General features: G+C 41.0%; 5 protein-coding genes across 6 annotated transcripts; 3 read left to right on the forward strand and 2 right to left on the reverse strand.

Annotated features, from left to right (window-relative positions):
* Window positions 1–1,522: 1,522 nt before the first annotated feature.
* On the forward strand, window positions 1,523–35,955 carry LMTK2 (lemur tyrosine kinase 2). Its single transcript, XM_058816305.1, has 14 exons — window positions 1,523–1,547; window positions 8,804–8,928; window positions 9,739–9,883; window positions 11,626–11,699; window positions 12,200–12,318; window positions 13,024–13,111; window positions 19,655–19,788; window positions 22,888–22,972; window positions 23,621–23,742; window positions 25,232–25,381; window positions 25,630–28,537; window positions 30,087–30,222; window positions 30,634–30,882; window positions 32,008–35,955. The coding sequence occupies exons 1-14, from the start codon at window positions 1,523–1,525 to the stop codon at window positions 32,034–32,036; spliced, it is 4,389 nt and encodes a 1,462-aa protein (XP_058672288.1). The 3' UTR covers window positions 32,037–35,955.
* Window positions 35,956–37,325: 1,370 nt separating this feature from the next.
* Window positions 37,326–40,893, forward strand: BHLHA15 (basic helix-loop-helix family member a15). The gene is made up of 2 exons (XM_058816225.1): window positions 37,326–37,560; window positions 39,460–40,893. The coding sequence occupies exon 2, from the start codon at window positions 39,496–39,498 to the stop codon at window positions 39,994–39,996; it is 501 nt and encodes a 166-aa protein (XP_058672208.1). The 5' UTR covers window positions 37,326–37,560; window positions 39,460–39,495; the 3' UTR covers window positions 39,997–40,893.
* Window positions 40,894–42,333: 1,440 nt separating this feature from the next.
* Window positions 42,334–67,070, reverse strand: TECPR1 (tectonin beta-propeller repeat containing 1). Of its 2 annotated transcripts, XM_058815837.1 has the most exons (25): window positions 67,023–67,070; window positions 63,778–64,010; window positions 61,919–62,101; window positions 61,302–61,424; window positions 60,506–60,631; window positions 58,837–59,011; window positions 58,643–58,743; window positions 57,189–57,290; window positions 56,611–56,756; window positions 55,278–55,786; window positions 54,369–54,514; window positions 53,296–53,451; window positions 52,647–52,796; window positions 51,858–52,015; window positions 51,080–51,207; window positions 50,893–50,995; window positions 50,124–50,220; window positions 49,666–49,745; window positions 49,307–49,363; window positions 47,685–47,859; window positions 46,667–46,802; window positions 46,269–46,361; window positions 45,535–45,641; window positions 44,979–45,098; window positions 42,334–44,305 (listed from the first exon to the last, which is right to left on the reverse strand). In XM_058815837.1, exons 2-25 carry the CDS (start codon window positions 64,006–64,008, stop codon window positions 44,108–44,110), a joined length of 3,600 nt encoding a protein of 1,199 aa, XP_058671820.1. In that variant the 5' UTR covers window positions 64,009–64,010; window positions 67,023–67,070; the 3' UTR covers window positions 42,334–44,107. The 2 variants fall into 2 exon arrangements, with proteins under 2 accessions (XP_058671820.1, XP_058671821.1); XM_058815838.1 differs by lacking the exon at window positions 60,506–60,631.
* A 2,362-nt stretch (window positions 67,071–69,432) lies between these two features.
* On the forward strand, window positions 69,433–79,020 carry BRI3 (brain protein I3). The gene is made up of 3 exons (XM_058816188.1): window positions 69,433–69,710; window positions 71,209–71,323; window positions 78,639–79,020. The coding sequence occupies exons 1-3, from the start codon at window positions 69,542–69,544 to the stop codon at window positions 78,769–78,771; spliced, it is 417 nt and encodes a 138-aa protein (XP_058672171.1). The 5' UTR covers window positions 69,433–69,541; the 3' UTR covers window positions 78,772–79,020.
* A 925-nt stretch (window positions 79,021–79,945) lies between these two features.
* Window positions 79,946–112,946, reverse strand: BAIAP2L1 (BAR/IMD domain containing adaptor protein 2 like 1). The gene is made up of 14 exons (XM_058815955.1): window positions 112,792–112,946; window positions 104,620–104,695; window positions 101,855–101,941; window positions 89,491–89,552; window positions 89,324–89,395; window positions 88,863–89,000; window positions 87,638–87,790; window positions 87,050–87,217; window positions 86,231–86,378; window positions 84,976–85,183; window positions 84,611–84,688; window positions 84,109–84,274; window positions 81,240–81,280; window positions 79,946–80,710 (listed from the first exon to the last, which is right to left on the reverse strand). The coding sequence occupies exons 1-14, from the start codon at window positions 112,840–112,842 to the stop codon at window positions 80,635–80,637; spliced, it is 1,524 nt and encodes a 507-aa protein (XP_058671938.1). The 5' UTR covers window positions 112,843–112,946; the 3' UTR covers window positions 79,946–80,634.
* Between the last annotated feature and the right edge of the window lie 29,912 nt (window positions 112,947–142,858).

The following is a 142,858-nucleotide window of genomic DNA, read 5'->3' on the forward strand; positions in this document are numbered from 1 at the left end:
TGAATAGGGATGAGAAATAGATCTAATAAGCTCTTTTTACAAAATGCTGCTGTTTCCTTTCTCTCCTGCATTTCTTAACTCAGCTGTACTTGGAGTTGCAAAGGCATCAGCTATAAAATCAAGATTCTGGAAAATCCCATCACATGAAAGTTGCATTTATGGATTTCTTTCCCATGGACTGAAATTAGTCTCTTCAAAGGCATTGTATCTTAATGGCTTGTGTTGCTGTCACATGGTAGGAGAAAGAGATACTGTCCTTTTGGTTTCCATGCTGCAGATAATGCTTTTCTGGTGCTTGGAGGAACCATGATGTGTGATCATCTCATGCTACTTTGAATTATTATGGTCTATCCTGTGTTAAAAAAACCCCAAACTGCAACTCCTGTGCCTCATTGTATAGCAGATGAAAAAAAAAAAGTACTTGAGAAGGAATTGTCAAAACCAACATCTAGCAGTACAGAATAAAGTGTGCTCAGCAGAATTTTGTGAGTGTATGTACATGTATGCTCATACATGCAATTAAGAGTCAGTGATACATTTGCAAGAGGATAATGCTACCCAGATTTTCCAGAAACACTGCCATGAAGGCATAAGGCACATAATTATTTTAACATGGATATTTTTTGCCTTGTCTTAAGATGCCTTTGTGCAAACATGAGATTCTAGCACTGAAACTTCAAACAGATCTCACTCTGTAAACACTTGAAGTAGCAGCCTATATTTAGTGCTTATTAAAATTGAGCAGTGTGCTGTTATGTGAGTAATTCTCTGACATTACTGGGAAGACTTGTAGGATAATAGAATAAGGTCAGTAATGTAAAACTAATCCCAGCTCAGAGTTGTGCTGGTTACTGACTGTTCAGCCAATATGCAGGCCAGGACAAGTGCTCAGGAGCAGGAGGAGCAGAGCAGTGCTGTTCTGGGATGCTGTGCTCCAGGAGAGTCCAGCATTGCCCTGGATATTCTTGCCTTAGGATATGGAGCATGTGCCACCCTAACACTGAGTGGATTTAAGCACATGCAGAAGAAACTCATCTGAACCACATTGTAAAAGCATTTAGGGGAACATGGGATAAAGTAGTTTGAAAAAAATATTGGCTTATACTGCAGGATATACTCCTGTTCTTTTTAAGGACAAAAGGACAGAAATAATTTGCCAAGAATTCTTGATGTAGAATTACACATCCAATTGTGATATGAAGTAGCTAAGATTTCTTCTTGACAATATTGTAACTTATTGCATAGGACAGTGATATTTCAGGGTCATGTGTCCACAAAACACATTTAACTGTGCAACTGGCTTTTGGCACTATAGAAATATATCCAGAACTCAGGATAGGTTGGAGGAGTGTCAGAGGCGTTTTTATTGTTTCATGGGGAACACTCTGTAAGGAATGGCCTTGTTGCTGTCTTTGTTACTCTTTTTTCTGATGGTTAATTGTTGTAAAGAAGAAAAGCTGCTGGCTTTTCAGGAGAATTGTCTCTGCATGTGCCTTGGCCTTTCATCCCACCCACCTGCCCCATGAGGGTCCTAGTGGAGTTCCAGGGTAAGGGAGGGATTCTAATGGACAAATTGAGTAGAGGGATGAAATGTCTCCATTTCTGTCTAGAGGAATATGGGAACAGACTTGTATTTGACTTGATTTTTTCCCCACACTACTGCTGAAGTCTTGTCATTGTACTTGTATCTTTCCAAGTGCCAGACTTTGATTTGGGCCATGTGGCACAATTCAGGTTTAGCCAGGAAATTGTTTTATTAACAAGCTGTTGGTTACGGCTTCTTGTTTTCAGAGAGGAAGTACAATTGTGCACAAGTAACTTGGATAGCTGTAGCTATGAGTCCCTAAGAGTTTTTTTTTCCCTTGAGACTATATCTAGAAGTAGAATTTTTCATAGAGGGAAGAATAAAATCAGGTATAGATAAAGTGCTTTTGCAAAAGGGTACATAATAGTGAGGGTTACTCTTATTAGTAATGCATTAGACATTTGCATTATCCAGTGTAAGGGTGGCAGTAATGTCATGGGAAGACAGACTTCTGAAACAACTCTTCAGTTAATAATATTTTCAACAGTTTGTTCTAGGTTATTGTTGTAAGATAGTAAACATTTGTGCTTTAGTTGAGTGTCTTAAGTACTGAGAATCTGAATGCTGAAAATTCCAGGTGTAGACTGAGCAATGTTAAAGTTCCTTTAGCAGTGTTGTGTGTCTGTTCTTAGAGATTTGCTCAATGAAGGAACATTTCCAGTCTCTTCCTGAAATACTCTGGGCATTTGAAACCATTTCAGATTTCACTAAGGTGCTGCCATGGTGTTGAGGACAGTGAAGATCTCTGAGATCTTGGGAATGTTTCTTCCTGTAGTACTGGTACTGTACTGGTAATGGCCATTCAAAGCAAAGGGCTGATTGGAATTTGGAGTGTCTTTCTCACACTAAAATTCTCTTCATTTTATTTTCAAAAGAATGTCTGAAATGCAAATACCACTCCTTCAAAACTTCTGTTTGCTTGTGTTGTATCTCAGCTGAAGGTTGGTGATTTAAATGCCCTTCTAATGTGTTTTAAAGCCCATTGTGCTATAGCATTGCACAACTGAATAATGGTACTGCACCCATTTCTTCTGAAACTTAATCTTGAAAATGATGCTTTTTTTGGCTCAGTTGTTAAATGGAGCATAGCAGGAAAAAAATTGAGATTAGAGGAATGTGGTAAGGAATGGAATGTGCTTGAGTTTGGTTGGGGTGTTTTTTTGTTGTGAAATGGAGGAGTTGCAGTGTCTGTTGTGCTTTACCTTGTCATACAAATCAGGCATTACACAATAGATGTGTCTAAAATAATTTTGAATAGAGGTTTGGCTTAGTATTCTGCCTGTTACCTGCAGGCCATCTGAATTTATAAGCCTGGTTCTGTCTGTATGGTTTTGTGCTTATTAGTAGCAAACCTCTGAAGACTTCAGGGTGTAAATAAATGCAGGAGAAACTCTTTATGAGGGAAAGATAATGATCTGCATCTGACTTGTGGAGAGCTGGGTAGGAGTTGATAGCACTTTCCCACTTAATTGCTGGCGTAGAACAGAAGGACAGCATTATTTAGCAAAGTTGGGATAGCTTTTAAAATCACATTTGTCAAAACCACTATAAATTAGGGTGATATTACACTTTTAAATGTGGTTACTTTAATATTTGTTAAAAGCAGAGTAAGTAAACTGACAAAGTTTATGAAAGATGCCCTGGGTTCAGCTAGGGAACAGAATTAGATTTGGTCATTCATTAGTATTTTAAAGACTGTGCTGTTCTGACTTGGTGTCATAAAGCAGCATCTTAGTTCATGATCATATAATTTGAGTGTGTCCAAGAGACAGTTTAAGTGACTGCTGTCATGCTGGATTTGTGCTGGAAATAGTTCTAGCTATTAGTGCCAGTTATATAGCTGCTCTTGAAAGGAAATGGGCTCTTGCTTATGCAGTGGGACTGTTGTTGCATAGCAACTACTGTGCTGAAAGCTTAAAATCAGATGCTCCCTTGAAGTTCACAGTGCCCCAATAATGCTTAATTTATCTGTGCCTGACGCTGCCTTTGTGGCAGTGGGGAACGCCTTTATGAGGGCCCTGCTCATGTCTGCCATGTGCATCTACTGCTCTTTCTCCCTGTGCTTAGAACTCTGCAATCATGCATTTTTTAGCCCAGTTTTCTGAAGGTGGAGACCTTAATAATGTGATTACTCACATTGAACCAAAATCAAGAGTTCAGGCATCCTGGCCTTTCTTAATCTGTAGAAGAAAGGCAAGCCCAGCATCCCTCATGCATGGGCAGCTCCTCCTGGTCCTGTGTTGTCCTGAGTGGAGGCTGTTGCTTGACAAGTAACAATAGATGCAATATTTGGCTAGTTGGCACACTCATTACTTGTAATTAATGATACCAAAGGATGCCACAGGTGGATGACATGAGGGTATTGAGTATTGGAGGCAGACTGGGAAATGGGATAGAGAAGGGAAACAATCATGAAAAAAGAACCTGGGTTTGCTTAGGTGTTGCATTTGGTGGTTGGAGATCTGTCTTGTGAGGAATGGAGATGTAAAAGAAAGTCAGGAAGGTATAGGGAATCCTGACCTTTGTATGAAAATAACATTTTCTAGCCCTTGAAATGTTGTAATAAACACTGCTGGGTGTGTTCTCAGGTCTGTACTTGATCCTGAGAATGCCTGCACAGTTCATCATCTCTGTTTCCTCAGCGAGCCTCTTGGTGTGCTTGCCTGTGTGCTGCCTTTGACTTCTCATGTGCAGTGCTCAAATTCAGGCTTTAGTGAAGAGCTTGCTTAGGAAATGGCATCTTCAGAGGTGCTGAGGAATGATCTTCAGTAGCTGCTAATTAAATATCTGCCTCAGCCAGGGCTTTCACTCATTTATGATACTGTGTACTTCTAAAAAGTGGGTAAATAACATAAATACATTTATTTAATCCTGTATAGCTTTGAAAGAACACCTGATTTTCTGTGCTGATGATTCAGGACCATCCAGGTGCCATTTTGGGATGGAACACGTGCTGGCCCAGCTTTGTGAAGCATTCTGTTGTGCTCACCTTGCAGTAACACACAGTGACGCAGCTGCATCATCTCCTGCTTATTTTAATACAGGGCTGATATAATCCAGGCCTCTTCCTCTGCCTTAAGTGCTTTGGATATAGCAAAGCAAACCAGTCTAGACTGTTTGTATTAGCTGACTGGAAGCCTTTTACTGTTGGCATGTTAGAGAGAGTATTTTTTAATCTGTTTTGTGGTTCCTTTCCTAAAGAACAGATTCTCACTTCTGGGTGGATATTAAGATGCCTTAAGTTGTTACTGCATAGGGTTACAGTAAATATGGCAGGGTTTTAAACTATTGTGCTAAGTAAATCTATTAACTTCTCCAGAATATGTGATATTAAGAGTCTTAACTTCTGCAATAATTATGAAATTAAGTGTTTATTGGAGTTTATCCTGGTTTATATTAAAGTTATTTCAATTTACAATGTTTTTTAACAGTTTTTTTAATTTAGGAAAATTCCTGTGTGATGACTTTATAAAATGGTCCCCTGCATTCATTAGAATGGATTTCTTGCTGGTTGCTTTTTTTCAGTCAGGACCATAAAATAAATTTCATTGCTTCATACTTCCACAATTTACAAACAAAAGGGTGTATTAAACGTCTTCTAGTTCCAAGTCATTTTACTAAACTCCAGTGAATTAATCATTGGATGGAAATAGTTGAAAAATGCAAATGAGGTTATACTGCAGCAGATTTTCAGCACTTTGTCACAAAGACCAGTTCCAATACTTAATCAGTAACTTCTGTCACTGAATATGTATTCATGCAAGCTATTAAAATAGCTTCACTTAAAATAAATTTTAGCCCAATTACAGGTTGCTATAATTTAATACTTAACTTTACATTAATTTTTAAAAAACCCCTGCAAATTAAAAATATTACTTATTAATTACTATGTTAGAAACTTCAAAGTTTATCCAAACAGAGATGGGTTCTGTAATTCCTAGTAAATGGCTTTTACTTGTGTGAGTCATCAGGAATGCTGTTCTGTAATTGTTGCAGAAACTTGCCCAGGATAATTGGCATTTTTCTTGTATTAAAGCTTCTGTTCATAATTTTCTATGTGAAAATTGCCTTGTGCTTTTGGAAGTTTAGATGACTTCCATCTTAACAGACCATTAATGAATTAATGATTAGCTCCCTTTTCAAAGGTGATCTTTGCTTTAAAAAAAAATAAAATCATTACTTTCTCCAGTTAATTGCTGCTCCTTTACACAGTTTCATTTCTAGGGAATTATGAAAGGTTAGGAGGTAGCATAATGAATATTTTTCTTTTCTGTATTCTTTCCACGACATTTAAAAGAGATGGTTACATTATGGGGAACAGTGTAACTTGCATGAAAGGCTTGGACTTTAGACTTGATAAATGTGTAGTTTCCTTCACAGAAGGAATTCCAGCAAAAAATCTTTATCTTTTTCATATACAGTGACTGAATACATGTGCAGTGTATCTAACATGTGCAATAAATGCAGCTTGTGATTGATAGTGCTCATTATGTCTCTCTTTGAGTTAAATGTCTCACTTTATTGCACATAGGATCATCAGGAGCTTGAATCCTGCTAGCTGGATTTGCTGTGATAACTTGTAACTGCTGGGGGTCAGAAGTGGGGATCCATGGGAGTGAGCATGGCAATATTTATGTTAATTCCGTCTGTGGTTGTGCTGATGTAGCTGGGATAGAGCAGGGCTGAGGGTTTGTGGGTAGAGGGACCATCATGACCAGCTGATGAACTTCTGGGAGCACAAACCCCTGGCCAGGTGTTGAAAACAAGCAGTAGAATTGAGGGAAGGAAAGCAGCTTGAAGGGCTGCTTCAGGTTTTGGTAGGGGCTGCTCAGAAAGGCCACCTGGAAGGTGACATGGTGTTTGGAGCAGAAGGTTCTGCTGAGAAGGGAAGTGTCCCCTCAGTTTGTGTGGGGAGCAGGAAGTCACTGTAAAATTCATGTTAGCCAAAAGAGTGACTAGAACCCCAAAATAAAGTTGGATAGCATTTGTTAGTGTTTTATACACTTGGCAGTTGAGGTGCTTTACACCTGCTCTCAGGTGTAGGAGAAGTGTAAGTCCTCAAACAGCAGGAATGCTTTGTGTGAGTAGTGACAGAGCTTGTGAGCCTGAGTTCAGTGTGCAGGGACTGCCTGGGCCAATCTGCCAGTGCATGAAACATTTGAGGGGCTTCAGGAGTCTTGATCTTTACTGGGAGGAGTATATTGGGATTGTGGTGATGTTAGGGGAAATCTGCATCTGTTCATGAGGTAGTCTGAGGTGAACTGACTTCTTGTTTCAGTGAAATTGCTGGTGAGGAAAGGTGAGGAAGTTGTTTAGAAATAAAGTGTGATGGGTTTGGAAAAATGTCTGAAAAATTAATTCTAATTTGTAATAGCTGGTAATGTAATTTTTGTTGGTGGTGTTTTTTGGTCTTTTTTGTAGTAAAGCTACCTTTTGTTATTTGGTTTCAATTAGGAGTTTAAAGGAATTCCTTAAATTTTATCTGCAGCTATATTACCTGTGTCTGTTTGTTACAGTAATTTAGGTAATTAATGACTTCACAGAATGTTTATATTTGCAGTTCAGTTTTTAATCTCCTAATTAAGGCTACTGAACACCTGGAGGAAGTAAACACATGTCAGTTGTTATCTCCCCTTTTTTCTTGTTGATGCTTAGAAATGGGAAAATATCCATTGTGTTACATAGAAGACTTGATTTAAATGGATATAAATTGTTCCATTGAGAGCCCTCTTCCGAGATACTTTGTTCTGTTCAGTTGTTGTTGATCTGTGTTTGAACAATGCTCAGTATCTGCAGTGAAGTATTCCCAGTCCCTAATGGGGTTAGAATGCCAAAACTATTGTGGGAACTAGAAACAGAAACCTTTGTTTGAAAACCTCCCATTTTTGCTAACTTTTACTTGTTGTATAGGTAATAGTCCTAATTGTACAGAAAATGTGATCTTCTGAAAGTGTGCTGACACACTTTAAAGCAGGATTTTCATTATGTCAGTTCAGTCTTTGCATGTAATTAAAATAAGTAAATATCCTGTAAGTGTTCAGTGAAACATGATGAAAAGCTTTTTCTACAAATCTCTCATTTTTTGCAGTTTTTTAAAGGTTTAAGAGGTAGGTGGCCAAGTTTGTGTCCCTTGACTAGTGATCAATTTCTGCTTTTCTTATTTTTGAGGCTTCATTTACACCCTGTCCTGTTGCCAGACGTTCCCATTGATACTCAAATGCTCTCCTGAAATCCAGTCAGTCCAGGTCACCTGACATTGTTACACTCTGGCAGTGATGTAATAGCTAAATGCATTTTAATCAGATGTGGTCCAACTGCTCCTCTGATCCTTGTGGCAGTACCTGTTTGATAAGAAACAGCAACAGCAAAAACAACTCCTCCAGATGTGTGCTCTGGTCTCCTAGGGAACCACATGTCTTTGTTCTCTACTGAAGATGAAAACAGGGATGAAAATAGGTTTAATACCCCTGGCAATGACTTAAGATTTTCCTAAAATGCCATTTGAGGCTTTTGATCCTGTGAGTAATAACCTGGCTTAATATCAGGAAATGTGTTGTAGAATGTTTATATATAAAATTTCGGGAAATTATTTGAAGTGTTTGTAAAACAGCTGGAAATCTAAAGTTCCTGAAATGAAGACAATCACCTGGTGAATCACAAAGAACAGAAATGGTCTGGAGCTGATTCCATCCATTGCACTTGTGACAGCAGCTTGTGTGTTTGGCAGGCTGTCACAAATGCATTTATTGAAAGAGAGAATACTGTCCTGTAGTGATATATGTTACATTTTGTGCGGTTTAAGTGAGGATTTCTTCTAGCTGCTTGTTCTAGGTCATGTGTTTTAGCTCTTGGGAAATATCTTCCAAAAGACCAGATTTCTACTGTGTGTGTTTGGATATTTGTATTAATTTATTGACTTAAACATAATCCCCAGGCTTGGTGCTATCACTGTTCATCATAAACTTCAGTAAATCACTTTGGCTGAGGCCTCTTAGCTGGGAACAATTAAGCCCAGAATGGTGCAGGAGGTGGTGAAGCACAGATCTATTTTGCCAGTTTGTCCTCTCTGTTCAGTTTTTTCTCAGCTTTGATCATATCCATATGATTAAATGTTCAGACTCCCATTTTTAAATAAATGCAGGTGGATAATATGTTTTGAAGGAACTTGTTGGGGTGCTAAACATATTTATATAATACTGTATGCATGTTTATTTCTAGGAGAAGGAGCTACAGTAGAAGTTCCTTCATCTTTTGTGATTCTGTCTCTGTGCACTCTGGTAGTCCTGGTCATTCTGCTGGCAAACTGTGTCTCCTGCTGTAAAGACCCTGAGATAGATTTCAAGGTAAGACCTGAAGTGATCAGTGTGTGTACAGGTGATGTTCTCAGCTGCATCCTGCTACCCAGAACACTTGATGAGTGCTCTCTCACTCTGCAGTGTCCTTGGCATCCTCTCTCCTGGAACAGCCAGTGTCTGTGTCCCTACAGCCTGTGGGTCCTGGAGCAGCTGTTTATTTTAACTAACTGCTCCCTGCTGCAGTAAGGATCTTTAATGCCTTTTCAAAATAATAACTAGCTATCAGAATTAGTAATAAAAGTTACACCTTTGAGACAATCTGCTGTAAATAACCTTTTTGTTGTCTTTCTGTTTTGTTTTTTCTTAGTCTGCAGATGGGATCTGTCAAATAAGAATACTGAAATGCATATCCACTGTAGCAAAACTCTTGAGAAATTGTCATCAGAGAATTGTTACTTTTGGAACATCTGTAATCAGTGTTCGTAAAATTGAGTTTTGCTCTCATTACTAAATGGAGAATATTTGGCCTCAGCAGTTCATGGTAATTCATCCAAAGCCAGGGCTAGCATTTAAAGTGAAAACAAAACAAAGCAAAAAAACCAACAACACCAACAAAACCCAAACCACCAAACCCACAAAAACCCAACTAAACAAAAACCCCTTGATTATTAAAAGCATTGCTTTAATCTTTTTAAGACAGCAATTAATGGAAAGTAAGGAATAGAACACTAAATATCTGTCACTATTCTTGGAAAAAAGCTAAACTTCCTTAGCAGTGCTCCTTCAAACTGAAAGAAATGTATTAGTGCTTATTTAAAGGCAAAGATCAGCTTGTTTACTTAAACTTCTTTTGTTTAGGAATTTGAAGATAACTTTGATGATGAAATAGATTTTACACCTCCAGCAGAAGATACTCCATCTGTGCAGTCTCCAGCAGAAGTGTTTACTCTTTCAGTTCCCAATATTGCTTTACCAACTCCCTCCCAGTTTCCATCTCGTACAGGTAAAATTCTGGTTTGCAGTGACAAAACAAAAGTAGGCATTTCAGTGTCTAAAATGGGGTGTGGCTGTTTGACTTTACTGTAATAAATAACTTGTTACAAATTTCCATAAACTGAGCCAATATATTTGTAGGGTAAATGATATAAGGGACATATTAGTTGTAAGATTTTAACCTGTGGCAGGGTAAGAGAGCTTAAGAGAACAGAACTGCCTTAAAAGCCTCTCTCTAGATTGCTGTCACTTTATGTACCTAAGGGGTTTGAGGTACCTTGGGACATTAGTGACTTCTCTTTAGTGGTTTTCTTCATGGCTAAGTTGTCATTGGATTTTAACCACCACCCTTAAATAGAAATAAGAGTGAATCCTTTACTTGACAGCAGTGCTGCTGCTCAGCTGCATCCCTTCCTGGATGTCACTGTAGGCTATTTGTGCAGTAAATGTGATCTGGGTAAGACAGAGCATTAGGTTTCATCCCCCTGTGTGGAAGGGGTTTTCAAATGTATTCTTTAAAATACAATTTTTGTAAAAGGAAACTTAAGCATCTTATCATATTATAAGCAGAGTTTAGCCTAAAGTGCTCACTCTCATTTTGTGCTATTTCACATCATTTTACATACTGCTTGGGTTGCTTGATCATTACATGTCCAGGGAAGCTTCCAGTAAAATTCCTGTACAAATTTCAAGAAACAGTGTGCCTTTAATACAAATGACACAGTTGTACAAATGACTCAGTATTCAAAGAGCTGGGGAAAATTGAGTGAAAAATTTTGTCAGCTCTCTTTATGGCCATAATTGTTACAATGAAGCTGTCACAATAAGTGTTTTGCCAGAAGGAAGGCAATGTGCCTGAGTACTTGGATAAAATGTGGTTGCACTGCTGGGGCCTTCACCATGCTTAGGAGCACATTTCCAGTGATTTATACAGCTCTGCTCTTCCAGTACCACAATTCTGCTCTAAATGGAGTTTATGGAAATAAATTGTGGGCTAGAGTTCTCAGACAAGAAAAGGTTTTTTTTAAATCAATTAGTGCTCCTCACCAATTGCCAGCAGAGGGATCAACACTGCTGAATCTTTTCTGGTGAATGAGGTCTGCCATTGTTACTGCCCATCCTCTGCCAAGATCTGGTTTTCTTTTCTGTCCTCCACTCTGGGCTCTTATGTGAAGTATTTTTAGTTGAAAAATGTCCTCCTTCCAGATGGCAGCTACAAATAGGGCAGTTGGGCTGAAGAATAAAGCGGGCAAGCCTTTTCTCTTGAAATGGAACTCTATATAACTGTAATTGTTAAGGTGTACAAACTATGAGTTTTACCTTGATTTTCTATTTTATTTACATAGGAGACTTTTGTAGTAGGTTATTTTCTCTACCCAGATACAGGCAATAATACACTTTTATATTGGAAGCAAAACTTGGCCTTTTACTTTCTTGCTGAGTATGTTAAAAACCTAAATTCATGTTAAAAACATGTAAGTTGACATTTCATCAGGACAGTTGCTGTGCTTTTGTTGGGGTGTGCTCTGGTGGAGTTTAGAAGCTGGGCCTGAGAAAAGTTTCACTTGAGTGCTGTTGTCACAACATTACCTTCCTATTTTATGTACACCTGAGTAGGGTTTGGTGCTTGTGCTGAATGTGTGCTCCCAGCTGGGTATAAATCCTGCAGAAGCTTGCACTGTTTCCTCAGCAGTTGCCAACTTTGCCCATCTGAGTGTTTGACAGTGTTACCTTTGTTTCCTTGTGTGACAGATGGAACAAAGTCTCAAGTTGCACGTCAGAGTCTAAACTACATCCAGGAAATTGGAAATGGCTGGTTTGGAAAGGTGAGGAGTTATCTCTTCATATTGCACAGATTGAGCCTTATTCTCAGGTGACTAGGCCTCTGTATTTACTTTAAAATGCTACTCAAGAAAGAAAAAAACATAAAAAATTTTAGTTGAAATTTAGATATTTCCTTGCATGCATTTTTTAGCTGTAATCACAGCACTAATCTGTGCTTTTTAAATTTACCTGTAGATTCTTACTAGACAGTAGTTAGACATTTCACTTCCATGGATTTGATTTAATACACTCCTGTTTTTACCAATTCTTTTTAGGAAAAAAAAAAGTAAATAAGTGGTCTTTACTAGAAAATGTTTTCTGAAAGCTGACTTGTAGATTAGCTGTCAAGATTAAAGTCTGTGTATTTAATTATCAAAGCTGTGTTTGTGTTTGTAAAAAAGCCAGGAAATCTTTCCTGCAACATGTTTTTAGCTCTTGTTTTTCTTTGCAGGAAGACCGCAAATGTTTTTTTCCCTCTGATTTAAGACAAAATCTCTTTCAGGTTCTCCTTGGAGAGATCTACACAGGCACTAGTGTAGCAAGGGTAATAGTGAAGGAGTTAAAGGCAAGTGCAGGTCCCAAGGAGCAAGAACAATTCTTAAGAAATGGAGAACCATATTAGTAAGTAATGTTTCACAGCTTTATTCTGCTGCAGATAAATTATGGATATTGCTTTTGTTCAGTGTTATTGTCTCTCCTTGCCCTCCCATATAACTGTAATGTTTTTATTTAAAATGTGAAATACACTCAACCCAAGGTGATCAAAAGTTGTGTTCACGTAACTCTGTTTGCTTTACCTTGCCTGGGTGTGCTGTAAAGGCTTGGTCAGTGAGGAGCTTTCTCTTCTTGGTGCTTTCTAACATCCTGGCTGTATTTGCATTTAGGCTTGGGCTGTTGGCATTTGTCAGGAGAAACTTCATGCCTTCTGCTGCATTGGCACAAGGGGTTTTGGAGCAATTTTGGAAAAGTAACTGATCTGGCTGGGAACTAAGCTGGCTAAAAGGTTTATCTTGTAGCCAGCTCTGTACCTTGGTAGTTCATAAGTTGCATGCTTTTATTTTTGGTATGAGGGGTTGTGGGAGGATGAGTGTGACTCTCATGTGGCAATCCTGGCTTTTGTGGGATTGAGATCCTGTGAGTTTTGGCTGCTGTCAGTGATACACTTCAGCAATACCAAGGTACAAATGGGATCTGTGCCTTTGGTACTTGCACCTTCTGTTCCTGCCACCCCCCTCCAATGTAATGTGTTGAAACTTCTGGTAGAGATGTCAGTGTGTTGCATTCTGCTGTGATCTTCCTGGCTTTAACTGTATTTTTTCCCTCCAGCATTCTTCAGCATCCAAATGTTCTCCAGTGTATTGGGCAGTGTGTGGAAGCCATTCCTTATCTCCTAGTTTTTGAGTTCTGTGACTTGGTAAGTGCACTTCCATGAGATGCTGCAGTTGTTTTTCCACTGGTGTAAACTGTGTGTGGTATATTTACTGCCCTTTGCTCATGAAATTATTCTTTTGCTTTCTTGTTTTTTGATTAACCAGAATTTTAAAAGTCTTTTGTTTATTTTTTTAGAGGAACCACAATTACAATTTTTTGTTTGTACTCTTTTCAGTTCATCATGTATGTTCTAAGTGCTTGTGGAGGCAAATAGCTGTTCTTTGATAATGGAGTTACCAGTGTCTGTCTGCCTTCAGCAAGGAGCTTGGAGGGCAGAGGGGTCATAGCAGGGAGCTTTTTATCACAGTCCAGTATCACATGCACATCCAAAATATTTGCTGTCTGCAGTCTTAATGGGCTTTTATTACCATTTCTGTGAAAATGTTAATTTAGGAAAATGGAAGGATTTCTTCCCTTCTGCCTTCTCCCCCATCTCCAGAGTGCCCAAATTTTACCCATGCTCTGCTACTTTGTGCTAAAATGCAGTGGAGGGCTCACTTCTGATATCAGTCATGGATTCTAACAGCTGGAATTTTCAGTTTCAGTCTTCATTCTCTTCCTGATCCTTTCTCTTATAGTACTCTATTTTCCCTACATTCTTATCCTTTTATTTCCTTTCTCATGCCCTTTTTACCCCCCAAGCAGCTGCCTTGTGCCTCCAGGGCACCAAAAGAAAAGCCAGGAGCACACTGAGGGATGGTGCCACTGCTGTCAGTGCCACATGGTCCCTGCAGTGGGAGGGACAGCTCAAAGCCTTGCTCAGCCACTGCAGTCCTTGGAATGTTCCTGAACGTTGGGAGGAAGGAGGAGCATGTACAGAGCCTTTGAACTGTGCCCAGAGTGCAGAGCCATGAGAGATGAAAATTTGGATCCATGGGCTGGAAAGACTTGAATTGTGTTCTTGTGGCATAACGCATCACTAGAACCAAACAAACCCCAGAGCCCAAGTGGCTGTCTGAACATTGGCTCAGTGGCTGCTTTTAAGGTTTGGTGTGTAGATGTCACCCAAAACAGAGTTCCTTGGGAAATGTCAAGACAGAAATGATGTCAGGAGTGCACAGGTGTTAGCAAGGAATGAGTCTTTCAGAAATGAGACAGTTTGCATTTATAAATTTCAGCAAGATTTTTTTTAGCAGTTTCCCTACTGCAGAATTTCCCTTTAAACTCAGGTGCAAAAATCTGTTTCTACTTGCCTCAGGCAATTTAAATTACTTAGCATGAACTTGAGTTTTTGGAGAAATATCAATTAATCTGTTACCTTAAATAACTATATTTTTCCATGCTGCTCTTTTGCTAAATGTATTAGCTGTGGTAAATTAATGAGGCAGAAGTGCTGATAAAATCCTTCTTTTCCAAGTGGAAGAAATGTCTGAACTTTTTAAGTGTCTGATCAAATGAAATGTTCTGGGTTTGCTAACAATTAAAAACTCTGTGCCTAAGGTTAACAGATAAGGTTTTTCATAGTTTTTCAATGTAGGAATAGAATACTACTTGCTGGTTATTAAACTTGCTATTCAAATTGGAATTTCTTTAAAGGATCCTGGAAAGTAAGTTGCATTTTATACGGTCTATCAGATATACATCCAAATCAGATTTCATTGCTGCCATGTTTTCAAATAGTTATGTGATTTAATCCAACTTTAAATTTGAAGATGGAGTAGCTTTTAAAGATTGCCCTACTTTAGGTGTACAGGAAAAAATAATATCCTTGTTTGATTCTTCATTTTTTATGCCAGAAGTTGTCATGATCCTGCAGAGTAATCTGGAAAGGATTTTATTTAAGGGGATAAAATAGATTTTCACTTTAACTGGGGGCAGTAAGCTTGACAGTTAAAGTGGTAGTTTTACAAATTTGAGTGTAGTTAGGTAATTTCTGTGGAATGGAAAATAAATGTCTATGTTCATTATTCTATTCCAAGTGAACTAAAACTTGGTTTTAGAAAATTATATATTACAGTCAGTTAAACATAACTTTCATATTAAAGTCTGGCTCGCTTAAATAATTCTTACTTGGTAGAGCTGAGTATCTCCTAGACATGATGGAGTTTCTTTGTGCACACAAATGCTCAGGGGCTGGGCAGACAGGACAATGCTCCCTTTGCAGCTTGGTGCAGAGCCTGGGCCCAGTGAGCAGCTCAGTACCCCTGTCCATCTCTAATTCTTGTTGTGGGCCAGGACTGGGAGGGGGCAATGTTGGAGTAAGTGCAGAGAACAGACAGGAAGGAAGGAATGTAAGGGAAGCATGATGGAATAGAAGATGTGGCTAAATAGGATTTTTTACTAAAAAGGTTTTTAGGGGAGTGTCAGGAAGCTTTTTATCACTGCAGTTGGAATGGCCATTATTTTGGTTTTTTGGACTTCTAGAAATTGATCTCAAAGCTCTGTTTGTATTTTTTTCCCCTGAAATTGGGTGAGTTGGGGTGCATGGAGGTACTTCCAAAACACACAGGAGTGGTTCTTCAGCAGAAAAAGCATAAGGGCAGGTGGAACTAAAGGGGTGGACTAAAGGTTCCAGTGGCTGTGGTGACTGTTGTTCAGGTGGGGAGGATGACAACCATGCTCCTGTTCAGCTGCCAGTGGTTTAATGCTCAGCTAAAGCTCTTTCCTGTATGTTAGGGTGGTGTCTATGTAGATCCAGCAAAGTCAACTTGTTTTAATCCCCTGTGTATTTAAGAATTCAGTAGTTCTGAAAAAACATGGCAAGAAGATGAGCTGTGTTGGATAGGGAGTTTCAGTATCTTCAGGTGGTAAGTTCTTGTGAGGCTCACGTGGCAGTGTTGACCTTGTTTAGCAAATTTGGCATACGAAGTAACAAAAATGTGGCTGTTCTGCTGACCAACTCAGTCTGGAGGGTACAGAGGTTGTTTTATTCACACTCCTTCAAACTCATAGCTTATCACAGTGTCCTCCTATTGCTGCTTCTCTTGCTTGGATTTGTAGCCTTTTTAGGGCCAGCTGACCTTGTTTGGCTGCTCAGGCAGCCCTGTTGGATTATCAGTTCCCAGACTCCTTGGCATTGGAAGGTTTTGATCAGAGGCACTGGAAACTGTAGTGCAGAGACACCACAGCTGTCAGGGTGGCAATGCTGAATGTCAGGCAGGCTGGCTGGCTTGTTTTCTTGGCCACAGAAACTCCTGATCCATTTCTGTTACACAAGATTGCTGGTTGCATGTGCAAGAACTGTTTTGGCTACCATTAAGTCTATTTTATAATGTAACCAGAGTTGCTCTGTATCCCTTGCTTTGCAGAGCTGGGAAGGAAACAAGAGAAGTCAGTTGCACAAAAGTGATTAAAGCTGTTAAATTCTATGCTTTGCCTGTGTTAAAATTATTTAGAAAATAGTAAATATAAAAAGAAATGCTCAAAAAGGTCTAACAGCCCCTTTGCCCATATTAGTTGTGTTGTATATTGGTGCAGCCTGCTATGAATAGTTAACTGTTCACTGTTAAACATTGCAGAATGATGCCAGGTTAAAAATAGTGGTTGCTGTCTTATTAACTTTAATATATTACTCAGCCCTGAGTGTGGCCAGCATTTTGTCAGCACAGCAAATCCTCTAATGGATTGACATAATTTATGAGTAAAAGGAAAGTTATTCAAATGTGGAAGTTGCATGTATGTTGTGAGGCTGATTTGCCTATCAAATTCTTACAGAATTTCTTCAAGACTTGCAATTCCCTGGGCAGATGAGATCAGCAGGATGCAGTATTTGCCTGGAATGCTCTGTAGCTTACTTTAGGGATGTTGCTGTTAGGGGAAGGTGTCTGTTTGCAGTGATTGGTTTTTTTTTTTAATTACTGCCCCTTGAAAGCATGTTCTAATCAAAAAAGAATCTTTGCAATGAAAACATCATAATCAAAGAGTTCAGTGAATCTATTTAATGATCATGGCCAATATGGCTATGAGCCAAAGAGCAGATTTATCAGTGGTGTGTGGTTTAACAATAAAGGGGGGATGTGTCAGTTTATGACAATTTGGTAGAATGTGTTCAGTAGATGTAGTTTGGTAACTGCTTCACATTTTTAAAACCACCAGTTTTAAAACTGTCAGTGCCTTCTGGTTAGAAAGTCATGTCAGCCATTTGAGTGTTCACATGAACCCAGTATGGAATTTGCACAAACAAAAAGCTGCCAGAGAGCACTGACTGTAAGTGTGCCCCAGCTGCTGGCTGTTACAGAGAAAAAGTGTATTAAAATTTACAAAAATGGCTGAACAGAGAAGGATGGGAAGAAAGGCAAAATTTAGTTCTTCATGGAATCCCAGGAGAGGAGGGGAAAGGCAGAGTGGCAGAGGAGGTTGGAGAGAAAGTAGAGCCTTCCTCAAGCATGATTATTGAGTTTTTTATATTTAGACGTCTCTGCAGTGAATTTTGCAGAACTGCATTTATTCAGATATATATAACCTTTGATATTTACTGTGTTAAAAAGTCTGTCAATAAAGGGCCATTTTGTGGCTCTCAAAATAGTCCAGGGATAATGTTGCTGTTTTGCTACTGTCTGCTTTTAGGCAGGGAAGCATCATAGGATAATTCAGGCTAGCAAGGAGCTCAGGAGGTCTCCAGCCTCCTCCTCAAAGCAGTATCATCCTGAGGTCACACTGGATTTCTCTGACTTTGTCCAGCTGAATCCTGGAAACATCCAGGGATGGAAACTGCGTGTTCTTTCTGGGCAGCCTGCACTTCTGTTCATGTCCTTATGTGAAAAATTCTTTTCTTTACACTCAGTCTGAGCTGTCCATGTTTCAGCTCATGGCTGTTCTCTCTCATCCTCCATCCATGGAGGAGCCTGGCTTAGACTTTAATAACTTCTGCTGGGCAGTCATTGTGCTGAAGTCTTTCTCCATGAGTGAGCCTGGTTCCCTCAGCCTCTCCTGATGGGGAAATGCTCTGATCCCTGACTGTCTTGGTGATTCTTTCTGAGCCTGCTCCAGTTTGTCTGTTCTGGGGCAGCCAGCTCTGAGCACAGGCTGTGTGTGATCTGAGGAGGTGCTGAGAGCTCCCCTGGGCCTGGCCCTGCCTGTGCAGCCCAGGAGCTGCTCCCAGGGCACTCAGGGCTCTTTGGAGCTCCCAGGTCCCTTCCTGCAGAGCTGCTGCCCAGCTGCCACTGCTCACTGTGGCAGTGCAACCCCTGAGTGTGAGCATTGGTTCACCCCAGTTTGGTACAAGCAATGCTCTTTTAGAGCAATACCAAAAGTTCCTATTTTATATTTTTAACCTCGATTGTAGCCTTAATTAGACCAGAATGGGAACATAGAACCAGTATGTTTCAAGGTGCTGGATTTAATAAAAGTCCATTTTCCTACAAAAAATATGTGCCTACATGAATAATTTACTAAATAAGGGATGTCACACAGCACTGCTGTTGCTAATGTATTTAAAAATTAAAAAGTAATTCCTAGGTGCATTTCAGGCATCCTAGGAACTTAATCCACCTGGGACAAGCCCTAAGCAAGCAGTTGCTGTTTTAATGAATGACAATTTCAGAGTCTGACTTTCTTCAGGCTCTTGCTGCCACCTACAGTCAGCTCAGCAGGGAGTTCAGGGCTTGTGTTCCTTGGGTCTGTCATTTGGAACCCGTGTGTGTTACAAACACTGTTCCTTTCCTGATTGTTTGGAACTCTGCTCTGGCAAGAGCTTCCTGGCCCAGGATTTGGGAAAACAATGGGCATGGACAAAGCCCAGGATGTTATGCTGGTGAAACAAGCTGTGATATACACTGTGCAGTCTCAATACAGAAATGTCTTTAAAATAATTTGCTAACCTTTCAGAAAGTCTATATTTTAAATAACAAAAATACAGGACTGGTGGATTGAAAATCAAACTGTGAGAAAATGAACAACAGTGGCATCAGAAATTTGTTTTTTCCCTTGCTTGGATTCTCTTACTACATAAGTCTTCCATTTCCTGAATGTTTGGACAGTATTCAATTATTTTCCTCTATTTCAAAGCTTTTTTTTTTAGTAATTTATAGAGTGCTTCTGTGGGCTCATTAATTACATATCTATTGCTCAGCATTGCCTGGCTTCAGTAAAAGTGCTGCCATCATCAGAATTCTCTGACTGGAATGTGCTCTATTACCATGATTTTTATACAGAAAGCTGGTGAGCTGGCAATGTCTGAAACTCTCTTCTCTAGTCTCTCCTTCCAGCCCCTTACAAATTTCCAGACAGACAGCTTTGCTGATTTGGAGCACTTGAAAACTCATCTCATTTAAAAGCAGAGGCTCAGAGGCTCATCAAACTCTTTTTTTTTAATGGAAGTTATTAATGCATGACAGGTTTTATGTGGCAGTCTGATTTAGGATGTTAATTACTAAATGATTAGATTAAAAACCCTTCAGGACAATACCAAATGCCTTAGATGACTTTTGTAAGATCCTTTATGGAGACTGGAAACTTGAGGAGCTTTATTTTATTGAGCATAAATGTGGTAAATAAGTAAGGTGGTCAGTTGGATCTTTATTAAAAATAATTTTTTTGGATTCAACCAATATATAAGGCTAATAAATATCTTCAACTTCTTTTACAGGGTGACCTGAAAACTTACATCTGCAATGAGCAGGAGCACATTAGGGGAGAGTCTCAGATAATGCTGCTGCAGAGGATGGCGTGTGAGATTGCTGCTGGCCTCGCTGTAATGCACAAACACAACTTTGTGCACAGGTGGGCTCAGAGAAATGCCAGTCTGTCCAATGCACTCTGAAACTCACCTGGCTGTTTTCATTAAATCCTGGGGTGCTGAAGGCTGTGTTTGCACAAACGTGTGAAACAGCCTGAGGCACGAGGTGTGATGCTAATGAAGGTGCTAACTGAGCTGCTGGGCTGTGGTGTTCAGCTCCACCTGCCTGAAAGCTGATCAGCTGCTCTTTGGGTTTGCAGCCCATGAACACAACCTGGTGCCAAGCCAGTCCACGTGGAGTTGTTTGATTAATTCTTGGCCAAGTCAAATTAATTTCGTTTATTGTGAAAGGAGGGATGTTAAAATTCAGTTACAGTGAATCGTATGGGCTGTGAATTTTTATTAGATTGTAGAAATTTAGAACTTCTTCGGTAATGTTACCTGTATGACTAAAAATGGAAAAAAAACCCCTTTCTAATGCAGTAAGGAGGAAGCTGAGTTTAGAAGGAAAATCTGACTGAAAGGGGAATTCTCTCACTGATGTTGTTCATGTAACATTTAAACCTTCACTAAAGGAAGTAGGCACATTTCAAAGTAATCATGCTAGGAGAAAAATCTTGTTCCCATCAGGGAAAATGCTAGATTTATTTTTAATTAATATAATTATTTTTAATTAAAGTGAATGTAGTGAATACTGAAAGAATGGTAACAGTTGCAAAAGGCTGGGAAAATTCACTCATGGAACAAGTTGCCCAAAAAAATACAAATTTTTTTTTTTTTTTGCTTTAAATGTAAAGGTATTAAGGAACTGGAAGTTATTAACCTCTGAGGTGACTAAAATATCAAAGAATATTTGTTCTCCAAATGTGGTTTTATGGTGAAACCTTGGATGCCACAAGACAGTTACCTTGTCAGTCTGTTCTCTGCTGTGAACCAGCACTTGCATCATCCTTTCAGCAAGGCAGGAGCTTGTGTTGGAGCTTACTAATGAGCCTCTTGCTGCTTAGGGAAGGCAGAGGTCTTGTGTTCAGGGAGAAATGAACTCTCAAAGCTAAGTCTTAAAAGGTGCTGGTTTAAAACAGCAGCAAAACCCTGAAAAAGCCCCAAAGCCTGGGCTCAGCTGGTGGCTGATGAATAGAACTCTTCTTTTAACCTTTTTAACAATTTCAAATGACTTGAAGGTAATACCAGTTGTACCTGTCTAACAGAGGGATCAGTTTCTTGTCTTGCAGCACCATGGCTCTGTAGGTATTCAATTTAACAGTACATTCTTGTGAAATACAGATAAACTTGGTAAATAATTAATCTGTGGATCTGCAAGATTCTCATTGTAATGTTTACTTCTAGCAACACTATCCTGATGCTGTCAGAGTAAGTGGTAAAGCTCCAGCATCAGTGATTTTGTTGTTAGTGGTAAATTCAAGCAGCCAACAATTTTTCTCTTCCAGGATATTTGTTTAAATAGTATAAAACAATTTGGCAAGCTCTGGAACATACTTGAAGGTTATAGATGTGTTTCTGACCTGTGTAGTTCAATGACTCTGGAAAGGAAAACATCATCATCTGTCTTTGTAGCAGACAGGCTGTGGTTTTCAGACCATTTGTACCTCAGAGACTTTTTTTAAGCCAACAGAAGGAAAGGTAGAGTTCTTCCAGGGAACTTAATTGCCTAGTCCCCTCTGTGAAACTGAAAAGTGAAATATTTGAGCAATTAGTCTGCTGAGCTCTTTGCTGTCACAGCCACAGTTCCAGCTTCATTAAACTTGCATAAATTTCTGAGTTTGCATGATGGGTTTCCTAAAACTGTCTCTTTGTATTATTACAGCAGCAGTGCTGGTTCATGAGTTTTTGGTAGAAGCTGGAAGCAAATTCTGTGTCTATTCAAGAGCTTTGTGATTTGTTTATTGGAGGACTTCTATGAAATATATTATTTTTTCTGTTGGTCTTTTTCAAAGACTGACTGTAGTTCTGGCTCACATGTAATGTATGGGTTTGTTACTTGAGGAACTTAACTGCAGATGTAAGATATTACTGGTTGCTCAGTATGATATTGAAATTATTATTTCATCTGGGTTGCTGATAGATTTTGCTTATGGCAGTTAAAATGCAAGCCATGCAGTGCTAGGGGGTGACATCACTGGAGCATGTGAACAGCCCACGTAATCTCCAGGAGAGGATTGTGAGCAGAATGCAATAACTGCATGGAAATGCTCTGTGTAGTTTGAATTCTTAAGAGTCTACACCACTGCTCTAGAGAAGTGACTGCAGCTTGAACTTTTTTATACAGGACAGGATTATAGTCCAGGGTTTTGTATGAAAGCTTTAAATGGGATTGCCTTGTCACTGTGTTAAGTTTTCTTTGGGTTCCAGAATGCAGAGTGGCTCTGTGGCTCTAAACTGATTCTGCTTTGAAGCAGTGGGAGTGCCCAAGGGAAATCACAGCCTTCTGACCAGAAAAGAAATCTTGTCCAATACATCCTCTCTAAGGAGAAACCCTATCAGTGTTTGTTTTTTCTGGAGGTGATGAGTGTTTGTATAGAACTGTAGTGACCACAGTATTTCAGTGAGATAGGGAATCAATTGTTGGCATGTGTAGGTTCTAAAACTTAATAAAAATGTAAGCAACAAAAAAACTGTCTTGATGTTTGGTTTAGATCACAGTTGTACTTTAGAAATTCCTTTCCCCAGCTCCTGTGCTTGGGTTTGCTCTGCACGTGAGTTGGTTTTTCAGAGTGCAGGGACTGGTTTCATTTGCTCAGAAGAGGATCAGGGAGCTGCAGGAGCTCCAGGAGCACACCTTGCTTGCACCCAGCTTGCCTCAGCCTCCAGCAGGGTTTGGGTCTATGGGATCAGCCTGTAGCTCATGCACAGAGATTGCTGAACTGTATCTAGAGTGGATGCTGAGTGCTCAGCACTGTCTGTGTTACTGATCTGCTCCTGGTACTTGCAGCTCTAACCTGTAACTCTGCATAAGTCCTTGACTTTTAGAATCTAAGTCTCTAAAAAATAATTTTTGTGGTTTTTCATTTGATACTTCAAACTGTGACCTGACTGTTCTAAGAATTGAAACTTGTGTTAACCCATTTGAATTTGCATTGGAGACCTCCTGGTTTGTCTCACTGGTTGTTTGTTTGCATTTGCAGTGACTTGGCCCTACGGAATTGCTTCCTCACATCCGACTTAAATGTCAAAGTAGGAGATTATGGTATAGGATTCAGTAGGTATAAGGTGAGTTAATCTTGTCATGGACCACTTTTTTAAAGGATTCAGGGGCCAAGGTTACAGCAAGTGTGCTTGAAAGTTGTGGACTGATACTAGATTGTCCTTTATTTGAATAATGAACTTTCACAGTATTACTGGCAAATAACTGTAGTGAGTTCATGTATCAGAATAGGTACCTTTCTAGAGATGAGTAGAGTTTTTGCTTCTGGAATCTTCTGCTAAATCTACCCTTTTTTGGTCCTATTTACAGTGGTCCTACAATAGGAACAAACTAATTTTAATGTGTTTTAAGGACACATTTGAAAGAAAAGTTAATGTTAAAGTTAATGTTTCTTAATGAAAATATTCAAAATATTAAAGTATATCAATAAAGTGAAAAATTAAGGACATTATTTAAAACACTTTGTAAGTACCAAACCTTAAACAATAAATTGGCATTCAGTGTTCTGCTATGCAGTGACCAGTGAATGGCTTTCCTCCATAGCATTATTCTCTGCTACATGGGGAAAACAGGATTATTTTTTTTAATTATAATTTTTTACATAGTCATCAGTGAAAAACGTATTAAGGAAAAGACTGTCACTGTCTGGAAGTTGATCCAATATATGTTCAGCCTTATTATGGTTTTTTTCTTCATTTTCATCAATAATTTAGGAAGATTATATTGAGACAGATGAGAAGAAACTTGTTCCTCTACGATGGACTGCACCTGAGTTAGTAACAAGTTTTCAAGACAGACTGTTATCAGCAGAGCAAAATAAATACAGTAACATATGGTATGTAGAAGGCTTTAAGAAATTTCAATGAGACATCTGTGAACATATTTTCAAATGCTACATGAAGGAGTAAATAATATTTGAATTAGCCTGATGCATCAGATGTACAGTAGGTTAATCACTGTAAACCTGCAACTATATCCTGCTTTGGAAAGATGCTTAGAAATCTGTTGAGAGAAAGTTGGAGCAAGCAAAAATGTTTAGCAGAATAATAGGTGTTTATAGTAATAAACAAAAGCATTTTGAATTAATTAAAAAACATAACTTGTAATTATATTAATTAATTGTTATTAATTAATAAACATTTTCTATTAATGAAAAATAACTTCAGATATTTATAAAGAAATGGTAAATTATTTTTCCAAGAATAAGTAGCTCTGAGTGACATAAAAAGATAATCCCTACTGGAGCCTGATGAAGTTCAATTGGTAGAACAGTGTCATTTTAATGAAAATGCTGTGTTCTTGCTGGAGCATTTGAGAGCAGCAATTAACTGATGGCTTCTGCTGCCAAAGAGCTGACAGACAATGGCTGGTGGACTCTTGAGGATGAACATTTTTGCAATAGCCAAGTTCCACTTCAGTTCTCAAGCCCCAAGAAATTTGGATAGTGGAAATTGTGGATTAGGCTAACCTTTCTGAAAGCATTATAGTTAATTCCTGCTTTATATTTGAAGGATATTAAATAGTAAACTTGGGTTTGTTTTGTGTTTTAAAAGTACAGTTGCAGAAAGCAAGTGGGGTATATAGAAATTATATAAAAACTTCCTCTGCTCATACTGTTCATCTGGACTGCAAGCAGCCAGGGCCTTTAGGTCTCCAGTTTGTATTTCAGTGCCTCTTATGCAGAGCTGCTTTGAGCAGGTTTGAACTCTATGATTCCAGACCCCCCTTCCAATCTGAGTTATTCTATGTGCAGAGTCAGTTACTTTGCATTTTGAGCCTAGAAGGATTCCCCAAAGATTAGCATTGACTGTACTCAGTGAAAATGTGATTAGTGTTGGATACAGTACAGAGGCAGCTTTTGACCACTGCAGCTTGACAATAAAGAATTCCATGAACTCTGGAACAAAGATGAGTTTTCTAGCAGTTTGACTTATAACTGCAATTTCTCATGAAAGCTTTTTCTCTTCTATTGGACTAACTGTAAGGTTTTTTAATCTCATTTCTATACACTATAGTAAAAAAAACATATATATTTTGTATTTTTAAATTGTTGAAAAGGTAATGTTTTATTATATGTAGGCATTTTCCATGATCAAATAATTTGACCTTCTACATTTTGTTGTTTTCATTGTTGTTGCTTTCAAGCAACTTTATTCTTCAGGGTTTTAGCATTCTGTCCAAATGAAATAAGTTCTGAAGTTATTCTAGAGACAATGGGGAGTAGTATTTATTTCTCCTTGCCAGTTATGCTTTGCATATCCTTTCTGAGAAAAGGCACTCTAAAGTAGTTCTGAGAGTGCCCATCCTGTGCTGCTCTTTTGCAGGTCCCTGGGTGTGACGCTGTGGGAGCTGTTTGAGAACGGTGCTCGGCCTTACTCAGACTTCTCTGACAGGGAGGTCCTAACCCATGTCATCAAGGAGAAGCAGGTTAAACCCTTCAAGCCACGGCTGGAGCAGCCATACTCTGATAGATGGTAAACTTTGAGTGTTTCTATTTATTCTTAAAGCTGCTGAAGAAGTTTCTGAAATGGCTCAGTTCTCTTAAACATTGAAATGGCTACATGGAAACTCAGCAAACAAACCCTAGGTAAAGGGAGTAAGGGGATGTGCTGGAGATGGAAGTTCTGCCAGTGATACTGGTACTCTGAGGCATGTTAGGTATCTGAATTCTAGAAATTCCTTTTCAGTGGGAAACCTATTGAAAATGTTTTTATTTGTGTAGGTATGAAGTTCTGCAGTTCTGTTGGCTGCCCCCAGAAAAGAGACCGACGGCAGAAGAAGTGCACAGACTCTTAACTTACCTCCGCATGCAGAGCCAGAGGGACTCAGAGATTGATTTTGAGCAGCAGTGGAATGCTCTGAAACCAAACACCTCAAACAGAGAAGCAAGTAATTCTGCATTCCCAATCTTGGATCACTTCACAGGAGATAGACTTGGCCACGAGCTGGAGGAGGTTCTGACAGTAACTGAAACAAGCCATGGGCTGAGCTTTGAGTACATCTGGGAGGCAGCTAAACATGATCACTTTGATGAATGTGGTCATGTGAATCCTGATGAAGCCATGAACTACACAAGTATTTTCTATCCAGTGGAGGTTTTTGAGAGGTCACTTTCAGAGCAAGGACCAGGAGCACAGGATGGAAGTGGTCAAGAGGCATCACTTGCTGTCCCTGGGGTGTTACCTGTGTTTGATGCACACAAACTTTCTGTTGGAAATGACTACTATATCCAGTTAGAGGAGAAAGGAAGTGGCTGCAGCATGAATTTTGATAACCAATCAGTTGTATTAACCACAGAAGTTGATCATCAAGAAGCTGTACAAGAAAAAAGTTCTCATTTCACGGTTCTCAGGGATCTTGATGTTGAAGAATCTAGTACTGATGGGGACTTCTTCCACTACAATACAGATCCTAAAGAGGAATTTTTGACTGCTGCCAATAGTCCAGAAAGTCCTTTCCAGAGTATATTTAATGATATTGATAGAGCAGAAGAATTGACAAATAGAAAAATACTTGGGTTTGCTGAAACAAGTGATTCTCCTAAAGACTTTAAACCAGCTGTTTTGAACTCTAACACAGATGCTAGAAAGGCAGTAGGCTCTTCTGAGAAGGAGCATTCTAATCATGCTTCTGAAAATGAAACTGTTTCCTTATGTGAAAATATCTCTAACCAGTCAGAGCTGGTAACTTTAGAAGAACTGTCTGATAACTTCTTATTTCTTCAAGAGAAAAACTTATTAACAGGGTTATTGCCTAAAAAAGACAACAGTGACTTTGGGCAGTACTCAGAAGATGTTCTAAGAAATATATTAGAAACCTCAAAAAGAAACTCTGTTGAGCCCGACCCTGTGCTGGCTGAAAATGCACAGGTCTTTTCTTTAATACACGAAAGTCTTAGAACAGTGAAAGATGAAAATTTTAACCCAGTGACAATGAGTAAAGATCCCAGTTCCCAGTCTCAGACTCCTGTAAAAATGCAGGCATCCTCTAGTCCACCCACAGCACATAATTCATCTGATAGCTGTGCAAATCTTCCTATTTTGAAGGATGAGGAGACATTTCTAAATGTAGAAGTGAATGAAGTCATGTCCTGTAACACCGATGTTCTCTGTCAGGAAGAGCTATCTTATAATGCCAAAAATAATAATGTTGGAAACAGTCCATACAGTGTTGCTATTGAAACAGATGAGTGTGATGCACAGATGAAACAGGCAATGCTTTTCAAGTCTGATGAAACAACATATAACAAAGAAAAATGTAGTGATCAGGAAGATAGGAAAAGAAATGTGCAAGATAGTTCTCCCATAATTAAAAAAAATGAATGTTTATTGGAGGAAATACAAGAAACATCAAATCATTTTGAGAACTGTAAGGATGTTCCAGAAGAGGTGACCTCAATTTCTGTTGCTGCTTCAGATTGTACCAGTCAGGATAGTCTTTTGGAGGACAGCCCATCTCCTATACAAACTGTAGAACAAGCCTTAGAGACTCCTGATTCTTTGGATTCTTTAGATGTAAATGAGGTTTTAGAATCTTTACAGGCTCAAAGTCCTCAGAAACTTCTGCCACCAGATAAACCTGCTGACAGTGGCTATGAAACAGAAAACCTGGAATCTCCAGAATGGACTTCCCATGTTCCTGTTGAGGACACTTCCAATGTGGAAACTGCTCTGTGTGTGAATGAGAACAGTGTCAGTGCTTTGCCTTCTAATCCAGTCATCATTGTGTCAGAAGCAGCAGCTTGTTTGGATGCAGTGAACAGCAATTTAGAAATAACCCCAGTGGTTTTTCTGAGTGGAAATCAAAACTCTTATAGAGACTCAGCCTATTTCTCTGATAATGATTCTGAGCCAGATAAAAAGCCAGAAGAGTCTGTAAATGTGTCCAGAGAGACTGTGTGTGTTATTTCCTCCAACAGAGGAGACAATCACACTGAAGAGGTTTCTGGTTTTGAAGAGAGACAGCAAGCGTGTGATGTGAGGAATTACCAGGGTGATGATAATCAAAACTCAAAACTGGAACTAAACCACAATTTAGAGATCCAAGAGATGGATGAAAGGATGCAGGGGTGCCCTGATGAGTGGGCTGAGGCAGCTCTGACTTCCCTGGAAATAGTGATGGAAGGTAACCTGAGGGATGAAATAAGACTATCTGAGACTTCCCATAAAAGTGTCTCTTGTGTTGGCACGAACACTTCAGAGCTCCTTTCACACAGAGACTTAAAGCCTGTGCACAACATGGCTTTAGATCTGAGTAACAGTGAGAAGTCCTTCTATCACATGGAAGGACAAAAGCTGAAAGAGCCAGATATTGAAGGAAAATACCTCGGCAAACTCAGCGTGGCTGGGATGCTGGATTTAGAAGATGGTGATGATGCAGATGAGGAAGATGAAAACAGTGATTCTGAGGATGACATGAGGACTTTTCATATGCATAGTCTGAGTTCTGACAGTGAAGATGAAACTGTTCATCAAGTACCTGAGATAGTTACTGAAAAAGATGATGGAAAACATTTGAGAAGCTTGTTGAAACTTCCAAAACCTCTTAATGAAAGGCAGCCTGAACTTTGGAAAGATGAGAAAAAGGCTGTAACATTCTTTGATGATGTGACAGTCTATTTGTTTGATCAGGTACCTTTCTTTTTAATTACTAAGTAAAATTTTTGTTGTCTTGCCTTTTTTTTTTTGTTTAAACAAGGAGGAATTGGATAAATTGCTTAATATTTGGAAAACCTTGTTACAAAAGCACCTTTCTTGTTCTTGTTTTGGCAGGGTTACAGCTTGCTCATGATGTAGGTTATTTTTTCTTAATATATAAAGGCTTTGTAAGAATTTATATATGTAAAAGAATGATATTTATATATAAAGAAAAAAGAACTTTGTGACTTGGCTAGGTACAGTTTAGTGCTGCTAAACTGTAGAATAGCTGCACTAATCTGAATTGAAGGTGGATTTAGCTTTGGTTTCCAAATCATGAGTCTCCTTTGCTGTTGAACCCTTGACTGCATGTGCTGAATGAAACAAATTTTAGTGATGTTTTTCTGCTGTTTATAACATGTATTTAATTTGAATATGCAAGACAGCACTGCTATGGACAATATTTAATTATCCTATTTTGACAGAATATTGTTGCAGCTTTATAAAAACGGCTTATCTGTTTAATGAGTTTGAAGTCTTTAAGATGCTTTATAGAAGAAAGGAAGAAAGAAAAAAGTCAATAATTAAATTTAAAAAAACAACCCCAAAACTCAAACTGAAACTAACTCTGAATCTTGTTAGTTAGCACTAAGGTAAATTTATCTAAGATCATGATCAAAGATAAGAACAGTATTTAGACGGTAATGCTAATTTTTATTAATCCTGTGAAATTCATGTTCAGTGACACAGTGATCTGCTTATAAAATTCAAGGTTACTTTTGTTTCCCTATCAGCTTTATCAATTTTTAACTTCTGTAACTGGATACAGAGGGGATTGCATTTTAGCATTATGGCAACTGAACTAGTCCAGTGAGTTTAAAAGAAAAGTCACATTGTCAAGCTTGGGAAATGTTGCTTATGATGACGCACTTTAATATTATAGTTAACTGTGTTTTGGAATAGAAAACATAGGTGATTTATTTGTGTTTAGGCAGCCTGTGGAATAGTAATCCTTTTGTCAGAGGGGAAGGAAAAATCAGCTGTGTTTAAACTGTTCTTGGTTGTTGAACTCTTTACTTTTTATTACAATAACTGATAAAATGTTGGCTGCTTCCAATACCGGCTGTACAAAGTCTGGCTCTTTATCCTGAACATGATTAGGGGATTAAAAAAAAATTAAATGTTGGGATAAGGCTTTATTAAAGAGTGAAAAAAAACCCTACCCACATTAAGCTGATATGGGAACTGTTTTCAACTGGAAGGTATTTGTTCCTACAAATATGAAACCATTTTATATAGTAAATAATATTTAAATAGTAGTTTCCTGTGTGCATTTTAGCATAGATTTGATGCAGCTTTCTTTAGAAGTACTTGCATGTGCTAATCTGTAACTCAAAGTCTTGTTGTGTTGTTGTAGCAGTTTACAGACCTTTTAATTCCATTTGATGGCAGGATGGGGAAGTGTATTTGTGGGTGCTGGCATCTGAAGGCATGGAGACATTGTGTGTAAAAAGAGTTCAAAAAATGGCTTTGTTTGCCTTAGGAAACACCAACGAAAGAGCTGGGAAGCCATGGGATAGACGTGAACGGGGAAGGTGCTGGCAGCTCTCCTGTTCCATCTTCCAGCCCTGGTTACTTAAACAGATTTGCAAATTCAGAAAGCTCAACAGATGAAGAAGGTACATGAATATATTTATACACAGCAGGGGCTGAGACTGTTTGATGCAGAGCCTTTTATGAGAAGTCATTAAACTGTGTGATCTGTAAATTCACTGGACCATGTTGGCTTCAATCTTGCATCCTAAGCACACATTGCAGCTGGGCTCAGTCCCTTGGTCCTGAGGAGCAAAGCTGGGATGTGATACTGGTCTTTATATATTGATGTGTCCAGGGTTGCCTGAGAGGCAGCCAAACTGGGTGACAAATCTTTGTGATTCCCTGGGCTAGAGCCCTGCCCAGGGACACAGGTTTTGTTTGGGGTTAATGCAATCTTCCAGTCTCCTTGTACAACTCTGGGTGACCTTACATGACATTACTGTAATGCTGCTTTTTTTCTTCTTTCTTACTTTTTTTTTCTTCCCCTCCTCTAGGTGGAGGTTTTGAGTGGGATGATGACTTCTCTTCTCCAGAGCCATCCTTTATCTCCAAGGCAGCTAACAGTCTCATTGGTTCTAAAGCACCCCTGCAGCCATCAAAGTACTTCTCTCCACCTCCACCATCCCGGACTCTCGATCAGAACTGGTCACATTCATCCCCTTATTCCAGATTCTCCATCTCTCCTGCAAACATGGCAAGCTTTTCTCTTACACATCTTACAGATTCAGATATAGAGCAAGGAGGTAAGTGATTTAGTCACAATAATTACTTTAAAGATAGAAATTAAAATCGGTACATAAAGATAAAGGAATAGATACAACAAGTTTTGTTCTATTTAAATACCAAATGTAGAAGTACATTTTTAACACTACAAAAGTTCATGTCTGGTCTTGTGTTTCAGTTAAGACATAGTTTTCTATGGAGATTGAGATTATTTGTGTCCAAGTTGGTACAAAATTGTGGTAGAACATTTACAGAACAAGCTCTCAGTTTTTGTGTTAAAAACCCAAGAGCTGTATTTGGATGAATGAACCCTCTGCAGTCCTGCAGCACTGCTGTTGCACCTGCCACACTATGGCAGTTATTAATTCTGGTTATTGCACTGTCTTAAGTGACAATTGTGTTTTCATTGCACAGGATGAGGATGCCAGGAACATAATGTTTCTGCTATTATTGTGTAAGCTTATTTTACAGTTTAGTTTTCTTTTCATATTGCTTTTTAGAGATTGCGTTCTTGATATTTTCTCAAGAACTGCAGCATGTTTTCTAGAGCTGTGAATAGGATAGCTTTTGTTAGGAGACCCAAACAATCCATTCAGAGCAATATTGAGTACTAGCAGTGTTTATTAACAAGCCTTCTTGTCAATAACCAAAAACTTTTTTAACCTTTGATATGTTTTTGAGGGTTAAGAGAAGCAAAAATAACCACACTTGAATTGGTCTGGCATATTATTAATCTTGATAACACATTGCATTATTAAAAATAAATATTACTGATAGCAGAGCCTTGCTTATGGTCAATGTCTATAAATATGTAATCAGTGTTATATAGAGTTGTATTGTTCTTGTATTGTGCTTATTGATTAGATAATATTTGCTGCTTAGTAACTTACAGATAAGAGAGAGTATTTTGGAGATCCTACGTTGCCTTATGTGTCCTAAGAAGTGACATTGAATTGTGTGATTGAGGCAGATGTCTATGAATAAATGAACCAAATGTTTACACTAGTTGAAAGTGTAGGGAAAAATTAACCAAAACTTGGAAGGGCAAAACAGCAGAATGCCAAGTTCTAGCAAGGGTCTTACAAAGAAGTGAGGGTTGTGCAGAAGAATCTCACTGTATCTTATGACCTCTCTTTTACTAATAGGAAGCAGTGAAGATGGAGAAAAAGATTAAATCCATTTAAATGTGCTTGGACTCCATACATAAAACACATAGACTTTGTGTTTGAGACTTCTTTATCTAAACTCTGGATCCTCCTGGAGTAACACAGGTAATCAAGAAGTACTGAGAAATGGAAGTAAACACTGAAAGCAATGTTAAATCAGGACATTAATTTGAATGTGTATTTAACTTTGTAATGTATTTTTAAATCAGTGCAATTTTGCTTTTCATTGAAAGATGATTCTGCCGCTGTTTTCAAGTACTTGAAGTATTTTTCAGATAACTTAAACAAGTAAAGCAATTACACTACAGTCTGGTTTATGTATGAGATTGTATAATATTCTTTTTATATTTTTCCATGTAGTTCATTATCTATTTGAACATACACCTGTTGTAGAATTGTGTATACCTGTCCTGTGCAACAGGTGGCTGTGTTGATGGAACTGTTTGAATGATAGTTGATCAGTAGTGAGCCATATTTATTCAAAAAGATATCACTACATATTACTTTGCTTATTACAATTGCACTATGGATTATTCTTCCTTTATTTCCTGATGATGTACAGAATCAAAATCTTAAATCTTTCAAGGAAAACAAGACAAGTTGAATTGGCCCAGTTATCCAGTTTAATTTGTCCTTTTTGTAGCCTTTTGCTATGCACGGTACTCGTAAAACGTACATAACTTCTGAGTATTATGTTAGACTTGCTGAAATCTTATATTCAGTACCATTTCTAAAATGATAATGGTTATAGAATGGTTGTTAGTGTTCATGTTTTATAGGAAACTGGAAAAGAATATATAATATACTCTGGAATTTTTAGATGAAAGAGATAATGTCTCTTAATTCCTACATATGATCCTACTGACTGCTTAAACTGTAATAGCATCTGACTATATCAAAGTTAAGGGCCTTCCAGTTTTTACTACAATTTCTGCCTTGGAGAAAGAAGAGGGAAAATTGGTTGTACAAAACTCTGGAATTTATGAATCTTACATAAAGACTAATTTCAATAGACTGGATTTGGGTACACTTGGCCCTTTAGTTGTACATTCTGTGAATTTTGAAGCTCATTCTTCTGCTGACTGCAGATCTGGGCTCCATTCAGAGGCCTGTGGTAAATCTACCTCTTGGTGATGTTATGACAATTTTGATTAATGGTTAATGCCCAGTTCTGCACCCGTTATCGGGCCAGATCCATTTTAAGATGTCTGCAGAGCTCCATGGTACATCTTGAAATGCATTCTGAACAAAGGCTGCAGTACAATAGGTTTGCTCTGAAGCCTGTAGGGAAGGGAAGACAGTGGGGGGCTTAACCTTCCTGCTGTACCATGCATTTAGCTGATTTAATCCTCTAAACTGCTTGGAAAAAGATATCCTTGATTATTACTCCAAAGTGAGTTCAGTTGAGAAACAAATCCCTGACTTCTTGGAATGCCTTATGCAGTTCAGATCTGTAGGAAGCACTGATGGAAGAGTTTACCTGGCTTTGTATTTGTTTACTTGTACTAAAATACAAATGCACTGACATCTGAAGTACTTTGTATTTTAGTGGCTGTTTTGGCAGGGCTTGAGATTATGGTGGTCCAAGTGTTCTGTGTCCAGATCCAGTCACCAGAGAATTTTCATCATATGGAGATGGGAGGACTAGATATTTTCAGATGTTTTCTTTTTTTGTATACCTCTGTGTTAATTTTGATTTTTAAGTATGTTTTAAAAATGACAAGAATATGTTAACTAGTTTTTTTCCAGTGCTATTTAGCCTTTAAACCAGAATGGCTTCCATACTGATTAAAAGGGAATGATTTAGTTAATAATGTTGTTTGAAGTTGCCAATGAATTGAGATATCTTTTTCTGATGAGGCACTCAGGTTCAGAGTTAGTCAGAACTGTTCTTCAGTATGAAGTGAGGAACTGAATTTTCCTATGGACCTTTCCCAAAACATTATTTAGAAGGCAAAGTCAAGTAGTTCTTAATACAGGCTTACAGTATATACTGTAGAGGGTTTAAGGAAGCTGTGCGCTACTGGAAATATTTTAAAATGTTGGTAACAGACCTTGTGCACAAACTATTGCTTAGGAACTCCATAATTCCAACATTACACTCCTTGATACAGCTAGATTTAGGGTACCTTATCTGTCTTTAAATTTTCACCATAGTAAGAATGAAGCTCCATAATGGTCTGCAGGCAACACATGGGCTTGTCTGCCTTATGTGGTGAAAAACTTGTCAGACCTGGAGTTCAGCCTTAATTTTGAATCATTTTATTTAAAAAATAATTCTGGGTTAAATAAAAGCTTATGCTCCAGAATGTTGTCATTTGGTTGTGCATTTTGTTCCTTGTAATTCTGGAAAATCAGATGTTTATCTTGCACATCAGGAATTTCCTTTGCTTGATGGAAATCTAAGATTTTTATTCTTACCCGGGTTTAAAGAAAAGCTTACACAGGAAGTAAAAGTTTACTCCTTTGTCCAAATGGACTCATTGCTAATGAATTGCCAAAGGAGCATTTTTTCCAAAACAAGATGTGTATGATATTAAGCAAGGTAATGTCCTTTTTAGCTGTACAATGAAGAGAAAGAAGTATTTAAACTTAACTCAGATCACTTAAACGTAAATTTTAATTTCAGTAATCCAGTAGGCTGGATTGCAATAATATAAACTATCTTTTGGGGTAAAAAAATAACACTTAAAGATCTGATCAACTACTAGCAATACTTAAATATCTGCCTGGCAGTTAAGTGGCACAATGAAGATGAATCAGTAATTCCAACATGTTACATTATAATGAGGGGATTTGTTCCAAATCATTCATTACATTCTATGTAATTTCTTGCACTAGCTACTTAAGCCTGGTCTCCATTGTAGAAGTACATGTATCTATTTTCAATGGTTTATTATGAGGACTGGTTACAGCTTAATTCCTTCTCTAGTAGAATACCTGGATTGTTTGAATAATGATGGCATTGTCTCAATTTGGCTACTAAAGGTATTTAAAAGATCTGGTTTTTCCCACCTAAAGAGGTTTATTTGAACATCAGGATCTGTAGTGAGAAGCCAAGAGAGCAACAAGTGTGTCCAGTTTCAGTGGGAACACCTGTACTCTCCCAAATGCCCCAGCTGCAGATACACTGTGTATAACTGCATTTATGGAAATGAACAGATTTAAATGTTTTTTCATATCCTTGTTGATGCACTACTGAAAGCCATTTAAGCCTCATTCTTTTTATCAGTATTTTTAGCAGATTTTTATGTAATACTCAATCTTTCATGAGGAGGCTGGTTTGTAGAAAGAGGTTTTTTTCACAATTAAGCACTATCCTAAAATGTCAGCATTGTCAGGTGTCAGTGACTTGGCTATTTGTGTTGGAGTTGGTGAAAGGTGGAATTCAAGTATATTAGCCTTATAAGAAATAGCCTTAAATAAGAATGGAGTTACTTCAAAAAAATTACTTCAGCTTTAAGTCATACATGTTAATGGTTTTGGTACAAAATGGGAAGAAATCTAGAGGAGAGTCAAACATCATATAAACTTATTGAAAATAAGTATTTGTAATACCAGCAGCCTGTTTTTCAGAAACTTGAATATGACTTACAGTTAGTTTTGTTTATGAAATTGTTTGAACTTGCACAGATGTAGGTGTAACTTAAATGATAAATGGTACTGATGTGTGTGTATATATAATGTTCAATTCTATTTGTAAATGAGAAACTATGTAACAAAATCATAGGTATGAGGTTTTCCTATTGTAATTTAATACAGGTATGAGGTTTATGGCAATATATCATAGTTAATGAAATTTCAGGTCAAAATGTCTTTAAATTGTGTACATTTTTAAATTGTAATTTCTACTGTATATTGATTATCATGCATAGTGTGATTCAAGAAACTGCTTGTAATTTAAAAATATTTAATATTAAAAATAAAATACAGTTATATATTTATAATCTCTTTGTCTGTTTGTTCATTTTTAAACAGATGCCAGCAGTGTAGTTCTACTGTAAGATATATTTATTAGTCTCCTGAGGTTGAGAAAGTTCCAAAAGTTCAAAGCCACATTCCCAGCAGATGATCCTGTGCTAAATAGCCTAGTCACCTTTAAAGTCTTCCAGTATCATCACCCTTGTGAGAATTTCAGGTAAAGTGTGTACACAGTCAGTAGAGAAGCAATAATTAAAACAGAAACAGTGTCATTCTGAATACTGAATTTTGCTTTCAATCATGGAATTAGAAATCTGTAGAAAGAATGGGAATTTTTGAAATTTATAACTTCAGAAAACAGGTTAATGATGTTTTCTCAGTGTTCACTGAATTTCTTCCTAGAAGAGTTGCTTGGTTTTTCTATCTAAGTGCATGTGCTGAATGGACCAAAAATCACCAGGTAAATAAATGAAGTGCTGGTGTTCCCTGGGAGCTGCTGTGGCTGTTCCAGGCTGGGCAGGAGGAGAGGAGGGTGCTGGTGTTCCCTGGGAGCTGCCTTGGTGAGATGCTGTGGCTGTTCTGGGCTAGGCAGGGGGACAGGGGAGTGCTGGTGTTCCCTGGGAGCTGCTGTGGCTGTTCCAGGCTGGGCAGGGGACAGGGGAGTGCTGGTGTTCCCTGCTCTCCGGGAAGGAGGGGACAGCCCAGGCAGCCCTGGCAGTGTGGATGGAGGCTCTTGTGGAAGCCCCCACCTCTCACGGCAGCTGTTGAGTGCTGGCACCTGTTGTGACCTGGGAATGAGAAACTGATATCAAGATGACTTCATTAGGTAAAATATAACTACTGGGCTGAAATTTGACCAAGGCAGTGGCCATTAATGAGAACAGATGCAAAAGATCCCATGGCACTAAATTGGTCACCTTATATAGAACTTATTATCAAAGAATTTGAGAACTTGCAGTCTTTGTGAGCAGCGAGTTCTCAAAGAGATGGCAGTGCTGTGTCTGTGGGGCTGTGTCACACGGGTGCTGTGACAGCACGCAGAACAGAGCTGGGACAGACCATGTCCTGCAGCCGGGGACACCCCACCTGCTGAGGAGGCGCTGGGCCGGCCCTCCCGCGGTGACAGCGCTGTGCCTGCCCCAGCGTGGGTGACACCCGCGCCGCCTCCTCATGCCGTGTGTCCCCCGTCCCTGTGTGCCCCTTGTCACCGCCGGCGCTGTCGCACCCCGAGCACGGGCTGGAGCCGTGAGCGGGGCGCTGCGGCCGCGCCCGGCCCCTCGGCGCGGTGTGCGGGTCCCTGCCCGCCGAGGCACCGGAGCTCCCGCCCGCCGGGCCCGCCCCCGCCGCTAAAGCGACGTGTCCGGGACAGCGCCGGCCGAGCTGCGGCTGCCTCCGCCTGCGGGGCTCGGGCAGCGCTGCCCGGGGCTCCTCGGGCCGGGGCCGGGCTGGGCCTCTCGCACGCTCCTGCTGACAGAGCCTGCCTCGCTCAGAGCGCACGCCGCGTTCCCTCCCTGTTGTCCCCGCAGCCCTTGCTGCTGTTCCTGGCTTCCCCTGGGTCTCTGCCGCGTTGCCCTTTGGGCCCCAGGCACCTTCTCAGCAGCGGGTGGAGTGGTAAGTCACAGAAGAGGGATGCCAGCCCTGTGGATGGCTGCACAGGGTGTTAAATGTGTTATTTGGCTGCTCTCTTTGGTTTCTCTTGACCACTCCAGTCTGTTGCTCCTGATCCCCTCACAATCTGTTTGCTCCTTGCACACTCTGATAACACCTTCCTGGGACTCCCAGCAGCTCAGCTGGGGCTCTTTAAGGTTACTTCTCCAGATTACAGCAGTCTAAGAACAAGCCTATCAGCTAGGTACCTTGTTATCCCATTATTCCCCATTTGCTTTTGCCCAGCCTGTAGTTTTCAAGACTACTTTACTCTCGCAGTTTGCTGAAGCTTCCCTTCTCTTGGATCTTCTTCCAGTTTTCTCTCCTGGCTGTGTCCATGAGCCCCCTCTTCACCAAGTCCTGTGGGCTGTTTTCTTCCAAACAGCAGCACTGCCCAGCAGCGCTTCTTGTGCTTGGGCAGGGAAGCTCCCATTCCTCTGTGCTGTTCTGTAGCTACACAGAGGGTGCAGAACAAACCTAGTGCTTGCCTTTGGACCTGTTTCCTCTCTGAAGATACCTGTGTGTCTCCAGTGTTTTTTAGGCTCTGACAACACAAGCTGCTTGGTGCTATCTTAGAGCTGTCATCACCTGGGTGCTACCCTAACCCAGCTGCTTTGTGAATTCCTGTCCTGTTTGGTAAAGTTGCCTCTTTGGTAGTAAGGAACCTGGGGATGGCCAGGATATCCTCCCAGGCAGAGAACTGAGTCAGTGTGCAAGGCCAGCAGGTGAACATGGTTTTCAAGAAATGAGAAACGAGACAGGAGGGGGTGTTTACCACAGCACAGCCAGGACCTGCCGACACAGCACCACCTGCTCCAGCTAAGGTTGAGGTTGTACTGGGACAGTCTCACATCTGGGGCTAGCGTTTTTGTTCCTCTTTTTCCTTCATTTTTTATTGGCTCACCAACTCTCAAACTGCTCCTACACGATAGTATCGGCATAAAAATGTATTTTGTTTACAGCAAACCTTTGACTACATGAACTGGAAGGCTGTGGAAAGAACATATTTTGGGAATGTCTCTTAGTAACACTGACCGTTGGTGTTAGAGGCAGGGTTGCTGTGGTGCTGTTTTATTCAGATGTAAAAAAATGTGGGCGCAGAAGGGAGGGAAAATATCAGTGCTGTCACCTAATGCAGAGGAAGGAACATTGCTGTGTCTTTTTGGGTAACTTGGAAAATAGCCTGCTCTGCTGCTGTTGATCTGGGGCAGTAACTGCAGTTAAGCCTTGACATTACTGGATTTTTGTTGGAAGAGGGAAGTGCTTTTTTGTGTGTGTGTGTTGAGGACGAGCCCACAACACAGAAATGCTGCAGCTGAAAACACGTGGCTGGCTTGGAGCTTCTCCCTGAGAGTGTGCCATGTTTCCCTCTAGTGGACTCCTCTCACAGTGGAAACCTGTGCCTACAAAAACCAATTACCAGGAGTTCAAGGAGAAATTACTTTGAGTAAGAGCCTGAGGGTCTGTCTAATACTCCCCTAAGCCAGCACATGTACATGGAAGTGGTGCATGGCTTTGTTATAACGTGAGGGAGTGAGGAGCTGGGAGACAACAGCAGCGTAAGAGATCAAACAGAGGTGATGTGTAACCAAACCTCACTGACTGTTGTACTCTGCCTGGTTTTTGAGTTGTGGTTCACTTTTCTACAGAAAGACTCAGTCGACTTGGAGACCACTTTCTCTTTTGTCCAGTGATAAAGGAAAAACCTCTCTGCTTTGAGGCCTGCTTCTAAGAAAGCAGAGGCATCTGTTTTTCCCCAGTAGGTGATTTACTGCATCTTTGTTTCACTGGTTCCATTCACTTGCCCTCTGTTCCCTCTGCAAGCTCTCCTCCCAGCTGAATATTGGTGTTATGTTTTTACAGCACATTGACCATTAATACCAGTCCATCCAACAAAACATGAAGACTAAAACCAAAGGAAAGAAACAAAGGCAAACCACTGACAAAGAAGCGTTTTCTGAAGAGCCAGCAATGAGAAAAAAGGAACTGGTGAAATGTCTGCGGCGCAAAGAAAGGAGGAATGGGGGGAACAAGGAGAGCAGCAAGAGCCCCCCAGGCAGAGGCAGGCGTGCTTGGAGCAGCAAGGACAGGCTGCTGAGGAGGCTGGAGAGCAACGAGCGCGAGAGGCAGAGGATGCACAAGCTCAACAACGCCTTCCAGGCCCTGCGCGAGGTCATCCCTCACGTGAGGGCCGAGAACAAACTGTCCAAAATAGAGACTCTCACTCTGGCCAAAAACTACATTAAATCCTTGACCTCCATTATACTCAATATGTCCAACGGACACTTCCCAGCAGTAGAAGGGATGGGGGGAGCCTGGGGATCCAAATTGTACCAGCATTATCAACAGCAGCATGGGGAAGATGACCATGAGGAAAATCTACAGAAATATTCCACATAGATTCATAACTTCAGCCAAAACACCAACTGCCAGCTGCTACTGTCATTGTTTTTCCTTCTTACATCATAATACATGTCATTACCTAGAGGTTTAAAAAGATTATTTTTGCCTCCAGTCTCTCCTTTATTCTTAAAAAGACAAACAGGTAACACTCGTGACTATAGTTTATATGGCACATTAAAAAATTATCTTAAACCCTCAGAATTTTTCAGAGTATAATGAATGTGTTTGTGTGCCAGGGTCTGGAAACCTATCCTGTAACACTGGAGTTGACTTGAAAATGTGATTTAGTAACTTCTGAAAATTATCCCACCTGGAGTAGAGTGAGTTGAACCTTTAAGGTCTGTGTCATCTGAGTTCCTTGGAGTTGAGAATCTTGGCTGTAATTCTGTTCACCAGTCTTTCAGTGACTCATCTGCTGTGCTAAAGAGAAGATTAAAATTGATGACAGCATCTGACTTGGTGACTGAAGTGGCACATAGGGGAAATTGGTCACCAAATCTGAATATTCATCTTGATCTTTAGCTTTGGTGGATCTGCCCTGGTAATCTTGAACATTGCAAGGCATAAAAGCATCTGTTGATGCAAACATCTGCAAAGCTTTCTTAGATTGTAAGCTCTCTAGAGTAAGGACAGTTCTGATCTGTGTTTCCAGAGCATCTGGCCTCACAGAGATTTTCTCTAGTGGGTGTCTGGGTGCCATTCTAATACAAATAATGAATAAGGGACAAATTACTTACTTTGCCAAGACAATGATAAAAATGCTTTCATGTAGTCTTAAGTTAGACAATGCTCTGGCCAGTTCAAATTACTTCCTGATGAAACCTGTGATGTGATCAGGTTCTTTCTGGGTTAGTGTTAGATTCTGATACTGTAAAGCAATAAATGAAGCAGAAATTGTTCAAAAGGAAAATAAGCTCTTTTTTTCCCCCTCCCTCTATCCCCTTCTCTGGTAAAAAGTTTTATGTCACTGAGAAACTCTCATTTCCTCTTTTATTCTCTTACCTGGGGCACCTGAGGCTGGAGTGGCCTCAGTTGGAAGAATGGTGCCCACAGAGCCCCCGTGTCCCTGATCCCCCTCCCCACATGCCCCATGAACAGGAGCTGCTGCTCTGAGGGCACAGCAAACATTTGGCACCTCGTCCATCACTAGGATTGATAATGGTTTGTGGCCTGGTCCTTTTCCAGCAGAGAAGGGTGTCCAAGGAGGAGTGGGGGCTGAAGAAGGGTTTATCAGATCCATCACAAAAGAATCATGCTGCTCGGTGCAGTTTGGAATGTGTTTGTAGTTTGCTGCAGCACAGCTGAGGGGATGACAATGTAATTGAGAGTGAAAGGTGAGGATTCCCACACAGGCTGGTAAGGGATATGAAATGTGAATTCTCTTTCTCCACCACAGCAATCCATAGCTATGATGTAGAACAACACAACAGTTTATACATGTGGTTGCCTTACTGGTCCTGCCTCAACTGGAATTTTCTTAGTTGCTGAACTTTTTTCACATTAAAATAAATGTGATTTAGCCCTTCTCATACTCAAGTGCTAATGAAAGAATTGCAGAGTCTCTTAGAGATTTAACTTGTCATTACAGTGCTGGATCTTACTCCATTCACCAGCAGCTCTGTGTGGGTAAATGAATCCTCACTGTGTTTGTGCACTGATCACAATGGGTCAGTCAGTAACACCAAGGCCTTTTCTTCCAGTTATTCCACTCAGCACCTCCTCAGGTAAGAGATGTTGATGTTATTTGGTTATTTCTCACCCTAGGTCACTGCAAACTGTGGCTCTGTGTATCACACAGTCAGCTATGACCAAGCACTTGTAGATTATGGTAATTTTTTTGGTAGGATTCTTTAAAGGTCATTATCTGAGAGTTTCCAGCTAGTAAACATCCCTGGAATGCTTTTGTGGGATAGTTATGTTTGAATTGCTGTTTGGCTGCATTGGTGGAAAGAGGGAACCAGCAAGTTTAAAATCTAGTATTTTAACAGTGCTCTTGATGAAGAATTGCACTTTAAGAACCAATTATGCTGGTATTGCTCCTAAATATACACAGTTTAATGCTTGGGTTGTGTATTTTTGACTTTCTGCAACCAGAGGCATTTCAAATATTAAGCCCAGAATGGCACATCATATCTGGCTATAAATACAGCAGCCAAGGAGGCAGGTGAGAGTCACCCCTTCCCTGAACACTCCATCCCCAAGGGACAGTCAGGCTCTGGACACAGGCATTTTTATGGAATTACAGCTGCTGGTTCCACAGTGTAGCAAAGTACAAAGTGCTCTGTTCTTGGACATGTCAGAAGAGATTAAGAAGCATGTTTTTCTGATAAATTACTTTTATTTTTCAAAATTGCTTCAGTTTAAAGTCACTTTTCCATACATTAACTAGCCACAACAATGACATTATATTTTTTAATTAAATAATTTTCTAAATAATATTTTAGAAGGCAAATACTTAGTACTCAAACATAAACAACTTATAACTTTTTTTTTTTCACTTTAACCCAGTTTTTTACTGTAAAGTAAGTGAAACTTGGCAATGTAGGGAAAAATGCAAAGGTACATTATAAAGCTTATTGTATGCAATCAGGTTGATTGTTGGAGATGTAAACACTGACTATTAAAAGGAAAAATCTTGATACAATGCAGAGAAAAATACAATCCTAATAATTCTCTAAAAATACATGTAATAAAGTTATTTATTTGGACAAGATACTGTGCAAGTTATGCAAAACCTATTATGGTAATTAATGCAACACATGATTTATGCTTCTCCCACAATGAATGTATAAACCAGAAATCTCTGTTCACATACTGGAAAGATCAACAGGTTCTTTTTTTTAACAGTAAAGCATCTTCAGTCTTCATTCACATTTGGACTATAAAACAGTGCTTTCCTTGGCATTAAATACCAAATATATTCCTTAAATACGTGCAAACATAAGTCTTCTACTTCTACAAATACAGTACTGAGACACACCAAACTGTTCATCATATAAAAATAACTTCATGTAGAGTCACACACACAGAGGAGAAATGAATGTAAACTGTCCAATCATGATAGATAAGTCAGGAAAAAAAGCTTTTTCTTGAGAATAGAAAGTGATTTCATGTTGGAAAAAGGGATGGATAAATCAGTTACTCAAAATGAAGAGCAGAGCTTCATTCTGAACTGCTATCAGTGTACACTGGCAAACTCCACTACTGTCAGTAAAGTTGTTTTGCATTCTTACTACTGTAAAGTCAGTTTAAGACCTTCCTTTAACTTCTACAGTATGAAAGCATAATTTGCAATGATCTGGAACAGCCTCCAGAGTCCTGTGCCTTCCAGCCTCCTTAGGAAGGCATCTGTGTCCCTCACCTGTCCCAGTTCTAGTTCAGCTGAAGACAGAACATGATTTCCCAGTGCTTGCAGTGACAGTTCAGAGCTGAGCCCCACTGAGCAGGCCTGGGCTCTCCAGTGGCTCCCTGAAACCAGGGGTTCTGCTGCCTCATTAACACACTGTGAGAAAAGACAGCAAAAACTGGCCCTTCCTGCTAACTGCAGCCTAAGCAGAGTTGTGCAGAATTTGATTTTGCTGATGGGAGCAAGAACAGCCTGAGCCAAGTCTGTCCTTAGACATGGAGCCCTCCCATGAGCAGAGCTCTGTGCCTGTGTAAGGGCCTCTACAAACAGGGCCAGCTGTGTTTGCCTGCATTCATTCAAATTGAAACAACATTTTCATCTGTGCTCAAAGATGAATCTCAAGGACAGCGTGCAAGATGTGCGAATATGAGAGAAATGTAGGGAGCATAAAAAATAGAAGTAAATGCAGTGATCATGGGTGCAGATATTCACATTTGCATGGTGTGTAGCAGCTATGGTAAAGGGTCAGAAATACATTGTGGTTAAAAACTTTGCCTGCTTTGACAAAACTATGGACTCTATCAAGTCACATTTTACACAAGATACATTAGAAGGAATCAGTACTTAAAATACCCCATTGCAAAGTCCAGTTCAGTCAAACATATTAGTAGCACAAAAATGTTTTTCTCTCCAAGCAGTAGACATCTATTTTTTTCCCAACTATTTCCTACTGCTTGTCAGGAACATGTAGATGGCAACAATTTAACAGTTAACAGAATTTCTGTCCAATTCTTGACTTTCACTGACCATCAGAGGGGTCTTAGAGTGTTCTGTTTTCTCTTTACTCTCCTCATCTTCTCCCTCCTTCGATGCTGCCGGGTTTTCCTCTGCAGTGTCAGGCACAGCACCTCGAGATGCCTCTGTTGCATTTCCTCTGACTGTAATGTGCTCCCACCCACCCTGAAAAAGGGACACAGAAACTCAAAAGGAGAAACATCACCCTGTCAGTGCTGGATGTGATGTGATGCTTTATGTGCACTGCTAGTTTGTTCTGTTTGTTCATGAGGAAAGTAATCCTGCTCTGAATCAGAAAAAAGGCTCCTTGTAAAATGAAACAAAACACAGCAAACCTCCCTGACAGGAGTTACAGTGGTAAACTTGAGGATTGATTTTTATCACATTGAGAATTGAGATTAGTAGGGTCAGGCATTCATAACAGAGCCACTGCAGATGTTCCCCTAATTTGAAAGGTGGCAAAACATTGAAATAGCCTTTCTCAGAACATTGAGAATATTACTGGATACAACAATGAGGGGTATTCATGTGCAGGCTAGGAAGGAATCCACTTTCTTTTAAATGGCTCTTACTCCACTAGTTTTTTCATTGTAACTTTTAAATTACCTATTTAAAATGAATACTTATCAAATGCAAATAAATAACTTCCCAGCTATGACTGCACAGCCCATTATAATAACTTCATTATAATAAACCTGGAGGAAAATATCAGTTTCCTACAGGTATATCCAAGCTTTCCAATGCTGCCCAGCTGGGCAGGATGGCATTTCCCTTTCTCTGTGAGCCCACAGACATTGGGATGTACAACTTCAGGCAGTTGTGTGCCCCCAGCACTTACCCCAATACCATAATCCCAGGAGAGGCCTTTGGGTTCCAGGGGCTGGACACCAGTCCGGTGGCAGACGGTCCCACAGCTCAGGCTGTGGCTGCCCTGCACTTTGTCAGCTATCACCCACACCTCAAGGAAGCAGAGAGAGGCAGTAAAATGTGCTGCTCTTCCCAGATGTCAAATCTCTGTCTGACCCCTTTCAAAAATCAGGCTTGTTCTTCAATAGGCTGAAAATGCTCTCATTTAGGCAGAGAGACACCCAGACAAACTATAGAGCAGCGTTATAATTAAAACATTGCCAGATAAGACTTGGCAGGAAATAGATTAAATATATAAAAAGCCTTTTTAAAATATATAGCCTTATTAAAAAAATGGGAAAAAAAAGTAATGAGGCTTTTTGCAGCAGAGGGCTTGCATTCCATCTTGCTATCAGATTCCAACATTGAGACAAACATTTTGTGCAATGAAGTTAAACAAAACTAAGACTGAAGAACATTGAATTATTAAAGTATATTCTACATAATTTTTAATAAACTCATGAGATACAAGGAAGCTTAATACACACCTGGTCCAGGGGCCCCACAGACATTTTACGGATATTGTTGGAAACGTGATCCCAGGTGGATCCTTGAGGGTAGCTGGGAGTGATTCCCTGCCTGTACCAGAGATTGCCTGGGAAACAGAGAGTGCTGGTTACAGCCCAGCATGGCTGCTTGTCTGAGGTGCTGCCAACAACATCAATCAGGAATTCTTTCTGTGTTCCAGGGAAATGCAGTTTTGGCTAAGGTGTTACAGAGATGGACAAAATGAAGCTCCCACTTTGGAATTCGTATTTCTGTAGTTATTGCTTATAAAAAATAGCAAATAATCTGTTGTAAAACTTCTTAGGGAAGAATGTTCATATAAGGAACTAGGCACTAGAAAACAAAATGAGATGAAGATCCCTGAATCTGTTGTTAAAGGCTTGTTTCTTGTACAAAAGATGCTTCATGATTTATCTGTTTTGGAGTCCAGACAAAACCCAGCCATGCAATTCTCTGACATGGATTTGTGTCTTCCCCCACTAGAGCACAGGTGCTGGATTGTTGTTACCCAGGGCACTGTCAGATACAACAGCCAAGCCTTCAGAAGCAGAACTTAATGCACTGCTATTCCAGAACCTTCAGTATGAAATATTGCTCCCTTTGGAGCACCAGTATTCATCTGTCCAGTTCTAACTTAACCTCTTCTTTTTAAATCACTCTGGTACAGACTGCTGTACTTTTTGTAGCACTGACTAATAGTTTTTTAAATCCTTACCATTTTTATCCAAGACAAACACAGATGTTCGTCCCACTGAGACTTGCTTTAACTTCTGTTTTTGAGGTGAAGGGATATGGTACCAACAGTCACCTAAAGGTCACAAATCTTGAGTTAAGCATTGCAAAAATAGAATTAGGTATAGAAATGTCTGCAGCTGAAATCCATTGCTGTGCAGGAAAGCTGTGAATGACATCACACTTCATATATTTTTAACAGATTGTTTTTTACAAATGAACACTTTCAATTACACAAGTGAATAGCAATGAACCGCTATAATTATTGCATTATTTGTATGCACAGTTTTGCACAGCCATGGGAAAGGCCTCTGTGAAACAGATTGGACTTTTTCAGACATGGCAGTGGAGCAGAGCAAAAGGCAAAGTCCAAGTTCTTACCTGCAGGTTTGTTTGGAGACACTGAACCCCGGTAGAAGGCAGAACCATCTCTGGCAATAGCCCACACTTGGTAAAATGCTCCAATGGAGATGGAAATGAAGGGCTGATCTGTTCCCACGTGCAGCCAGGATGTTCCCTAACAAATCATGGGAAATTAATTGTGAAGCAGTGCTTAAAACCTCCATGACAAAATATTGTTGATTATTACCAAATGAGAAAAAACCCACACGGTGAAAAATGTTCTGGAGAATAAATCTTACATAACTTTATGACTGAACAGAAATGATCCTCAAAGATATTTGGATATACAACTCTTTGAAAATAACTAAGTTGGACCATGGCCTTTTATATTAAAATCACTGCATTTTAGGCATCTACATGTCTCTGAACAGCTGGACTAGAGTCTTCTTTTTTTTTCTTTAATTCCTCACAAAAATCAGCTGATACAGGATTTCACATTCCAGACACAGTATTCCAGTTCGCACTGCTGCACAGCCTTACAGATCAGGAAGGAAAAAAAGAATTAATTATTTTTCAATTTCTTGTAGTTTTTCTCCAAATTCTACTAAAGCATTTTCTTTGATGTTTTTCCTGGTTTTTATCCTACTGGTATTGAGGTCCTAGAGTGGGACCATGCTTCACAGAGTCCATTCCTCAGCAATTCCTTTCAGTGGGATACACCTGTTATCAACCATTTCAAAAAACAAACAAAAAAAGAAGATCTAAGCTGCCAGTGCAGAAAGTGGAAGTAAAATGCTTCATGAGGAGATGGCCAGAGCTGAGAGAGGCTCCTGCAGGTGGTGTGGCACAAGCTCAGGTGGATTATGCAAGAGAAGCACTATTAAAAGGAACGTGGGCAGCAAAGTGTGCTACAGCTGATGGACAGGGATGTGAAAATCTGGACACAGAGGGATGAAAAATAACAAGGTGCTTTGAGAGAGGGCTCTGTGTGACTGTATGTACTTGCATATCACATTAAATACATCAATAAGCAGTAAAAACAAACAGGCAGCCTTACAGCTGGATTTTGCTGTGTCACTCCAAGCCTGCAGAGCACGTCTCCTTTGTCACTGATTGCCCACAGTGCTACTGATTCTTCATCATCTGCATCTGAACTGGGAATTATGGAGATGTCCCACAGGGTAACAGGAGGCACTTCCAGCCATGGCCCGTTGGTGACTATCTTACATTTTCTGAAGCAGAAAAAGCCCAAACCTGTCAGAAGTATGTACTTTCTATAACTGGTTTCCCAGTTTATTGTTGACTTCCAGTCCTAAAGTTTTTTTCATTAGGTAGTGCTTTTCATTAAATATTAGTATTTTTAATTTGAAAGAGGTTTTTAACAATTAATTAGGTTTTTAAATTTGAGCTAATTTTGATTTCTCAAAGCTTCTGTTGTTTGTTTGGTTTTTTTTTTAAGTTACTTTATAAAACCAGGACCACTCAAGAAGTCTGCAACTGGTGCTACACTGCTCCATAGCTCTCTTAGACTCACTGGGCAGCAGCAGGATTGTAAGTTCCAGAGAGAGCTCCACACCCAGCTCATTCCTTCCTCTGTCTTGATTAAAAGAATAACTTTACAATTCTTTTTTGGTTGGTCTGTTAAAAAGGTTATGTAGCATCTTGAGGTAGGCAGAGGTAAAGCAGCTCTAAATTACAGACTTGGTAAGTCATGCTGGGACTTTGTGTACTTCTTCTGTGGAAACTGCACCAAAGTAGTGCTGTCAATTATTATGTTAGACTCTATCCTCACCACAACAATTTCATGTATGAATAATGTTCAGAAAACATCAGGACATTCCTCTGCTTTCTAGTTCTGAAAAACCACATCCAACCCTGAGCCAATTTGTTTTCAATTTTCAATTGGTAGTTAAAACAAGAGGAAGTATTTAGACTAGAGAGTATTTCTAAGTTGCTTATTTTATTTCAAGTCACCATTTTGATTTACTGGGTTTGTTTTGCTGCATATCCTGAAATAACACTTTTGATGCTACAGAATCTCACTCACTTCAGAGCTTTTTGTACAGGGGGCAAAATACTTTGTAGCACCAATACTAAACCCAGCAGTGTGTGAGCTCACAGCAATTAATTAGTACAGCTATTAGATGCTCTAGTATAGAAAGCACAGAAAAGTTGGAAAAACAGGGAATGCACAGACTTCCTCAGCTTACAGAATACAATGGCAGTTTGCTGTTTTCTGGGTTCCACCTGGACATTTCCTCTGACTGAAATGGGGTTGGAGTATCTGTGGCCCAGCATTCAGTATGTGGAATTCATAAATTGAAACTATTAATATAGAAGGCCTATTAACAGCAGTTACAAGTGATGTAATATGTACTGATATACCCAGTGCCTACTATTCCTCAATCATTTACCATAAGGAAAATCAGATATAGAGAAGAACTGTCTGACTTTTATCTACAGATCCCACAAAATCCAATAGGGTAACTACTCACAGAGACTTACAATTAGATACATAATGTTAAAGGTCATCAGTTTCTCTGATGGGTTATTTATTTCAGGTTTCTTTACTTTTTCTTTTGTTGATTGGGTTTTGTTGACTCTTGACCTCATAACAAAAGTAGACTTAGTGAGCAATTAGATTCAACTTCAAATCTTATTTATATTGAGGCTCCTCACCTGGCCCAGCGCCTCCGTCGGACAAAGTCTTTCATTGTCTTGTGCCCGTGGTAGGACCTACCAAAACAGATTTAAACAATGTTCATGAGGATGTCAGAGCATCTCCAGTGTCAGTGCCAGCCTGAGAGCACTGCCTCCATCTGCCCACCAGGCACAACTGCTGATTTTAAAATTCTTCAAGTCACAGTTTGCCAAGTTCACCTTGCTGCCCTCCCTCCCTGCAAGTATCAGCATGGCCACAAAAAGGGGGGAAATGAGGCAGTGTTGTGTCCCTGGCAGAGGGCAGTTAATGTGCAAACCAGAAACAAGAAGCAGTGAGGACTGGAGCCTGGGATTTGGCAGAAGAGGAGTTTCCTTACGCTGGGAAGTCAGCTGCATACTGCCAGCCCTCCCGGTCCGTGCCGCCCGCCGGGCTGAAGTCGATGTACCAATCTGAGACCTGTGGGCACAAAGGGGACACTGGCAGTAACAATCAACACCTAATGCATCATGAACACCCCTTCTTCTATTTACCTCCACCTTTTGGAGAGCAATGACTTGCTAGAAACCTTCTAACACTTGAAATACTTTTTAATTTTTTACCCAAATCTTTTAATTCAGAGGAGGAGAAAATTATCTAAGTCACATTAAACAAAACACCTCACTCAATGCTTAACATTCTTTTAACTATGGAAGATTATTGCTAGCTATTAATGGGGAAAACAAGGTTAAATGTTACAACAAATAACAGAAGAAAATCTGGGCCCCTTGAACTCAAGTCTTATATCCTACTTCCTAAGCCTGGACTTTGTAAAAAAATTTGTAAGCCAAAACTTACCCAAGACCACTGTGGAGAAGGAGGCTTGGTGTTGGTCTTTGTACATTCCTGCAGGCCAGAGGCATCACTCCACATGTATCTGTCTGTGGGCAGACCTCTGTGGTGGTGGAACAGTGCACAAGGAATGCAAGGTCATTTACAACAGGGAGTTCAAAAGGCAAGGGAAGAAAAGCCTTTTTGTAGCACTTCCTGCTTTCACACACAAAACACTGCCATAATTAATCTCTATTTAGAAATATCATGTGAGTGATGAGCACAGTGGGAAAGAATCTGTGCAATTGCTTCCAGTTATAGTAAACTTGAGGACCTTGTAAATGTAGAGTGATATTCCTCACTACCATATAGAACTGGAACGTGAATGCCATATAATTGGATATATATTTTTCTATACTTTTGGTCAAATATCCTATTGAAGGACACAGTGTATTTAGCACAATATGTACAGGAATATACAGATCCTAATAACTTTTCTGTCTGGTCTTAATAGTGAAAGACACTGCAAGTAGGCACACTTTGTGCAATCACAAAGCACAAATCTGTAACACTTTGCCATAATGGCATTTTGACATTTTTGATAATTACGAATTAGAAAATTGAGAAATGCTGCTCCTGCCATCACAGGTTAACTATGAATGTTGGAACAGACAGAAGACAGAGTAAGTGTAATACAGTATTACACAGTAAGTGTAATAATTCTTCCAAGCTAGAACAAAGCCCTTGTTTCATTTGACAGTAGTAGTGTTAAAATAAATAAATGCAATAAAATAACCTGCTGCTGTATCCAGTGACAGGGTTCCACCGTTGGTTCTCATAGATGTAAACACATTTCACATCTGACTGTGTGTAAATGTTATCAGCACTGCTGGCCAGTCCTGTGAGGAACAAACAATGTGGATGAGAATAAAGCTAAAGCTCGAAGACATTACCTTTTAAATTCCATCACTGCCAAGCTGTACCTTGGATGAAGCCTCCTCCATATCCACCAGTGTAAGCCCAGGCTGTGTGGTCGTAGCCGATGCCCCACACCACGCCCCGGCTGTTGCTCTCCACCAGCCGCAGGTGCCCTCCCACCTGCCGCCAGAACCTGCCAGGGAAGGACACTGCACTCAGCACCACATCCTGCAGGGATGGGGCTTTCCCACCAACAACCCCATCGTCTTCAGCACAGGCAACTGCTCTGCTCACTTGTCCAACCACTGAGCAAACTCTAAGTGAAAGCAGCTGCCAGTTGAAAGCATTTCCCTCTGAACAGCTCCCAAAAAGCAGATGGCATTGTTCTGCTTGAGGAGTTTGCAGTTCCATATTGCCACAGTTGTCATAAAAACTGTCAAGAAACTGCTCCTGGACTGTAGTGTCTATGGAAGACTGAGAATTTCAGATTTCTTGACTTAGATAAAACTGAAAGCTCAAATTATATTCTAATTACAGCGATTAAATTTACTTTCAGTTTAGGCTATCTCTTATGACATTAAAGATACAATTTTAAAAAATGGGATCTCAGTGAGAAAGGCTTTTGAAATCACAAGGATATCTCCAGCATCCAAGAATTAAAATATGTTTTGGTGAATTTCTTCACATGCAATCATGAGTAGAAAGGCAGCCATTAACCCTGTCAGTGAGAGACATCTGCAGTGTACTACACACTCCAAGAGCCCACCAAAGCCACTGAACTGACAGGACATTCTTTGCTGGATGGCATCCCATGCAGAAAGAACAGCTTCAGAAGCCTCTTACATTTGGTCACATGGCATCAACTGGGGTCCGGCCTCCAGCTCAGGACTTGGCTCACTAACAAAGATGTCTCCTTTACAAGTGACTGACCAAATGGCATGGTGAGAAGGAGGGCCTTGAATCCTTCTGCTTTCACAGCAAGACATGTTCAGCAAAGACAGCTATAAAACAAGAAGCAAAAAAAGCTTCCATTTACAGTGAGAACAAAAATTCTCATAGAGATGGTCAGTATTGTAAAACAGAATTTTACCTCAATACATTCTTGCCAATCATCAAAGTGAATTTGCAGGTTTTTCTCAAAAGGCACTAGAATTCAGTGGTTCAGAAATTATTATACAACCACTGGGACTGCTGTGGTTTGCAGGAGCTGATCAGGATGAAGCATCTCTCAGGTTTGCCCCTACTCCAGTGTATCTATGCCTGTCTGCCTGTACAAAAGACTGCAGCAATGAAAACAGAGAATGGTTCTTCTACCAATGCAGAAGAACACAATAACTTCATTCAACTCCTATTTCATTCCTACCCTAATCTATGTCCAGAGATAGGAAGAGAATGTAAAGCAATATTGGTGTTGCTGTGGATAACTGCAGCACGAGAAAGCAAACAGGCTTCAGAGGAGATAACAAGCCTCAGGTGCCTTTAAATAAGTTTGATCAGATGGTTTAAATACCTACACTTAAAAACCAGATGAGTAGCCCCAAGAGTTTAAATGTAATGCTGACATTTCAGAGACTGGATTCTATGTTTAATTGCAGATACTGCCAGCTTGAAATGAGAGATGCCCAGATTTACCCAGTCATGCATTTCTTGCTCTGTTGCGGCTGCCAGGCGGATTGGCCATCGCTGCTTCGTCCTCTCAGGTGTGTACAGGGCAAAGGAATGCTTGGCTTCATTCAGCACTTCAACTATTATGGTCACTTCATTCAGGAACACATGGATGTACTAAGACAAGAGAAAAAACACCTGTGACTAAGGCAAACCTTCCACAGAGCCAGGATTTTGCACTTCTGGTCTACAAACAAGGCATTCCTGCCAAGGACAGCAAAGAATCAATTCTTGGCACAGAGGGAATGAGACTCCACTTCCAGCCTCCCCCTACCTATGATTCCTATTGCCTGCAGGCATTAACCCTACTTGGGAAGACCCTGTCCAGCCAAGCTGGGTTCTTCACAACCAAGAACTTTGAATTTCCAGAAGAATTCCTAATTAGTGCAGAACTGATGGTTTAAGCAGTGTGAGTGGTTTGTGACTGGGTTTTTCTGACACAGCACTGACACAGCCCAGAAAAACTTGGGATTTGCTGGTACCTGGAGTTACCTTTGAATTGCCAAACCTCAGAACAGCAGGCGCTGTAATTTGCCTCCTTTAAAGAAACTGTTTCCCTTTCAGAGGCTTCCCTTTGCCAAAAGCAGCTCTCCCAGGGGCCTGCAGCTGAACACACCTTTTTCTCCTCGTGGTACATGTAATAGATGAACAGGATGCTGTCACGCATCCCATCACTCCCCGTGAACTGCTCCAGTGCTACTCGAACATCCATCCACTTATGAGGCTTCCAGTTCCTCCACCACTGCAAGGCTCCAGTTTTAACCCAAACTGACTGCAAGGCAAACACAAAAGGAATAAAGAAACTGCATGACTCTCTTTCTTTCTCCCAAATGCTGGGTTTGTGCCCACAAGTTGTGTCTGCTGCAGGTTAGTCTGTATCACACCTCATCATACATTCATACACCTGTATCACACATTCCCATATGGAAACTCATAAAAGTGGATAAAAAGATACTGAGTAGCACGTGTACAACAATAGTAACATTTTTACCCTGCAAGAATGCAGTAGCACACAGGTAATAACTGACTCAAGTTTGCTCTTGTTATAACACAACCTCTCTTTGGAATTTAAAGGCTTTTGACATAATTTTTTAAAACTTGATTAAACCCTTGGACTCCAAATGTTTTTAATCAAATAATTCTAGATGTCATTTGGCAATTAGCAAAGAAGGGACCAACAATATGAATGAATCTGAAAAGAGCCACGGAGTCATAACAAAGGGAACATCAAACAAAACTGCTGCTATTTATGTGCTGCCATTGACGTTTGCACCATTTATTTACGCAAGTTGAATTAGTCCTAATGGCCACAGAGAGGGAAGCTCACCTCCCTGAGTCACTGTTTCAATTAAGGTGCCTCATCTTGTGGTGGAATAATTCATACAATGTTCTGTGGTGCAACCATTTCTCTGAGGATTTGAGGTCTCACAGTACCCAAATAATGCTGACCAATGCTTTGTTTCTTCCTAAACAAAACTATCTGATAATGCTTTTAGATGAATACTGCTGCACCATCTTTGACAAGCTGTTAATTTCCCACAGGGAGCTCAGACATTAATAATCCAGGAAAGTTGTCACAGACAGAAATAAGGGCAAGAATATAAAGCTGACAGTAAGCTCATGTCAGAAATGTATTATTGATTGCCAGATGTGTTTAGAAGATAAGAGATAAATGTCCTCACTGCTTACCTGCTCAATAGCCTGCTCATAGTGCCTGAAATTCTCCAGTTCCCGCTTTGTCCTTTCACTGAGCTGCTGAAAAATCTGCTTCCTCCAGGCTGCTGTCTGTGCAGGAGTGATGGACAGGGACAGAGACTGCACAGATGATGACAAACCTGGGACAGAACCAAACCCAATAAACTCCAGTGAGCTTTGAGCACAGTTCTGTGAAAGGTAAAACACGGCGCTCCTTAGAACACTAGACTGGAGCAACCCAGTCGAACACCATTTTAATAACATTGATAATTTGGAATCAATGTATTACAGCCAAACTCTGTAAATGATTCATAAAGAAAGGATCACTAGATAGATTATATAGAAGCTTTTAAAGCCATAACCTTGTAAAAATGAGAGATTTGTCACTAAACTGTAAGATAATTAGATAATATACTGCAAGATAATTAGATAATATACTGCATCACGAGTTAGACTGTTAAATACTGGGATGCCACAGTTCATGGTTTATTTTACCCATTTCAGTAGGAATGGCAGAGTGAGGCAGTTATTGCCAGCATCTGCACCTCCCAAGAGAACCCTTTTCACTCCTTCCTGTTACTGCTCAGTGATATTATGTGTTTTGCCCCAAGCTGCAGTTTCAGTACAATTAAAAATGAGATGGAGATCCAGCACAGATTACTTTATGAAATTGCTACAGGAACTCAAGAGAAAATATCAATTTTACATTTATTTATCTCAAGCCCAAAATGCTCTACAGCTAAATACTGCAGCACTATGCTCAGACATGAACCCATTAACAAACTGCAGTAAGAGAAAGTGGGTTAGCACAAGTGGCTTTGCTCAGAAAAAAACAACATTTTTCTTAAAGAGCATATTGAGCTGTGAGTGGAACTGGGGTGTGCTGTGGTGACTGGCCAGTACCTGATGGAGCAGTGAACCACTTCAGTGGGCTGTGCAGATCTACCAGACAGCCTCCCCCAGACACCCAGGCCCACAGCGGGTGCTCATCGGCTCCGTACTGGTCCTCAGCTCCCACCGAGAAGGCGCCCAGGGAGGAGAGGCTGGATGTGTCTGCAAAGCTGCTCACAGACAGCACTGGATGCTTCTGAGCCTCCTTCAAGTCAATGTTTATCCACTGCAGTTCTGCAGAAGGATTTGGGTTTGCAGGAGATTTATTCATTTTGAGGTTATCTTTGCCATTACTAGCTGAGGCAGCAGTGGCTTCTCCTTGCTCAGAGTGCAGAGGATCCACAGGCAGCCGTGCAGATGTTTCAGCCTGGCTGGCTGGGCCACTCCCAGCAGCTGCAGCTCCCAGCAGGGCAGGGCTGGCAGGGCTCGTGGGCAGCTCTGTATCAGAGGAAGGATCTGCATCACCCTGAATGACCGCGCTTGTTTGGTTCTGAATATCATCAGTAAAGAAACAGCCAGCACTGAAGGACAAATAGATAATTAATTATCATCCAAAGCATTGTAAATCAGCACAGGCCTTAGATTGCACACACAGAAACTGACTTAGTGTTTCACTGCAGGAGAGAAACAGCAGACTTCTCTTTTAAATGTCAAATTGTATCATCAGAGGAACAAGTCCAACACAAACCTGGCAAACTGGTCTAGTAAATCTGAAACATAGGAAGGAATTTTACTGATCTTTTCAAACAATTGGTGGTGTTGGCTGGCTACAACTCTCAGGAAAACACATCTCATTTTCTGAATACAAAATAACAAATGGGATTTTTTAAAGCCCATTATTAACTTCATGATTTTTGTCTTTGCCAAAAGGAACTTCTCAGCACACACCCTGGCTCAAACAAGTCAGATCCATTGGTACGTGTGGTACAGCCCAGAGGCCAGCAGGCAGGGGGAGTAACTGATAGAACCTCCCTAGGAAAAGAAACATACAGTGACACTCAGGATAATTCCTAAGTGGAGCTGACACTCCTTCATGGTATTTCATAAACAACATCTTCTCTTACTAGAGACTACTTCCAGATAGAGCTCGTAAAGCCAGAGGAACATGCTTTACTGCAAGCATGCAGTGAATTCCAATGTGGGAGCTTCAGATTCTTCTCTGAGTGCAACAACTGCTGCTTATTATTAATTTTAATGGCAAAAATACAATTGCCTTTTGGCATACATAATTTTTAGAGATGTCTTCCCCACTCCTCCTTGTCTGTACCCCTTGAATCTAAAGAAATATCTCCTAGCATTGAAACCCTTGCTGTACAAAGTCTTGAGCAGGTATTTCATGAAGTACCTGAGGAGACTTGTTGAGCTCCCAGTCTGAGATCTGTCACTCTCCCTGCCAGACACAATTGCCTTCCACGTCTTCCCACTGAGCTCACTTGGTGTGACACCTTGACGGAAATAGATCGCTCTGTCATCGCAGCCGATTCCCCAGACCTGGGGAGGAAAGGGCTTGGTGAGGGAAGTGGCTTGGCATGCAGAAGGTATCAGATACAAAGAAGGTGCAGTGGAGCAGAATTGAGCACAGAAAACTGCTGGGCACAGCATTTTCCTTTTGTGTTCTTCCTTAATGCTGACATTGTAGATACAGAACAAAATTCTGTACCAAAACCAGTCTGCACCTCCCTGTGCCATACAAGACACGTGCTGGCTGTCACCTTCAGGTCACAATTGCAGAATTCACCCTCTTTCCCTCCCAGCAGTTTAAGCCCAGGGTCCCTTTGTCCAGCCAGCCCTGCTGGCACTGCTGAGAGCCCTCCCCACGTGTGAACAGCTCTGCACTAGAAGGAACATACCCTTAGAGGTAACATTCCTTTAGAGGGGAATGTAAATATAAATACTCTCTCAGCTGCTCCCCTGCTCTCTTACCTGGTTGTTTAAGCCTACAGTTACCATCATCATTTCTCCAACCATTTCAATCCAACTTGTCCCACAAGGATTATGTGAATTCACTCCTCTTCTAAACCACACCTACAACAACAACAGAAAGTAAATTTTTCTCCTTCTGCTCTAGCAGGAATTTAGTTTCTTTAGTGGATTAGTCTTAACCTCTAAGACTGACTTGCCACATTGTCTTAAGAAATCAATTACTTCCTTGATTCTTTATCAGATAAAGATAAAAGAGTTCACCCAATAGTACCCACATTGTGTGTCCACCTGCAGCCAGAAAAGCCAAAAAAGGAGACATTTTGTAGGACTTCCTGTGACAGAGTTAGCTTTTATGCTCTTGGAAAAATACTTTCTATTACAATCACCACATAGGCTGGTTTTGATCACTCTGAATGGGCTCCTAAATAGTGTTCTTACATTCAAACCCTAGAAGCAGAGCTGCCAGAGGGAACTGTCAGGGGGATGTCTTTAGCAGTACAGCTCTTTAAATTGTCTCCCCTTAGATCTGACTTTACCAATCTGAAAGTCTCTGGGCTGGGCACCTGGAAGAAGTTCCCTCTGTATGTAGCTTACATCCATACAGTCACAGCAGCAAGCAGCTCCCTTAGAAGCTGTTGGCTGAATCCCATAACATCAGGATGCTTGACTGCCCTGTGGCAGATCTGAAGGAAAATGCACCAGCCTATCTCCATTTATTACAGTGGATTTATGTGGCAGATGGAGCAGGCTGGGCACAGCCTGTTGCCATGGCTCAGCTGGCAGGTATTGACTCACTAAAGCAGAGAAACTCAACAAAACTGCTGCACAAGCACAGAGCTCAGGCCTGGCTTTGAATTCAGTGTGAAGGAGCAGGGAGTGGGACTCCATCATCTTTATGGGTCCCTTCCAACTTACGACATTCCATCATTCTAAGTTAAAACTCTAGTAAGAAAGTAATCACACATCCACATAAGAGATATCTCACCTAATTAAATACCAAAACCCCCACATTAAAAGACTGATGAAGAGGGAACTGTTGCAGTAAGAAGATAAAATAGCATCATGCAGGAAAGTGTAGATGAGAATACTCCCCCTGCTGCTTTTGATGTAAAATTCAGTCTTTGTGGAAACAGGAGTCACTTCAATTTTGATGCTCAATATCCCTTAGAAGAGGCTCCTCATCCAATCCCCACCCACATCTCCATCCACCTGCCAAATCTGTCTGACTTGGGTATAGAAATTTCCTTCCAAAAAAACCCAAAAGGTCTTAAAATTCAACTCAACCATCACAAACCACAGAGCATTCCCATAACAGCAAGGGGAGCCAGAATTCCCCAAACCATGGGGACAGAGTTCAAATCACCAATGCTTCCTGTGCAAGTTACACTCCTGTTTGAGAGCAGCAGACAGGGAAAGGGAAGGAAAAAGCAAAAGCAGAACATGAGCCCTCTTACTTTTCTGTCCTTTGTGACACACCACACCACATCAACACCCACAGAGACGTGCATGATCCCATTTTCAGAGCTTGGAGACTCCACAGTGCTCCAGGAAACTCCTGCAAAGACAGAACCCATAAGGCACTGTAGGTTAGTTTCTTATTCAACACTACAAATCAAAGGGATTTCCAGCCAGATTTAAGAAACTTTACCTTGAGGGTTATTCCTGTCAATTCCTTCTCTCACAATAGCTTGCCCTTCCCAGAGAGTTGCCCAGAGGAGGTCATAGGGTCCACAGCTGATCTGCACAACTTCTCCAGGAGTGGTGACTAAGGACCATGTGGAACCTTCTGGATTGTGATGGCAGACATTTTCTCTGTACCATACCTAGACAAGTTTAAAAAAACAAAACCAATTAAAATAAGGAAAAAATATCACTACAACAATGAAACCATTGAGACGAGTAAAGACAAACTGGAAAGAACAGCTCTCCTTTAACAAGAGGATTGTTTTATGTAGTGTATGGCACTCTGACCTTTAAAGGTATGTTTTCTTAAATGTTGATTATGCAGTTGAAGCTATTTCCTTATGTACTAAGGGAGGAGGCTGTTCTACAGAGCAGCTTTTGTCATGGAACTACATCTGGATTGGGTGCAGTAACCTATTGCTACAAGTTCTGTGTATATTTCAACATTTAAACCACTTCAGTGTATTTCAGGGCATGTTATATAAACCTAGAGTGAACAAATACATAACACAAAAATGTTACTGTTAGCTGAGAGCCTGGCCTCACTTTCACTGAACACAGCTTGTCACAATATGGGGGAAAAATCCATTCTCTGTGCAGCCTTTGGTGACATTCAGCCATTTGTTAGTCTTGGACTGCAATTTTCTGTAGATCACAGTCAAAATAGAAAGGTCAAACATAGAAAGTATCCTGTGGCAGTCATATAAATGCTCCACAGCATGACTGCTGAGTGCTGAATCTTTGTTTTTGGGAATACTTTATTTCCCTGGGGACTTCCACTGGGGAAATAAAAGCATTTTTCAGTGGCAGTCAAGTAAGGCTTTAGACTGGGATGCTTGTCATGTATTACTAGAAAGTATGAGGAATAGGGAGTTTTATTTTAAACAATGTAAGCAGGATTGCTTGCCTCTCCAGGCTGTGCCATATGTGACTGAAAGCCATGGTTAAAAAGTATTACATTCTGAGACCACAAGTTAGAAAGTGTCTAGACACAAAGGAATATTAGATACATGCTGTATGAAGGAAGAATGAAGGAAGAAAAGTAAGAGTCAAATCTTCACAGGATTGAGCAAAAGAGGAGACCCCATGGAGGCTTAAAACCAACAACCACAGAGAAAGATATATAGTTTTCAATAGAAAATAAAATGAAAACATGTCAGAGCTGGATGCCACATTGCTAGGTCAGGAGGTGATCACTTTCCAATCAGTAAGTCTTTGCAAACCATTTTGTAAACTCTTGAATCACCCCTGTCTCTCCACCCCAAAGGCACAGCACAATGCTTCACCAGAACCTCTGTCAGGCTCCTTCTCCTGGTTCCCAGCACCACAATCAGCATTCTGGGCATTTTTCAAGACATAATACACTACTACTCAGCCCCAGTTTTTAAGGTTCACCTGTTCATAGAGGTTAAAGGCTTCCATAAAACAACAACCCTAGAAGTACTAAGCCCTTCCATTTACAACACAAGTTGTTACATAATGCAACCCCAAAGCAGCTTTTCATCGTCTGCCAGATGCACAAGCAGCGCATTTCCTTACCAGTGTAAGACACTAACAACCCTGCCTTGCTATACAAGTATTTAACTCCTTTTAACTAGTAATTTTATTAGAAAACTTAGGGAACACACACATACCCTTCCTTGCAAAGAAACTGCCCACACTGAGAGGCGGCCGAGAGGCTCATCCGTGATCTCCCAGCCTCCGATGGAGATGTCATTGAAAGGGTCTGGCAGCTGGTCTGGTTCATCATGGGACACAATCTGCAGCAAGGGGAAGGAAGGTTGAGGAGAGGAGACTCTGCAAACAGCTGGCTTGGTTGGTGGCATAACTTGTGTCCTGCAGATTGGTTCTGTATCACCCCTAGACGGGCTGAGCAGGGAGATTCTCCCTCTCACTCAAGGCCTCCATATGTAGAGAGGGGAAATGCTGCCAAGGCAGCATGGAGAAATCTGTGTTTTGCACCTTAACTAAAGGAAGTTTTTACTCACAGAACAGTGCATACAGAATTGGAAAGCTGAAAGATCACAAATTACAAATTTTGAATGTTCTTAGAATGGAAGAACAATTATTAAAGAACACTTATTCATACAGATAAAGCACATAGCTTGTGAATGATGCAAGGCAGGTACTACCTTGAATGAGAGTGTCTTGTTACAAAACCAAAGGAAGTTAAAAAGTTGATCTGAAATTTGCAAAGGAGCTGAGCATCCATCTCTAATTGCATCACATAAGATTTGGCACCTTATTACCACAGGTTTCCATGAAAAATCCCAGCTTTCCATTTATGCTTACAAGAATTGCAAGTTGGAAGTGAAAGAATCCAAGTCAAGCTATGACTTCCAGAGAAGTCATAAAAAAATAACTTTCCTGCACTTCTAAGTGATTATTTCAGACAATCAGTTTATTTAGTATGTAAAAGAGATCCAGAACCTTTGCCCAAACGTCCCGTGATTTGTATCTCCTGTATCTGATCCATCTCCTGCGTCTGACACAAGAATTCCATCTCTTATCCTTTGTGTAGGTGCTGGGGAAGTCTATGGCATAAGTCCAGCCCTGCAAACAGAGGTTTCCTTGTATGAATAACAGGATCAAGGGAAAGCTTGAAGTCATAACTCAGAGCAATTCTGCACAAGAGTCACAGCACAAGTCACTCTGTGTGTCTCTAGAGCCCTGATTAACGGATCAGCTAATTCCATGAATGATTTGTGAATCACGCCCAAATTCCTCGGGGTGATATACACACAACAAACAAGACACAATAAACATTTTACTTTCTTCATATAAAGACCTTAAATAACAGTGGCATTCAGTTGCCAGGATTTTGGGGCTTGATCAAAAGAAAAAAGCTTCTACAGAAGCTCCTATACACTTCAAAATTCTTCAAACAAGATCCTTCTTTCTGTTGTATTAGAGTTGAGCTACTTCCCAGAAAGAATTATCTACGGCAAGTTTTATTTTTACAGACTTTTTTACACTTATATAAGTTCCTTCCATTTTACAGAGTAAGGATTCCCAGAACAGATCTCTTTTTGGTATTGTTCACCTACCCCTTTCTCTGTTGGTTCCCCTCCAATATTTTCATCCACATACCAGTCAGACTCCCACTCCCAGTGTGGTGAAGGCAGTGTGAAACTATCGAGCTGCTGGTGTTTTAGCCCGCTCACATCACTCCACTGCCAGCGGTCACTGGGCAGTAATTTCTCACAAAAGCCACCAACTGGATTCCAGCGCTGCCAGAAATAATAAATAAAGGATTTTCTTGGAGATCACATTATCTCATTGCACATCTACAGGGAGTCATGACATGTTTCTTATTTTCTGCAGTAGAAGAGGAATAAATTCCTGGGGTGAATGAGAAAGTGCTCACTCCATGAGCCCCTCCCTGACACAGCCTTTGGAGGAAGCTTTTTTAAATATCAGAAAAGGGCTGACTGCAGAGCTTGTCCCAACCAAGTCATTTCCAGCTACATAAATAGGACCATCTGATGCTATATTTCACCAGGCACTGGGCTTTTTTCTTTGGTGATGTATGGCACTATGACACTGCAGCATTAGGGTAATGCTGCATGGATGGCCTTGGTATCTAATCTACTCCCAGAGAAAGATGATTCATATCTTGTCTGCACTAGAAAAACAGCATTGCCTCTGCCAGGAACAGTGGTGAGAGAACTGTATCAGCAAATCTCCCCTGGATCTTATATTTTTTCCCTAATCTGCCTTGAATCAGTTACAAAAGTGATAACACAAGGATTTTCACCAATACTGTCATTTTTTTCCCTCCCACACTCCTACATACTATAGAAATACTGTCAAAATCTGTCTTGTAATACTGTCTTACATTTTAGGGCACGTGGAAAATGAGTGGTGCAAAATCTGTCTATAATCTTTACACAAAATATTATTTGCTGTTACTAGAAATCTGGCTGAATTGCCTTGCACATTATCTGCAAACTACTTCAGTTTAATTTCTTCATTGCTAGCTCTTGTAGAGTATTTCTTTTTGTGGTTTCATTACCTAGAACAAACAAAATTAGAATTTTAAAGTAACAAATAAAATTTTAAATTTTGCATTTTTAAAGAACATGTTTACACAATAAAAGGAACAAACTTAAATGACTGAAAAGCTGTATCAATATTAAATAATGTATAAAATTAATTTGTTGTACTTTTACCCATGCAGGTAAGTTAATATCTCTTCCCTATTTATATTCATTCTATTGCCCATTAGAAATCAGAGAAATGTGCTCAAGAAAATTCATCAAATTTCTCTCTGAATTAACTTTTGGTTAACTTACAACCCAATTTGGTAAATTTCCTTTAAAACGCTGTTTTAAAGACATTATTTTGAAGTGCATCAGATAGAAAGGATGACCTAAACACTTCTATGCAAAATTTGGAAATGTTGTACTTTAATGGAAAGTTATGCCTGTATTAGAGAAGTCTTTGGAACACTAAGTAGCATTGTTTAAATAATAATATATTTTTGGTAATATATTATCAGAATATATGATCATATATAATATATTTCTAATCTTTGTTGCATGGAAGTTACATGGGACATTTTCTTAAGGGGATTGTGTATTTGTCACTAAGGAAAGGAGAAATGGAAACCACTCAGTGAAAAGGGTGAATGCTGAGTCTGAAATGGCTCACACAGAACAGGCTGGCGTTCACACTGGCATTGTTTTTGCTAGGAACAGGGAAGTGTAACTCCTTTGGGAATTTAAATACTCCAAGAATAACCTGGTATTTGGCACATATATGTACTCTTCAGAAACTTCTGATAAAAAATGAAAACAAATAAAACTGATCAATCCTCCTGTGACAAAAACACATGAGACAGCTGATGTAGGAGGTGCTGTCAGCCCAAGCAGTGGCTGTGTGAGAGGTGCTGTACCTGTCATACCTGGTTCTCATAGGTTTCCTCCTGGTATCTGATGGGAACATCTCCTGAGAACACGTAGGTGTACACCTGGTGGTCACAGGCTATTCCCCAGCAGCACTGTTTGACAGCAGAGACCCTCTTGAATTCCAGCTGGGTGTCCTTGCACAGCTCCCAGTACTGGCCAACAGTGGAGAGAGTATAAACCCTCCCAAAAATGTCAACAGCCCACAAGAGGGAACTGGGCATGGCCATATCTGAAAGGCAAAACCAAGGTTATTGCTGGAAATTATGGGTACAAAAATGGATCTTGAATCTACTGCAGATCAGTCACGCTCTGAGCCATCATCAGTCAAATTAAATAAAGATGTAAGGGATGACTTTTTAAAATGAGCCTGTGCAAAGCAGGCAGCCAGACCTCTTTGTCAGCGCTGTGCAGCCAACACCTCTCAGATGTCCCTGAAAAGCCATAAGAAAGACCTTTCTACTAGAGCTTTCTACTGTGCATGCTACAAGAGCTCAGAAATAAACAGGACAGCTCTGGCAGGCTGGGGACCGACATGAAGCAGCACAGACCATCCCACAGCAGGCAGCTCCACTCTCAGGGTCTGCTAATGCTGCTGGTGCTGCACACCCTGCTCATCTCAGCTCCACAAAGCCCTGACATCCCCTGATCCTCCTTCTCAGCCTCCTCTCTGGAACAACACACCTACACTGGCACAAAGGCAAGCATGTGAAAGGGAGCTTCTCCAAAAGCACACATCTGGATTTAAACCATGGACATCCTGCCTGCCTCTGCCAGGAAAGCTCTTTCAAAGCATTCTGGAGCAGATCCAGCTTCAGGATCTTTACACGTAGGTGTGATGAGTTTAAGTACACACAGAGCATGGTTTGGTAGCAGAGACCTGGTTGAGTTCCATTCTGGTTCTGTCACATAATAACCTGTCATTTTCTGAGCACTGCAGCCCTGCCCTTCTCAGAGGGGCGAGGCAGGTGCACATCAGTCCTTTCAGAAGCCAAGAAAGGCCAGGGTATTTCTGTCACTTGACCTTCTGGGTGCCATCAAAACAGACAAATTTTGGTAGTTCTCTATGTTTCACAGTCAGAATTGCTAATGAATATTTTGAAATTTGCCTTCAGCTCCTTTAATTATGGAGTAGGGAACTGGGAGAGGAAAGGAGGAAAGGGGACTCAGATCCAACACAATAGAAGAGGAATTCTTGCTTGCAGTGGGTGTGGAACACTGCTGCTTTGCTGTCAAATGGCAACTCTGCTTTTAATACAAGACCCTAAGGAGAGCTGCCTGCCTGCTTTCTGATAAAAGAGGTGGCACACAGGGACTGACTTGCACTCTGTATGTGAATGGCAGTGGAGAAACTGTGGAGAATCTCACACAGCTGGGTCAGTGTCAAAGAACAGCACAGGAAATTCCTCTGGGATCCCAGGGAGAATATATCAGGAGTCCTTGCTTCATAGAATTGCTGCTGCTAAATACCTAAAAACCTGGATCCAACAGGTGAAGAACAGGTAACAGTGATAAGAAAACACATAGTAGCAGAGAATCAGTGATACCAGGGGAAGATCATGAGCAAAATTCTCCTATTGGCTGTAGCATAACTAAGATGAATCCTCTGGTTTTCAACATTTCCCCTCTTTGTTGCTGGGACTTTGAAAGCATGAATCTCTGTCTGCTCTTGGATCAGCCATTAATCTTTTGTATATCCTCCTATAATGGAGTACAGAAGGATATAACATGGAATAATGGAACAAAAAGAAGAGGAGGTGAAAATTAGTGTGGGTATCACTGGGAAAATAAAGGCTGTGAAAATAACCCTTCAGTATTGGCACTTAAAATATTCCAAAGCAATGTTTATAACAGAAGAAAATATTATACACTTCATCTTAAATAACCAGAATACCAGAGAGTCTGGAGTGAAGGAAGCATTATAGATAATGCAACAATGACAGCTACCTAGCCAGGTAACAAAGAAAAGTGATGCTTGGGTCTCTTAAAGATGGACAAAGGTATAAATGAAGGCCTGTACCTGGAATGACAGTCCAGGCAGGCAGGAAGGTATCTGGAAAGGTTCAGGAAAAGGTGATGAAAATTCCAAAGATTACGAAGTTAAGAAAAACATAGATGGGACAAATAAAATAATGCAAGTGGTTTAAAATACTTAAGGCAGCCAAGACAAGTGAGAGTTTCTACATATTCCTTCATCTGAACTTTTGAGACAGTGTCTGGGGAATCATGGGAAAATCCCAAATGCATTTGGGATTTTAAACTTTAAAGACTTCACTTTAGGCCCCTGTGCACTGGCTGTGCTGCAGAAGATGAAGACAGATATTGCCCAGTTTTGAAGGATTCTCAGTGCTGCTGATTTATGTGCTTTTCAGTGAAGGCAGAAGTTGTCAAGTAATCTCAGGGGCCTGGAAAAAAAACCTGATCTGCTGAATTATTCCTCATCCCACAGCTCAGCCAGGTAATTTCAGAAATGCTTAAATGAAGAAAACATATTGGTAATTAAAATTTCCAGTGGCCTGGCGCATCACTGATTGCTACAGAATTAATGAAAAATATCCCAACTCCTTGCACATAATAAAAGCAATGACGTTCCTCAGGAGAGCAGGGCCCTGTCCCCGAGTTCAGGCCGTGGCGGTGGCAGGATGTGAACCACCCCAAGACTGGACGTGTTCCGAGGCACACCGCGCTCACATTTCTGCTCGGTGTCACACGAACCGAGCGGGGACTCCTCCGGTACCCCCGTCCGGCCACGGCCGCGCCGCTCGGAGCCCGCGGGGATCCCGGAGCGCTCCACGGACGCGGCAAAGCGCGCACCGCGCCCGGCAGCGCCGCTCGGGGCCCGGGCATTAAGGCCGGATCGGCTTAGGAGCCGTGCGGGGCTGCGGCGCCGCCGGCCGCGGGCGGCCCCGGGCCGGGCACAGCCCCGCTCCTCTGGGTCGGCCCCGGGCCGGGCACAGCCCCGCTCCTCTGGGTCGGCCCCGGGCCGGGCACAGCCCCGCTCCTCTGGGTCGGCCCCGGGCCGGGCACAGCCCCGCTCCCCGCGGGCTGCAGCGGGAGCGGGCGCGGGGCTCCGCCGAAACGTCCCGGTCGCCCCCCACGCCCTCCCCGCGGGGGCTGCGCGGAGGTGCCGGCACCTCCCCACGGCTCCGCCACTGCTCCCGACAGCGCTGGAGCCACCGGGAAGGGCGGCAGGGGCCCGACCTCCACCCACCCTGCCCTGCCCGGCCCCGGGCTCGCCCCTCACCTGCCTCCCGCCGCCCAGCGCCGCTCCCGGCGGAAGGCGCCGCCGCGCCCCGGCAGGGCAGCCCCGGGAAGCCGCGGCCGGCGGGGAGCGCCGCGCCCACACCGGCTCCGAGCGCCGCCGCCATTGGCGCGGGCCGGGCGCGTCACGGCCGGGGCGGCGGGGCAGGGACCGCGGGGCTCCGCCGGGGCCCGGCTTGGGGAGCGCCGGGGCGGCTGCTGCGGGAGCTCCAGGGAGGGCGACGGAGCCGAGCAAGGGACTGGAGCGGATCTTGTGAGGGAAGGCTGAGGGAGCTGGGCCTGTTCGGCCTCGAAAAGAGACGACTGAGAGGGGACCTCACCCATGGGCAGAAATATCGAAAGAGCTGTCAGGAGGAGGCTCTGCTTGGTGGTGCCGGGCAATAGAACGAGAACCAGCGGGCAGAAACCGATACAGGACGTTCCACCTGAACATGAAGAAGAGCAACTTTCCCGTTCAATGACCAAGCGCTGTCACTGTTTGCCCAGAGAGATGTGGAGTTTCCTGCACTGAAGATACTCAAGGACTTGTCTGGATACCATCCTGTGCCATGCACTCTAGAACAACCCTGCTTCAGCCAGAAGGTTGAACCATGAGCCACTGTGGTCCCTTCCAGCCTGACCCATTCCGTGATGCTGTGACCCTGAGGAAGGGGCTCGTGCAGGCAGAGCCCGTCCATCTGTCCAGCTGCTCCGAGTGAGCCGTGGCTGCAGCCGGAGCAAGGGAATCCAGCCTTTGCCTGGAGATGCCCTGCCCGAGGTGTAAGGAAGGAGGAGGCCTTTCCTGTCATGATCTATGGCAGTGCAGCAGGAGCACAGTAACAATCCTCCCTCTCTGGGCATCACCAAAGATGCTGCTTAACATTTATTGCAAGATATCACCCACTTGCCCTGCTACAAGCAATAACCTCCCTTTCAAACTGCTTGTTTGTACATCCCAGCTTTTGCCATCAGATGGTATTTCATTTTGAAGTGAGGCAGAAAATCTAACAAGATAGGCAAGGACTTTCCAGGCCTGTCCATCCAAATATCTGAACCAAAAGTATCCCAGACCTTCATATGTCTTGCAGGCCAGTACAGGAGCTGAAAAAGCATTGCAGACCTCTCTCAAAGGGAACTGGCTGAACTCTTGTGAGTCTTGCCTGAGGAGTTTCTAGTTGCTGGTTAAGGAGAATATGTCTGCCTTGCTCTAGTCCTGTGGGCTGTGGGTTCAGATGGTTTTGGTGTGCAGAGAGTTGTGGTTTGGAGGGTTGATGCACCCATGAAATTCTCTAGAATAATTCCTGTGTGAAGCAAAGCCATCCAGTCTGGGTTGTTTCCTGCTGAGCTCCCAAGACATTTGACTCACTGCAGTGGTTTGGTCCTTTGCACAAACTGGGGCCTACCTCAATGCAAAATTTTTGCTCTCTAGTAGTGTTTTGATGATTTGATCGTTGTAGCAAAACATATTTATCAGACTAAATACAGTTTAGATCTTAGAAAATTTGCTTTGCAAGATTTTCAGTGGTTGTGACTGATACAATTGATGTGTACTCCATCCTGTGGCCACTATTAGCAGAAACAAGATTTTAGTTGTTTTCCATGGGAACTAGATGGCAGAAGAATTTATGGAGCATTTCCTGGGTGCTGGAAATGCTTCCACATTAGGAACGTGGGTTTCAGAAAGCAGGTGAATCTGGTGAAAGTGTTGTTGAATTCATTCCTGTAGTTTGCACTACAGGAGGCTGCAGCATCCTTTGCTTTCCTCTTCCTTCCTGTAGTGTTTCTTAACTTTAGTGTTTCTTTGAACCATGAGAATTTTCTCCATCCCGGAGCTCTTCTCCCGTTCACGCTCATGTGCGGCTCTTCGCAGTGGCGATGTGAGAGTTTGCAGAAGTCACTGCGATAACCACCCCCATCCTCCCCGTCCCCAGCCCAGGGACGGCGTTTCACAGAACGGCTCGGGTTGGAGGGGCCCTGTGGCTGATCCGGGCCAGGGTCACCCCGGGGCACAGGGCTGGGGATCGCGGGCTGGGAGAGCGCACGGGCGGGAGCGGTGCTGAGCGGGGGCTGAGCGGAGCCTCGGGCACTGCCGGCTGCTCTCGGTGTCCGAGCGCAGGGAACCCGGTACCCCCAGCTAGGGCAGCGTGCTCACGGCCCCGCTGCCCGGGGCACAATGCTGCGGGGCAGTCGGTGCCGGTGCCGGTCCCGGCGGGGCGCGGCCCCTTTAAGGCCTTTAAGGTTCCCTGCGCCGCCCGCCGGAGCCGCCGCGCGCCGCTCGGGGAGCGGCGTCACGTGGGGCGCGGCGGCCTCGTGACCGGCCGCGAGCGCAGCACCGGGGCCGCCGCTCCGCGCGCGCCGCTGGGGAGGGGCCGCCGCCGTCCCCTCCCCCCGCCGCGGGCCCCTCACGCCGCCGCCGCCGCCCCCGAGCTCCGGCGCCCTCGGGCGGGGCGGGGCGGCCGGCGCGCGCCGGGCCCGGCGCCGCTTCCTGGTCGGCCCCGCGGGACGAGGCAGCGCCGGCCCAGCATGGACAGCAAACCGCTGCTGCAGGAGCGGCCCCCCGCCTACAGCCCCGCCGCGCCGGGCGCGCCGGGCTACGACTACGGGCACGGCAACTACGGCGCCATCCCCGCCCCGCAGCCCGGCTTCCAGCCGCCCCCGCCGTACTCCTACCCGGGCGCCGCGGCCGCCCCAGGTGGGTCACGGGCGGCGCCGACTCCGGGGGGCTGCGGGCGGGGGGTCCCCGGTGTGCGGAGCGGGCGCCCGAGCGCCCCGCTGCCCCTCGGCTGGGGCGGGGGGCGGCTGTGGAGAGCCCTCAGCTGCCGGGACCGGGCGGGGGTGCCCCGGGGCCGCGGGCTCGGGAGCCGGGCTGGGCCGGCCGGCGGGAGCGGGGAGCTCCGGGCCGCTCCCGCGTGCGGCTCCCCCGGCACCGGGAGGCGCTGGGCTGCCGCGGCTCCCCCGCTCGGAGGGGGGCGGGTGCGCCGGGATCCTGGTGTTCTAAAGCGCCGTCTCCCTTTGCCCTCCTTCCCTCGGGGCCCCTGAGGTGTTTGTGTTGTGCTCTCCCCAAAATCCTGGCTGGGATCGCGGGCATTCCTCACACGCGCGGTTTTTCTGCCTCGGTGTAAAGGCAGAGCCACAGCTGTGCTTGGCACTGAAACAGACCCCAAACTTGTTCTTTGCCTGCACTCCGCTGTACTCTGGTTAATGTTTGGTTTTTCTGATACACTTCAGTAGTCTGGGAGAGACTTAGGCAGGTGAGTAGATGCAGTACTTCCATTAGCAGTTAATACTAACATCTGCCCGAGAAAGAAGTAGCCTCTCAGGAAAGAGAAGTACTTCAAAAGTTATAGAAGTTACACAGCAGACACAGACCCCAGTCTTTGAGCCGAGCCCTGAGGCTATGGATTGATTTTCCTGTTGATAACGTAAAGCTTGTTTTCCTGTAATAAGGTATTAGTGGTTATTTTCAGTTTGAACAGTGGGATTGCCAGACTTCATATATCGATAACGTGATTGAAGAAAGTCTGAGAACTTGGGAAATAAGCTCAAAATGGATTATAACTGGGCAAACTGTGCCTTTATTACACTGCGTGCATCTAACCATCCATTTCAAAAGCTTTTTAAAGATATAATTTAAAGTTTTTAATAAAGCATTTAAAGCCTTCTGTCTTCTATCTACAGCCATGAACATTACTGATTCTTTTGCTAACAACATGGACTTTCTGAAAATTGGGTTTTTTCCTATGCTCTCTTTCTACTTGCCTGCTATCACTCCTACCTTGCTTTCCAGATAGAAACTTAGTATATGGAATTAAAGCTTGAAACTAGAGGAACATTTATTCTGTTTCAAATAGTTTGTCTGCTGGAGTGGGACTTTCTTGATATATAACATCCAAAGGGAAAGCTGTGGTCATTGTTTAAACAGTTTTTCCTGGGTGCTCAGCAGCACTGAAACAAAATCTTGAAGTTAATTATTAGCTCAGTGTCCTTTTGGGATGGTTAAATTGATACTTGGGTTTATGAAGTGGCTTTGTTATTAGATGTGCCAGGTGTTCCAGTTCTGATTTTTTCTAAAGTGCTTAATCAAGACTGCATTCCTGTTTATTATTTTCCATGTTTTGTTGTCATACTTGTAAATTATCATTGTTCTGTGTGCCTTCTGTGTGGTGATTGAGGGTTTTTTCTTATTTTAGGGTATGCTGTTCCTCCACCGACATCACAGCCAAACTACTCGAGCACGTACACCATCATCCAACAGCCTGCCACCACCACCTCTGTGGTAGTCGTTGGTGGCTGTCCTGCCTGCAGGTAAAATGGCTCTTGAGGAATTAAAATCAGTCTTGGGTTTTGTTATTCAAGATAGAGGTATCCATATGGTTCCTTGGTTTTCAGTAGCCTTTCTTTGTGTGTATTACAATTAAGTGAAAAGGCACTGAGATCCAGGAGTGGAATGCTTTGGTTTGTGTGGTGTGAGCTTGTCCTGGTGGGCTGTGACATGGGCTATAAATAATGCAAGACACTTCAAACATGAGTTTGTTCTTTAAGATGGAGGAAGATCTGTAAGTGATACTTTTAACAAAATGGCACTTCAGTAACACATGTAACAGGTCAGTTCTTGGGGGAAAGCGTGACAGGAAGTCCTTTCTGATGTGTTTATGCCTGGTGATGGTGAGTAGTATGATTTTATTGTGAAACTCTGTAATCTTTGATCATAGTCACTTCTGGTTTTCTGGCAGTACTGTGGAAGAACTTCTGCTGTTGTGGTGTGTGTTCCATTCCCAGTCCAAACTTTGCAAAACCAGGCAGAGTGATTGTCAGTATTGGCTGAAAACATTGGTGGCTTAAAGCTTTAAAAGGTCTCTAAAAGTCCTTTAACTGCAGAAGAGCAGAGAAATTGATAGACCAGACCAAAAATATCAGTCTGCTGCAGTGGTGAAAACCAGAAAAAAGTGGTCAGCTGTTACATGGAGTTGCAGCAAGAGAACAACTTCCCCCTTGGAGATCACAGCCATAAAAAAGGAAGGAGGCACTCAGTTTGCTCACTAGTGCTGTAAGTCAGCTGTAGTCCCTTTCACTTCCCAGTTCTTCTCTTCCTGGGATATTGGCCATGGCTGAGGGCAGAGGGATTGCTGCTGGTGCAGCTCAGGCACAGCTGTGACTCAAATGCTGGCTCATCCCCTCTGGTAAAGTGTACAGGAGTTACCCTTGCAAGGAGGCACTTGATCCTCTGTAGGTCTGAGCCCTTCCTTGCCTTTCAGAAGGTGCAGGGAACCTGCCTGAGTAGCTGAAGGGATTCCAGTTTGGTGTGTGATGAGTGTGACAGAGGATGTCATATGGCAGAGGCTGTAACCCAAGTGGTAAAGTTGCTGTTTGTCTGAGAGTCAGTACCTGCCTTCAAAGGTAGATTCAAATAAGAAGCATCCTGTGGTGTTATGTAAAAACAGGTGCCTGTTGAAATGGCACTAGTTAAGGCTGAAAAACCTGTACCAGCTAGAGCTATTGATCTAGGAGGTGTGTGTTTTACACTGGGGGAAAGCAAGTGCTGAGCTGTTCAGAGGATGTGGTAGATCCTGCCACCTGAGTGATTGCATCAACATGCTGATGCTGTAGCTCAGCCAGGAGACAGGGCAGATGTTGTGCATGGCTTGGAGAGAGGCAGGCAGGGTATTTATATACACAGGTTTTCTGGCCCTAACCCTATGACAGCTCAAAGCATTTCACTGGGGAACTGCTCTTGGAAATAGCTTAAAATGGGTAGGCTCTTGTTACTATAATTTTTTCTTTTTCTGGAAGTCCATAGAATATGCTGAGTTGGGAGGGACCCATCAGGATCATCTAGTTCAACTGCTGGCCCTGCACAGGACACTCCAGGAATCCCACTGTGAGCCTGAGAGTTGTCCAAACACTTGCTGAACTCAGACAAGCTTGAGGCTCCTGGGATGGTCCAGGAAAGACTTTTTAAACAATCATTTGCACATATAATATATAACTTTGGCTGAATTTTTGAAAATGAGCAGTCTGTTGTTAGTTGTTTTTAACTGATCTCGAGTAGCTTTCTTAAGTCATCAGCTGTGCCCAGCTGGAAGTACCCATTGTGGACTCTTTTCTAAAGCAAAAAACTCTACAAAATCCTAGTTTACTGTTGGATCCTTAGTTTCTGTTTTAGGCTTTGAAAAAAATAAATTGTGAGGAGAACTGTGAAATATTCTGGATCAGGGAATCCCAAGGATGAGTAACTGTATCTAGTCATGGTGTGTCAGTCTCCTTTGCCCTATTACAATGTTAGTTCCTAATTGTCCTGATTGAGAAAAATCTCAGTCCTCTTTGACTTCTCAAGACCTTAAACACAGTTCTAGTTTACTTTCATGTCCTGGAAACCTATTTTATGATGAATGCAGTGTGCAGCTACACTCTGAATACTGCCCTGAACAGAAAAGATGTTGAAGGGGCATTGAGAAATATTAAAAGCTATTAATGGTACATAAAAAACTTTGTTAACAAACTGTCAGGTTGTAGGGGGGTAGTATATAAGAAAACAAAGATAGTGTAGAAAGCAATCTTACCCCTAAGGAGTTGCAGATGGGCCAATTATCAAAGATTAGGAGCAGGCCTGACTTTAACAGGATGCAGCTGTAAGCAATGAGAAGAAGATGCTATAACAGAGTGGGGTGGCTGGGTGAGAAGGGAACTGGAGTCAGTGGCTGCTTTGTGAAGAAGAAAGAGTCAGTGCTGTGAGGAGATGCCCACAAGAAACACCAGAAGGAATGGAACTTTTGTGATAAGGAGACAGCAGTATGGAACCCCTGCAATGAGATGACAACACCAGGTCAGTTGTCCTGTTACTTTCCTGATTTGATGGTGCATGAATGTTAGAGATGTCCATGTGCTTTAGATCACCAGGAGGAGCCTTGTGTGTGGCTGTGGGATGATGTAATTCATGGAGGAACCTAAAGGCCATAGAAAGGATTTCTGCCATCAGGAATATAAAGCAGTCTGTTGCCCTATGGCATGTGTTTGTGGTGCTGATTGAAATCCAAACTATTTCCAGCTTAAAATATGTGGTCTTGAGGAGAAATATGCAGTACTGGTTTCTTATTTGAATTGGTGTCTGTTTTACTGCAGTCACGAGTGCTCTTGCAGTTAATAAGCTGGCTCCAGTACAGTCCATCTTTAGGCTTTTTTTATGGTATTTAGTCATAAAAAGTACAAAGTTTCTCCAGCAGTAGCTCTCTGAAGTTGGTAATATGCCTGTGGTGACTGGTAATTGCATTCCTGCCCTTCTCCCTCTGAAGCACTGCTGCCATCTGAGGGAGGACTCTCCTGGCTCTTGCTTAGAGCTGTTCCTCACGTTGAGCTCATTCATCACTGGTCAGTGTTGCTTTTTAGTTACAGACCCCAGTTTTAATGTGCTCCATCCTTCCCTGCACTCTCAGAATGGCTTTGGTGGTTGTATTCTGTTTTCTCAGTGTGTGTTCTCCTCCCAGCCCTGATGTACAGGGAATTAAACTGAGTTGCACAATCTTGTCAGCTTTATGGCTTCTAGTTGACATTTAAGGTTTGGCCAAGTCCTGCTTTTAAACTATTTTATGTTCCTGAGTGTGTTGAGTCATTCCAGGCACTGCCTTTAGATATCCTGCTGTGGAATTATCCTTTTAGCTTGGAGAATGCAGCCTGGCTGCTTTACTTGTGGCCACTTTCATTTTCTTTTTCTCTGTCTTTTGTTGTTGGCGATAACTAACTGCTGAGCAATGTTTGCTTTCCTGTTATTTAACAGAAGAAAGCTCCTTTTAAAAACTGCAAAAACATTTTCTTGATCTGATGACTGCAAAAGCCAGTTCCCTCAAAACCTGGGGGAGAGACTGTTGTGGGCCCTGTTGGGTTTTTATTATTGTTTTTTTGTTCAGCTGGGAGAAAGAGCAAGGGAAAGGACCTCACACTGCTGCAGCTTTCACTTCTGACAGCTACAGTGCATCTGCTGGACCAGCAGTGTAGTGGGTCTCAGATTATGCCAACACTGAAGCTTCTTCCTGAACTGGGAGATGAAACAAGTTTAATTAAAATTGTATTTATTCTGAGATGTCTTCCAGCATTCTCCCTGCCACAGGTGCTGTTTTGTTGTTGTGGTGTTTTTTTTTTTTTTTTTTTTTTTTTTTTTTTTTTTTTTTAATTTATTGAGGGTTTTTTTTACTTGATAAAGCTGTAACTTCTCAGGTTTCAGTTGAAATTTTGTTTTTGTCAATTACACACATCTCCTGAGGAAATAGACTCTAGAAAAATTGCACTTAGATGATCAAGTCCTTCCAAATCTCAGCCTTCTGGACTTCCCTTATTTCACCCACTAATGATGTGTTGGCTTTGATAAAAGGCTGTTCAGGATACAGACTTTCTATAGTTGTTTCTTTAAACTTCATGTAAATATTCTTTAGATTTAGTGTGTAGCTGCTATAGTCCATGCTTGTCCCTGGTCTGATGTTCCCATTCAAATCTAAACTTTGAAACTCAACCAGCCTCTGTGGCAGAAAATGGGATATGATTTGAGAGTTCCAGATGGTTGGTCAGTGATCTTTGTGGAGGATAGATAGCAGTTTTTTTCAGTGCAGTTTCTTTTCATGTCTTGCAGAGCTTGTGGTACAATCAGCCCGTCTCTGATTACCTGGGGTGACCCTTTGAATATATCTGTAAGGTCTAAAAAATGCTGATAAGCCCACATTTGAATACTGTGATGTAGTGATAAGTCTAAAATTGCATGTGTTTAATCAGACCAATGCTGTGTTCACAGATCTCATTATCAGCCCTCTCATCCTGAGCATTTGACTTAAGATCTTAATGTGAGAGTTACTTTGAAAAAAGGGGTTATCTGAAAAACAATTTGGTTTCAAGTACTTGTCAGTGGGCATAATTGACCTTACTGTATGGAGTTGGCAGCTGCAGTCATAGCTTAAATGCAAGATGCTGCTTGCAGTATAAATAAACCTTTCCACTTTATTTTTAGAGTGGGAGTGGTGCAGTTATAATCAGCTTTTATGTGGTTTATGCTGTAGAAGAAAATTTATGTTTGGTTATGTTGGTGAATCCACAGTTTGAATATGGAATCTCTAATTGCTCCTCATCTCAGGTGAGATATACAAGCAAAAAATATCCATAATCTCCCTTATAAAAAGTATTTTTTTTTCTTTTTAAATTTAGTAACTGGCTAAGCAGTGGTTGGGTAAGTGTTCATCTAAAATTAGGTGCTGACATAAATCAGCAGAAGCCAAGAAGTGTTTGTGTGGCTAATGCTGTAATCACACTGTTAGACATGATAGGAGCTCAGAAACATCAGGTGTGCTGTGGGGTCAGGCAGGCACAGCTCTGCTGGGTGTCCCTGCAGCTGCCTTGCTCTGCTGCTGGCCTGGTGTTGAATATGAATGGCACTTTTTAAATTTTTAGTTGTAGTTTGCACTACCACTGAACACTTGTGAGTAACTGTTTAGGAGGAAGGGAGTTTAGAAGAAATTCTATTTAAAGTGTCAAGGACATGTGCTGACCAGTGGACTTGGGCCCTGCAAGCTGATTAAGAGGAGGTTGATTGGAAGGGGTTGGGCTGTGCCCATCACTGCTGGGGCTGACCAGCAGCACCCCATTGACCCCTCTGTGTTTGATTAGTGTGTTTATTCTTTAAGGTCACATCAATAGACTGCTTATACTCTTAACTGAGCACACTGGCTTACTTGTCACAAATGGAGGTATCAGGGCAGAAACTGAATATGGAATTATTAGGAGACAAGGAGAGGATTTCAAAACAGCAATGAAGCAGGAGTTGGGTGCCTGCAGGAGGGAACTGCTCAGTGTGTGTGAAAGGAAAAGAAGGCATTAGTGTAACAGCAGGGCAGGAAATACAACAGCTGTCATGTGCTGTGTGCAGTTTCCAAATAATGTTATTTGTGATGTCATTGAAATGCCTGGAAAAGGGGCTTGGCCTGTCTTGGGTAGATCTGTAGTGTGAAAACTGAATCTTGAATTACTCAGAAAGCTCAAGAGTGTGTCTGAGCCTCTCCATACATCCAGTGTGTTACTGGGTTAACCTGGGGAGAAGCAGAGGCCTCACCCCCTGAGCTTGTGCTGCTGGTTTCTGTTTGGTCTGAGGCTGGTCAGCATTTCCTGCACATCCCAAGTGCAAATTGCCAAATTCAGCTGCTTCATCCAGACCTGATGGTTCTGGCTGGACACTGCAGTGTCCTTTTTGCTCCTGTTTCTGTTACTGGTGTGTTCCCAACAGTCCTGAATTTCTTTGCATTCCAGCTCCAGTAGCAGTGTTCCAGGAGATGGCTCTTCCTGAGTCCAGCTCTCAGGGCAGGAACTTTGTTTTGCCACAACAATGCAAGATTACTTGAATATTGAAATGGATATCTCTGTGCCCAGAGAGATTAGAACAGTGAGAGAGGAGCTCTGCAGAAGTGTTCTGCTTCAAGATACACTCCTCAGGACTTCAGATGTGGCCCTTTTTGCCAGAGCTGAGCCTGGCAAAAAAACATTTTGTTCAGTGAGTTTCAGTAGTGCAGGTACTGCTGTTCTCTCTCCAAGGCTCCACAGCCCTTCAGGAGAGCCTCCGGTTCTCATGTTATGCTGAGTTTGTGAAAATAGCCACAATGTCCAGCACAGGCTGCCCAGCTCTGAGCTGTGGGACACTTTGTGCTGAGACTCACATCTATGTGGTGATATGAACTTGGTCTGTGTTTTTTAGTTGCCTTAAAAGGATGTTATCTGAGGACACGAAATGATAGAGCTACTGCTGGGATCAATGGTAACCTGACAGTTCCTTTATTTTATACCAGACACACAGTTAACTTCTATCTCTGCAAACAGAAATAAAGTGCATTAAAGTGAGGGAAAGCTTAAGGGGAATATGAACTTGTGTAAGCAGCAGAATATCAAGAACTCTTGGAAAAGCCTCTGGCTCCTGATGGTGGCTGAGGGGAGGGGAAGGGTTCCCAGGGTTAATCAGGTTGCAGAGGTTCAGGCAGTTGCTGTAAGGAAATGGTCTCTTGAGCCTGTGCCTTCCTTCCTTCGCTCTATTTACACATCCCAGAGCTTGTCCCTGACTGCTCCCAGGGAACAGCAGCTTGTTGGCCTTGGCACCCTGCTCACAGCCTGCACTTCAGGGTCACTCAGCTCTGTTTGCCTTGACTTGCACTGTACCAGGAGGATACATCTTGTTCCAGTGTTTTGCTAAACTCCAGATTGTGACTATTTATGTAACTGCACAAATTTCTAAAGTCTGAATTCTCCTGTTTACTGTCTGTCTTCATTTTGGGGGATGCTCAGATACAGCCCTTCAGAAAGGAGTCAGGGATTGAAATGGAGGTAAATTTCTGCTGTCATAGGACTGTGCTGAAACCAAATTTCTGTGTGGTCATGGAGCTGGGAGTCAGCTGGAGACATGTGACATCAATAATTAGTTCCTCTGCAGTTGTAAAGAGAGATCAGTTTTGAGAAGTAAAAACCAGGAACAAACTCCAAACCTTGTACTTTATCTTGCTCTATAAAATGGTGTGGTTTCTCGTGACTGCCAAAGCACTGAGTGGTGGTTTGAAGGCAAACTTGTTGAGTGTCCTTTGACTGAGTCTGTTTTCCCTTTTTGCAGGGTTGGCGTGTTGGAGGACACCTTCACCTGTCTTGGTGTTTTGTGTGCCATTGTATTCTTTCCAATTGGGATTCTGTTCTGCCTTGCACTGAGGCAGAGAAGATGCCCCAACTGTGGGGCAGCTTTTGGCTGAGGGGCTGAATGTGGACGTGCTTACTGAAGCTACAACTGTTAGCATACTCTTTCTAATGTAAATGTCATGTACAATCATTTTATTTGCTTCAGACCTGTTTTGTAAAGTGTGAAGGAATTTAGTCTCTTGCATGTAATTTAAACTTAATCTTTTATGAGCATGTGCATTGCAAAACATGAAAACCTGACTTGTTTTCCATGTTTAGTGGCACCTGTTGAAAACTAAATAAAACTGCTTTTCCTTTTGCAATCCTCAACTTGTGGCTGGATTATTAAATATGTTACTGACACGTTTGGTGTAGTCTGAAAGCAGAGTAGTAATCCTAGCTACAACAAAGGGTATTTGCCAGAATCCTTGTGCTGATGATAAATGATGTTTGAGAGTGTACATGTTTAGGGCATCAGGTATTTGAGGGAAGTGTTGTAAGTGCTGTGTGTGTTACCTCTATGGCAACTGCTCCTCTCCCTCACTGCAGGCACAAGTATTAACACACAATCAGAGCCCTGTTTTAATTAGTGAGGGTTGTGCTTCATGCAGGGGCTGGAGTTGGTTCACAGACAGCAGCAGGAAGAGCCTGGGACACTGCCAACCGTGAGCTGCCCTGAGTAAAGGCTTTTGCGTCTTAGATTGTTGAATTCTGGTGCTGAATTATTGCCAGCTCAGACAGGCTGGGCTGAGTTGCCTCTGCTGTGCTGTAGAAGATGGGCTCAGGTGGGGGTGCCCCTCTGGAAAGCTGCTGATTCAGAGGGGATGGGGGTGGTTATGCAGGGTGCTCTGGCAAACTGTCCTCGGCCTTGAACTTGAAAGGCAGGGTCAGAGCAGCCAGCACATGCTCATATACTATTTTTTGATATTAAGCAACTGAAAGGCATTTCACATGACTTGAATTCCCTGTTTATAGTAGTAGGAGTAGGCACCACCAAAGGAATGAGCCAGGGGATGCTGCAGGAAATGTGCATGTGTAAAATGGAATGGTTTAGAGTAAGGATTCTGCTCTGGCTGAAGTTTAAAAGCTCAGTTTCACTTAACTCAGCTGCTGCACTGTGCCAGCACTCAGGCCTTTGCTCAGCTCCTTAACTAAAAATTTTCAACTTTAAGCTGGTTTTTTTTTTTTTTTGGGTAGGCTACAGTAATGGAGGAACTTCAAAGGCAGATTTTTATATTGGCATTTGAGAGAAAAACATGGCACTGCTTTATTATGACCTTTTATCAGACTAAGTTTGACAACAGTTTTTAAAGACAAAATTATCACTGAATAATGTGTTGACAGTGTAACATTAGACTGCAGATGAGTTTCTGTTGACTTGAAATTTGTGTAATGAACATTAGGCAAAGCATTACAAGTTGTCTATTCTTAAGGGGATAAATATTTATTTATAACCTAAGGTATCTTTCTTACACAAAATAACACATAATCATTTATACAGGCAATTCTCTATTCTGGAATAAGGCAGTTGTTACATTCTTCTGCTTGAAAAAAAAAATCACTGTTATCTTCTGTAGGTGGCATATGCAGGTTTATATTCTAGAACTTACCATTGCAGCTTCCAAGTAATGAATGCCAAAGATTGTGAGCTATTACTTATTCTGATTCACTAGAGTATCCAAACTATCTCCAGTATTTTCACAATTCCTACTACAAAAAAGGCATACTGTAAAATCAAGCCCAAGTGCTCAAACACTAGCCCAAAGCAATTACCTCATTAGAAACTACAGCTTTAAAAAACATCAGAGCTCCATTCCAGTATGTGTCTATTGTACAGTAATTACATTTAAATAAATTTTTAGGACAAGTTGAGATAGTAATTGTCATTGCTGAAACTGGGTGTAGATGAGGAGGAAGCAGATGTGTCTGACCCGTGTTCATCGGATAATCGGTGCGGATCTGTCGTTTGTTACTGTGGGTCTGAGTTTCACTGTTGCAAAGGGGTTTTCTCCACTGAAAAGAAATGCATCAAGTTACTTGAAGGCTTTCTGCAATCCAACCCCAAATTTATTCATCAGGTCCTTCACTGTCAAACAGTAAGTTATGGTTCTGAGACTCAGGGATTCTGTGCAACCCCTTAGTTTAACTTGAATTTTTAAAATGAGGTTATGTATGAAGAATCACTTTTCAGTGAGCCAGAAATACGAGAAGTTAATGCCCAGTTACATCTGGACTTTTTAAATAGCTCCCAGTCTTCAAAGATTTTTGCTTTTAACTCTCAAAATTAGTTAAAGAAGGGTTTTAAGTCCTGCTCCCTGTCAAGCTACTGGAGAAACATGTTTTTCTGAGAAGGGCCTGTGTATTGTGCTGCACTTGATGCCACCCTTGAGGAAAGAGCAACTAATTTTCGCCATATTGTTCTAGCAGTGATTGGGAAAGGTCACAGAGAAATTAATGATAAACGTTCTTATTTCCCCTTATAATCAATAAAATAAAATAACCAATGTAAAAACAGTACAAAATCAGTGTAAAACTATTTTACCTTAGAAAAGGTGGTTTTATAATGCCATTCATGTCAGGTTTCTGTAAAAAAAAAATATATATATATTCACATGAATTTGTAGAAATATGCTACAGGTGATCTTGCCGTCCTGCTAAGGGAAACAGACCCTGTAATAATCTGTATGGCCAGTTTGATTTTAATTCTTAAGATTTCAGTGCTGAAGCAAAGCCTGCCAGGCTTTCCATTCCAGACATGGTGTGTTTCAGGACCTCATTCAGCAGGTTCTTAACTCATGCTTGGCTTGTGACTCCAATGAAATTGCTCAAGTGCATCAGCTGTAAATAGACTTAGACCTTACAACTAGGCCTAATTAACCCTTAAGATTAAGAAAAATGAACATGCCTGAATTAAATCTTACTGAACACCAACCCTCCTCAAAGCTATATCAACTATAAACTCTTTTTTTATAGTTGATACTGTTGTGCATATTACTGCCTTGTGTAGCACAGCAGGAACAGTTTAACTGTCAAGGACCATTCCTCATCTCTCCTTCTTGAAATCCTGAGTATTTTTTTCTGTGTATTCTGAAACAAAAATAAGATGCCTTGAATAATTTCCTGCTTCTGCATAGGAGGCCCAGTGAGCAGTTTCACATGTGACTGTTTTACATGTCTGTAAATGCTGTAGGAATGTCCAAGGCAGCCCAGGATAATGTTGGGCTCATTTCCAGAGCCTATGGAGATGTGGGGCTTGGGGACTTGCATGGAAGCAGGAAAGACAAGGAAGTTCTGCAAGAATGAAAATAAACAGTGACTTTGGAACAAAACACTTGCAAGTGCAGCAGCTCTCCTGGAGTTGTCCTAAGATGGGGTCACAGCAGCTGCTCTGAGTTGGGAGGTGCCTCAACAAAAGTGGTCATTGTTCTATACTCCAGAAGTTCTAGTTTATTTTAGTTTTTCTTTCCCTGTAGGAATTTAGATTATCAAAAAAAGATGTATTTGTTTTCCACTCCTAGGAGCTATTAGTTTCCATTCTGGCTTCCAAAGAGATTGTACAGCTCTAATTAAAGCTCTGCCAACTGGCTGATCTGCCATTCCTCTTGAGTTTCTGGTTCAACAGGAATGTTAGTCCACAAGCCTTAAATTTATTCCTAAACCCCCTGACCTAATGCCACAAACCAAAACAGCCCTTAAGGTGTCTGTTCCTGAGAATGGAGTGCCCCCAGCAGAACAGTGCAGGGATCCTGAGACCATTTCACACATTCTGTAATTCTTTAAGCTCTTTAGTCAGTCACCTGCTCCCAGGCACAGAACTCTCCCTGCTGGACTGGCACCTCCCAAGGGCTTTGGACATAATCCCATTTGAAGGCCTTGTGGATCCTGCAGGCTTCCACAGCAACACACGCTGAGGGAGCCACCAGAAATTCTGACATTGCACCATTGCTAATGCCCATGGCTTCCTCATTCAAAAATGAAAACCACAAATTTGTCAAAATACAGATGCTGGTCTTCAGAATAATTTTAGAAGTTCCCAGATATTTGTTTTGAAAGTAACTGAACACTGAGATTTAGATAATATTTCTTGATAGTCATTTTATGGAGCAGCAAAGCTTCATTCCTCACAGAAAACACTGTCCCAGAAACATCACTGCACAAACTACACACTTCCTACCCCACAATGTTCATTACTGAGAAATAAACCCACTTACTTGAATGTGGATTCAAATATATATGCTAATATTAAACTGTTCTGACTCCCCCAAAAAGTGCAAATCTTTTCTGTAGGAATATTTATATTGGGAAAAAAAAAAGGGTATCCCAAAACATGACTCATAGTGAAATGGAGTAAGATTTCCAACTGAGAGGAGCTTCACAAATCTCCAACAACAACTTTCATACTTTCTTTCACACTTTTTATATTTGTAGAGTAAGGTAACCTGTTCTTTTAAGAACTAGACACAAGTCTGTGATTTGATTACAAAAGTGATTGTAAAGGCCACTTCAATATCTACTCTAAGATTCACCAGATTACTTAGAAAGCAAAAACATCTGTTAGCAGGTCAACCCAAAAATTGTTTGGATCTTAGATTGAGAGACAAAATATTTTAGTCAATAAATAATGCAATTTTTTAGCTACTGGCTGCCAACTGTATTATTCTTTGACTCCTGAAGTTTCCCATGGCACTGACTAATGGAACTTTGCATCTTACTTTGGTACAGTGTCTCATATTTTAGCAATGCTAACCTTATTTTATTTAATTTGGGGGTTTTTTTGCCTTCAAAATGTGATCTCTGCTTCAAGAGGCTTTTTGGAGAAAGTCTCAAAACATCACCCTTATATACACATCAGGAAAATACTTAAAGAAGCAGCAAGAAAAAAGCTTGTAATTGCCTAATTTGATTAGTCTTCATTTTGAATCAGTTTGAATGCTGCTTAAACAGCAGAAATAATAGCATTGTTATACATTATCAGGTCATAAAAAAATGTATTTTCACTTAGCTGCAGCTTTGCTGAAAACAGCCAGGAGTTAGTACAGCTCTCCCCTGGCAATGGCTGCAAACACAGAGTTTATTCTGCTGTAAGTCCCCTGTCTCCCACAGCCCTAACATCACTGAAGGTGATGGATGTGTGCTGCTTTCTGTGAGAATTTCTTTTCATGTTGAACAAATTCCATGGCTGAGAAGTTTTGCTGTGCAGGGTAAATCTCCTGCTCCTGTCAGCGATATCCCTGATCAATTCTTCTCCCTTCCTGTTAGGATGGATGGACTGAAATGCCAAAACCCCTGATATTCTGCAGACAGATGTGTCAGAGGGCTGAGGTCCAGCACAGGTAGGTGAGGTGGGAGCTGCCAGGGCTCGTTTCAGAGCAGGGTGAAATGTTTGTGCTCCTTTGGGTTCCCTGACTCACCGGGCCCGCCTGCTCCGCTCTGTCCGTCGGGGTTTTCACAGCAGCACCTTTGGCAGGCTCCATCCGTCTGTCTGTCTGTGCAGCCCCCAGGTAGTCTGGTGGTGGGAGGACAACCTCCCCCTTCTCCACAAGGTTCACAGAGCTGACACTTCGGATTGGTGCAGGGCTGCAAGAGAGAACCCAGCAAATTCTCAGGTGCCAGAATCCACCTCGCGCTTCCCTGCAGCACCGGGAAGGCTCAGACGAGCTGGAAGTGAATAATGGTGCAGTGTCCTGGAGCCAGGGGGAATCTGAGTTAGGGCTGTTCCAAAGCTACTCCTTGGCTCTGTGTCTAACCATTAAAACACATTCTTAGCATAATTAAGGCATTGTACTACAGGCTATTAGAGAGTATTTACTGTACATGTTACTGAACTTTAAAAACCGTGAGCACAAAAATAACATTTTAAATAAATGTTAGTGAAGATCTGGGCATTTCTGCAAGTGCCACCCAAAATGTTACCTTGGCACTGGGGCAAAGGCTTTTTCTTCTGCTGATTCATCCAGTGGTCTGGTGTATGATGATGGAAACCATCCTTTTCTGTAAAGGGAAAGGTGTTTTATATTATATAAATTTGGAAAGATCTTTCACACACAACAGTAGAGTCAGCAAACAGATTTGACTTTTGAAGACACCACTTTCCAATTAGGCCAAATTAATGTGTAAAACCAAATAATGTGCAGAGATTCTTCCTTAGAGGGAAACCCCAAGTCCCTCATCAGTGACAGCCAGTAAAAAAGGTGGAAAACCATTTACTAATATCTGCTAACGTAATCTGGTGAGACACACTTTTACTTCATGTTCAAGGTGGGTAATGATTATCTTACAGTCTGGTTGTGTCGTGCTCCCCATAGAGCCAGCCATCCTTTTCCTCAGCCACCAGCAGGGTGATGACATCCCCCTGGGCAAAGCTGAGCAATGTCTTGTTGCTTCCAGCAGTGTGAGGGAAGATTGTCTTCACTTTTTGCCTTTTCATTATATTCAGTCCCGTGGCAACAGAAGTTGAACGTGATAAACTGGCATCATCTGAATTCTCTGTCAAAAAAAGAAAAAAAAAATGTTAGACACACAGAAATAAATGCAATTAGTAATCTGAGAGGAAAAAAATAAAGGAAAACTCAAGTGAAAATGGAGACTTTGTACTTAGACCCTCTCACTGCCAATGTTTCTTATCACCATGAAGTTCTTAACTGCATATGCCTTTATATGCACACACCCAGCATAATAAAGTGGAACCAACAGGCAGAAAAAGTTCTGTGAGCTTTAATTGGCTATTTCTTTCCTCTTTTGCCATGAAAAATACTATACAATCACACCTGTAAAAGACCTTTGAAAATTTTCCCTTCTGAAAAATGGAACTGTGTATAAAATCCAACTGATGCTTTCAAATGTGCCTCAGCATTCAGCTTCAGCATTGAGAAGACTTGCAGATACTCAGCACTTTCTGGACACCAGATGTTTATCAGAAAAAATATAAAAGAGGGCTTAAAACTGTATGTTGACTATTTTTAAGGAAGAAATGCTGGAATTTCTACTACACATTGAAAAGTTCTGTATTTCTTATCCTGTGGTCTAGGCCTAGTTGTTTTGCATATCACAGAAAGTATAAAAATCAATATATTAGACACTTGGGGAGATCTTATTAGGATTTTAAATTTCAGGAAAAGAACTACAAGACTGTGTGCATCTTGTCCCATGTGCATTTCTCTCTTACTGCTCCATGCCCTTAAAGTAAGGCAGAGTGAGACTGTCAGTGTTTGTTTGTGCACTGAAACACTCAGATGTATCCTGTTCAAAATCATGGAGTGCCTTCTGCTGATAACATTTCAAGCCATGAGAGCAATTAAGTTGGGTCAATCAGTGACACACAGAAAGTAATTAAAATAGAAATGACTTGTCCTGACCTGCATTTAACACATCTCTCTCTCCTGTTAGGTAAATGATATAAATCCTTTGTAAAGGCCATTTCCTACTCTTCTATACATCCTGAAATTCACATCATCATGGTAGCAGAGCAGCCCTGAGGTAATTTTGAACACTGCAGGCTGTCATTCACACTTACCCAGTCTGCAGGACACTCACCTGCTGAGTGATTCAGTTTTTCAGAAGGAGCTTTGGGAGCTGTTGCAGGACTGTTGAACATATCCACGAGTGGGCTCGTGTACGCCCTGCCTGTGGGGGCTGGGGGCACTTTGGATGCATTTTCTTGAGGATAAAAATCATTTCCAATCTGGAGTCACAAAAACAATAGTATCACAATACTGAGGGAACAGCAATAACTTTTTTGCAAGATTAAATTCTAGAGAGCAATGCTTAAACATTCCTAAAGGATACATATTTAAACATGACGTAAAGCCCACCTGTTCCTATGGAATTGCTGATTGAAGGTTTGTAAGTGTTTGATAAACACTTGCTACTGGGAAGGCTACAACAGCCTTTTATCTGAAAATAGCATGATGATCTCCAGATTTTTCTTGCTTAGAAGTTTAATCTTTTAGAAATTCAACAATTAATGATGACATAGCTAACCAGAAGAAATGAGAATTTCACCTGCATTCCTAAAAGCTAATAATCATGAAGAAAAAAAGAAAATAGAAAATAACATTTTTGTTAAGTTTACATTGAACTACTGAGTATGTAATGCTATTACTTAGAGACAAGAATGTAGGAAATGGAATGGCTGGAACAAAAGTGCTTCAGGAGAAACCCTGGGTGCCCAGCTGAGAACTGAGCCTTGCTTGGACACGTGCTCCTCCCTTCTCTGCTGGTTTTTTTCCCCAGAGCTTCAGCTTAGTGATCGTGGCTCCATCCCCAAGCCCAGCATATTCCAGCTGAGATCCACCATGCTGAGGTCCAGCAGAACCCCCTGAAGCCTCTCCACCCCCATGAGGAGCAGCTTACCAGGGTGTTTCTCTTCACCATGGGCGAGGGCTGCGGCGTCCCCGAGACCGGCGTGGAGCCAGGGGTCCTGATTTCATCTATCATCATTCTCACTTTTTCAGGCACTTTGGTGGCATCACTACAGATTTCCTCCCACCCAGGCAGCTTGGATTTTAGGAAGTCTGCACACTGCATCCAAATTAAAAGGTACTTGTCAAAGATAGGCTTTATCATAAAATTGCACAAATCTACTGGATAACTTTCATTATACCAAAACGGAAATACTTTCTAAGATTCTTCTAAGGAAAACCTCTTTGAAACAAATAAGATGTTGTAAAAACATCTCTTTTGCAGGGTCAGATATTGGAAGTACCTGATCAGTCCCACGTGTTTTTTTCTTAATACATGATTAAAAAAAATTCACAGTAACCCTTGGTTTTTGCTACAGTACATTTCATAGAATAGTGTATTGTAAACATCTTCTGTGAACTGGGCACACTTGTCTGGCACTTCATTTTTTCTTAGCTATTTCTGACAGTCTGGTGTACATACTGCAGGAAACATTCAATACTCCTGTGTGCCTGGATTTCTGTTTATGCTCACACTGACCTGAACGTGGTAGAAGTGCATGTGCTGGGTAAAGCTGCAGTGCTTGTCAACCAGAAAACAGAACCTTCTTTTCTCTTCAAGGAGAGCTTCTCTGCAGCCTTCTGCAATAAATCTCTGAATATCACTTTGTCGAGAGCTCACGGTTTCCAAATACTGAGGGAAAAAAGGAAAAAAAAATCAGAGAGCCTCTGAGTTTCATTTAATGCTATATCCAATTAGTTAAGTAAACTCTAAAAGCCTTAGAAAAGCTTTTGGAAAGGGAGGGTGGGATAGGCTGACTCTACTTCCGAGTCCCTCTCTTTCCCTGCACAGATCTGACTTCCCTGATCTCATCAGGTGAATGTACATTGTCCCTACAGGCAATTAGCAGCCTATTTAGGGTTGTGAGGGGGGTGTGTGTGGTGTGTGTTGAAATTAGACTAATGACCTTTGTCTGCACCACCACAGCTCCATTTATTCACACAAAGCTGGGATGAATCTCTGCTTCATTTAGGAGGGGGGGTATGAGTTACTAAAAAGACTGAACTATATTTATCTGAGATTATGAGGATTCATTAAATGCTAATCCTTGAACTCAGACCCAGAACCTTCAAAAAACCCTCAACTCTTATGAAAGCAGGTTAAAAGACAGGCAGTAAGAAATAGGAGCTACTGTTACCTACACTTACTGTACTGTGTTATACACATGGATGTCTTTGAAAATTAAAATAGATATGGAAAAAAATACATATAAGCTAGGAGGAAGTACAAGTGTCATGCAAATAAAAATATCTATGGGAAGTGTTTTCAGAGAGAGACAACAACAATGAGAATCTGATTTACTAATTTTACAACAGTTTCCCTTCCGTGTCTTGCCATTTCAGATTTCACCTCAAGATGGCAGTGCTGCATTGAGGGCAGTAGGAAAGGCACTACCACAAGTTGGCACTGCCTGCTCAGGGAAATGACTCTATAGCAAATTACTACTGAATTTGCATAGTTTAGCTGGCTCCCTGGGTAGAGCTCTGCTTAAAGGTGCAGTTACAGATCAATTATTGGTCAAGGGATGAAATCTAGGAACCAGAGGTCTCTGAATACGTACACTGGAGCAGTGAGAGCTCAATTGCAGCTGCAGTACAAACTCCAGGAGTGCCTGCAGCACACACCAGCTCTGAGGAACCATTAGCTTTTTCTGTTGACCAGTTCTCATAGAGAGGAAGAAACAAATAAGAGACAATGCACTGACCTCCATTTCTTTGTGCTCATACTTTGTTACATTTCGTGCTCCTTGGCTTTTCCTTCTGATTTTTTTCAGCTCAGCTTGAGACTTCTCTAAAGAATCCAGTTTGCTTCTGTGTTCAGTTTGGTACCTTTTTAAAGTTGCCTGCAATCAAAGCATTTACATCATCTCATAAAGCACTCAGCCCTGTATCTGGGTAAGGGACTGAAAAGCATGACTGTGATCTCAGATATTGCTCACACACCCCAAATGACTTCAGCAACTGCTGTGGTTCTATAAGGAGCTATGAAGTCATACAGAGGTTCCCTTTTTAACTTATATAAGCATGAAAATTTTGGCCATCTTTATATATATAAAGTGCATTTCTATTAAAGTTGTATCAATTAAATCTTGGGAAACAACATCAAAAAATTCTTTGACTAGCAACAGACAAATAAAATAGGAGTTTTAGAATTCAATGTACTTACAGTCATATATTTTACATCCAGGTCTGTTTTCTTCTCCAGTTCAGATATAATTTCTTTATGAAATTTTTTGAACTTTAAAAACAAATGAATTAAGGGTTATTAAAAATTAGCAAAAGTAGTTTATAATTTCACAAGCAAAATTAATTAGAAGAAATCATTTAACTTACACTCTCTTCTAGACTGTCATTAAGTTTCTTGTGTGTTCTTGAGATTTCTACCAGAACTTGGCCTGTTGATAAACACACAACTATATTGGTTTCTTTCTTAGGCTTCTGAAGTTAGTTAACAAAGAGGAGTAATAAAATACATTTAACTCAATACTCATTAATGGTTATATTAAGGGGGTAGGAAATTTCTTGCTGTTGCTCATCACAGCAGCTGAAATGAATAATTAACTCTGGCCACAGACAAACCAAGCAGTTCATAAGTGATAGAAGAATAACTAATCATGCATTGTTATGCAAAAGGACCCTGGAGTGCCAGGAAATGCTTCCTTCTTTCTCTTCCTTCTTTCCAGAGCAGCTCCTGTTCTTTTAGTTAACAGCCTCTTTTTGTGCCAAGTCAGAGAATAGCACACAAGTTGTTACTACCCAAATAGCTGCTATCCATTTCATAGTCTGAAAACTAAACTTCAATATTTATTAAGCTACTGCACCTTCAGAGTCAACAAAGCAACCTTTCAGTTCCCTCACTGCACACCTGCTAAAACAGACCTGCTCCACACAGGAATTCCCACCTGTGCTGCATTAACCAGCAGCCAAGGCAAAGCAGATTCTTCAGCATCCTCACAACAGACCCTGAATATCCCACTCAGCTCTGCACAGACTTAACACAAATTCACACAGCCCAGTCAGGACTGTGAGCAGCTGAAAGCTGAACTGTTCCATTTTGCTTCAGGAGGATACAGAGGAAACATCTCTCCATCTTTGGGTGTGGCTGTACGTGCAAAGCAGTGAGAGCCACGGGCTGGTGCTGCCCTGCCTGTGCCAGCCACGCCACCCTGCCTGTGCCAGCCACATCCCCCTGCCTGTGCCAGCCACACCACCCTGCCTGCAGCAGCCACACCACCCTGCCTGTGCCAGCCACATCCCCCTGCCTGTGCCAGCTACACCACCCTGCCTGCAGTAGCCACATCATCCTGCTTGCAGCAGCCACATCACCCTGCCTGTGCCAGCCCTTGCAGCAGCCACATCATCCTGCCTGCTGCTCACAGCCATGTCAGCCCCACGCCCTTCCCTGCCCTGGCAGGGGCACACAGACAGTGCCAGCCCTGTCTGGGAGGTGGCAGCACTGTGAGGAGAGCAGCTGAAGGGCCCAGATCAGAGCAGCTGCTCCCAGCTCCTGACCAGGGGCTGCTGCCAGAGCTGGAACTTCAGGGACCCTGATCAGATCCACAAACTGGGCTGCCTGTGGAGGCCTTGACTAGGGATGTGTTTTCCTGGCACTCCATTTGCATGGCAGGACTGGCAGGTTCAGTTTGACAGCTGGTTCCCTGGCACACCTCCTGCAGTGATCCTTGTATCCCTCAATAACCCTTGCAGCTGTCCCAGCTGGATTTGCCACAGGCACCTGCAGTTGTGCTGTCCTCGTGCACAGGCAGGGCTGCAGTGACCACAGTCCTGTAATCCCTGCACATCACTGCCAGTCACTGCATCGGGCTGTGTGTCCCTCCTATTTGCCAGCTTGTGCAATTCTAGTTTCCTTTTTTTGAGTTAAAATAGAAAGGATGCATTAGGTGCTCAACATGCTCAAAATATTAATTTTGTTTTCTACCATCTATATCCTTTGAGAATCCTTGAGCAAAAACTTATCATCCCATAATGCTTCAGATCATTCAGCTGTTCAGAAAAGCTCCCAAAAGATGCCAATAATTTTAAAAAGTGGCTCAATAAATGAATGACAGAACTCTTTATGAGAACTTTCTTATTTTCTTTCTCATCTGCACAGACACCCAAGCCTGTCTCCCAGAGAGCAGGTTGGTGACTTGGTAACCTTCTCAGGCAGAAGCATCCCCATGTCCATGGATGTGTTATCACCTTTCTCCCTTCTAATTTACCATTCTCCAGTTACATCATCTCAAAATCTTCACTTCTTTAAAATGAGGACCACATCTCTTGTGAAACAGCATGACACAGCAGATTATAACTAAATCTTACAAAATGTGGGTCTGCATTGTTGTTTATGGGGAAACATCAGGTGGTAGAGGAGGAAACACACGTGTCTGTCCTGGCTTTTCAGGAATCCCTCTTCCTGCTCCAGTGCCCACCCCTACCTCTCTCTGCAGGACACTTAGAGGAATGAATTGCAATGCAGTGAGAACAGACAGCCCCTTGACTAGCAGGAAAAGGAATTCACAGTCACAGAGGAGTGCTTTTATTTTTTTATTTTTCTTTTTTCTTTTTAAAATATTTATAGTTTTTCTGAGTTCTGTACAGCCCACAGAGTGCTGTGGGTTTTTTGTTTATATTTAAAGTTGCTGGTGACTATAGCAATATAAATACTATGAGAAGTGAGAGGTGCCATAGTAATTAGTTGCTCACATGCAATAGAAAAGTAAATACAATTAGTTACACAAACACTTAAGTAACGGAGGTGAGCAGTGTAATTTTAAGGCTCCAGAAGTGAATGCACTTTGTTTCTGTTTCACAACTCAACTCAAAAGATACATTTTAGACTGTAATGGACTTTTAAAATTAAATTAATTAATTAAAAGAGTTTTGTGAATACTTATCTACAACTTAAAAAGGGAGATGTTGATGAAAGAAAGCAGGAAAAAAATATCAAGAAATACAAATAAAATGATAATGTTTGTTTGGTTTTATATCACAGACTAGAGAACTGTTTAGGAATCTGTTTTGTTGCATCTATATTTTCTATTGAGAAACTAATCCAGACAAGAATTTCATTAATGATGATGGGTTTGTTGCAAAAACCCCCAAAACAACCATGAGTCCAAAAGGTGCAACAGTCATTTCTCCATAGGCAACATCCCTGGAGCAAGAAAAATCCCTGAAAGGCTGTCTTGCCCAGGAGATGAAAGCCAAGGAAAGCAATTTCCCTCAGAAATACTCATTGTAAGGCCAGGACTTCTGCAGAAGTTACACTTCAACCTCACTGTTTGCACTGGCTGATTGTTCAGGTTATTTACCTTTTCACCTTGTGTTGACTGTTCTTGTGAAGTCTAAAAGAATTTGTTCAAGTTAGAAACAAAAATGGAACTCAATCAATAGAGTTCTGTCATAGAAACAAGGATCAACAGCTACCTACAAAATCACTTAAACTTTAAAATACCAAATAGCTACATTAGAATCAATAAAGGTATTAATTACATCAGCTTACTTGAAATTCAATTTTGTTTTATCTAGAGGAGGTTGCTCTTGAAAAAATTCAAGTCTCTTAATAGTGAGACTTTTTTAGATGTCTGGGAACAGGCAAAATGCTTAATTATATCACTCATTTACCTCCTGTAGTCCTGTTTTGTATTCAGGGCAGGTGGATTAACTTTGTGACTTAGAGATGAAGCCACATAATTATTTCTATTAAACAAGAGAATGAAAGGCTGAGTCAAAGCTGCACATGGGGACAGCACAGTCCAAGTGTGCTATTAGCTGCTATTGCTGGCAAGATGCTCTTTCCTCCAGGTCACCCTCTGCCCAGAAAAAAGGCATTTATGACATGGGAAAGTTAGAAACAAAGTCTTTGAAAACAGCAGCCCCCAGGAGGTAGTAAAATAGGAAGTTTCAAAGGAATACAGTGTATCAAATAAATAAATATGATGGAACAAAACATCTGCCAAGCTTCAAACATGTTAAATTTATCATTCTGTGATAGGAAGGATTTAACTGTGCAAGAGATGCTTTAATGAAACCAAAAGGTTTAATGGAACTTAACATATGAGGGAAGAAAACCATAAAGAAGGATAAAATAATGCAAAACTTGCCCAGCTCTAAGTGCACTTTTCTTCTGGTACAATTTGTCCAGAATGCTTTAACACACTCTGTAGAATTAACAGTAATATGCACATAAATCACTAGGACTAGGACTAGGTCAAGTCTGCCTTTCCTCACTGCATGAGCAAACATGGAACAGGAATTCAGGAGTGAATCTCTCTGTAATTCTTTTTACAAAATGGCATTGACACATTGACACCGTCCAGTGCCATTTTGTGAAGGTGACTGCAGAAGGTGAAGGAGAGGAGAAAAAAAATAAAGAATAATCAAGAAAAGGGGAAGAGATTTTAAAGTATAGTAAAGTATTTTAAGTCCACTCTACATGCTAGCTATAATACCCTGAGGCAGCTAAAGCCATACATAAATAAAATAAAAATAGAAGTAAGGAGAACTTCACATTCTAAATGGCATTCTGAGATTAATTTTAAAATATGCAGAGTTCTCATTAAGGCTGTGAACAACACAAATGTTTCTGTGATATAACAAGCAAATAAGTGAGTTAATTTAAAACAGATTAAGGGTTAAGGGAAATAAGTAATTACTTCCCAGTCTCATTGATACAGAAGAGATAAACAGCCCTGCAGGATGCCTAAGTCTAAGCAGTCTGAGTATCTTGCCTCCACGGCCAGACAGGGTAGTAAGCAGTAAGCAATAAATAGGATTTATTGCTGGACACTGTTGCTAATTCTGTGGGCTGGGCACTGGTGGTGTTTGAACTGATGAACTCCCAGTGCTCCACCTGCTCCTTCCCACAGGACTTCACTGCTGAGCTCCTGAAAGATGTATTCTAGCCCTGGCTGACTTCTTAAATGTCTTTGACCACAATCAAATTTTCATCTGATTCCAGTGAAAAAAATCCAAATGACCCAACCCAAAACAGCCTAAAACTTCAGCCTCTGTTTTTATCCAGTCCAATTAATTCTTTCCAGTAATATCACAGCAAACACACTTGGCCAGGACTCCACAGCTGCTTTACCCAGCACACAGAACTTTCTAGGCACAAGATGCATCTGTAGGACCACAGGGGACTTTAAGCATTTTACTTTTACAGCAAATGCTGTACACTAAGTTCTGTCCTTCCCAAATATGAGCTTTATTTTGCAATGTACACGTTTGCCTGCACATCTAGAACCTCCCCATACAAGTGCCTGTCTGTTTCTCACTGACGCACACTTGGCAATGCTCTCTTGAGCACTTCCCTGTCATTAGGTTACACATTGCTCTCAGCATGGCACATAGCACCAAAGAATCCTCTTATTCAAAGATCCTTTTCCCATTTCATAATTAAGCAAACAATGAAGGGATAGAGCACAGTTCACTTCTATTCTAGTAGCCTAGCACCTCTTATGATATCATTTCCTTTTGTGGCCCAGGATCAGAACTATATATAGTCACCCTTTCTTGTCTTAAACCTTCATTGATCATCATGTGAAATAGTTTAGGACTTTCCTAGTACAGAGGACAGAATTTTAATCACTTGAATTAAAATTATTATTTTTCTTTAAAACTTTGGGATATTTAAATATTAAAAGAGACAGAATACTGCTCAGCTCTTTATACCTTAGAAAGTCAATGCCTGTTTATAAGCTATATTCAGTAAAACCTGAAGATCAACTTGCTTTTAAAATATACTTTACCAAGACTAAAATTAATGCCAAATTCTTTCAGCTGGACACAGGTGACTTTAGAAAGAACTACACAGTTCATACCATGCTATAAAGTGGGCAGTGAACTGCTAATCCTTGACTTATTCCCACATAAGGCTAGACAAGAGTGAGAATTTATGAGATTAACAAGACCATTTTCATTTCCAGTTACTCAGAGTTTGTTCTTGGGGTGATGCTCCTATTTTCCTGTTTGAAATGGAACAAAAACATTAACTCACATTGTATTCTAAAGAGGAATGTGACTTTACTGCAGATTCAGCAAAGTTCAGTCTGCAGTCTAGTTCCCCCATTTCTCACAAGATGTTTTGATCTCTTAGTCAAAAAAATTTCAGAGATTAGAATTTTTTTAAACATATTTTATCATTGAACAGATGATAACATGAAATATTCAGCTTGTCTCAGATGATCGGTAAGCATAGAAACTAAATTTTAATGTTATAAAAAACGAAAAGTATATGCCATGTAAATAATGCATGAAAAATTAAAAACTTGTTTTTCCACCTGTTACTCCATTACTAATATATATGAAGTCTGCTGCAGGCATTTTTGTTATTATTTTTTTTTTACCCAAACATATAAACCAATTAAAGTGTGTATGTCAGGGACTCATGTTTCATAGGGACTTGGAGGCTCTGTGCACCTCAGCTTTTCATACCCAAGCTGCAGTGGTGTGCAGGGACTGGTAATCTTCACACAAGGCAGGTGAAAAGAAAATAAGTTAAAATAGAGCCACAAGCCTGAACTTGCCTGGATGAAACCCTGCTGGTTTGAGGCAGATTAGTTAAGGAAGATCATACAAGAGAGATAATCCCTGTTTTACAGCAGGGATGGAACAAACAAATCATGCTAACCAGCAAAAACTGAAGTTTTTATGTGTTTCCAGTACCAGAGAGGGTAAATATTTAAGTCATCATTATAAATGTTACATGAAATGCAATGAACCACAAGGAATCACTGCAACTTTCGTTACAGCATCTTGGAACTGCCACTGAGTTTCACAGTCTTAGCAGTGACCAAAAAAAAAAAAAAACCAAACAAAAAACCCCATATCTAAATTGAGTCAAAAGTTTTGATAAAATTCTCTTACTCAGAAGTCCAAGACAATTGGTTTGGTTCCCTGCCCTACCCCGTGGGACTGTTAGTGACATCTACAATGGATACTGGATTATTTTTTTTGTTGAGAAATAATTCAGCAGGAAGAGCTGACTGTACAGACTAAATATATCCTTTCACTACAGGATTTACAAGCTAGCTACCAATATGACGTTATTTTCCTCATTTTCTTTCCATTTTTCTTCTCACTGAGAGCACTGAAGTACATTTTTCTCAACACAGGCTTATTTCACCTGGGGCTGGTGGTGAGGAAAGGCAGCGAGTGCTCAGCACCCTGAGCTTAGAGATGTGAGAGAGAACAACCTCCTGCCCCAAAGGAGCCCCTGGTGATGGAGCTGGGTTTGGGGGTTCAGGCTGGGGGAGAACACACCTGGAGTCACTCTGGGCCAGCCACACCTGGCCACAGCCCAGCAAACACAGCATGGACACACAGGTGAGCTCCAGGGCATCCTGCCCAGGGCTGCACTGCAGCTTGAGAGATGTGAGTGAGGCTCACCTGGAATTTACCTGTCCCAGCACAGTGAGAAAACATTCTTTAAAGAATCCCTTCACTACTTCCTCAGGCCTTTGAGGCACAGCAGGAAGATACCAAGCCTCACTCATTGCAGGTGTTTTGAATATGGATTTTCCCTGAGGGTGTGTGCTCATGAGCACCATCAGGGGTTTCTGAGCTGAAGCCCAGTCAGGGCACACGGGCAGGTGCTCTCCCAGCTGCAGCTGCCCACACACCTGTCCTGGTGCCAGCACCACCACACAGCCCCACACAGCCACCTGACAGGGCAGGGCTGCAGGGGTGTTACACCCCAGCTTATCACTCACTAAAACCAGGAAAAGCAGCTTTGGTTTGTAGGGTGCAGTAAGGCTGGGGCAGGTGGGGAATAATATATTAAAACTGACTGAAAAATGTAACCTGTTATCTAACTTAACATGAAAAAATAGCTGGGGAAAGATCACTGAAATCCTAGGAATATCTGTCTTCTTTCTTTTCTCTGGTGCTACTGCAATCTTTACCAAAGGCCTTGTGTATTTTCATATTCTGCCTCCTCCCATCACCCATTTCTAGAACCTGAAAATGTGTACCTGGAAGTCTTCATAACAAAATTTACAATATAACTGTATACAGAACAAACTTTTTTTGGGTAGTTCTGTAAGAACAAACTGCAGTATCTGTTTCTAGACACATTCTTTATGTTCAGTAACAAACCCACCTCTCATTCACTGTGCTTCTTGAATGCCTCATTTCTGGTTTATATTCCAGCAGGGAATTATTACAGAACTTACACCCAAGACTGGCTCATCTCCATTCTTTTAGCAGACTGGAGGTTTGTATTGCACAAGCCTGGAATGTTACTGTATAACTGGAAGATACAAAACCCTATTCCTGTCAAACCCCACAAATACTTTGTATTTCCCTTTCAAGACAGCTCTCTGTGTAGTTTCCTTTTATAGCACAGGAATGGAGTGGCTTCTTCATATGAAATTCCATTATAAATATAGCAGAATACTCTTTTATTAATGCTCCATAGGAAAAGCTGGCCTGATTCTAACTACTTAAACTGCAGCCTCTCAGCGGGTTTCCCAGAAGTTTCCACCAGATGAGGCGCTAAAGGTTCTGCAGCTGCTGGCACACTTCCCTCTCCTTTTTGGCCAGCACGATCCATCCCAGAGGCAGCACACTGGGATGCAGGGATGCCATGGATGCACTGAGGTGGGCAGGATGGCAGGGATGGCAGATCTCTCCTCCAGCTGAAATGAGCTGGAGAAGGGAAGAGTGCCTGGTGTCATCTTTCCAAGTGAAATAGGATTCCAGCTGACAGGGTCAATGTATAGGTGTTAAAGTAAGCCAGCAACTCTCCTCCCTCCCCTTTTTATTTAATGGAAGCTGAGCTAGCATCATTCATCCTAAACCATGGGATTTTCTATTTTTCTGCTTGATTTTCTCACTAGTGAGAGTGACACAAGCTTGACAGTTGTGGACAAAGTTATGGAGACTTTTAAAATTACACCAGTTGACAGGCAAAAGTGTTTTATGAATGTTTTCAAATCCTATCTTTTAACCTGAAGAACAGTCTGTTCTTTTGTGCTTGAGAGGAACATCAAGTTCAGGGCTCATCCTCTGTCAGGAAAGAATTCCAATTCCTCTGTGCACCATGAGCAGTTTTGGGTTTTTCTCCCCTCCTCTCTCTATCTTGTGACTGCTACAACAAAGAGCAATCTTTGACTTCAATACGTGCTTCTCTAGATCATTTGTAGTGGTTTTTAACCAAAAGAATTCTTCTGAAGGGAACCAAAAATTTTTCCCAAATTCTTACATTTTAGACTGCAGATGAGCATAAGCTCCTGCATACCTGTTTCCAATTAAATTTTAACACAATGCAACTATAAAAACAAGCCTATAAACCAGAGTAATCTTTAAATAAATTATCAGTCTTGGTTGGATTAGGAGAGACCTTTGTCTCCTCTGATTGTTCTATTAACATACTGATCTTCTGCTATTTAGTTCCATTGATTAAAACCATGCAATGCAATATTTTTCTTTCTTCTTCTATTTGGACAAGCAATTAATAGTTTACACTCCTTAATTCTTGAGCAACAAGCTCTGGGTGCAGATCCATAATGTAACTGTGGGTGACTGCTGTAGATACCGTTGCTACACAACAAACTGAGTGGGACTTTACACCCAAACTATAAAATGAGATGTAGCTACAATGATTGTCAGGTGCTGGAGGAGATAGTTGGGAAGATAGGAGAAGCAGAATTCCACAGGCAAGCAGGAAATAACTTCCCAATTCCTTGTGCAAGTGAAGCCTACAGGGACAGCCCGTGTTACTAGAGGAGATTTTATTTACATTATAAGCACTAAAAATTGACATGACAAAGCCTGACAAGTCTTTGTGTTTTGGGCAAGACAAAAACAATCAGCAACATGTGAAAGTTACTATTTTAACAACATGGTGAAGTGTCTGTGTGAAATTGGTTTATTTATTTTATTGCATTATTGAAACACGGCATTTTGTGCTGGTGTGGTATGCTGAAATTTGAATAGTATGAAATGTTAACATTTTTAAACATGCAATTTCTTGTTTTCTCTCTTTTGTTCCTAGAGGGATTTCCAAAAGGTGCCTAGGAAAAGAGGTATGCAAATTCCATATTGCAGAATAGCTTGAAGCACATAAATTCAGATTCTGTTCTTTTAATGCTCATTGCCAAGTCTGAGGGACTACAAGCTCAGAAATTTAGGGAAATACAAAATTAGAAAAAATGTTGACTCAATCAACTCATCCCTTATTCATAAGGATTGTGTTATGACTGCAGCACATTCTTCGACTTCCTCAATTTGCTTAAATTATTCTGTATTAAAATAATGCAGAGAGCTTCAACCAGACTTGAAAGACAGAGATACTTAGTACAAAAGCTCTGAATCAGCTGGAATATCCAGATTTCCTTTTCAATCTCATTTCCCTCTTCTGCTCCAATCTCATTCAACAGAAGAAAGGATTTCTAGCATTTTTACTTGATTTTTTTCCCCATGACTTCTCCAGCCTCTCTGCTTTCCACCCTCTACTTCAAAAAAATCTCCTTTATTTCAATTCCATTTCTGCTTGTCCCCTGCTGTGGGGCTTTTACTGTCTCATGTCAGAAGCCCATGATCTGTGTTTCCTTGTGGGGAGGAAGGATTGGCTGTGGTTTGATACCAATCTTTACATCACATTGGCAGTGAATGCACTCTAGGTCACCCAGCAGGTTTGGGTTTGAACTGTGAAACCACCTCTAATTTGGCAGAGATAACAGAAGTATTATGCATGACAGAGCTGCTAGTGGTCAACCACTTGTGTTTTGGCAGGTCTAAAGGAATTCCTGGATGAGATTTGCACCGGGGGCTGCAGCAGCTCCCCTGGAGTCAGAACGGGCAAAGTTTGATCTGTCCTTACACACCCCATACTGCTCAGCATGCACTGCAATGATGTTTTAATAATTAAAACACCAAAGTGTACGGTAAATACTTTTCTTCTCAAGCAGATACTTTTAGAGACACCTGGGTGTATCATATTTCTTTGGTAAATAGTCCAATATTGTAACCCAGCTTCAGAACTTGTAAGACTTTTTCTTGAAAATGCAAATGATCTGTCACAGACTTCTAACCACATTATCCTGCCTTTTCCAGCATTCATTGACTTTCCTTATCTCTAAATTAAGTATTCCATCAGAAAGTGTGTTGGAAGAAATCCAGGGTTGCTGTTTGCCTTAAGAAGAATAGATTTTTCTGTAGTAACAGTTAAAGCAGCAGGTGAACAGAAAGGAGGGAAGAAGGCCATGTTTTCTCAATATGGTATTACAAATTTTGAAAAAGATTTGTAATTGCAGGATGGAATCTATAGCTAAACAAAAATACATTCTCAATCATAATTCTGTGTTGTCCCAAATAATAGGGCAAACCAGCTATTTTCAGAAGTCAGCAGAAGATTACCCAATGATAATATTTCCAAATAAGCAGACAATGTCCCACAGTGACAAATTATAGATCAGTCACTTCCATGCATCTGACCAACTGCTTGATTGCAAAAACTGTAATTGTGCCTTTTCTGCTATTTCATAAGACTCTGCACAGCCATTTCTTTTAACTGTTCCATAGTGTGACAGCAGCAGCTCTGCTTTCTGTAAACAGCCTGCAGAGCAAACAGAGGAGCTGCTGTCGGGACTGTTTGCTCTGCCCTGTTTGCTGTTCCACCACTCCCAGCCCTCAGCACTCACCCACCAGTGCTGTCAGAGCAAACCACGAAAATGCAGCAGCCACACAGAAACCAGGGCCCACTCTTCAGCAGGGGTTTGCCCCCTCAATTCTACTTCTCCAGAGATATGAAAAAAATTTAACCCATCCATGGTAATCAGGTGAATTAACAAATTACGGTGAGTTACAGGAGGAGATCCATCACGGGAAGGGTCCTACATTGCCCAAAATCAAAAGTTCAGAGGCAAGACACATCATCAAGTTATTTTTGTCAACAGCAAATGAAGGCATTAAACAAATGTTTATTCTTTGCAGTATAGGTTCCAGTTATTTGCTTTGCAGTGACATGAGAACCTTTTGTCAGAAATATCACAAATACTTTGTACTCTCTTGCCCAGTGTGGCAATTATGCTGCTCAGCCTACAGAAGTGAAGTTGTCAAGGTCAATTGCTGCTGCTGATCTTTCAAATATTCAGAAATTATTTTCAGAGAGTATAGAACTTAAAGTGGATTTATAGTAATGTAAAATGAATCTGTCTTTGAGTCTACAGTTTCTCTTTCAAAAGCTCAAGTAGAAAATAAATATAAATGCACCTGAGAACTTCTAGTGATACACTTGATCAAAAGTAGTGAAGTAAAACTGAACCCTTCACAATGACACTCAACCAGAAAATTGTTTTAGTGTAGAACTGCTGTTGTACATGAGGACTTATCACACCAATATTCCATTGCAAAAGTATTTCAACATTCACCTCTGCACTAAAAATCAAGATATATGTTTTTTGGTACTTACTTTAGAATTATATGAGCATAAAAATACATTATTTTGAATGCATATGAAGATATATTCACCAAAGGAGGGAAAAAAGAGCTGAATTTGTCAAAACATTGTAAGAGTCTTGAGAAATAATATGCCTTAAAGGCATCTAATCCCTTCCACCTGTGTTATATAAAAGTAGAACATACTTTAACTGATCCTTATCTACTTCACATTTGTTCTGTGAGCTGCCAGCAGGAAAGCAAAACTAAAGGTTATACTTTGGAGTAATGTAAAAAAGGAGTTTTCACTTACCTAATTCTTTAGAAACTGGAGAATCTGCTGATATGTCCCCAATCTTTGCAAGGCTATCATAATATGCTCTTCCAGCCACTACCATTCCTGGGGGTGAGTGAAAAAAAACATAACTGTTAAAAAAAAAAATCAAAATATCTTCAATTTTTATTAATGTATGAACCTATGAAATCGTGTCATCCAGAGCACAGAGTAAGAGAGGGGTACATGGCTACAAGGAACTCCTTCTGTCAGAGAAGGTTACCAAAGCTCCCTGCTGATGTGTGACACCAGGAAACAAAGACAGAACTCCAGAATACATTAATGAAATTTCAGCCTGTTGTTTAGCTCCAGCCTCCCTGCATACCCACAGGCATCCAGCCTTAGCCATAAGCCACTGGTCAGGACACAGCAAAGTTCCTTGGTACAGAGAAAACTCTTGGAAAAACCCAAACTGCAATCCCAAACTGCTATAAGTGCTGAGCCAGAGCAGGGAAATGGCAACTGGCCACAACACCAGGGACCTGCAGCTGTCCCGGGAGCCCCTCAGAAACAAATCATCCTGTCTCTCTAAAGCAGGAACCAATAGTATACACCACGAGGTTTCAGTGATTCCCAGTTAATCATTTCCTGGTCAGGGCTGATTTAAACAGCACAGCCAGTTTCACTGGAATGAACACAGAAATGTGGGGATTGGAGCTGCAGGGAGGCCAGCGGGAGAAACATCTCACACAGGGAACAGAGCCACAGCGGCTGCTGTGCCTCTTCAGTGCCTAGAACTGATCTGCACACCACAAAGAAAATAAGGAACAAGGACAAACTGGCAAGCTTTAATGTGAAAAATAACTTATTGAAGTTATTTGTCACAATTTTCTTGTAGTAGTACATTCTTGACCTAAAGTGAAAGTCAAGCAGAGCCTCACTGTTGACTTCTGAATGCTTTTTTTCCTGAGAGGAATATAATTGCCAATTACAGGTCTGTATTTTATAGCTTTTACTAGCAAGGTGACATCTTTGGTTGCATAACAGTATATTCACCGAGAAGCCTGAAAATTTTCCAAATCAAACACAGATTCTCTTTGAGGCTGTTGCATTAGAAAGGGTGATTTCTGTCTAAGCTCTGTCTCACGGGTGCTCTGTGTTCAAACTTTCTGAGCAGAATTATCCTGGTGCTGCTGGTGGAGCAGTGTGCCACCTGCTCAAGAGGATTTGATGCCAGTCCAACTCTTCCTATCTGTGTTTTTTCAAGACAGCCCCAAGTCACTCTTTTCTCCTAATACAAGCCCTTACAAAGGAAGGAAATGTGTGATGTTCCCTGTGCTACCCAAGCTAAATCAAGAGCCCTGCTTGCTAGTCCCTTCACCACTATGGAATATAAATTATTTCTACAGAAAGGAAAGGTTTTTTGACCTTTTGTCCTCAAAGTGTAGAAAAATACATTATAAACATATCTGGAGTTCTTGTAAGTTTTATGTACTTTGTCAGCATACTCCAACTTTTTTGGTAAGCTGCAAAGTGTTTGATTAGCAACAGAGTATTTACTCCTTGTTACAGATCTATTTACACCACTCAGAGCTGATGGTGAAAAGATTACCAATTTATGGGAGTCCAAAGATGACTTTGCAACAGTTGTTGCAACACTGTAAATATTCATTGGAAATTAAGCATTCATGCTAGATGTGCCTTATCAGCTAGGCTTGAAGGCAGATGTAACAAGAGCCCAAATGTAACATATCAACAGCAAGGTGTGTGAAAAGCAGAAACTGGTATAGAGATATTTCAAATGAATATGAAAACACTTGTTATTCCTTCTGGTACTACCTGTAATTCCTAAGGTCAGGTACTAGGTAACCACATGTTAATCCATCACGTTAAGCACTGCCACAATTAAGTCAACATTTCCCTATTTTCATCTCCAGCAGGCTTTGGTTTTATCTTTTTCTCAAGCCAGGTCTAAAATTTGCATGAAGAGAGATTTCAATGTCTGGCTAAGCACTACTTCTGCAGGATCCCATTTCTCAGAGGACTGATGTGCCACAGGCTTGAGTGAGGCAAAATTAGAGAGATTTTACATGGTTTTAATATGGTATCAAGCAGTTTGACAGGTCTGCATGGGGAAATGGAGCAGGCTCTGACAGGTCCCACAGTGCAGGCTCTGGCAGTCTGGAGCCCAGTCCTGGAAAGCCCTACTTGGATTGTTTCTGTGAAGTCAATTATATTCTAAAATGTTGGAGAGACTGGTCCTTAGATTCAAATTCAAATTCATTCTGATTTTGACTCAGTGAAAAAGATAGCATCAGGATCAGTATGGACAACAACAACAAATCAATCCACTCCTGCAACTTGAACTAATTCCCATTGTTCTGTTCTCAGGGTTACTTAAGTAGTGATATGTGTAGGTGAGCAGGAACAGATCTAAGAATGTGAAATATCTCTGCAAGGTATTTTCAGAGAAAAAAAATAACACCTAATTTACATAACTTTGGTTTTTTAAAATGATTATTCCAATGTGAGTTACTCAAACCCACTTTCAGTTTATTTTGCAGGAGCTCTGTGCTTAAGTGTTTGTGATGCAACTTCTCCAGGACAGTGGAAAAACCCCAAAAGGCTGGAGAGAAGGTGCATATATTTGTTTATTTGTGCTTGTTGGGGTTTTTTCCCTCTTAATTAAACACATCCAAAGTTCACCTTAGGAATTAAGCCTACATACACAACCCTCATATCCAATATGCACATTTCAATGGGAATTAAACATTCTTTCTAAATGCAGCACCTGGAAAACTTACCATTAACAGCTTTTTCATAATTCTTCCCCAGATTTATTAAATTCCTCAGCCCGGGATTGAACTGTTCCATAACATTCTAGTGAAAGAAAACAAAATTTGTGTTATAACCAAGGCAATTCCACGGTGGGTGACAGTATTAACCTCAGTATCACTCAGGGCTAGTTCACAACTGTGAAGGCCATGGATGGATGAAAATTGGAGGATTTGAGAGACACAGGTAAACAAAGGATGGAAGGGAGAAAAAACTCAGCATTTAATATCAACAAATGGGAGGGAAAAAAAGATAAACTAATGCAACAGGGGGTAACAAGGAGTCTGGCTCTTTATAATAGAAAAGGATATCAAGTGTGTGATCAAAGCTTGTGCAAGGTCATCTTCCATGGTAGGTAATGTTGGAATGAGAGAAAAACCTTTATCCACTAATTGTTTTATAAATTCAGACAACTTTCTGACAGTGGTTCAAGATTTGAGTTCTAAACTTTAAAAAATGCTAGAAAAGAAAAGAAGAAAAATTTCACCAGATTTCTGGTTCATATTCTTTGTGGTTTCTGTGTTACAGATGCATTTAGGGAAATTGGCCATTTTGGGATTTTTTGCTGTGTTTTTTGTTTGTTTGAAATTTGTGCAAAGCCATGATTTTTTTTTCAGAAAGAAAATGAAAATGATGACCTTATTTAAATAGAAGGGGGGGAAAAAATCCACTGCAGCTGCTTTCACTGTCAAATACAATTACTGGCTGAAACAACCAGAATCTGAAATCCAGCAGCTCCAGGCAGGACTGCTCTCATTCCCAGCAAATTCTACAACCTGCAGATTCTGGACCTCCTTTCCCCAGAATCTTCCTAACAAATCTATGGCTCTGACATCTATGGCACTCTATGAAATTATAGTGCCATGAAAAGAAGATAATGAGATTCCTGTAGACACCATTCAGTTATTCTTACTATTTTTATGGCAATACTTTTACGACACCACTCACTGCTGTTCACACAGCAGAACTGTCAGGTTCAAGGAATTCAAAACAGATGCTTTCTGTTTACAGGAAATACAAGACTCGAGACAAGTGAAATACTATCAAGCTTTTGTCTGTTGTACTACTAACAGAATGAAAATATTTATGTTTAGTACACAGGTGGACCCAAAGAGAACAGCAATACTGTCACATTTGTCTGTTTTCAGGCAAGGCCATGCAGACAGAATTCTATTATTTTTCAAAGACAGCACTATACCTGGATTCTGCGGAACATAAAAAGTGAAGGAATAAGTCCAATAACACTTTAACAGTCATATAGAGTGAAAATACAGATATTTAAAAATATATATTAAACTATTAGATTCCAATACTAGTATAGCATAAATTACATCAAAAGCAGCCACAGAACAATATCTGGCCTCACTGCCTTTGTGTACAAATTAAATGCAACTGGGATTGTTTTCTGGTCTGTCCCATTAAACTCTCACCCACCCAAATGCAATCACTGCAAACAAACCAGCTATTGTCCCCAGGCCCTTGATTTGTGTTAACTCACAAACCACATCCAGAAATCATTTGGGAAAGCTGTTTCAGGTGGAGCCAACAATGCCAAGGGCTATTCTAACAACCCAACAGGATGGATATTCAGGCTCTGGTGTCTGGGAACATCCCTCCTCCTGCCCCAGCTCTGGAATTTGCTGTCAGTGTTGCTGCTGTGGCTGCTGCTCTCCTCCTTGCTGAGGCACTCTGACTGTGAGACACTTGTTCCAAGGAGAAAGTTGTTTCTTCCTATTCCAACTTTTTGCTATTTCTTCCCAGCTGTGTACTAAAGACGGTGTCTGTTGACTTACATGGAGTCAATGAATCACAAGGAAAAAAAAAAAATGAATTAGGGGATTGTTTCAGGATAAAGAGTCCTGTATGTTCAAGGATATTGGGAAAAAAAGATGTATCATGATGGGGTGTGTCCATGGCAAGTAAGAATCTCAATGCCACCTTGAATTGCCACTATATACTGAAAATAATCTTGAAAGATTCTGCCTATACTAACCCTATTCCTCAAAACAAAACATTACAGAGTAAAACCCCTTATTGCCACCTTCCCCAGAATTCTAAGAATAACGTGATAATTATTGGCCTTGAAGTACTGATTTTTGGAATGACTGTCTTAAGCATTCAGGGGTAAAGATTCCAGTTTCCCTGACATCTTCTAATTCAGATTTCAAACCCGTGATTGCACTTGTGTCAGTTGTTTTCATTCAGGAGGAAGTGAACAAACCCCAATAAAATTACCCTTAACAGCTCCTCTCTCTGCAGCAGCTCTTGTTTGTCACCGGACCTGTTGCCCCAGAGCAGGTGTTTGTGTACAGCACACACAGACCATACTACAGACACAGCAGGTCCAGTGGAACACAGAGGGAGAGCTCCAGGACATCACACCTGCTCAAGGTGCACAAAAAACCACTGGGAAAGGTGAGGAAACAGCTTACGGGCAGTGCCTGCAGCTGCTGGAAGAAGCACAGCTCGTGGATCTTTCCTCCTGCAGCCCAGGCAGGCTCTGGAAGGGTTTCAGGCCACGGAGGTTGATTGTCAGCAGAGCCAGCCCCTGGATGTGAACGCCCCAGAAACGGCAAAAACCTCGGCATGGAAATTCCCCTTTGGAGTCTTGGTTTCCCAGTTTGGTTTATGGGGATCAGCTGATCCTCCCAGCACTGGGCAAGGCTCATCTCAATCAAGGGTTTGTGTTTAATAGAAAAACTAAACTCTCCCTGACCCCCCTGCCACGTCTCCAAGATGACCTGATGAAATAATTCTCAGATTATTTCCCTTTCATGCATTAGGAAAAAAGCATAATATGTGATCTTTTTCCTTTCTACTGAAGACTAGATTCCCAAGGCAAACAAAAAACCTGGCTGTGCTTCTAGTGGTCCTTCAATACAGTTAGCCACAGGTAACCATTGGCTGTCTTTGAAGTCCAGGAGAAGTATCTACAGCACTTTACCAAAACTGTCACAGGCAACTCCCTCTTCAGAATGAGGTGTAGATTTGATATTACCAAGACATTTCAGATAAATTAAAATTACTGTAGTATTTTATTCAACTTCAGAAGTTATAGGGGACAAGTGCAACTCCAATCAATTTGTACAGCTACTTTTTGTTACCTTGTCTTACAGTTTTATAGCTTCTCTTTTAGTCCAATGAAAAGGTCACAAAAATGAGTGGGACTGAACACCAGTGCAAAATTTCAAGTCACACAATAAAGTCAGACCTCAAAACTTCTCAAAAAGGAGGACAGAGGAACAGAGAAAAATTTCTCATCAGGAGAACAATGAACTTAAAATTGTCAAAAGTCTCAGAAAATAACAGTATTTTTATCTGCCTTGGTGTACAAGGACATGCAAATAAAACCTTTGTCTTAATCCAAATAAACATCACAAAGTGAGAGAGAGCTTGAGAGGGATAAAATGGTTCACAACACATCATTTGCCCATAGAGTGAGGCACAAACAGGGCCTCCTAATTGTCAATCGTGTGTCCTATATTCCAGTGACACACTACCTCTCATGAACAGAATAATTAACGAGAAGAGGAGGCACATGATCAGATCCTACAGCTTTCTATTATTTAGGATGAATGGAAATAAAGGGAAACATTTACAAAACAGGCAACTGGAAACATCTTTTATGCAGAGACCTTCAGAGCTGGCAAAAGCGACCTTCCAAGGGAAAAAAGCATAAGAGAAACCTATTCTGGTGGTTTGAGTCATTAAATCCTCAGAGAATCTGTTGTAAGAGTTGCTGTGTTCCTTCCACCACATAAAACCAGTGTGAGTTATCCAGCCTGGTAGCAGGGAGCTGGCTGAAGAGGAAGAAGCCCTGAATTTCCACTTGTTGTGTGTGGGTATTAAACCTTCCGCAGTTCCTGATCGTCACATAAACAAGGCTAATCTTCAAACCAAATGACAGCCATTGTAAAAGTGCCTTCCTGTAAATGCTCAGCTTTGCTTTTTACTTAAAGACACACCTCACTGAACAATAGCTCAGCAGGTATGAACACAACTAAACAATGCATAGGCTCCCTGCAGTTGCAAGTTTACATCCTGCAGGCACTCTTGCAAGAGTGAATTACAAAGTATTTGGGTAGAATTCTGAAATTAGAAAAGTACCAGAGAAAAGTAGATCTTGATGTCTACCCTCACTCCTATTACCATCACTATAGCTATTCATAGCTAAGCTCTGTATAGCTACTGGTGATTTGGTTACAATTGTTATTTCTCAAATTGAACAAGAGTTAATTTTTTAAGAAGTCCCTAGTGTTGCCACACTATGTCTGAGACCCCTCCCCTCCTTGAGAAGATTCAAAAGGTGTACAAAAGGGAAATAACACTGTGCTCTACTGCACTTGAAGCATTTATACATTTCATCTCCTCCTTTAGCTCCTGAAATTCATAATGCAGTTTTCAGAAGGGCACAGTTGAGCCCTTGGCACATCTCATGCTAAGATATCCCATATGTATGTTAGTTTAATATTTTAGAACAGGTTTAACAGAATGGAAAAGACTAAATCAAGATGCCAGTGTTTATTCAAAAAGACTAATTCTTATGACTAAGTATTAGTCGTCTTGGTGGAACATTTCTTGTTTAAGAGAAACATTAATACATCATCCATCAGGGTGTTTCAAATACAAACCTTTCCAGGTTATGAACACATGCCCAAGGATAGACCTCAAATAGGCATAACTCTATATAAGGGCAGAAGAGATCATTTGTACTGAGGAAGAACTGGATTTTATACAAACTCCCAAAGGCTCCTCTTCCCCCTAGTCAGATTTATAATGCAGGGATGCAAAGCAACAGCCTGACTGCAGCTTGTGCTGGGACCATTGGTGAATTTGAAGTTTGATACATAAATCCAGCAGCTTAATATAACTGTGAGTCTTTTTAAAATACAGAAACATGGAATTTAGGACTTTAAACTGAATTTATCAGATCTATTTCTGTGATAAAACAATATAGCCTACCAAAATCTCAACGCCTCTGGGGAGCACAAAGTAGTTTTTTTGGGCGAAGGAGGTGTTTTGGGTTTTTTTAAATTGTGCTTTGGTTGATAATCAAACTTTCTGGGTACGATTCACTTGAATACGGAGAGATATATCTTAGATCCAAGATAAGCAGCAAAAATAATGCCATTATCAAGATCTCTGGAAACCTCACCCACTCCACAGGAACACCGTGAGCTGCCTGCCCAGCCCTTGGCCCATCCAGGCAGAAGGACAGGTCTGCACCTCTGCACTTTCCTGCCCTGTCCCCTTTCCCCTGCACTCTGTGTGTCACAGCCGGATGCCAAACAGCTTTCCCCAGCTACAGCACAAAACCTGTGCAGGCTGCAGGGACACAGCCACACACAACCACATTGTTGGGGTGAGCATCTGAGTGTCAGGGGGTCCCACAGTGTCCCCCGTCCCCACAGGGAGCTGCCAGGGCAGGGCAGTGTCATACCAGGGAAGCTCTCAGCAGCTCCTTGGCAGGAGGAGGCTCTGGCCCTCTTTAGTCATAGGCTCCCACACCCTTGGGCTTCATTGTGCACGTGCCATTCCTATCATGCATTAGAGTGATTCTCCAGATCTTACATAAAGGGTAAATGTCAGCCCTGGTTTTGGTGTGTGCACACACTTTTGTGAATTATGCTGTTTATTTAGTCAGGTTAGCTGGAAAACATTGAGGTATTCACTTTGTGGTGTTGTTGCCAGAAGAAAGGAAGAACAAGATAAAAATAAAACGGCATTACTCAGCCACCTGATGACTTCTGTAAATATATTTTGAAGCTTTGTATAACACAGGTTACTAGGTATTTAATAAATCCAGTGGATTAGCACTGTAAGAAAGAAGGAAAAAATATCACACAACGCTCCCCCACCCCCCCGAAAATAGCAGGCCAGCAAGGTATTAAATTTAATTTTCTATTATTTTTCCAGGTCACCCAAAACTTGATTTTTTTTGAGAAGTCTAAAGCCTGTATTTGGTCCTGCAGCACAGATGGCATCGCTGCACTGCACTGAACTGGTTTTTCCCCAGACCAAGCCTTTCTTACAGGTAGGAGAAGCCCAAGCAGGGCTCTGGGTTTTACCATCCCAGCACGGTGTTTCAGGCAGGGCCCTGCTGGGATGGCACAGGCAGGGGCAGAAGTGCTGAACAAAGGAGAGCACACTCTCCACTCAGGCTGGAGCACAGCACAAAGAGGTGTTCATTTGTTTTACATGGGGGAGCTGTGATTACAGTCCCAGCCAGTGCTGAATACACAGGCTCCTGCTCCCTGCCCCTAAAGGGTGACCAACTGTTTTCAAGATTTCAACTTCGATGGAGAAATAAGTGCTTTAAAGTGGACCCTGAATCCATCCTCTATCTGAAGCAGCCTTTATACCTTATCTGGATAAAGTTTCAATTTTTAATGAGGGCAGGGCAGGAGGGTTTCCAGGCCTGTGAGTACGAGCTATGTGATGCAACATGCCAGACCTCTCAAAATACCTACAGAGGAGACATTTCATCACAATGTCAACATTAACTTTGTATTCCTTTGTGGTTTTCCTGGTTATTTCGATCTTAAAGACCCCTTTGAATTAGTTGAGAAAACAAAACTAAATAGCAAACTTTCCCAGGAAATAAGTACTGAATAACAGGGAAGGTTTTACTATTTAGAGGTCTCTTATTCCTTTAAAGACTATTTTAAATTATACCCATTAAAATACACAGGAGACCTCTCCTCTCCTCTGTAAAACTGTTTTGACTGCATTCTGGAAGTCAATAGACAGAGTAGAGCATTCCTTTGTTGGCACAGCCCCGAACAGTCAACTTCCCAGGTTTCTCCTCTGTGAGCCAGTATTTACAGGGTGCTCTTCTGAGAGGGGAATTTATGTTTGCTTATGGCCTTGCCACAAACGTAACTGATACCAATAAGCAGCAGACTATTTAGATTATCTGCTCTGGTTCTAGAGGACAAAATTTATACCCAGACAACCTCATTTTTTTCAGTAGTTTTGCATGAATTTGATATCGAAGTCCAAAGAAAGTAAACAGCAAATACAACGTGACCCCAATATAACTGGACTACTTAAAGGGAGGGGTATAGTTGACTTAAATGTGTGTTGAAGAACAACAAAAGTAAAATTTTCTCCTAGTAAATGTTTTTGGAAACCTTTAAATACTGATGACAACATCTTCAGAAATAGGAAAACATTTGATAATAAACCAGAAAAACTTAGTAAATAATGAAATAGAACAATCCACCAGAAAGCTTTCCTTAGGGCTCAAAGCTACAAGTGCAGTGCAGCTGTAAGTTAAATTTGCAAATGCATTCAATCATGCAAATTTGAGTGCTTTCTCTGGTACAACACACTGTACAGAATGAGGACTACAGATGCAACTATGGGTCACTTCACTACCCAACCAAAAGTATGATTCTCAAGGGAGTTTGTCCCTTAATTAGAATTGCTGCGTTTTGGAAAGAGTGTGTTTATAGGGAGAAAGAATTCAGAACAAATGTCTGGTGCCCATAAACAAAATATTTTTAATTGTACAAATAACAAGGCATTTTGGAAAATTTAAAACTTCCCAACATGAACCGAACTCCCCACAGCAGTCGGCACTTTGAGGCAGTGCTAGGGCGCACCATCATAAATCTGATTATCAGCTCGGGACCCTGGCAAGCAAGTTAATTCAGCGTTAAGCCATTTTTAGGCGCTGGCCCGTATGGAGAAACGGTTCAAGCAGAGGACCACAACCACCAGGATCGCCAAACCACCTTGTCCCCAAAACACACGGAGGGATTTAGGGCTGGCTGCCGAACCGAGCCTGCTGGAGAGGCAGGAACCGGTCTGGAAGCCGCCTTGTCCCGGGGGTGCCGCGGCCGTGCCCGCCCGGGGGCTGCGGGCAGGGGGAGCGGCCGGACGGGATAACCCGGGAGCGGGGAAAAGAAGGAGAAAGGCGGGGGAGGGGGGGGGGGGGGGAACCAGACAAGAAAAGAAGAAAAAAAGTAAAGAGAAGAAGAAAAAAAAAAAAAAAGGACAGAGAGAGGGAGAAAGGAAAGAAAGTAAAGAGGAAAAAAAGATAAAAGTTCGCTGCGTTTCCGCGTGAGGAGCCGCGGCTGCCCCGCGGCCCCCGGGGCAAAGGTGGCCGGGCAGCCTCGTCCCCGGCCCGCACTCACTTTGTACGTGTTCTCCGTCAGCCTGTTCACCTCCTCGGGGTCCCGGGACATGGTGCCGGCGGGAGAGCTCAGTCCTGCGGAGCGCCCCGGCCCCAGCGCAGCGCAGCCTCGCGTTCCGGGCGCCAAGTGTCAGAAACTTGCGGAACCAGCCGGACAGCGCCGCCGGGGCGGGCCCTGCGCCGCCGCTCCCGACGCGGCAGGACTGGCTCGGCGGGCGGGGAGGGCCGGGCCGGGCTCGCATCGCCGCACTCGGCTCGGCGGGCACGGCTCGGCTCGGCTCGGCCGGGCGGGGCGGGCGGAGCGCTCGGACCGCCCCTACCTGAGCCGCCACCGCCCGCGCCGAGCGCCGCCTCCATCCTCATCCTCCTCCCCTCCTGGGAGCCCCTGCCCCGCTGCCAAAGCCCGGCCCGGGCCGTGTGGAAGGAAACCCTCTGAGGAGGCAGCTCTGCTCCAAGTGCCCCGAGAAGCCGGAGGTAAACTTTTCCTCCCAGCAATTCAGTGAGGGTTCTGTAGGAATTAATTAATCAGGATGAATTAGCGTAGCCCCGGTGATGGTAGTGCGGTGAGGGGTGATCCCCCTGCTTCCTTCCACAGCAGCCCTCTTGAGGGAGAGCAGAGAGGGGAGACCCCCATTCCTGAGACCCCCATTCCTCAGGAATGGACACAAATATTTTTTCCCCAAGTCCTGGTCTAGTGCACTGCCCGAGCTTCCTGCTCCACGCTGAAGTTTTCTATTTGTTTTAAATACACACCCAATAACACACTGCCCTCAGTCATGTCTCCTCTGTCAACTGACTTACAAGTCCTTCATGGAGAGGGGTGGTGAGGAAGGCTGCGGGAAGCTGTAAATATTTGTGGACCATAAATTGTCCAGATTGTGAGATTAAGGTATGCCAGTTGGAATATCTTTCTGATAAAATAATACAGGCACTATCTTGAAGGGCTTTGTGGGAATTTCATAACCTTCATAAGTAGGTTATGGTGCTGGGTATCGAGTGTGTGAGGTGTAATTGCCCTCCTCACACGCTGGCTGCCCTTTTCTTGGTCGCTGTCTTTACCTCTGTTTCCCTCACTTTATCACAGCAATAAAAAACTGGACTTGGATCAGAATCCTAGATATTGGACTCTGGCGAGGAAGGAAGCTGTTATGGAGTTTTGAGAGCTGCAAAAATGTTTTTGAGCAAGTGGAGGTGCCTTTAGAATTACAATTTACTATCTGAGGTGGTAAGGTGTTCTCTAGAATGTAGCCAAAATGCTGGGCAGAAAGGGGGTTTCAGGAGACTTCATACTCCCAGCTGAGGTCTTTACAGACTTCTGGTATGTATGGTGTTAATTGCTTTTCAGTTTAATTTATAATGTTATCCTATGGCCATAATGGATTGGTTTGGGCCCTAGTCTACAACTCATGTTCCCTCTAAGCCCTGTTTGCTTGTACAAACAGCCCTGTCAAATGTGATGTGGCTGCTTGCCTGAGCATGGCAGGAAGAGTCACACTGTTTATGCCCATGTCTTTTGTCTGCAGAGTTTGTTACAACTCTGGAAACAGACTGGGTGCTACCAACTTTTGTGTTAACCATATGCCAGTGCCTGAAAAGCATATTGCTCCCTAATAGGCTGGTCAAATTTCAGGGAGCAGGTACCCAAAGGGAGATGCAGAAATGGACTTTTCCTTCCCTGATTCCTGCTAAAGGAGCTGGGAGTGTTTTATTCCTGTTAGGGGCACAGCGTTTCTCTGTCCTCTGAGTGCTGTGCAGCTCTGGGAGCTCACCCAGGATTCAGGGTGTTTGTTTCCAGCTGGCTTGCTCAGTTCAGTCACAGTAGATTACAGTGTGAGTGTAAATGGAGTATGCATATCAGACAGAAACAATATGGATAATTTATTTAGGTAGAAGTTTTTAAGTTGTTACACTTAACACGTTGTGGGAATTCTCAGCATTTCAAAATATACATTTGTAAAGGTCTTTCTTTTTACCTTGTAAGCAGATGTAAATATTTCAAAGTTCTACTGAATTTCCTACTTCTGTGTATGACCTTTGGTCTTTGGTATGCTCTTTGATATTTGTTTGTGTAGTCTTTCTGTGCATACATTTTTTTAGGGTTTTTAGGTAATCTTTTTTTGTGTGTTTTTAGAGCTGTTCATTATTTAAAAAAAAAAAAGGAAAATAAAGATGAAAATAAATAATATGGTATTATACCACTTGTAAAGCTATGGAGAAAAGAAACTTAGAAAAAACAGTCTTCAAGGAATACCTAAGTGGGAAATGAAGCTAACAGGCCAGAATCCTTAATTTGGGGTAATGATTATTTCATCTATCTCCAGATTAAAATAAAGATAACCATAAATAGTTCAGATATTTAACTTTACTCTGTGACTGCAAAACTTGAAACTTGACAGCCAAATCCAGTTCTTTGAGTATCCAGGCCTTTTCTATTATCATAAATTTTCAAATTCACTAGGAAAAGATTCTGCTGGAGCTTGTAATTCAAATGCAAAGGCTTTGTTCTCTTAATAGGGGATTTTTATCTTACATTGTGTAAAGATTAGTGTTAGCTGGAGTCAACCCTGATGTGTGCAAACAAGAGGAATTTGGAATGGTTGAATGAGGTTTCATTTTTACAAGTTGCTTAAGGATGCTCTTACATTTAAACATGAGTGCAGCAGTCTGCTAGTAACACTGTGGTGTGATCAGGACAGAATGTTTAATAGCTTGCAGAGCTGAAACTTTAATGAATACTTCTTCATGCTCCATTGCCTACATACTCCTGTAGGCATTTGCAATAAACATACTATTGTGAGATGTATTGTTTTATGTAGCCTTTTCTGGTTTATCTGTTCACCAGTTACACTCTTTGTGTGTTTGACTTCTCAGGTTTTGCATGTTGGTATTGTTTCTTAGGGACACTGAAGAGCAGTTGGTATCTTTGCTCTGGAGAAGGGTTCAGAGCAGGAGTCTAGTTCTGATCACCAATCACATCTACTCTCTGAACTGATTGGAATTAAAATTAATCTGATTACCTGTTTTTGATGTTTACTTTTAACAGATACGGATTTGTTGGCCAGAAGAGATGAAGAAAGAAATATTTTTTCTTTGTTGGTGAACCCATCCTGTGGTATTAATACATTTGTAATTTGTCTCAAGCAAAAATTGCACCTCAAGAGTAGTTCAGGGAACTTACCAGGTTAGTAGCTTAGCTGGTCCAGTCCCCATCAGAGAAGGGCTAAATTCAGCATTAGGTTGCTCAGGGCTTCATCCAGTTAAATTTTGAAGGAAAAGTTGAGGAACAGAACTGAAAGTTTTGTCTGAAAGAGCCTGTAACTTGACAAATAAATAGGACAATCCTCCATAGTGTTATAAAGACAGTGTTTAACATTTGTGTTGGTCTGTGTCACCTTCCAGCTGAGCTGCCTGTGCTCATCAGGATCCTCTGCCTTGTAAGGAGAGCTCTGGCTGTAATGTTCCTATTGAGAAAACAAAACTCCTTCCTCATTACCTGCCATTCTGCCTCACTTTACACTTCCCTGATGTTAAACTGAAATGTTTGAAGAACTGTAATTATATAATATTTATAATTATAATTTATACATATTATTAATTATAATTATATATATATATGTGTATTTTATAGCTGTATAATCCCAACAGTTACCCATGACACTGGCTGTTTGTAAGGGCTGGCTTGGATTTCAGCTGCCCTGGTGTCTCCCTTGCAGTGGGTAAGGTGCTCCAGCATGGGCTGGCCTGGGGCTGAGGCTGCCAGCACCTGAACCTGCCTTTCTGCAGCTCCTGCTGGAAGTGCCTCTCTGGGTCCCAGCCCAGCAGCTCATTCCATGTATGCCAAAGGCAGAATCACACAGATTTAGCAAAACTGCTGTTGAGGGACTCACTCAAAATAAGGGCTTGTGTTTATTCCCTCCAGAAAGCAGCTCTCCCTTGTAGGGTTTAAGCTTTGGAACATGAATAGCCACAATAAAAATTTCCCCATGTGTTGCCAGCCCTATATAACAGACTGTAATGAGAAAAGGGTGTTGTTGATGCATCTTTTGAAAATGTACATGCTCAGAAATATTCCCTTGAGTAAACACACGTGTTTCTTTAAAAGCAGTAATATTTTGATGTACAGTCATTTTCTGCACGTGTCCTGTTTGCATGTCAAATGTGTCAGAGACATATCCAAACATTCTTTGGGAAGGATTTAAGCTTGCTCTGAAGACCTATTAATATCAGCTCATCATCAGATCTTTAACATGTGTTTTAAGTAGCTTAGTAGCACTGTAACTAATTACACAAATTGTGGCTAAGCAGTAATCACATGTGCATGATCCAGCCAGCTGTGGCCTATTTCATTCCCCGTGGTCATTAGCAGATGTTTAACTTGATTAGAGAAAAAAATTGTACACAGCATATTATTTGATGATTTCAAACTACATTGAGAGTCAGAATATAATTTTTTGAAGAGGAAATTAGAGGGACTCTACAAGTTCTCTTTTCTGATTGATGGGTATTTTTGCCCTCTGTTGACTCTTATAAGGAATTTTTCAGGTATTTTAATCCCCTTGAAACTGACAATGCAAGAGCACACCGAAACTTACACCAAGTGTCTTTGAAAGAATTATACAAAACTTTGAAGTGGTTACTGACCCTTTCAGTCTGATTCAGCTCTGCATCATTTAAAGGATTGACTCCATTTTTAAATTGATGCAAGCAAGCACAAAATCATTTTGTTCCCTGCTGTTCATTGTCCTGGGCTGGTTTCAAAGCAAATGAGCTGTAACTCAGACTCACAGGTCAATAGGATACTGAGCTCTCTGGTCAAGGAGGACACTTAATCAAATGCTTAATTTAAACACGTAATTAATTGACTGTACTTTGGGGGGTTGAATCAAGGAAGTGCAAGATGCTTTTTATTAACTCTTCTTTCTCCAGGCTAAAAATTAGATTATGTTTTTGTCTTGAAGATGAAGGCTTTGGATGCCTTTGTTTTGTGTCTCAATAGTCTCATGTTGCAAATTATCTTGGCAGTATTAGAAGATGAACTATAATCTGATTTCATCACTGTGGTTTATTTTGTTTTTGAGACTAAAAAGAACATATGGTATGGAAGAAAGTGTTTTTTAAAAGGTTTCTTCCACGAGGTTGCCTAGGACTTGGACAAAATTTAGCATTCAAGGGAATCTAATAGGCAGGCCTGCTAGCTATGATGATAATTTTCTGCTGCTAGCTGAAATATTTCATTCAAAGCTGTTACACTCAGACATTTTGTGACTGCTCATTTCCTGCTGAGAGTGGCTGTGCCTTAATTCTCGTGCTGTGCCCACTAGATGGCAAGCGAGCTATGCACCATGGAGGGAGAGAAATGCACATTATCTGTAGGCATAAGGCTTTTTTCAAGAGGTTTATGATGAAACAAGATAGATATTAGTGGTAAGTGAATGAAACAGCCTTTATATTGCTCAGACACAGCCTTGGAATTTTTTCTCAAGAGTGTAAGTGCAGTTAGTATGTTCATGCTATTGAAATCTAAATATGCCTTGGGATTTGTAACTTTATTTTGGAAGCCAGCCCTAGTAGTGAGCCAACATCCTGATGAAACTCCTGTTATAAACTACTAATCCATTTAGGTGCCAGGGGTTTATGAGGTGAGTCATGCAGAAAACACATTATTTTAAATACCTACGTGTTTGTTATTCTCCCTTTTGTAATTTGTCAGCTGGGGATTAACTAACAACAGGTGTGCACTGTCCCAAATGGATAAACTGGTTTTGCCTGGGGCTGGGTGTAGAGTTGTGCAGCTAAACAGAGATCTGCTCATTGCTGGTCCTAGAAATGTAAGAGATTCTGTATTGGAACCAGAGTAGGAATTATCAGTGTTTGTTGTGGGGTAGAACATAAAGACGCCTCAATTGTGATGATGTTGCTGGGCTGGGAACAAATGTGCACCAGGTATAAAGCAGGGCTGCTGTGAGGATTCTCAGAGAGTTTTGGTGCTGTTCTTACCTCTTCCTTTTCACAGTAAGGAAAAGAAAGACCAAGCACATATAATATTGGTAATTTGTAGTTGAAATTGGCAAAACTCCTAGAACTGCATTTCTGTATTGCAAAGAAATTTGTAGCTCATTAACCCCTCTCTTTCATGCAGCCTTACTGCCATGGAGAATTACCAGAAAGGTGGTCAGGGTAGATTGTATTACTAATAAACTGTTAAAAAAATACATTTACCTTCTTCCCATTTTGCCATTTAATGATGAACATTTTTAGAAGCGCTACTGATACCAAAAAAGCAACCCATGTCTATTTGTTGGTAATAAAAATATGATTCCAAACACATGCACGGATATTCTTGGATTGAGCCATACTGAAGTTTCTCTGTATGGACGTGCTGCAAACCTGCCTTCTCCTCTTCTGTTCAGTTGCTGTTCCAGGAACGGAGCCCTGCTGTGCCTGCCCACTCCTTGTCTCCAGACACCCACTGGCCAGTGACAGCACTCACAGTGCTTTCCAGAAATGCAGGGGCACTGGTGGTTGATCTGAGCAGCCTGTGGAGGGTATTTATAGCCCTGCAGACCCAAAGCAGCTGCTGACAGTCACTGTCCCCACCTCTGACTTACCTGAGGAAGGAGGTGTCTGGGGGCTGTGACTGCTCTGCAAAGATGGAGAGATGATGATTAGATTAGATTAGATTAGATTAGATTAGATTAGATTAGATTAGATTGGTAAAAGGCGGTTTTGGAGGTTTGGATGAAAAGGATGATTGATTAATGGCAGGTTGTCTGGAAGGTGATGGCTCTAGGGTAAAAATACCTCACTTCCAGTCCCACTGAGATTGGGAAAATAACATGTTTAGGGAAATTAGAGTGATTACGAGTGGTTCTCAGCTCCTGATTAACTGGCTTCATTGAAGTCAGCTCCTATGAATTTCCTGAAAGTTTGGCTCGCCGTTCCTCATTTCTGCTCAGCTTTCTCATTTGAAAATCAAATATATGGGCTGTATCACAAGGAGTGGCCCCTAGCCTCGGGGCAGGGAGATGTGGGATGGCTCAAATCCACCAAAAAGCAAATCACCAAATCCAGCTGGTTCTGGGCGGGTTTGCTCCGGCACTTCTGGCTGCATCCCCGCCTTGGTTTGGGTCACTGCTGGGCGCCACCCGCGGGCTGCAAACCCTTAACCATCGCTTTATTTCGCGTTTTTCGGTTCAAAGTGTCTGAGCCGTGCCGAGGGCTGTGCTGCAGCTGGCCTGAGAAGCGTTTGCAGGGAATGGGAGCGCGGGCAGGGTCACAGCAGCAGCTGCCGGGCTGGGGGCCATGGACACGTCTGGCCTCTAAGGCGGGTCCTTGCCATGAACTTTGCTTGGGGTGCAGCTCCACTTTCTGCTGAAAGGTAAGGGGGCAGCAGAGGGGATCCTGCAGGGGAGTGGCAGGGGTTGTGCGGGTGATGGAGAGCCCAGGAGTGACCTCCGGAGCCGGTTTGTCATCCTTGCCTGAGTGCGAGGAGAGGGAGGCACTTGGCTTCTGACAACAGAGCCCTGGGCACTGACTTCCCACAGGGTTCTAGGGCAAAACCCTTCCATGTTATTGAGCCACTGAATGACTGGAGTTACAGGTAATTGACTGGGTAAGAATTGTTTGGGTTGTGATTCAATACAGACATTGCAGCTGCTCTGTTGTTTGGCTTCTGAGGAAAAAAGCATTTTATTGTTTCTTTTGTCCTTTTCACAAAAGGGCTATAGCTTCGGCTGTTCCTGGGGATATGTTGAAAATAACTGTTCTGGAACCAGAGAATCCAGTTTCTGGATACAGGAGATGAATCAAGTTGCTTCTATGCTGCATATTACTGCTGGTCCACCCTAGAATTCACTGAATTAGATATCAAGAATTTAATTAATTTCAGAGTTTCTAAATGTGTTCTAAACATGTTAAATTTTGAAGCTCTTTTTCATATAGAAAACCTATATGTTACTGCTGCTTCAAACTAGGAGAAAGGGGATGTAGTGGACCTTCTTTTGACCATGAGATTCATGTCTTTGTCTTAAATTTAGGACAAAAATTTGGTTGAACTAGAATTGATGGGAACTTTTGATTTAATTTAGAAAAGCCCAGCTTTCTTTTTTCTACTCTTGATTTTTTGTTAAACTTCAAGTAATGTGATTTTTTAGAGAGAAAACAGTTACTCAGAAAACTCTTACACTGACAGGATTTGTGAAACAATTTGATAATACTTCCTCTTTCTTTGACTCCTAAAATACTGGGAGCTTGTTGTACATGCCCCAGTTTTATTACCTGCTCTTCATCAGTCTGTTGGTTGTGCTGTGTAGATGTTTTGTGTTATTATCATGGAATGCATGTACTTGCAGCTAAATATTACATAAAGTTTCATATCTCTACCCACATTTGTTACTCATGTAACCCTACTTAGCAGCTAAAAGTAAATCAAAAAATCAGTAATGAAAACAAAACCTCTCAATTTCCCGCTTTACAATAGAGAGGTGGGTCTAAGCTGCAAAATTCAAATATTAGTTTAGTTCTGAAATTTTCAGATCAGGGATCTGACACTGGTTTTATGTTTTTAAATGTGAAAAGTCATTAGAATTACCTGGTTCTGCTTTTGGGTGTTCTGGATCCAGTATTTACAGACCTAGGCACAGGGCTGAACTAAAAGTATTGCCATACATAGTAATGAATTAAAGAAAAAGATAATTTTGATTGTTTCCTTTTCTGGAATATCCAGAAAAGATATAATATTGTACTGTGAGTTTATTCTAGATCAGTATCCTAAGTCCCCTTCCTCCCCCAGCTGACAGAACAGATGGTTCCTCTCTCTTCTACAATCTCTGCATCCTTCCAAATCCCACCGTGAGGAGCTGGGGATAGGTCTTTCTTTAAGAAGTCCTGTTCCTCTAGTGCATTTCAATTCTTAATTCCATGGCTAACTCTTCAAATAACACTTCAAGTATCACCCTGTCATGCTGATTTTTCTGGAAATTACTAAGGGCTGAGATGGTGTGTAGAATTAATACTGCAGATGAAAATATCAGTACAAGTAGTACTTCAGCAGGATGGGAGGAATGTAAAGGGTAAATGTCTGCAACCTTTTTCCCAAACTTTTTTTAGATAAGGCTGTGGTCTTTGAGCAGACTGTGAGAGCTGTGGGCAGTGTAAACAGTTTAGGTCTGTTTATACCCATGAGTGGCACTTCAGGCAGAAAAGGATTTGCAAATTATACAGGTGAGATAAGAGCTGTGACAGTGTCATCATAACAGCATTACCAGCACTGCTGAGGGGAAGGCTGAAATCTTGGGTCTATTATGAGTGACTCTGTATTCATAGTGGAATAATGCCTATAAAAAGAATGAAAACATCCTTGACAGTCAAGGACCAAAATCTGCCCTCATGGGAAACAGGAAGGTGGAAGAAATGCAGAGCTGCAGCAAATGGACAAGGAGATCTTGAACACCTCCATGGTGAAAAATTAAATCAGTTACTGCAATAACTGCAGGCAAGGGGGGTGGGCAGGTTGTGCAGAAAGACAGGAAATTTCTTGTGATTTTCTTTCATTGTTGGGAACTTTCCATGACTTCCAGAGAACTATGGCAATTACATAGCACAGGATGTCAGGAATGACATCAAAATGACCAAGTCAAGTGGGCTGTGTGACTGGGAATTTAAACCCATGCATTACTTACGTCGATGGATAACTCTTTAGAGGAATGAGCATTTTGTTATGGTGATTCACCAGCTAGCAGCTGGATGCTTTTCCCAAAATATTCAGAAATATTCATCTTGCTAAGTGCAGCCAACAGCTTGTGCTGTTTGGGTAATATTAATGTATTAATGTAAAAGTGTGTTATATTTTGTTAGTTCTTAGTTTCTAGACAATGTGGGCCAAAGCCACATCCTTTTTTCAACAGCACAAAGTAGTTGAAAAGGCAGAGAGTAGCTAGGTAGGAATCCCACTTACACAAGAGGGGTCCCTTGGTAACAGACAACCACCACAGCAGCTCGATTTCAACTTTTCTCCAGTGCCAAATCAGTTGAAATTTCTGAGCAAAACAAGAGTTGGAAATTGGTTTTTGCTTCTGAGATACTCCCAGCTGTCAACAGTCCACCAAGAATGTGGGTAGCAGCATATGAATGAGGGCAGTGCTGCAGCTTGGATTCTGTTTGATGTTCATGCTGCTCTGACTCAGTGATATCTGGATTTCAGCACAGCTGAGGTGGAGTTTGAGGCCTGAGGATGGAACTCCCTGGCTGCCACCCACCTGTAGCAGCAGCAGCTGCAGCTGGAATCAGGTACAAATCAAATTCAGGCTTTCTTCATTGCCTATTTTGTGTCAGTCTCTTATTCTATTTCATTAATTTCCAATTTGTCCTGCCCCACCTATGGGTAATATTTGCCAATACAATAAAAAGAAAATACTGTACAAAGCAAAGCACGTACACACAAAGTAACAGAAGTCCTGTTTTCCATTTTCAGATCTCTAACATAATGTTCCCTTTCTCCTTGCCTTTCTTGCTCATTTTATGACTCTTTCCCATCTCAATTTCTCTCTGCAGTCATTGATTACTGATGTAATATTTCCCATATCAAATTCAGAGCTATAAAAATAGGCTATAGTGCAGAAAGTATTTTAGACAGGCTGGTTTAGTTGAGTTAGTGAGGTTATGTGTTGGAGAATAGTGACACATTCATTTATTTATCTGCAGGGAATTGTTAGTGGAGTTTCTTGTTTATGCCCTCTCAGTCTCTCTCCTGATTCATTCTCACCTGTTTTGTGAGACTGCTGTGACCGTGTGGAAATGTAATGTGACCTAAGCAGCTCAAATTCATTAGGACATGAGGATCATCAAGCAAGAGGTCTAGCAGAGGCATTTTAAATGAGGATGTAATATAGGTAGCTTTTTACTTTTAAGAAAGTGTGAAAGTATGAGTTACATTTTCATTAAGTTAAGGCAATGAGGTCTTCAGCATGATTGGTGTACCTGCTGTACAGACAGTGCTGTGAAATAAGCCAGAAGCAGCATTCTTCCCACTGCTTCCTCCTGCTTTTATTGATTTAACTGAGGCTCTGGGGTATCTGATCCTATCCTGATGCCTGAAGATTTATTCATATAACTCCCCATGCATCAGCATGATATTATACCACTCGTTCTCTGGAGAAAATAATTAAGTGAATTACTAACGCATAAAATGCTCAAGTTAAAATGCTTAAATATTCCATTTGATGCAGTTATATATAGCTTAATGTAATAAGTGCAGTATCCTCTCAGAGTGCCATGGCTTTAATCTCCATTAAATGGAATATTAATTACCAGTTGATTCCAATTTTGTCAAGGTTGCTTTGTTGTATTCTTCAACAAGACCAGAAGGGGAAAAAGGACTAACCTGTATATAAATTAAAAGTAATCAACAGAGGTCAGAGCAATAGTGTCATTACTTGGGGGTTGCAGTTATAAATACTTTGCTAGCACAGAGTTTTTAAAATGAGACAGAAAATTTATTGACTTGTAAGAGAAGTTGCTCATGGGGATGGCAAGGTAGCTCATGCTATGGGCAGGTATTGCAAAGAAAGGGAGAGTAACCAAATACAACCAGTGGTGGAGTTCAGCCTTTCACTGAAGGAACTGGTGTGAAAATGCAATTCAAGAGCAGCTCCAAGGAGCACTCAGCAATGAGTGGATGCACATGAAGTTCCCACTATCCTGCTCAAAAAGCCATCAAATAGCTTCCAAATAAGTGTAAGCTGCTGAGAGCTGCAACAGTTAATTCTTTTTCTGATCACATTTTTAATTTTTGCTTTGTCTGTTAGAAAGCCGAATCCTTTGACATTGAACATGAAAGATTGTTTAATTTTTTGGAGGAAAAAAAAAGAAAATATTTTTTAGTCCTAAAGGTGTTTAGATTTCACTTATAGTAAAACAAAATGTGTGGTTTTCTCTATATTGTTTAAAAGAAAACAAAAATCTGCAATACTTTGCAGCATTTTATCTTATTTACATCAAATGTTTTCTTTTGCAGATACAGTTTGTCTGGGAAATAGAGCTATGAGTCCCAGATTTTAAGCATGTTTTATTTTTTTCTAAATGTTTGCCTTTTTGTCTTGTTTCACTATGGAAACAAGCATTTTAGCCCAACAAATTCATGGTGAAAATACAGCTGAAAATCACCTTTTTTTTTTTTTTTTTTTTTTTGCAAACTGTCTAAATATGTGTTTGTGTATTCTGTTGTATTGAAACCAGTTGCCTCTGAACACAAAATCCACTTCAAGGGCCAGATCCTAAGAAGGATTCATCCATCTTCATGATTCCTGCTCCTTCCCTTTCCCTTGATACAGCTGTTATATAAATGTCAGTGTATTGTGCTGGAAATTGAACACTGGCAGTGGAGAAGAGGCACGTGAAGAGGAGGAGGAGGAACTGTTCCAGCAGAGTGGTGTCTGTGTGTTTGGGTGGTGCAGGTGCCCACTTCATTCCCTGCATCCTTTCAGCACCAGGAGTTCAGCTCAGTGCTGGCTAATTCCAGGAACTGAGACTGTATCTAAATGCAAATCTCATCCTTTGGAACCACTTTCCTTTGGGTCCTGGTAAGAAAATTCAGTTTATGCTGTCTCCGTTCCTGTGTATTGTTAGCTGGGATCTCACCCACCCATAGCCCATCAATGCCTGGGCACTCACTCCAACACCTCAGGTTTTTATGCTTTGGCTCAGAGTGAAATGATAGATAGATTAAGCTCTGCTCTTGTTGATTCACACTCCCACTTTACCTGCTCTCCATGTAACAGAGGTTTTGATCAGGATCTCTGTTACAGCAGTTTTACAGCCCCACTCAATTTCTGCGCCAAGTTTGGTTCATCTTTCAAGTAGCTTTTGCATCCTTCTGCCTGTCCCCCTCCCTGATATTTTTCTCACTTTGATGCTAATGAGGGGCCAGAGAATCCAAAAGCTAATTAACATTTCTGGTCATAGATGTGCAAACGTAAGGAGAAAATTGCTCTGCCAATGTTGATGTGAAGTGTAGAAAGTAGAGATGCACTGCCAAGGTATCTTTCATCTGAATATAAAGGAGGATTTTTTTCAGGAGCTGCTGCTGCTTTTTGCTGCACTATTTCTCATCAGCATATTAAACCTCTTCTTCACAGGCTTTGCTCAGCTGCTGCTGAACAGCATTCTAGGTTGTGTAAATTCATGGGAGTGTGGTTTGGGGAAGAGTTGGCAAAATGAAGCTGTAAATTGTTGGGAAGTGTTTAAATTGAGAACAGTATTGCAAGTTTCCCATGGAGATTTAAGTCTGATTAACTTAACAGAACTAAAATATATTTTTCAATTTATATTCAAATAATGTTCATTGCTATTTTCTTTAATATGGACATTTAAGATCTCCAAGGGGAACATTTCTCCACAGATAGCTGTCTTCTTTACAATAAACCCCAGTGTTGCCATTGACCTTGAGTATTTTCAGGAGAGAAGAGGAGGCAAATAAGGGCAATTTCAGCCCTTGTTTATTAGTCTTCTCTGAATGTGCCAAATGTCACAGCTGCCACTGACTTTGCATGGTATGAAGTCCAGATATAACATTTGTTTTGATGGTATTAGAAAATGACAGTTAATGTGTTTCAGTTATTCAGGAATATAATGTAATACTATAAAAATGATTCTAGGGTGAGTAAATTTAGCTGTTGTGTAGGTTCTCCTGTCTATAATCCTAATCTTAAAACTTTCCAGGGCCTCAACTTTGGGGTACTTCAAGTAGCAGGTCTTGTGGTCAGAAATGTGTTCCTACCCATGAAAATGATTTCATAGAATCATAGAATATCCTGAGTTGGAAGGGGCCCACCAGGATTATCAAAGTCCAACATTTTTGGAAGCATCTGTGGAGCTGTTTTTGTGATTCTTACTGGAAGAAAACCAACAGGATTTAGGAGATGGCACTTTGGAAGGATTAGTAATTCATTCAAAGTTGTTAAGGGAAATTGGAGCAACCAAGGCAAGGGGAAGGTCAGGGCACTGCTTGTTCATGAATTACTAGGGAACTTAAAGAACAAGTCCTGTGACTGGGGAGGACTAGAAGGAAGTCAAATATTGGAGTTGTTTGAGGCTTTGTACACTGACTGATACATTATTATATTATCTGCAGGGTGTCAATACATAGTAATGCCATAAATTTATATAAATTAGGCAATTTTAGAAAAGACTACTAAGAGCTCTAGGAGAATGTAATAGGACTTGGTAATAAGATGTCAGATTAAATTCAATTTAGATAAGTGCATGGGAATTAAAGTATAAATCACTTCAGTGTGTGCAGTTCTAAATCAGTCCTTAAGAAAATGGCTTGATATTATATTGGAATATTTGAAAAACACTACTTTGATTATGTAAGTAAAGATTATAGTAAAAAGTGTGATAAAGGCATAGGTATTTTAAAATTGTATGGGCTCTTTTATTGCACTTCTTCATTCCTGATCATCGATTATAATGGTTCTATAAAGTGTTCCAGGTACATGAGGTTGTGCCAGACTCCAGTGGCTTGGTAAAAGCACAGAAATCCCATTCACACTGGTGGCTCTGGTGTCTGGCTTGTAGGTTTAAAACTAGAGGTTTAGATAGTAATGTAAATTTCTTTTTTTTCTCCCCAAAAAGAAAGCTCTTTTATTTTTTTAAGTTCTGCTGAAGAGTGGGTTTTTGAGTTGCATTGAATCTAATTGAGCTTGGGAGGTTATTTCCATGAAGGTGTGCAAGATCCAAGGTGTCAAATTCCATGAGCAGGGTGTACCCTTACAGGTAAACGGTAATCCTGTGAGCATCATTTTTCACTTTCCATAATGAAATGATGGCTGAATTAATCTCTCTGAGTGTTTAAAAATAACAGCCCTAAACAGAAACCTACTTTGGGAAATCTGATGAAAATCAGCCTTTCCCAGCCTTGTTTAATTCTGTTGTTTTCCTGAAAGACCTGGAAACTGTGGTTGAAATGGTGAGACCAGGATTATCATCTGCAAGACTGAGACCTGTGTGTTTGAATAAAGAAAATGATGTTGAAAACTGATCATTGTGGCTGCAATCTGCAGTAAGACCACTTGTGACTAAATAATTGCAGATTTGACCATAAGTCTTTTCTGAATTCTCTACTAATCCATAGAAGAGATGATTGCATGTTGAATTTTTGCTGACAATTTCTCCATTGTTTTATCAATCCCTGCCCTCTGTGTAGAAGTCTTGAAGAGAACTTGTGCTCTGTGTAACTTTGCAGCAGTCCTCGTGTTGTCCTTGTAGTTCTTGCTCAGTGTGAAATATTCCCTTTCAGAATTAGTTTATAATTGAGCTCCTGTAAGATCACTCACCTTGTCACCTGTTAATGTGAGAAGTTCTGTATTTTAGAGAGAGGACATTGATCACTTCATTTCTGTGTTAATAATAACAACTACTGTCAAATTATCATGGATAAAGGATGTCTCTCTTTTTTTCATTACTGGCAAGAGAAGTATGCTTAGTCACTGCAGTTAATTTTGGTTATGGTTACAGAGCCTTATAGTGAGTAATTTCAGCCTCTATTTTTGGTTGTCTCTGGAGATTTAAAAAAATTTGGAACAGTTTTTAAAGCAAGGTTTTGATGTCATCTTAAATGACATTGGTTGCCTTTTTCACATAATTTTGATGAAATCCTTTGCTTTTGTACTTTGTTTCACCAGTACAGCTAAATCTGTCACTCACTCCCAAATAATCCAAGCCCAACTTGCTTTGCAGCTCAGAGGATTAATATAGACTGCTCAGTGTTACATGCTTTAATACTATCTGGGGAAAAAACCCTTTTCCTCACTATCTGTTTCCAGAAGCATTAAAATGTTTTACAATTTCAGTCCTTATACTTTGTCTTCGATAGCTCTGTTGTAAAACTGTGGAAGCAATAAATCCTTTCTATCTTTAATTGAATCCTTTGATATCACTCTTCAGGGCAGCCTGGGCTTTGCAGTTATTTGCACATATTCAGTAGGAAATTCTGTTCTTGTAGCTTTTATTCCTTGTCCTTCAACATTGTTGAATCTCACGGCCACGGATGTTTTTCATCTTGTGTGGTTCCTGTTTGTGCCCTTTCTCTTGGCTGCACAGAGCTTGTGTTGGATCCTTATTTTCCTTTAAACTCCTTGAAAATAATACTGGGGCTGTTCAAACCAGCTCAGTTCCTGTCCTTGCCAGCTCTAGCATTTAGCCCTAGCTGTGTGCAAATGAAACCAGCCTTAGTTGTGGTGGCCAGAGCCGTGCCCTGGGTCCTGCCCTGGCTCTGCAGGGAGGAATGAGCCCCAGGGAGGCTGCACAGGGAGCAGAGCTCTGCCAGGGGCTGCACCTTCGTCTCTGCAGTCTGCTGCTTCCACTCTCGGTCCTCCACACTCACTGGCTGGAATTGGGTTTTCTCCCAGCTTCAAACAGATTCAGAGCTGTTCTGCAGGGAAATATTTCCAGTTCAGCATCTAGAAAAAAATGTGCGCTTTTCTGAGTTTCTTAGGAAAACCTTGTTTTTTAGAGATAAGAATAGTTCAACTTTTGCACCCAAAATGTGTTTGCAAATGATAACAGTTGTCTGAAACATTAGGCTTAAGAGGTTTCTCTATTGTGTTGTTTCTTTTTTTAAAAATGAAGCTAGGGCTGCTATGCAAAATATGGCATGTTCATGATATCCTGCTTTGGAGACTTTATAACACTACTGTGTAAGCAGAAAAGGGATTTCTTTCCCTTTGCAGTCTCTTTTAGTTTGATTTTTTAGGTAGCAGAGAAATGTAGTTCAATTCCTAACCAAAACACTCTGTTGTACCAACATTGTTCATATGGTTATTGAATTTTTTATATTGTATAAAACCTTGAGCAATATCTTTGCTATTCACATGCTGCTTATTCTTTGAAAATTTTTTCCTTGTAAAAAACAAAAAGCCAACACAAAAACCTCCTCTAGAACACTGTAAGAAATAAAGTATAGTAAAGTAAAGTAGCCAGTAACTGGGATGGATATGACTGCACTGAGAAAAGGATGCCATGCTCCTTTAGGAATTATCTTGTTTATATTGCTTTTAAGTCACTGAACATGTTCATGGTGAAATATAGACTTATATTTACAGAACTCTGAACAGTGTCTAACTGAGTTTCAGACTTATGTAGTTAATAAAAGAACCTATTCTCTTCAGACAGCCTTGAATTCTTATTAAATGTATAAGTTTCATTTTAGACAGCAGGTTTCTACATACTGGAAGCCCCAGGCTAAAGCAAAAAGCAAAGGGAACTTGTGTATGTTGTAAGTACAGTGCAGAAGGGAAAATTTCTGTTTCTGCTGCTAGGGCTCCAACCAGTTTATTTGTAAGTTGGGTCTTTTTAAGAAGGGCAGGTAAAAAATACAACTTATAGAGAAAGTAGTTTTATTTCTGTTGTTCTCAAGGAGCTAATGTACTTTTAATTAGAAAAAGGCATTGAAGGCAGGTGGGAAAGGGGGAAAACTTGTTGTTTCTTAATGAAAAATTTTCTCTGTCCTGCAGAAAGAGCAATAGATATCCTACTGAGAATTTTTACTAGAATTAATGGAACTAGTGGTAGAAATGATGCTGTAAGAAATGAGAAAACAAGGCCTGAATTAACAAAGCCTTACAGTGCAGTGCCATACAGTAAGCGCAGAAAATCCATGTTTTTCACAGTCTGAAAACAAAAGCAAAGAGAAGTCATACAACTTGAATATGGCATACTTTTTCTGTTACAATCAAATTGTTAATTCTTGACACTGTCTTACACCACAATTAGAAAACAGCTTTTTTTAAAGCTTAGTGGTGGTAAAGTCATTGACATATTTGAGATAAAAGGCCATGTAGGTAACAATGTCTAATTTGAAAGGCAGACCTGAATCAAATGAAATAACGCATTAAAAGCTGCATTTTAGGTATGGTGATCTTCACAGCCATGCCACTGTACTTGTAAAACCTACAAAAATCAGACAATTTTTCTGTAATTTGGTTTCAGTGTTTCACTGAAAAGATACTGTCATAACTGAGTGGCTGCTGTGAGCTTTGCCATCCAATGTAATTGCTTCCATTTCCAGGCAAAATGGCTCTCCTGAATTCTGCTTTGGGTTTTTTCTTTTGCCTAGTGGAAGGCCAAAAATGCTCCCTCATGGAGGCAATCCCATACAGCAGAAGGTGAGAGGGCATTTGGAAATGGATGTTTGAAAACTGCTGATCTCACCTGCTGATGGGTGGGAGAAGTGACAGCAAAATCCACACCAGGCAAGGAGGAAATTCATGAGTTCCCTGGCACTTCTGCCTGAGGCTGGGTCCTTCCAGGTGCCCAGCTCAACACCGATTCTTGGAGCAGCTGCTGCTGTGAATAAACATGTGTGAGAGTATTTATCCAGAATGCAAAGCTTAAAAAGCGTTTTGGAACCATATCAGTGACATATGGCACAGCAGTTGAAATGAGTGGAATCACTGCTCTGGTGCAGACTTTACAGACAACAGCAGGAGAAGCAAAACTCAGGAAAGGTGCAGAGCATTATGGGGTGATTTACAGAGGAACTGGGTGTGACAATGCCAGTCAGTCTAAAAAACAAAATAACAGCCCACAAGTTAAAACAGTGGAACAGCTTCTCCTCAGAGTGAAATGATGAAGACAAACAGACAAATGTAGGAGGAATAAAATAAATCAGCTGTTAACACTATCTTTGAAAGCACTTTTAAAAGGGAATAAAATTGCTTTTTAGATTTCTCATCCTTTTAAAGAAGAAATTAAGGTGTCTCTTGAATCTGTACTTAAAATTGAAGTACATTATCTGTACATTAAAAATGAAGTGTTGCCTGATTCTGTGAGCACCTTCACATTGTGAAAATGACAACTGATGATAGTTGTGAGAACAGGTATTTTTCAACCCTATTTTTAACAAGAGCAACAAGATGACTTAACAGCTGTCAGCTCTCAGAATTTGGCCTCCAGTCCAAATGCAAAATTCTGAGAAGGAAATGGGCTTCATGCTGGGAACAGAGAATTAAGAAATATGGGTTAGAGGGTGATGGTTCTTTGTCAAAAACAGTCTGCAGCTTTCTGCCTAGACTTTACAAATGGAAAGCAGCATGTGTATTTGGATTCTGAAGCAAAAAAGAGCACAGCATAAATAGTCCTGATATAAGATGCTTAATATGTCAGTTCACCCAAGCAAATGATCCCATAATCTCTTCCAAATCCTCACAGAATGTTTCTGACCTTATCTCCTCCCTGTTTCTACAAAAACTAGTGCTCTTTTTGGTTTTGAATTGCAAACATGGTTTCCTGGGTGTTAAGCAATTGCAGAAAGTGTGAAGTTTTCTGTGTCTGCCTTGCCATGAAGAGACTGTTTGCAGGATTGAAATTTCTAATCATGGAACTGAAATTATGATCTAGACTGTGTAGTTCTGGATAAATGTAGAACAAATTAAAAACCTGCAGTGGCTCAATGCAGACTCAAGACTTCCCCAATAAACTCAGAATGAGTTTTTTGCTAAGGTCTCATTTACTACAGGAGTAACGAGAGTACAGTTTTAGTGTTAAAACAGAAAATGCCATTGCATATGTCTTGAAACAAAACACTGAAAATTGAGTGTTGAGCAGTAATCTGCTTTTTTGTTCAATCTCCTAATCTCACAAGTTGATAATTACTTTGTAATAGCTGCCAAATCATTAAGGAGTGGAATATATTTACCTACCTGTGCTGATAAATGGTAAAATATTTTTATTTTCAATTTTTATTCATCTTAGCAAATGTATAACTGCATAAAAGATTTTGTTGCTATAGCCTACTGGATGCTTAAAAAACTTGAGGAGATTAAAATTAATTTCTGTATCTTATTCATGTGTGGGTGTTTTGGGGGGGTAAATGTCTATTATCTCAGTTTGTTTTCAGTGCAATGTAAGACATCTTGCAGACTTGTGTTACCATCTTGGGTATTTTAGAGAGTATTTCCTCCTGCATCCATTTCATTCTCAGAATAATTAAAAGAGGGAAAAGGTACCAATACTAAGATGCTTTTTGAATGATATTGTAGACTCAGTTTTCAAACAACAACAGAAAATACTTATGCATACATGAAAAAACCTTGATTTTTATCATCAGAAACGCTGTGGAAATGGCAGCGGATATTACACAGGATGGCCCTCACCTGCTCAGCTCCATTAGTATGGGCAACTCCAGGGGATCCCAGCTGGGTTTCCTGGCTGCAGGTCACACAGGTAAGAGCAGAACTGCTTCTAGAGCCACTTCTTAGCAGCCATTCCCTCTCTGAAGCTGCAGTAAAACGTGGCAGCACTGTGCTCTCAGTCTAATATTTGTTTATTCTGTTTAAACATCCACATTTGAAAATCACTGGACTTTGTACATTCTGGTTTTTTGTTGTTTTGTTGGGTTTTTTTGTTTTTTTTTTTTTTTTTTCCTGCAATTTCCCATTTTAGTGTAGACTTTCAAATCTATGTCCATATTCTGGTAATTTCAGAAAAATATATTGCTGACTAGTTAAAAAGATGGATTTTTGATCATTGCATGGTGGATGAGGTAAAATAAAATGTTGTTACGGGATAGAATCTAAATATTTGTGTAGATGTTTTATTTGATAACTGCCATTCTGCTTCAGCTGTTTGTGGGGTTGTTTTTGCTTGTTTTGCAAGCCAATACAGGGACCCAGGTGTACCAGGGGAGGCTGAGTTATGCTGCCTGTGGTTTCACAGAACCATATTAGTGTTCCTTAATCATTAAAGCAACGTGAATTGTGGTCATATATCTTTCAAAACAACACATTATTTGAGCCAGGAATGCATTAAGAAACTTAAATGTGAATTAAGTACATTAAAAGATTGCTTAGATCTTGCAGACTCAACTGCATTGTGAGCACTTAGTGGTGGGAAAGGATAATTCTTACAATGCTTTCTGTCTGTGGGTTTTAAAAGGGCTTTATAGGGGGTTATTGTACCTGTCTGCAGGTCTGAAGTTTGAAACAGAGAGAAAAGAAAAATTTTTCCAAGGTCTCTTGGAAAGCAAATGGTGCTGCTGGAGGGAAAACCAATCAATTCAGAGGTCTGGGCCAGTTCTCTGTTCAAGTGCTCTACTCCCTCCTTTGCTTCCAACTGTTCCTGTTTCTCAAGAAAACAAACATCTCCACTGCAGCTTCCAAGTAGAATGTGGTAAGTGTTCTGAGAAACCTCTGCTAGGAACTTCTACTTTTGTTATTTGCTTCTAGCAGCATTACACTCATAACCACAAGCCTAATTTTTTTAAAAAATAGTTGATGCCACTATAATTCCAGTGTTCCTTTTGAAATTGAGTTATTGCATTTTTGTATACAAAAATGAAGGTAGTTTACCCCAATTTTCTATATTACAATTCCCAATATTCTGCTTTTCAAAAGAGAGATCTTCCTGGTGCAATATATCTCATAATCTGTTTATATGAATAGAAATTGCATCAAATGCAACGTTAGAGGAATGGCATTAGCTTTACATTAAGTCCTTATTCAGATACAGGTTATTAAAAAAGGGAGAAAAAAAAGGGAAAAGGGAATTATTTTTATTTTATTTCTTGACTATACATGAAACTGTTCAGTTTATTTCTGTGAATCCTGCTCTTTGGCCAGTTCCTATAAGTACCATCATACAAATCTTAGTTCCACCAGGCCTGTCTCCTCAAGGCCACACTGCTCTTAGTCTGGCATTAACAAAGCCTGAGTTTATAGCTAAGTTTTCTGATGGATGCTTTGCTGGTTAGAGTTGGTTGAAAATCTTTAGACAAAAGATTTCCCCCTCTCTGGTGGAGCTGGAAAACTCTTTTTTTTGAGCTGGTTTCAGTCTGTGGGACTGCTGGGGCTGCTCAGGTGTGTCCCTGTGGGACCTGAGCAGTGCCACACACCAGGGCTGCTGTCCTGGGAGCAAGGGAAGCTTGTCCCTCTGCACCAGCCCTCTGCTGCTGTCAGCAGTGTTAGTAAGCCACACAGATCTGTAGAATTTCAAGCAGGATTTAATATGACTAATCATCATCCCACAGGATTTGACTGACATTTTGGTACTGGCTTCTGTGCAGCAGAAATAAGCCTTTAAGAATAAAACATTTTCTGTATGAAAAGGATACCCTTCATATAACTGCAGCAAACCTAATGTGAGGAATGACTCTTGTGCACTAAAATTAGAGATTATGAGGCAGACAAGGTAAGAGCCCAGGGTTCCAGTTCTACACAAGGATTTGCTAAATTGAATAAACACAAACAGATCTAATTCTGATGCTTTCTAACTTGTGCATGCTCAACTTTAGAAGTCAACAATACTTTTTAAGACAGAATGTATGAGCATTATCTGAAATGGAATAGGTGCTTTTGTCTGCTTAGGAGGGTTTTTTTAATGAGACAATGCAATAATATACACAGAGTATCTGGACTTATTAAAAGGTATACTCTTCCCTGAAAAGGGCAAATTAAGTATTGCATATACATTGAAAATACTAATGCTATATTTTTCTATGAATACATAATAACATGATTTTTACTGACATCCAGATGTTGCCTTTGCTGTCTTTGAAAAACAGATTGTCAACATCAGGGCTCTGATGTAGTGTGTCCTGCTTGTTAGTTGAGGCCATCTTACTCTGTTTTTATTTCTGAAATCCAAGTATTTTCATATAAATCTAAATCCATAAAATTGATGTAAGAATTACCTTGGTTCCAAGATTACAGTTATTTACATGTGTGCAGACTTGTAATTTTTTTCATCATATTTTTGTTGGTATCCTGTTCCTTGTAATTCCTGGCTAAATCTGTCATTCCCCATCATTTTGTGTGGCCTTTTCAGGGCTGCTGGTTGCTCTGTCTCAAAGTTTCCTTTCCTTTTTCTTCAGTGCTGTGTATTATCCTGAGACCTGTTCTCTACAGCAAATTTCATTTTTAACATTCTGGTACAATAAATGGCAATAAAACAGGGTGAGTTTTCTAACTGTGTAAGAAAACCATGTCATGATGCTTTTTATTGAAGAAAACATTTAAATACTTTGAAAAGGTGTTTTAGTCATCTTGGCAATGTGCAATGTGTAGAAGCTGAGGATATGTGACTCAGGAGAAAATGTGTTGGTACTCATTTAGGGAAAAAACTTGGTTTGTATTCATACAGAGCCTGAGCTGAGACCCAGGGGAGCAAACAGAGCTCTCTTCATCACATCTGGGAGGAAATCTGCAGCTGATGTAAATTTTTATAACTCAGTTGATTTCAGAAGAGCAAGGCTGATTTTATAGGAGATGAAGTTTTTTGCACAGTGATGGTATTTTCTTTGTTTACTTGAAAATCAACCATTCTTAATATCAGGCAGAGAAGCAAAATCAAGTTCCCTGTCCTGCATCCCTGTCCTCAGCAAAGCTCTTCTGGATTTACACTCACCAGACTGGCATCAGTATCTGCTTCAATACATGCCAAACACCAAGAGGCATTTTCTATGTTTTAGAGGCATTTCTGTAGTTTTTGTTCTCTTACTGCTTTGAGTCCCTTTGTTGGATCAAAGCAAGCTGAAAGCTGGGCTAAGCAGATGGTTTGGGATTTCTGTGAGGAAGGCTGTCCTGGGGAGGCACAGAACCAGAGCAGGAGATTTGCTGGCTTGGAGAGTCACTGAGCTGCAGTTGGGTTGGGTTTGGTTGGGCACAGGTGGCTTCAGCTGGAACAAAGCCAGGCCTAATGCAGAGCAGCCCTAAAGCTGGAATAAAGCCAGGCCTAATGCAGAGCAGCCCTAAAGCTGGAATAAAGCCAGGCCTAATGCGGAGCAGCCCTAAAGCTGGAATAAAGCCAGGCCTAATGCAGAGCAGCCCTAAAGCTGGAATAAAGCCAGGCCTAATGCGGAGCAGCCCTAAAGCTGGAATAAAGCCAGGCCTAATGCAGAGCAGCCCTAAAGCTGGAATAAAGCCAGGCCTAATGCGGAGCAGCCCTAAAGCTGGAATAAAGCCAGGCCTAATGCAGAGCAGCCCTAAAGCTGGAACAAAGCCAGGCCTAATGCAGAGCAGCCCTAAAGCTGGAACAAAGCCAGGCCTAATGCAGAGCAGCCCTAAAGCTGCCCTTGGCTGCACCAGGTCTGAGGTGGCTGTGGGAGAGTGGACAGAGGAGGGAATGTTCCCTCTTCTCCCAGTTGTACAGGGTACATTCAGCTTCAATGAAGAATTCAGTCTGTGAGTTATAATTTTTGCTTGAGGAGCCAGATTTCTGTTTCCATTTGAGGAGTTTTGTATGCAAACCTTCCCAAGCATCAGGATGAGAGTGTTCTCGAGGGTGTGTTCCTGCTGCTTCAGCTGCACGGGTTTGCAATTCATTAAACCCTGCTGTCTTGCATGGCAATCTCAGTTCCTGCCTAACCCAGTGATGTTCACTTACAAAATGGCAAAGTGCAGCCATGTGACAGACCAGCTCCATGAAATTTATCTCGGTTCCTGTGCAGTTTGCCAACTTTACAGGTGTTTCACAACAAACAATGTCCTCTGAGTGAAAGGTCCCTGCTCATGGCATCATGTCCATCATCTCATCTACATCATCTCCACTGCCTCCTCAACCCAAACCATCCATGATTATATGGGTCCATGAATACCAATTAAGAATTTTAGGAGCTCTTCACAGTATTTTTCAATGGTTAAACTGGTTTACCTGTTAAAACTCTAAGTCAGAGCATGAATTTAGTTTATAATGACCCAAAATTCTTGGCTGTATCTAACCCAGACACCACATTGCTCTCCAGGGAACAACATGAGTGCTGAAATTTGTGAAGAGTTTGGGCAAGTAGTCACCATGTGCAAATGGCTGAATCCCATCACAGCTGAATGGATGTTGTGTGTAATATTGGGGATGATATAGGAAAATATGTCAAATACAAATTTGACATATTTGCAATTTCTTTTTTCTCATACCATTTGTATTGTTAAAAACTGTGTCTCAATTTAGATGCACTCAGCCTGTAGTTCTGTTGTTTACTTGAGTGTGAATTGGCACAGTTGGGATAGCTCTACCCTAGGTACAATTAACAGAAGAAGGAATTGGGTGTTTAGAAATTGGAATAAATTAACCCACGAAGGTTTTACAGAAATGTAATTCCCTGCTGCAAATATGTAGAGACAATCCTGGCCAAGCATCTTCTTTGGTGGTGGGAGATCACCCTTAGAAAAAGGATTAATGTACATTTCAATATTTATTTATGTGCGATTTTAATTTTTAGTTTCAGCACACATCCACAGTTGCTCTCAGTCAAAACATCTGTCTTCATATTAACTCAGAGTACTTCTGATTGTTAAAAAAACAATGTTATGAGATGTGGGGGTAGAATAATTATCTCTCTAATACAGCATTAAGAAATTCTCTGCACGGAGAAAGACAGATTTACATTTGCTTTGTCTTATGTGGGTGTAAGAGATAATGGGAGTATAAATCTCTGTAGGATAATAAAATGTATAATTTAGAGTCTCTGCATAAGATTAATGCCACACAGTTTTTTCTTCTTCCCCCCCCCCTCTGGTTACAGTTTCATTATCAACCAAAATAATCAACTGACCATAACATATTTATGGGATTTTTGATCTAAAAAGGTAATTCTTAGGGTCATTGTGTTTAGGAATAAAATTGGTTCTTAATAATTTTAGTGTAGACTTTTAAAACTCAGTTTTTATTTGGTTGCCAGGACTTTTTATTAGTTATATTTTATGATAGTATTTTTAGTTTAGGAATTGATCCTTTTGTTGAAATATGGTACCTTGTGATAATGAAGAAGGGGAAATGCAAGAAGAAAAAGTAATATGTAAAGAGGGAATAGGGTTTTTTGGTATCAATATTAGCACTGGTCCCCATCATGTAATAAAATACAATAATTTTGTGAGATGCTTTGTATTATCAAGCCTATTACGAGGTGTTCATACTTCTAAAAATAAAAGTTATTGTGTTAGTGAACTCTGTGCAGAGAGGCTGAACATCAGGAGCCTCTCAGAGCCCTTTGTAAGAAATGTTGGAAGGCAGTGGAATTAAGGGGTTGCTTCCTAGTCCAGGTCATCTCGAGTGCTTTGGCATCTGCCCTCATTTTCTGTGTTGTAGTTTACCCAGTGAACACAAGGGTCATGGTGCAGAGCTGCTGCAGGTCCCAGGTGGTTTGGCAGAAATGTGTGATGGGATGCTGTTCCCTCATTTTGCTGCAGGGAGTTCATGTTCAGCATAATTGTTCCAGTAAAACCTCATCCTGTTCTTATTTATCAGCTTCCAAGCATTGCTTCTCATTGCATGAGACTTCCCTCAGACAAATGGTTCCTGTGAACATTTTGTCTTTTGAATCTTTGGATTACTTACTGTCTAATTTCATTTTAATGCTTAGCAATTGGATTAGGTCCATTTTCTTTTATTTTTTTTTTTTTCTTTTTGAGGCTAAACTTTCACATTTAATCTATAATTAAACCTAATCTGGAATTTTGGTTTTATTTTGGAGTTGAAGATAATTTCCTTTGCCAGGAAACCATTTAAGGATAGCCCTTAATATACATTTTACATGCCTTTTATATGTTCATTTGAACTACTCAAATGAAAGAAAAGCTCCAGTATTCTCTGGAATTCAATGGGATTTAAACATTTCTTGTTCACACCATGTGATGTGTACTGTAGTACCCTGTCCTTAAAATCTTTTCCCATAAACTCAGACTTCATGCTATTTATTTTTAGAACCTATTAGAGAAGTGCTTCTTAAATATCCTTCAGCAGAGGTGGGTGTGTGAAACATGCTGCAAAACCTCAGTAATTCCAGCAGTTGGGAAGCACATTTTGGTCTGTCCAAGAAAGAATTACTCAGTTATTTTTCATGTTTCCAAGCAGAGTGCCCTGAGCCTCACTGAGTATCCTCTCCCTTCACTCTGCCATGCTTGTCATAGGACAGTGATAATGCCACTAATTTGGGAACCAGTTCTTTACAAAATTAGCCATTACAATCCAGTTACAGGGAAAAGAAAAGCTTTGAAGGTACCTGGTGTGCTGTGTTTGCTGAGCTGTTGCAAAGACAAATGCTTACACCTCATAAGTGAGTTTATGAGTGTATAATTTCTGGCAGAGCCCAGTTAGAATAGAATTAGAAAAAGTGGAAATACCATCAGAGGCAAACAAATTACTTTATCCTTTTCCTAAAATGGAAGCTGAGAGTACTCTGAGCTGCTTTTTAAACATTTTTACTGCACATTGTATCCTGTTTCCAGGAAAAAGAACAGACTCACTTTGTTCCAAATGTCTACTGTAATAGGAAACATTACCACAGAGATGCTTCCAAACCACACTCTTCAAGGTCTGAAAGTGCTTTTTTTTTTTTTCTAGTTCTTCAATCCATCTCTCTTTTAAGACTGCAAATTACAGAGCTTTGTCTTTTAATTCATGTTTCTTTCTATTTATGCCATAAATGTGCCAGAAAATAGCTGTACATACTTTCTTTAATTTGATGCAAATTCTGCAGCATTTTCTTCTTTGGCAAACTTGAAATTGAATAACAATAATAGTTTTACTTAGCTTTTAGGTTGTGCTTTACTGGGTTAAAAAAGACTGTGTAAAAAATCAATTAGGAAAGGTTTAATGAATAGCATTGTTTTTCCTTACTTATGCCTCTCATTGTGATAATTAAAAACACTTTTGTTTTTCTACTGTGAGAAGCTGCACTGCATCAAGGCCAGCAGAGTGTTTACAAAGAAGTGATGTATGAGCTCTGTGAAGCCATAAAATAAACTGCAGTAAGCTGACATTGGGTTGGCTTCTCTAAATTTCAATTATTACAGGTTTGTAATTTTACTTGGGACATGGGAAAGTTTATTTATATAAATACTAGTGATGTTGTTAATAATTGAGTCCAGAATCAGCATAGAACATCATTGATCAAACCCATTGAGGCTTTGTTTTAAATCAAGTGTGAGAAATTTGACAAGTCCATAGTTGTCTAATATGGATTTTTTTTTTCTGATATGCTTCAGGTATCAAAGTTAGAATTGCAGGAACATCAAAGAGCAAACTCCAATTTACAGATCTGTCAATATAAGCAACCAGCAGCATTATGATTGATGTGATTTATTGTAAGATTACATGGGGGAAGCTCAGCACAAATGATTTCTGCAGCACTTGTAACTTATAGATTTTACAAGCAGTAACATTTAGAATAATGACCATCTAATATACTTCTCTGCAAACACAGATAATAAATTTCAGTTATTGTTCTACTTGTGAATTGGTAGCTCATATTGAGATAGTTACTGCTGACAATTCTTTAGGTCCCTTAGTCAGAGATAACAATATTTAATTTTGACATCACACACCTTGTATTTGGCTGCTTAGAAGAGCCTCTGAGTTCAGTTTACCAAGGTAACTTTGTAGTTATTGCTCACTCATTTCCATTCTGTCCATCCTTATCCTTTTGGAAACATGATCAGCTTTAATTGTATATTTGTATTAAAAGAATACATCATATCACGGGCTGAGAATCAGTCTCTAGGTGGCTTTTCACCCCAAGTAATTGACAATGACTTGCTAAGAGGTGTAGTGTGAAAAAAATATTTTCCAGTTTGATGTTGCCCTCTAGCTTCTGGGTATTCCTGTCTTCTCTTAGAATCAGCAAATTGTGTGGTATCGAGTTCAAAGCCTGAAACATGCTCAGAAATATGTTGTTAACAATTTCTGCCACTCTGTCAGTGGGAGTATTTGATCTGACAAGACTTATGTTCTCCCAAAAGCTGTTGAGTACTATAAAAGAGAATTAATCCTCTAAGAGTAATTAATAATCTTTAATCAGATATTGTATGATTTTCCCTGAAATCAATATCCAGGTGGATGACTCAGAGCAGTATGACTCACACTATTTACTCTTTTGAAATATTGACTAAACAATTTGTTTTAGGGGAAGTATATAATTTTTCTGAAATTGAATAAACATGAAAAAATGGTATCTTGAGACCTGTCTAAGATGCAGTCTGTCTCCTGTTGGCATTCTGCAGGAATAAGGAGAGTTGAATTAGGTTTGACATCAGCGAGTTTGACTCAGAAAGGATTATTGGTGGGGGTTTGCTTTAGCAATCAGAACTTGTTGCTCCTTTGGAGGTGCCATAGGAACCTTGTGGCTTCCCTGACCTGCAGCAAAGCACTCCCATTCACCTGGGCTCTCAGAGCTGCTGCCTTCCCTTGGGAATGGATCTGAGTAGAAGGAGATTTACAGATTTTAATGCTGATGTTGGAGATTTGTGTTGCTATAATCTTAACAATCAGGATGAATTTTTGTGAGCAATGAAAAGAAAATCTGGAGAAGAAGGAAGAAACCTGGCATTAGATACTAGTGCGTGTGGATTGTCAACAGTGGTTGGAGCTGAAGTGTGAAACAGGCAGAGGCACAGGCCTCACAACACATGTCAGACACCCATTATTTCCTACAGATAAGCAAAAAATCCTTGAGCTGGAAAATCAACCCCTTTCCTTCAGTGTGAGAGAGATTCTGCACAGATCTAAGAGCTTGGCATGTGTTATTGTGGCAGAGTTGGGCATGGCTGCAGTGGGACCCTCAGCAGCTGATCTGAGACCTCTGATCTGAGAGAGCACAGGGGGGAGCTTTAAATTCAGTGACAGCCCATGATCCTGCAGCAATTCCAGTCCTGAACCTATTGTACCCTGACAAGAAGATTTGTTGTAACTTGCAGTGGTTTCAGATGTACCATAGAGCGGTTGCAGGTTTTAGGAATATTTTCACAGCTCTGCTCCATATCTAATATTGAAGATCTTCCTTTGCATGGGGACAGCTTTTTGTTTTGTACCACAGCAATTTTTAGTAGGTTTGGAAGCACGGTGTTTTTCTCAGAGATACAATAAAATTGCATTGTTGAGAACCTATGAGCAGCATCTATCATTAACATTTTGATTTACCATCAGTGAATACATATCTTTGTTCATAGCCACACTACATTGCTTTGAATGATTTTAATGCTATAGTCATTTGAATAGCAGAAAATTATTTTGTGAATGACCTCAATTTCAGCTTGGGGAGTGCTTAGAAACATTTAATCAGAATTGCCAGATCAATGGAAAGAAGA

The sequence above is a fragment of the Ammospiza caudacuta genome, chromosome 17, assembly GCF_027887145.1.
Source record: "Ammospiza caudacuta isolate bAmmCau1 chromosome 17, bAmmCau1.pri, whole genome shotgun sequence".
In the NCBI taxonomy this organism is placed as follows: domain Eukaryota; kingdom Metazoa; phylum Chordata; class Aves; order Passeriformes; family Passerellidae; genus Ammospiza; species Ammospiza caudacuta.

Excerpts from the sequence above, each read along its gene's own strand:
- TECPR1 (XM_058815837.1), bottom strand. The coding sequence starts at position 64,008 with ATGGCCATGCCCAGTTCCCTCTTGTGGGCTGTTGACATTTTTGGGAGG. Across the intron at positions 60,632-61,301 it reads CACGGGACGTTTGGGCAAAG|ATTGTGTCCCATGATGAACC; the intron begins GTTCTGGATCTC and ends CCCTTGCTGCAG. Across the intron at positions 47,860-49,306 it reads CGACGGAGGCGCTGGGCCAG|AAAATGTAAGATAGTCACCA; the intron begins GTGAGGAGCCTC and ends TTTCTGCTTCAG.
- BRI3 (XM_058816188.1), top strand. The coding sequence starts at position 69,542 with ATGGACAGCAAACCGCTGCTGCAGGAGCGGCCCCCCGCCTACAGCCCC. Across the intron at positions 69,711-71,208 it reads GGGCGCCGCGGCCGCCCCAG|GGTATGCTGTTCCTCCACCG; the intron begins GTGGGTCACGGG and ends TTCTTATTTTAG. Across the intron at positions 71,324-78,638 it reads GGTGGCTGTCCTGCCTGCAG|GGTTGGCGTGTTGGAGGACA; the intron begins GTAAAATGGCTC and ends CCCTTTTTGCAG.
- BAIAP2L1 (XM_058815955.1), bottom strand. The coding sequence starts at position 112,842 with ATGTCCCGGGACCCCGAGGAGGTGAACAGGCTGACGGAGAACACGTAC. Across the intron at positions 89,553-101,854 it reads TCCAGTTTCTAAAGAATTAG|GCCAAGTTCTGGTAGAAATC; the intron begins GTAAGTGAAAAC and ends GTTTATCAACAG. Across the intron at positions 81,281-84,108 it reads GAGCGGAGCAGGCGGGCCCG|AAACCTGACATGAATGGCAT; the intron begins GTGAGTCAGGGA and ends TTTTTTTTACAG.
- LMTK2 (XM_058816305.1), top strand. The coding sequence starts at position 1,523 with ATGAGGGTCCTAGTGGAGTTCCAGG. Across the intron at positions 22,973-23,620 it reads TAGGATTCAGTAGGTATAAG|GAAGATTATATTGAGACAGA; the intron begins GTGAGTTAATCT and ends TCAATAATTTAG. Across the intron at positions 30,883-32,007 it reads TTCAGATATAGAGCAAGGAG|GAAGCAGTGAAGATGGAGAA; the intron begins GTAAGTGATTTA and ends TTTTACTAATAG.
- BHLHA15 (XM_058816225.1), top strand. The coding sequence starts at position 39,496 with ATGAAGACTAAAACCAAAGGAAAGAAACAAAGGCAAACCACTGACAAA.